General features: G+C 44.1%; 2 protein-coding genes and 1 long non-coding RNA gene across 10 annotated transcripts; 2 read left to right on the top strand and 1 right to left on the bottom strand.

Moving 5' to 3' along the window:
* The first annotated feature begins 22,263 nt into the window (after positions 1–22,263).
* LOC109282409 (uncharacterized) lies at positions 22,264–73,410 on the top strand. 7 transcript variants are annotated; one of them, XR_009461066.1, is made up of 10 exons: positions 22,264–22,335; positions 23,968–24,160; positions 26,758–26,854; positions 31,046–31,102; positions 31,855–32,057; positions 34,952–35,124; positions 49,071–49,103; positions 66,030–66,092; positions 66,857–67,012; positions 69,832–73,410. It is a non-coding gene; the product is annotated as an uncharacterized LOC109282409 (long non-coding RNA). The 7 variants fall into 7 exon arrangements; XR_009461061.1 differs by lacking the exon at positions 31,046–31,102 and having other exon boundaries at positions 23,983–24,160; XR_002089382.2 differs by lacking the exon at positions 31,046–31,102.
* Positions 23,756–89,893, bottom strand: TMEM232 (transmembrane protein 232). 2 transcript variants are annotated; one of them, XM_019484320.2, is made up of 9 exons: positions 89,840–89,893; positions 87,784–87,973; positions 63,476–63,614; positions 55,933–56,044; positions 48,954–49,059; positions 44,607–44,764; positions 33,755–33,854; positions 31,929–32,098; positions 23,756–24,110 (listed from the first exon to the last, which is right to left on the bottom strand). In XM_019484320.2, the coding sequence occupies exons 3-9, from the start codon at positions 63,592–63,594 to the stop codon at positions 23,949–23,951; spliced, it is 927 nt and encodes a 308-aa protein (XP_019339865.2). In that variant the 5' UTR covers positions 63,595–63,614; positions 87,784–87,973; positions 89,840–89,893; the 3' UTR covers positions 23,756–23,948. The 2 variants fall into 2 exon arrangements, with proteins under 2 accessions (XP_019339865.2, XP_059580935.1); XM_059724952.1 differs by lacking the exons at positions 63,476–63,614; positions 89,840–89,893 and having other exon boundaries at positions 87,784–89,832.
* Positions 89,894–90,211: 318 nt separating this feature from the next.
* Positions 90,212–125,238, top strand: SLC25A46 (solute carrier family 25 member 46). The gene is made up of 8 exons (XM_006274165.4): positions 90,212–90,584; positions 103,973–104,015; positions 107,017–107,074; positions 107,634–107,711; positions 108,770–108,870; positions 113,075–113,131; positions 115,957–116,014; positions 121,892–125,238. Exons 1-8 carry the CDS (start codon positions 90,326–90,328, stop codon positions 122,468–122,470), a joined length of 1,233 nt encoding a protein of 410 aa, XP_006274227.1. The 5' UTR covers positions 90,212–90,325; the 3' UTR covers positions 122,471–125,238.
* Positions 125,239–140,665: the final 15,427 nt, after the last annotated feature.

The following is a 140,665-nucleotide window of genomic DNA, read 5'->3' as shown; positions in this document are numbered from 1 at the left end:
CCCTTCCCCTGCAGCAGCTCACTGTTTAGCTGCCCCACCAGTGGATAGGGGCAGGGGATGGGACCTGCCCCTCCCCCACAGGTCTTTCCAAGCCCCATGCCTCGATTGCCAAATTGGGGCACTGAGCTGGGAAACAGCTGCAGGGCTGGGGAAATCTATACGTGCAGCCTGGAGTTCGCTGGATACTGCCCAAAATGGGACAGTTCCCAGCTAGCTCCAGACTGCACGTGCAGACCTCCCTGCACAGCCCAGGGCTGGCCAGGAACTGTCCCGGTTTGCATGTGCAGCCTGGAGCTGCCTGGAAACTGTGGGCACCTGTACACACCATGGGTTTTAATCATCATTAAATGAAACAGGTTTGTAAAATTTAAACTTTTATTTTGGAGTGTCACATCTATATTTACACACACTAGGTTTTCAAACTATTTAAGCTGGGTCCCTGGCCAGCGCTGCAGGGGAGTGGGACAGTTCAGCACTGCCTCACGGCCCGGGGCCCCCCATCCACTCTGTGCCCATGTCCTGCCATGCAGCTGTGGAAGCAGGGAGCCAGCAAACCACACAAGAAAAAACAAATGTGGGAGCAATTTGAAAGTGAAAGCAACTAAAAGGGGTGAACTATAAAAAAGTCGCAATTCCATCTGGTGGACAAAGAAGCTCATCACACATCTTTGAGTCCCTTTGTGTTTGCACTCAACGAATCCATGGATGCAACGCTTTAATTCCCAGGAAGTCAAACTAAACTATGTCTGAGGAGTTTTAGTTTAATGCACCAGAGATACTTTTAAACCATCTGGAAAACCCGATCGTGCAAACAGTCTTGCAGTGCAAGAAAGGGCAAAAAATGTGGCATGTACAAAAGTCCCTGTTGCATTTTGGGTAGTTCTCAGCCAGCTCAGGGCTAGCCTTGAACTGTCCCTGTCTGGGGCAGATCCCAGTCAGCTCCAGGCTGGCCAGGGAATGCTCCCTGTGCTTGGAGCTCCCAGCCCCATGTCCAGGATCGTAGAACCAGGGCCAAGAGCTCCCTGCTGCCAGGACAGGGGGACATTATCCTGGCCCAGGTTCCACCACCAGAGCCCACCCCAGGAGCAAGCAGCTCCCGGAGGCAGGGAGCAATCTCCTGCCCTCTGTTGGCGGTCTACACCTGCCTTACTGTGCAGTAAGTACTCCAGAAAAGAGCAGATTACTACACGGTAAGCATCTGAACATGCAGACGGGATGCTTACTTCACAGTAATTTTGTTCTACTGCACAGTAAAGCATTTCGTGTAGATGTGCCCAGAGAGAATGAAATTGTCAAGGTGAGCAGCAATAACATTGAAGCAATAATGTTGAAAGTGACCAGTTACAGAGGCAAGTAAATTATTTACTCAAGTAAATTATACATGAGTTTTCAATGCTATATGGTAGCAAAAAACAGTTTACATTTGGAATGCCTTCAGAACATATTGCATTACGTAGCAGAGGTACCTAGCAGAGAAATTGATCATTTCTGTTTATATCTGATATGATTATAGAGTGTTGCATTCAGTTCTGGACATCTCACTCACTACCAAAAAGCTACTGATTGACAAACTGGAGAAGGAAAAAAGATGATAAAGAACTGTTTGAAAAGTGCCTAGACTTTGGTACCCAACATTTCTTTAAGAAGAAATGACTGCCTTGAGGTTAGAGAACTTGTCCAGGAGTCTAGACACTAGGGTTTCTAGGTTGTTTTCAGGCTGAAGAGGTTTAAATTCATATTTCCCACCTCTTAAAAGAGTACCACCCCACCAGGCTGATGGCAAGTCTATAAAGGAGTCACTCTCCAGTCTTCCTGATGAAGTGGTGCCAGTGTGTGAAATAATGCAAGATTCTGGGGCCAGAAAGAGAGAGCTTGATTTTGTAGCCCAATGATTAAAGGCTACAAGCAAGTTCCTGTTTTGGGGGATACTTTGTTTTGTTCCCTGTTCCCACTACTGATACATTTTACATTGAGCAGTCATGAATTCTCTAAGATTAGGAATCTTCTTCTCTTCCAGCTATGTTTGTAAATAGAAATTACTGCCATTGCTTTGTTTTGTCATTGATTCAATGTTTTATTGGGGCTATTCAGAGCACATCTACTGGATTGGGCTCCTAAACAACCTTCGATGCACAGCTGCCCAGTTTGTGAATCCCAAATAATCTCAGGTAGAAAATACATGCTCAGTTGTGCCAAAAGCAGCACTCTACATGCCTAGGGAACTTTTCCATCTAAACTTGGTACTGGTGGCCTTTTGACACACTTGAGAGGTTAGGCAGGGATTCTGTAGATTGCTTACTTAGATTTAGGTATCTAAATTCCACTTAAATCCTGCAGTAGGCATCTAAGTGCTTTTGTGGCTATGGTAGACCAGCCACTAAAATACAACAAAGACTGGCATTCTCTTAGCATGAGTCACACTTTCCTTTCATGGAATATGTTGTGTTCTAAATTCTTTTACCAGTATACGTTTATAAAGATTTTAGAGATTTTTTACTATTATGATCTAAAATAGTAGTTCTCAATGAGTACGTTCAGATATTCACAGAGGTAAGAAGGAGGTTAGATCATGTTAAAAATGGCCACCCAATCTAAGGTAAGTCAGGATGGGAGAGCTAGTGGGGGGGGGGGGTCTTGGGAGGACTGGGGAGCCAAGCAGCTCCAGGTGGATTGGAGGGGCAGGCAGGGTCTGTGGGATGAATCAGAGGATATGGGGGGCTGATGAGATCCATGGGAGGGACTGGGGGGCTAGTGGGGGCCCTAGGAGAGATTGTGGGGATTGGGGGGCAAGTAGGGTCAGTGGGGTGGTTTGGTGGGATCCAGAGGGGTTTGGCAGAATCGGGTGAGCTAGCAGAGTCTACAGAGGGGCTTGGGAAGATGGCGGGCTTTCTGTGTCACTCTCTTGAAGCAGGGGATATTTTTAGCTTCCTGATACCCACCACAAATTTGAACAACTCCCCTGAGGAACCTACCCCCCATCCTGCCTGCCCCTCCCCCCCACCCTGACTTCTATTGTCTCCTAGCACTGGCAAATGCCAGTAAAACCAGTACTGGGAGCAGCCTGCAGGATGAGCGGATTTGGTGGGGCCAGGGGGCAGGGGGTGGTCCGACTGGTCTACCAGGGATGGATGTTTGTCTGGGGGTGGGTGGAGGGGCTGGGGGGCTAAAAATAGTCTGGTGCCAGGGGACTGAGTAGAGAAAGCACAGTCCTGGGGCTAGGACAGGAGTGGGCAAAATGTGGCCTGCAGGCCAGATGCAGCCTGCCAGGCCATTCTATCCAGCCCGCGGGGACCCTAAAAAATTTAGAAAATTAATATTTATCTGCCCCTGGCTGCCTGTCATGCGGCCCTCGATGGCTTCCCAAAACTCAGTAAGCAGCCCTCCGCCCAAAATAGTTGCCTGCCCCTGGGCTAGGACCAGAACTGGGCTTTCCTAGTCCTGGGGCTGTGCTGGGAACTTTACAAAAATTCAGTTAGATTGGTCTTACCAGACCCGATCTAAGTTAGACTGTTTCCAAGGTAGTGTTAGCTTAGATCAGGTCAGCCATTATTAGACTGATCTGAACTTCTGTACAGTTTGCACCTAGACCCCTAGTTAGGTCAATCTAAGTGCACCTGGGGGAAGTAAGTTAAATCGGGTGACCATTTTTAACATAATCTAACCTCTCTCTAATCTCCTTGAATGTTTGTATGTACCCAGTGTGCTCTAGGCACTGTTTGTAATCTGTTGAGCACAGTCTCCTTACTAGCTACTTATAACAGCAAGTGTCTTATAACTTATAACAACGTCAAGAGTAAGGAAGAAAAGCAGGACAAGGAAGCCTTAAGCAAGGAATGTTGCAACTAACAGAAGAATGAAGAGGACCCTGTATCTACCAGCTAGCAAAGAGCCACATGCTGCTTGTGGAACAAAAATCACCAGGAGAACCAGAACAAGGAGTGGAAGTGCTGAGGAACAGACTTCTTAGTAGAAAGTTGAAGCAGCAGAGAAGAGGGTAATGAGAAACAAGGGGCTTCTTGAAGGAAAGGAAAATAGTTCAGTTTAAATGTTTATTAACTGTACATAGACAAACTCAAGAAAATAGAGAAATGCTTTAGAAAGGGAAACTCATTTGATCTTAATGCTGTTAAATACACATATAAATTGAATAAGTACCACAGTTGCCATAGAGATAGTGTAGGATCATGATAGGGAGGGACTGCGCTTCATAAACATGATTGCTCTCTTAAGAAGAGGTCTGTACATAAAAAGCAGCTGAAATTCCTTTCTCTAAAATTCAGTGGACCATTTCTGCTTTGCAAACACAATTCTGAATTAATTTAATGTAATTTGTAAAAACTTGAGACCAAAAACCTTTGGGGGAATAAAATGAAAATGGGAGAGCTCTGTAGGGTAGAGTTAAAAGGAAGCTTTACTGCAGCAGTAGCTGGATAGCAAATTTAAGCTTTAATACTTCACAAAAAAGAGAGAGAGAAACAACTCAGGCTTAGCCATTTTCCTTGAGGACTGAGTGCTTATAAAAAGGCAGTTAAACCATACATGAAAAACAGCCAAATTGTGGAGCTGAATGATTATATATTTAAGCCAATTTTCACTTATTTAACTAAAAACTATTCCATTCTATTGAAACTAGTTGACTCAGTAAAAAATCTCAATCCATTATTCTCCTTCCCTTAACCACTTGTCTGTCTTTAGACTATGAACTCTTCAAAGCCTGGACTATCTTTTCTTGAAAGTGTGGAAAGTGCATAGCCTGTGTTACAGGGGTGTAGGTTGTAGCCGTGTTGGTCTAAGGATATAGGCAGACAAGATTCTTTGGGTGAATCTGATATCTTTTATTAGACCAACTTAAATAGTTGGAAAACAATTATTAAGCAAGCTTTCAGGTTAAAAAACCCTTCATCAGGCTAAGGAAGTTTCTGCAGTTGGTGTGTGCTCTTCCTGGATGGAATGAAAAGTAAAGAAGCCAGAGGCTGTGCTGGTATGCATACTAGACAGGTAGTCAGTGAAAATGTAGATTGAGGAGTCAATGGGTGAGAGACAGGCTGGAAGGGGTGGAGAGAAGGGTAATGAATAGTGGAGAAGTACGTGGGAAGTCAACTGTCAGGCAGGTCATAATGTGTCATAAATCCCATGTCTATATTTAGTCCATGATTTTTAGTATCCAGGAGGTTGATGAAGTGGAGTTCATAGGCTCATCTCTGGGAAGTGTTTTGTAAGTTTCCTTTGAGGATCAGGACCTAGAGATTGGAGAGAGAGTGGTTTTCTTGTGAGAAATGTGCCCCCACAGGTAATTGGGTATTCCTGTCTTCGATAGATTTCTGGTGTGCGTTCATTCTGGTGCGCAGTTGTTGGTTGGTCTCTCCTACATATTTTCCATCAGGGCATTTGGTGCATTGGATGAGATATATTACATTTCTGGAGGTGCAGCTGTAAGATCCAGGAATGCTGATGGTTCTGTTGTGGGGTGTAGTGATTGTGGGGGTGGTGGAAATGTGTTGGCAGTGTTGGTTATTAAAAGTGAAATTGTTGTGTGTGAGGATGAAGTATATAATGTCAGTAATATCTTTGGGTCTGTATTCTGGGTTGTAATCTTGTTCCTGTAGATATTTAAGGCAGGCTTGGATGCCATCCTGGTGTGGGATGTTGGTATATAGGCTGGTAACGTCCATGGTGGCTAGGACAGTGTTGCTGGGAAGGTGGTCTATGTTTTTAAGTTTCCATAGAAGTCTGTAGTGTCTTGTACAAAACTTGCTCTGTGAGTAACGAGTGGTTTTAGGATTGATTCAACGAAACCTGATATTTCCTTGGTTAGGGTCCCATGGTTGGATATGATAGGTCTGCCAAGGTTCCCTTGTTTGTGGATTTTAGGGAGCATGTAAAAAGGCCCCGGGTTAGGTAGTGGGGGGATCAAGGTCTGTAGTTTTTCTTGTAGTCTTGATGGAAATGATTTGATGGTATTGTTGAGTTTCTTGGTGAAAAGGGGAGTAGGATCTTCTTGTAGTTCTTTGTAGTAGGTGGTGTCAGAGAGCTGTCTGTTGGCTTCCTTTATATAGTCTTCACGGTTTAGGATGATTATGGCTCCTCCTTTATCTGCTGGTTTTATTACTATTTGGTGGTTAGATCTTAGAGATTCTATGGCCTTTTTCTCTGGTAGAGAGAGGGTGTTATGGTGGCGTGTGTTGCTGATTATTTCATTGTTCATTCTTTCCCTGAAGCAGTCAATGTAGCGGTCAAGGTTAGGGTTTCGTCCACTGTGAAGTGTCCAATCTGATTTTTGGGGGCGTTTTTTGGCATTGATCTTTTCCTGAATGTTGTCAGAGGATGAGTTGTTGTTGGGAGTGGGTTCAGTTTGGTCGTGGAAATATTCCTTGAGGCGGAGGTGTCAGAAGAATTCTTCTAGTTCTCCACATTGAAGTATTTTATTAGGGTATTTTTCTGGACAGAAATTTAGGCCTTCAGAAAGGACAGATTTTTCAGTTTTGGTAAGCGTGTGTGTGGAGAGATTGATAATATTTGTGGGTTGGTTGCTGCTTTCAGTTTTATCAAGTCTGAAGTTGGAATGTTGTAAGGTGTTGGTGTTGTTTCTCGGATGGTTGTTTTGTGGCTCGGGAACTTGTTCTTGGAGTAATTTGTTCCATTTCTTCTTTTTATGTAGGATGAATGTTGTAGAAAGTTTTTCGTAGTCTCTTTGTTAGGGAAGATGATTACATTTCTGTCTTTTAAGTTGTTGTAGTATTTGGTGATCTCCTTCTTGAGTTGGTCTCTTTTGGAGTAGATTAGGTGAAGTAGATGATTTCTAATTTTCTCTGAAGTTCTTCTGCATAGCTGTGAAGCATATTTTGAGTTGTGTGTAGTAGTCAGAGGATTGTAGACGTTTAGTCCTCGGGGAACAAAGTTGTGTTTCTTGCAAAGGCTTAGAAAATATATGTCGCTGTTGAGTTTGGCTTCTTTCTTTTTCATGTTGTACAGTTTGCATTTCAAACTGCTGAATTCGATATCTTCCATGTTAGCCTGTGTTAGGTATCCAGGTTGTAGCCATGTTGGTCTAGAGGAAAAGGCAATCAGGACTTGTAGTAGAGATTATATCTTTTGTTAGACCAACAAGATTTTTACAAAAAAAGTCTTAAATTGCAAGCTTTCAGGCACAAACACCCTTCATCAGGCTTTGGAGAAAAGACCGTAAAAGTTCTCCTGGGAACTTTTACCACTCCTGGGTAGGAGAACGTTTACAGTCTTTTCTCCAATGCCTGATGAAGGGTGTTTGTGCCTGAAAGCTTGCAATTTAAGACTTTTTTTGTAAAAATCTTGTTGGTCTAATAAAAGATATAATCTTTACTGCGAGTCCTGATTGCCTTTAGCCTGTGATAGGCACTGTCATATACAAAGAATAAACAGAAATAAAAGACACAGAAACTCCTTAAAGTTATGGACAGGAAGGGCAAGAGATATAAGGGGGCAGTTCTGTGCCCTGGGTAGTCAGAGGAGCAGCAGTAGCACCTGCTATTTTTGTGTCCACTCCTAAGTTGGTGCCCTGGGCTGGTGCCCTAGTCACCCAACTGAATTATGCTATGGTAGGGCTAGGTTCTATTCCACATATGAGACATCTAAGTGGACTTAGGTGCCTTAGGTGTGATTCTGTTCCACCCTATTTAAGTCCATGAAGATCCATTAATGCATGAACTTTGCAACACACCATCTATCATCTTGCCCTTAAGGCTATGTCACAAAAAAGCAGGAAGAAGGAAGACAACCCACCCATCTTTTGTCTTAACAGTTTTTCAGAGACTCGAGTGGGGTGGAATAGAATAGGCAAGGATTTCTTAGGGTGATATGTTTTATTGCATAGTTGGAATAGAATTAGACAAGCTTTCAAATGCAAGATGTTCTTCTTCAGAATAGAATTCCACTTAGTTGCCTAAGTCCACTTACATGTCTAAGCGGTGGAATAGAATCTGACACATACTGATTAAACGTCCTAATAGATTCCATTTCAATTAGTAGCTTCAAACAAGTAATCAATTAAAACTGAGAAAAAATGCCTTCTAGTCCTAACTAAATATGGATATGAGAAAATACTGTAAATTTTGTATATCACTAATTTTAGAGACAGAGATACAGGTTTCCCTCGCTTTATGCTGTACATGCATTCCTGGAAAATGGCACATAACTCAAATTCACATAAAGGGAACCCAGTTTAGAATGTAACAAATAGGGAAACATTCCAAGCCCTCGCCTGTACTGACCCCCAGACCCATTTCTACCACTTTTAGAAGACAACTTGGTACTCGCCAACAGCAAACAGTACACACAAGTACAGGGTGGTGGTGAATGTTACCATAATGCGGATGGCAACTACAGAAACACTTATGGCAGACAGTAAGTGAGGAGCACAGATCCACACAAGAGACTATATTTTGATGTGCATCACTCCCACAATGCACCACACAAAGCAGCTGACTGTGGGCTTCCACCACATCAATTGCATAAGAATTAATTTTGTGCGGGCCGGGAGCAGTCCGAGGCCCTTGGGGGCGCGCGGCAGGCTGTGGCCAGCAGCCCTGGTACACGGGTCGGGGAATGCAGGCCGGTGGACTAGAATTAGGCACGGATGCTTAGCGGTTGATTAAAGATTATTTTACTTACACCGTAGATAGTCACGGCGTAGGCAGGAAAACTTGCTTGAGTTGCAGTTACAGACAGGAAAGAAGAAAAGTGGACAAGAGTTCCTTCCACGCGAACTCTAGCCCAATCCGGTTGGAGGCTCTAAAAACGTGAGCCCGTCATGTCAACCGAAGAAAACAACTTGGAAAAGAGCTCTGGATACACTCACACGAAGTTTGCTAGGCTCTGTGGAACTTGCGCGCAGGGAAGGGGTTCGTGGAGGGATCGTTCAGCGACAGGGAGAGGCCAGAGGTTGATCAGACCCCTATAGCCTTCTTAAGGCACGCGCTGGGTTCGATAGACTCCACAGCGCTTAGAGTTCTTCACAAGACGTGAAGCCCTCCTCCTCCAGATGGTTGTGGAGTCCTCCCTTGCGGGGTTCTCCTCGGAGTTCTCCAACTTGGGCGGAAACCGCTCAAGCCTCTTATACGGCTAGCAAGCCAATCGCTACCCGCCACGTGGGAATATTTTAGAACTGGCCAATAGTGGGACACAAATTTGCATGCGGGTGGCGGGAACTCCTTTGCACCGTGCATTTCTCTTTGCAACTGAGAAATGCACCCTGCAAAGAAAGCTCCGAGTGGTGGGAAATAATTTAGCAGTGCTGAAGCGCACACACACAAAATCACACCCTTGGGTTGTGACATCCCCCCTTGCTGAAGGCACAGCTGAATTATACCACACGCTCGTCACTCGGGTGATCGAGAGCTCTTACCATGGGTCGTCGAACTAAACGGATAAACACAAAATTCGCTAACATAAGAAGTTCGTCCTCTAGGGATCGAATCAAATAATAACCAGCACAAATACATATACACATAATCAGATTCATAACAAAGAACTGCATGATCAGGGCTTCAGTGGGCGTCATGGCGAAGTCGCGTGTCAGGCCCTCACTTTTTCCGATGATGTTATCCTTCTTGCGGCTTCTCTCCGCCACGCACTTTGAATTCCGGATCTGTAAACAAAACTCTCAAAAGATAAGTTAACGTATAACAAAATATTTACAAAGTTTCCATGGAACCACACTATCATTTCTAAAACATATAATACAGGTGTTTGCTACTTTAAACTACCCTCTCTTGCACACTCAACTAGATGAAATCGTCGAGGAGCCGTCATCTAGTTCCTCTAGATAATGGAAACCTAACTCATAGGCCAGTTGCCATTGGCCTGCGTCCCCTAAAATCCGAAGTTGCCGCTTATTGAGTCCAGAATGCTGTAGGAGAAATCCAAACATGTATCGCTCCTCTGGTATTCTCTGTGGCAATGATGGAAGATCGGATTCGCGATGTCTTGCGCCTTGAGTCTCGGTCGGGTGTCGACGTTCCCGATCACTAGATAATCTTGGCTCCATCAGGATACGCAGTCGTGACAACTGACGAAGGAGGTTACTCACGGGTTGGTTCACCATTGGGTTAAGCAGAATCCAGAGGACAACGATGTTCTTTTGCCCATAAACCTCAAGACAACTATCTATGCTGTGAATGGTTACTGGAACGGTTCCAGGATCTCGTAGATGACAGTGAGGCCATGGTCTTATTCGCTGGAGTGATGTCAGTCCCAGCGCACATGCTCTGGGGTTCTAGGCACAGTACGAGACTCTGATGATCGCTAGCATGAGTTGCTCTGCGCCGCTATGTTCTGGCCATCCGTCATGCCATGCATGGGCTTTCTGACCAATCAGTCCTGCAACAAGCGCTGGCAGTGGAATAGGCCAGTGAACGTTGAATGCCACCATGTCGATGTCAGTGACATGTCCTCTACTCCACGAAGCTTGTCTGACCAAGAAGCTTGCTTCTTCCTGGTTCAGCAGGTCGGATCCAAGTTCCACGACCAAACGTCCCAAACATACAGCTAGAGTTTCTTCAGGTTGGATTCTTGATTCTCTGCACAACTCCTGCAATTCAGTTCTGGCGCGAGCATAGTAGGCAGTAGCAACTCGGCTGGTTGTTGTTACAGGCTGAACTACTGCTGCGGGAGTCATTGCTGCTGTTATTACTTCAGGCAGGAGGGGTGGATGCATTCCTCTGCTCGATTCTCCCTTCCGTTGGCATGAAGGCATGGTCGCCGGAAGCGACGCTGCATCGGTGGGTGGGGTCGCCGGAAACGATGCTGCGTCGGTGGGCGGGGTCACTGACCGAACTCTCACGGGTTCCTCTGAAGCTCCACCTTTCTCTTCCGGTTCTTCCACGCTGTCTCCCTCTTGCTCGGCGCCATCTTGTCGTGGTGTCTCAGGATTTTCTTTCGCAGCCGCTTCTTTGACCGCTTGAACGGCCATACGCAGCTGGGCTTTTAAACTTAAATTCTTTTGCATTAGATCGGTTATAGTGCGAAAAGTTGCAGTTAGCACTCCCTCCTTGTCGTATTGTGGGGCCACCCTCTCATCCGCGGCGCGTTCCTCCGTCTCCAGATCTTCACGGAGCTCGGATGGAAGCTCGCGACCCCTTAATCTAGACGACAGCATAAAGGGGGCGAACCGGTCGATCGGCACCGGTTCTTCACTCTCTCGAGCACATCTTAGGCAATGGTCACACTCCCGGGTGAGGGTCAGGTTTACTGCGCCTGCTGGGTTGACTCTGGCGAGGGACACAGTGTCGAGGGGCCTGAACAGGACCCGCTCATCGCTCATTATACACCTGAATGCCGTGGGGTGAAAATACACTTCCCTCTCTCTTGGGGCTCCGTCTTCGGAAGCTCCCTCTTCTCCCTTCAGTGAAAGGCATCCGCTGATAAACCTCTCACCCGTTCCGCTCGCCTGGTGGTAAGCGATATGCGCCTCCAGTTCCATAAAGCTTTCCACTTGGCATTTTCCACTGCGCCAAGGGCAGTTCTTAACTAATTCTAGCTCCAGCGTGCCTTCCCCTGATCCCATCCTCGTCGCCATGTGCGGGCTGGGAGAGGTCCGAGGCCCTCTGGGGTGCACGGCGGGCTGTGGCCAGCAGCCCTGGCACGCGGGTCAGGGAATGCAGGCCGGCGGACTAGAATTAGGCACGGACGCTTAGCGGTTGATTAAAGATTATTTTACTTACACCGTAGATGGTCGCGGTGTAGGCAGGAAAACTTGCTTGAGTTGCAGTTAGAGACAGGAAAGAAGAAAAGTGGACAAGAGTTCCTTCCACGCGAACTCTAGTCCAATCCGGTTGGAGGCTCTAAAAACGCGAGCCCTGTCATATCAACCGAAGAAAACAACTCGGAGGAGAGCTCTGGATACACTCACACGAAGTTTGCTAGGCTCCGTGGAACTTGTGCGCAGGGAAGGGGTTCGTGGAGGGATCGTTCGGCGACAGGGAGAGGCCAGAGGTTGATCAGACCCCTATAGCCTTCTTAAGGCACGCGCTGGGTTCGATAGACTCCGCAGCGCTTAGAGTTCTTCACAAGACGTGAAGCCCTCCTCCTCCAGATAGTTGTGGAGTCCTCCCTTGCGGGGTTCTCCTCGGAGTTCTCCAACTTGGGCGGAAACCGCTCAAGCCTCTTATACAGCTAGCAAGCCAATCACTAGCCGCCACGTGGGAATAATTTAGAACTGGCCAATAGTGGGACACAAATTTGCATGCAGGTGGCAGGAACTCCTTTGCACCGTGCATTTCTCTTTGCAACTGAGAAATGCACCCTGCAAAGAAAGCTCCGAGTGGCGGGAAATAATTTAGCAGTGCCGAAGCACACACAAACAAAATCACACCCTTGGGTTGTGACAAATTAATGTTGCATATAATGAATTTTTGGTATAAAAAGGATCATTGCATAAGAGCAAATTTGCACATACAGAACCTGCATAAAGCAAGGAAAACCTGTAGTTAGCCATATAAGGCTGAAGTCAAGCAGAAAGTAAGGCAGGATGGCACCTCAGAGACAGACTGGTTCAGAGAGGCATGGGCTTTCATAGGGCCTACTTCATCAGTATTTGTGAGCAACTCATGAAATTGCTAGCATCTGATGAAATCCAAAAGGTCATGCTTCTCTGAACCAGTTAGCCTCTAATGCAGTGGTTCACATCCTTGTAAACTTGAGGTCCCCCTCAGGAAATGCCAACTCTTCACATTCAGTCTTTTTTTTACTACAAAAAACCACCATATTTATTTGAATATAAGATGAGGTTTATTTCCCCAATCAGTATGGGGGGAAGGGGGGAAGGGTAAAACTCCTCTTCTTATATATGCATACAAGGAAACCTCATTAAAGACACTGTCTGTCATTAAACTGCTGCCAAAAGTGGCATGTGCTCAATAATGAAAACCACTTTAAAAGCTGATTAAATGCAGCTAACGCTGAGTATGACTATAAAGGCCATATTGGACAAACATGGCCCATATTGGGCACGAGGCCCATATTGGGCAAACATACTGATGGGAACCATTTTCTTAAAAATTACAAAACAACTAAATGAAACTACATTAACACAAAACTCGTCAGCCTCCCTTACAACAATATCTTGTTCTTATTACACCCCTTTCCACCATTAGCACATCTAACCTCTCATGAACTTCCCACAACCCAGAAGGAAGCAACAACTTTCACTCTGTCCCTTTGTCCTTTTGGAAGAAACACCACCGTTCTTCTTTTCTCCATCTTTTCTCTGCCTTCTCCTTTCCCATTCATCTGTATCTTGTTCCATGTAGTATTTCAATTCATATATTGCCAACTCCAAACATCCTCTTCTGGTGAAAGCCAGTCCCATGACTTAGATTTATCACTTTCCATAGTGCTACTGTCATATGGCTCTCAGTCTCTGTCTCTCCAGTCCTTTGGGCATTAACCCATACAACATTTTATATGTTAAATCACAGTTCATGTTGATTGCCTACAAAAAATGATGCATCCTCACCCGTACCTGTTTCAAAAAAGGGCAGTCCCAAAATACATGTGCTACAGATTCTTCAGCCACACATTCTTCTCTTGGGCATACTGCCAATCTTACCAAACCCAATTTATGCTGTATGCCTGCCATGGGAAGAATATTCCATATCATCATCCATATGATATCCATATGTTCTTCTTTCTACCTATGTCACTGCTTTCCACACACTTGCCATCTGTCCTTCCATCAAATCACCAACTATTGTTATCATGCTTTTCTTTCTTATTAATCATCTTCTTGTGGTTTTTCAAACACTCGAATCCCACTCCCTCTACTTTATTTCCCCTTAATAAAGTCTCTATCTTCACATAGTAGGCCAGTGGCTGCCACACCCAGGGTTTTTTCCAGCCGCCCCTGTACATGTCCCATCTTCTTAATGTTCTTCCAGCTATGTAACAGCAGAAACGGGCAGTCTTCTCCACCCCATCCACTGCCTCTTTACAGAACATACAGTAAGTATACACAAAAAAACTTTCCAAATCTGACATTCCCCAACCTCCTAACTCCGTGGTTTTGTATAGCTCTGTTCTAGCTACCATTTCTCTTTTACTTCCCCACCCAAAAACACCTCTCTGCCACTGTACCCTCCTTATCTGCTGCCATGATGATGGATACACCACACCCTTGTAAAGGATAATCAGCAGAAGTAATATTTTTACCACAGCCACTTTACCCTTGAAAGAGAACATTCCACCACTCCACAATCCCAAGATCTGCCTCAATCCTACTTTTAACTTCTCCCACTCCTTTGCTACTTTCCTTTTGGCATCCATTGGGATGCCCAAGATCTTGATTACACCCTCTACCACCCACAGCCCACATTTCTGTCAATTCTCCCAAATCCCCACACCCAATGTACTTTTCATCTTATCTAATTTCACCCCTGACATTTCACTGCTGCCTTCAGTATGCTTCAGTACCCACTCATCTGATGCATTGTTCCAAGTCACTATGTTCACATCATCCATATATAATGTACATTTAATTTCTCTTCCTGGTATCTTCACACTGCTTATCAGTTTATCATTAACAATTCTTTGTGCCAATGACCCCATACCACACACAAAAAGATAGGGGGACAGTGGACATCCCTGTCTTACCTCTGTTTGTATGGGGAATGCTTTGCTCAAGTAATGCTTCACCAGTACTTGACTCCCCACTTTACTGTATAACACTTTGACCCATCCAATCATCTTCGCAGGAAACCCCATCCTCCACAGTACTTCAGACATAAAAGCATGTTCAACCCTATTATAAGCTTTTTCCAGGTTGAAATTAATTATTACTTTGTTTCTTTTCCCCTCTTGTACATCTGATATGACATCTCTCTTTAACCACAGGGTCTGGACTATCATCCTCTCAGGAATGGCATACCTTTGTTCTTCTTGAATCACGTCTGCTAAACAGTCATTCATTTTTTGGCCAGTATTTTTGCCATCAATTTATAATCTACATTTAAAGGGGTTATTGGTCCCCAGCCGCCTAACATATCTTTCTTTACCTTCTTGAGTATCAAAATTACATCTTCTGCAATATCCTCCCCAGCTCCCCACCCTCCATTATGTTCCTGTATGTCTATTACATTTGTCCCCAAATCTGGCCACTGCCAACATTTTTCACAGAATTCCACTCAAAGTCTCTATCTTTTCAGCGCCTTCCCTCTCTTGCAAGCTTTTAAACAGTTTTCCACTTCTCTCATATTTAACTTCTCCTCCAATTTTTGTTTCTTTCTATCCTCTATTCCTTCTCTTAACTTGTTCCGCTTTAACATCTAAAACTTCAAACAATATTTTCTCTATAAATTCATATTTATTCATTGTCTGATTTCTCTGTTCTCCTTCCTGTGTTAATACTGCTTATTCTCAGGTGTAGATTACTTGCCAATCTGTCTCTCACTTCCTCCCATCTCCTTTCTATTTGTGGGTCTGGCTTGTTCCTCCCACTAGTCTTCTTCCCTTCAATCACTGTTTCCTTCCTCATTTCTCTCTCCTGATCTCTTTTCTGCCTCTTCTCCTGTTTTGTTGCCAAGCTAGACTCTTCCCTCATTATTTCCTTCAATAAAGCCTCCTCTAAAACCACTGATCCCACCACACCTTTCTTTCCTACCTTCTTTCATCCCTTCTTTCCCACTTTCATCCATCTTCTATCAGACTCTTGATCTTCACTTCTGCTCTCTGATTTGCATCTCATCTCTTGGTCCACTTTCCTTTCCATAGATGCCACTTTCTCTAAAACCACCACTAATATTGTTCCAGGGTCTAAGAACTCCTTCTCCTCCTCCATCCTGCCATTGATCAAAGTAGTAAAACGGCCTCCACCCAGCCACTACATTTGATCTTACCTAAAGAGCAGCTGAGAAGCTATGCCACTGATGGGAACCTACCACAAGGATAGGTTAGCATATCCCATCTGAATAAGACACATGGCAATGCCCATTGTGCTCAGTCCTCTTCAGTGCCTACTGTTTTTCAAGTCATGGTAAGCCGCTACACTAAATATATTTTGACTTCACCTTCATTCCCACAGCTTAGCTGCACCTTCCTTTCCTATTTCTAATGATTCCTGTTTTCCCAACACCCTTAAATTTCTGGCAAATATCACTAAATGGGGCCTCTAACAGTTCACCCAGAATCCTTCTGTTGCCCTCTTTCTTAGCCTGTTGCATATTAGTGCAGACCCACCCACCATAAAGTGGAGTTGGGCCAGTTTGCCCTGCACCTCATATGCATATAAATTCTTGGAGCCTCCCAGGATTCATGAAAAGAACATCTGGATCCAGTCATGAGGTTGGGGGTGGGGGAATGATAATTAGCATGTGGATCTTTTGTGGGGGGGTATCTGGAACACCCACATTCACAGATTTCATAGACATTAGGGCTGGAAGGGACCTCGGAAGATCATCGAGTCCAGTCCCCCGCCCAAAGGGCAGGACGTCAGCTGGGGTCATAGGATCCCAGCAAGATAAGCATCCATACTAAGCAGTGCTGAGCTATGGGGTCACCATGGCTTGAAATGCTGTTGACTCCACTAGGGTCCAGCCCAATGACCTATATGGCAAATCATGAGCCTTTTGGTTTTAGATTAATATCGTGCATAGCAAAACAGAAGCTGGGGCTGTGGCACTTGTGTTTCCTCTCCATGGTGGGGTACATCATGCTTGCAAAGGTGGTGTTGCTACTGGTGCTGCTATACACCACACTGGTCTTCCCCCTTCCGACCGTCTTGCCCACAGGACCCAGAGGACCCTGTGCATCTTCTTATGGGACTCCAGATGGGAAAGGGTTGCCCAGAAGATTCTGTACAAGGACAAGAGGGCCTGGGGCGGGGGTATACCAGAAATCCTCCTGTTCCTATGGGCCAAGTATAAGAGCATGATCTCTAAGCTGGCGACAGATGCAGAAACCAAAACTGCTTGTCTCTCTGCCTACAAACTCATCAGGGCAGATCAACGGCAAATAGGTAGAGCCCTTTTCTCCCCAGCACCACCTGGTGTGACAAGGAACAATGGTCATAAGCTGATGGAGAATAGGTTTAGGTTAGAGATCAGAAGGCAATATTTTGCAGTTAGGGTGGCCAAAATCTGGAACCAGCTTCCCAGGGAAGTGGTCCTCATTCCTACCTTAGGCAAATTCAAGAGGAGGTTGGATGATCACCTGTCTGGGGTCTTGTGAACCCAGCATTCATTCCTGCCTGTGGTGGGGGGTCAGGCTAGATGATCTGTTCAGGTCCCTCCTGACCCTAGCTACTATGAAACTATGAAACTACTATGAAACATGAGGTACTTTGCAGGGCACATCCTAAGACACTGGGGGGGGTTTCACCCCAACTAACGATAGGCCATGGATCACGAATGCACCATGGTTCTACGAGACCCTGAACCAATGCTGCAATGTGTACGGCCTTCAGAACATGGGCCCGGCGAACACGAGAAGCCACAGGAAGATCCAAGAGATGGTGAGACTAAGGGACACCACGTCACCCATGGACCTGCTCCTGGGCGACGCATGCTAAGCTGTGTGGGAGCACATCCACTGCAAGGAGCTGCACAAAGATCATAGGGACCTGAACTGGCTTATAGCTCACCGAGCTCTACCAGTGAGGGCCCAGAGATATAGAAAGGGACAGTTGGGGAGACCCAGCTGCCCGTGGCCCAACTGCCACAGGGTCAGTGAGACAATTGAGCACCTCCTATGGCTCTGCACCTGCGCCAAGGAAGTATGGAAAAGGGTGAAACAGCTCTGCGAGGCAGTGACTGGCATCAGCCAGCTAACCAGCGAGGCTGCGCTGTACGGGCACCTCGCCAAACACCAGGGGAGCCTGTCACCCCATTTTCAACCAGTTTGCATCCTGCATCAGTAGTGCCTTGTGGAAGGCCCAGAACCTCCTGCTGAACAGACAAACAGATGTAGAAGTAGTGGGCTGTGTGAAGATGGCACTGAGCAAACTCCGGACCTACTACCAAAAATTGGTAGCAGAGGATGAAGAAGATGCAGCAAACGCCACCTGGCACAGGAGCATAAAACCCCTCCCCCCCCGAGTGAAGAAGGGAGTGAAGGCAGCAGAGAAGAGGAACAGACAAGCAGAACAGAGGACAGCGACAGCAACAGCAGCAGCGGGTCCTCCAGCAGAAGCTGGAGCAACAACGACGGAGAGACCACCTGAACTGAGGTTGTGACCCTGGAAGCAGGACAAGAGTAGAAATGAAAGAAGGGCTGGTTGGAGGGAGCAGGATTGACTGATGGTTTTTTCTGTGTGTGTTGCATGCGTTTGTGGATATTGTAACGGGTACAGGTGGCCTGCGGGCCTTTGTGCGGGTGCGGATTTCTGTAACGGGAAAAGGTTAATCCTTTTGTGATGTAACAGAGCGTAGATATATATAACCTTATATATAGAGACATATATTTTTACCAAAAAAAAAAATTAAAGTTCATTCTTTATATGGAAATGGAAGACTTCTCCCTAGCTTGCTCCTGCAGCCATATGGCTGAGGGCAAGCAAAACTTGGGGGCATCTGAACCCCAAGTCTCTGGGCTTGGGCCTGCACATAGGATGCCCGCCAAAGGATTTAGAAACATCTGAAGCCCCAGCTGGGGGCAGAGGATGTTTGCTGGTGTCATAACTCAATGATTTTCAGTGCCTCGGCACGATGGAATTTTTCCCGCCACATGAGAGTCTCTGTGCACAGCAAAAGTTTTCTGTTGCAATAGAAAACTCCGGTGCAAGAGAGTTCCCGCCATTCGTATGCAAATTTGTGTCCCATCATTGGCCGATTCTAAATTATTCCTACATGGCTGCTAGCGATTGGCTGGTTAGCTGTATAAAATTCTGTGCGACTTCCGCCCAAGTTGGAGAACTCTGAGCACGCTGCAGAGTGACCTAAGAGAATTCCTGACTCGTGGCAGAGCAAATTGATAGCCTGATCAACTATTGATTTTTCTCCCCGTCGCCGAACGCTATCCCTCGACGTAACCCCTTTTCCTGCATGCCTGGTTCGTTTACGGATTCGCTGGCCCGGGTTTTTTGCCAGCTGGAGCAACTCGTGTAATTATTTAAGTGATCAGACCACCTGCGTTGCAGCTACTAGCGGCATAAGTAAAGCCTTTTTGCAACCAATACGTTTTGTCTGCCTCTCCATTCACCAGCCCGCCCAACGGCTGAGCAATTTGTAGATCACCTCAAGTCGGCTCCAGCCATCTGAGACAGCTGGTAGTAGGGCCACTTATGGTTCTGAACTGACTCACAGATTTGGAATTGATTTGGCTGCTTTGGCTTGGGACACAGAAAAAATTTTTTTCAAGTTTGTTCTCTATATTAAGCAGTGTACAGAAATACTGCTTAAAAGTGTGTTTATGAAGTACCTGTGCTAAAAGTTGCAGCAGCTTCAAAAAAATTAAACTGGATCAATTCTTGATGAACTAAGTCTGTGGGTATCCATAGTAACTTGCTTGTATGCAAATTACTAAAGATATGTTTATTTCAAAGTTAGTGTTTTCAATTTGCTTCTCACTTCTATATGTTTAGGGAAAGCCGGGTCTGAGAGTAAGGGGGAGAGGGGCTGCAAGGGAAAGAAGTTGAGGAGGCAAGGGAGCCACCTGATCTCCCTAGATTTATTTTCCCTGCTGTAGCAGTGGGAAGGGAGATAAATTCAAGTAAAATCTCTAATAATTAGATTCTATACCTGGAAAATTGTAACAAATATAGAAATTTTCCATATATAGAATCAAATTATTGTGGTTATCTTATATTCAAATAAATATAGTAATAGAGTTTTTCTATTACAGAGAACTCAGAAAGACCCCAGCTATGGTTTTCTCTTTGAAATCTCTGCATTTATCCTGTGAATCATGTTTTCAAACCTTATAGTGTTAACATTATGTGGTATCCTGTGGCACACTTGACAGCATCTCAAAGCACCCCAGGGCACTGTGGTGCTCTTCACCCATTGAGAACCACTGCTCTAATGCCTCTGGCCTACCTTTTGCACTTTTTTACGTGATTTTCACATATTTCATTGGTATGTATTAGAGTGAGTTAATCTATTCAATTGCACCATAGCAGCCAGGTCTAGCAATAAAAAGAACTAAAGAAGTTCCACAGAGAGAACAGATGCTCTAACCACTGAAGATTTTGTGCAGCTGGAACGGATATTGTTCAAGATATTTAAAACAGTTTCCCACTGCTACCTTCAGGACATTGGCTGGTGCAGGTTAGAGCACAACAGAGCTGTTTCCAAACTTAATTTGGTTGGAATTTACTCCTGATAGAGCAACAGAAAGAGGATTTAGGTTGGTTTGTCCCTCCCTTTTCTGGGTTTTGCCTGAGTTATTTATACCACTTTGTCAAGGGGGTATATCATAGTAGACAGAGGCTATGCAGTCAGGTTACTTAATCTAAACAGCAAAGTTACTTTGAATCTTGTGACCATTTGGAATTTTAGGGAGATGTTAACAGATTACTGAATCATATAGTAATCTTTGGTTTTGTTAAAATACTAAAAATGTATTCAAATTGAAAAAAATATATTGCCAGTACATATCATGGGGTTGCACTGTAGAAAAGGAGTACTAACCCTGCAGGCTTCAGAGGTCCCCCTAAAGGAGTAAGGGACATATTTACAAGGCTCTGAAACATGATACTGCAGAAGCAGAAGGAGGTTTACAAGAAGTGGCTACCATTTACTGAGTGCATCTAAACAAGACCTTTACTGTGGAGCTGCCTAATTAGCTCTGCAGTAAAGTATCAGCATCTACACATGCAGCCCTATTAGGCCACAGGAAACTAATCAACTCTGCCATAGGTTAGCACTTGCAAACACAAGTACTATCCTACAGTGGCATTATTTACTACCTAGCAATGCACATGTAGACACTTACAGGACTGGCTTGGGTAAGAGGGTGCTTTAGTGCAGGGGCTGCCTGCTGACTAGCTCCACACTGGAGTACTCTTATGCCCCAGACAGATCCTCCACAGCATGTTGAGCTGGGTTGGAGCAGCCCCAGGCTGTCAGACTAACCTCCCAGGCTCCCTGCCTGCCAGGGCTACTCCAACTCAATCTAAAATGCTGAGGTCCTGGGCGTATGTATAAATGCAGTGCCTGGGAGCAATAAACTTCAGCACAATATATATCACATTAATTTCATTTGTAAACATGCCCATGGTGTGGGACAGTGTCTGACTTCCACTTTTCTTGCTAGCAGTTGTCTTCAGTTCTTACTGGGTATGTCTACATGTGCATTTACATCTGCTTAAATTTACTGCACAGTAAGTTACTGTGCAGCAAGTGGGTATAGACCAGCATCTACATGTGCAGGCATTAAGGAGCATTAATGCTATGTGTGGACTGACTTGGAACTAAAGTTAGTCCCAAGTCTCTCCATACACACAGTGTTACTGTAAGGTGTCTACACATGCGTTACTGTGCAGTAAGTAATCAAGCATAAATCTGATACTTGCATGGTACAGGTATCAAATTTATGCTCAAGTCAGCATAAGTCACCATATTTACTGTGCAGTACGAGCATGCACGTGTAGACACGCGCCCATACTGCGCAGTAATTTTGGTTTCTGCACAGTAAGTGCGCATGTGTAGACATGCCCACTGCTCCATTACTTCTGAAAACAGATAGCTGTGAGGGCTTTATGCATCACATTGACTAAAAGTTAAATTACTTGACCATTTGCTCAGCATCATAATTACATTATACCTGGAATTCTACTATTATGTAGAGATGCCAAGCCAAGCCCCTACATCTGCAAACCAATATATTTGCTGCCTAGATCAATTTATATAATGCACTAATAATTCACTCTAAGGAAGCAGAGTTTATACCTTTTGTTTGTGAGCTGGGTTATAGCATGAGCTGGCATTCCTCTGCATGGTTCTATTCATGTAAACCTTCTTTTCTTTAGCCCCTTGTATAGTAAAGCTCAGGAACAAGACTAATTAGATATAGAATCATAGGAAAGTAGGGCTGGAAGGAACCTCAGGAGGATCAAGGCAGGATCATCACTATCCCATACAAATGTTTGTCTAATCTACTTTTAAAACTACACAATTAACCCTGCCACACAACTACAAGGCATATTGCCCACAAACATGAAAAGTAACAGATTATTCTTATTTTCAATAATGAATTTTACTAGTGTGTGGCAGAGCACAGGGTGTCTCTGCCACTTTAAGGGCCTGGAGCTGGCAGCCTCCAGGTGCCTAATTACGGCAGCCATTTTGAGGCTTATATAAATCAGGCAGTTGGGCTGCAGGAGGTCAGGCAGCAATATTGCTTGGTCTTAGAGCTGCTGTGAATGAACTGGAGGTAAGGGGGAGCTGCAAGGGGTTCGCAAGGAGGCTCCTGGTCCTGGGCATGACCTGAAACTGCACCCTGCCGGGAGTGGGTGGTCTGGTGGGGCTCTCAGTGGCATGGGAGCCACCAGAAAATGCCAGGCCAGTTATCACCCTGGTGAAAGGTGGGTTGGGGTGCCTTAACCTCTAGCTCCTACCACCACTGGGTGGGTGACCCCTGAGTGTTATGGGGGCCCAGAGGGCCAGTGTTATGGGGGGCCCAGAGAGGGCGGACCCTGAGAGTGGCAGTGATGTGGGTGAGGTGCTGCGGTGGCTCCTAGGAGGAAGGGAGTAGCGGCACGGTGAGGCCCAGTGATAGAGTGAGTGGCTAGAGAGACCCAGCCCGAAGGAGAGAGTACCCTCGAGTGGCCCATGCTGGGGCCAGGACCAAGTGGGTCAAAAGGGCCAGGGGCCCACCACGAGGGATGCCCAAGAGCCGGGGGCCTGGGGTCCCGACTGGCCTTGAGGTGGGCCAGGGCAAGAGGCTGAAGGTTCCGGGGGAACCACACCCGAGAGGGGAAGATAGCTTTGGGGGGGGGGTGAGGTAGCCCAGCTGACGGCGGAGTGGCCGCCTGTGTAGTGAAGATCATAGTGGGGTCTTGCGTGGAAGATTCTGGGGCCCAGTGTGGGGCCAGTGAGGAAGAACACCATGATGCCATCTGCGAGGCTTGGGCTGTGGTATTAGGGGAGGTCGGAGCTGCAGAGCGCCCCCTGACATTAGGGCAGTATGAAAGGCAGCCTCCTGCTTAATTGACATCAATCTTTGAATCAATTGTCATCAAAGGCGTGGCGGGCGAGATAAGCGGGCGGTTGCCCAGAGACAGGTGGGCGGGCCACGAAGAGCTCGGCCCTGAGTAGGCCTGCTGTCACGGTGACAGGCGGGCGGGCCACAGAGTTCGGCCCCAGGAGGCCCCCTGTCACACAGAGCTTGCACAGCCTAAATGAAAACCTGGGAATAAATATCCCATGCCTCTGATTTTCATGCAGTAGTTTCTTTTGTTTTTCTCTAGATTTTTTTCTTATGAATGAGCATGCACCTACTATCACTTGCGGGGAGAGGTGGGTCGCGGGATTGACGGAGGCATTAATTGCTTAAAGTTGGTCATTTCAAATTGTAACTTTGCTCAATGCAACCCAGATATAAAGCTTGACTTTATCTACTTGATTAAATTACAGAAACATTCAAGAAAACATTCCAGTTCAAAGTTAATATTAATCATTTGAGATTAGCTTGTGTTACACTTGAGAAATATGGAATGCAAAAATCAAAGCTTGGTACATTTCCCTGAAAGATGGTATACTTCATTTCTGCTGTTTAACTACTTGGCATCTTAAAATGCTGGACTGAAATTCCTATCAATAACAAACTTAATTTAATAAACACAAACTGGAACAATATATGTATGTGCTTCTAGCAAAAACAATAGGAACAATTTATTGATAAAATGAAGACATACAAAGTGCATAAATTGCTTCTGCTTTGGGCACTGAGATTATAAATCTTCTTCATGGGCAATTTAGGGGCAGTTAACATTTAAACACAAAGGTTGTTTCTATAAGAATTATGTCAGATTTGTTAGAGTATCCTTACCAGTTTTTTTGGCAGAGCTCTTCCTTACAGAACAGAAGATGTTGGAGCACTTCATCTAGTTGTGAAGAGTTGTTGTTTACACATACCCAAACAACAAGGCAATGCCAAACAAAGGACTGAATCTTGAATTCTTTTTGTTCAACTTCTAATTGAACTGTCTGGTCAGAATTTGAGGTAAAATAAAAGAAAATTGAAGTGAAATGCATAGGTAAGAGATACTGGATTAAAAAGTTGGTCTTTGAATTTTGCTAAGCATTTTATTATTTTATAAAACAGTACTACAAATGTATCTAGTATCTTTCATACAATGTCTCCCAAAATCTCAGAATATAGTCAGCAGAAGAGCTCCTGTTTTTTCCTCTGGCTACTTCTGTATTCTAAAGCTGTCACCATCCAAATTTGTTTTTCTCGACATAATTAATATAAGGGGCCCTATTTATATAGTTACAATTAAGCTTGTTACAGCAAGTATATCAATATAAACTGCCCTGCTGGGATTTTACTCCACTTGGAGAAAGGATTTATGAAAAGAAAATCTTAGTCTGGCATTACATACAGCTTCATCAATTCTTGACTATTAACAAAAATACAAGTTCTGTAGTTTGAGTTTCTATGTCCATCATCCCTTTGAACTGGTGAACTTTCATAGAACATTGTAAATGAGCAAGGCCTCCAGTACCGCATTCTGAACAGGAATTTGTGGTAAATGCGAGTCTTCACCTCCACTTGTCCAGTTATAGGATCAGAGCCAGGCTACAAGTGTGGATTTCTATTCATTTTATTGTGTGTGTGTGTGTGGTATATTGCATATCAAGGGACTTGGAGTGTTGACTTTAAAGAGCCACACATGAAACGGGATATGCTAGTGCAGACCTCTCTTCCTTTGTCAGAGTCCTTCTGACTTCAGTAGAACTCCATAAAAATGTAGCAACCTTCAGGCTGGATTTGTAATGATTCATCAAAGTGAACCTGATTGGTGCACAAGGAGTTTTATACACTCACTTGAGTTGCCTGTGTGCCACTCATGGGAATGCTGCATGAACTAGACGCATCTATCTGCTCCTGCTCCACACATGCTAACTCCTGAAAATGAGGTAAAGTAACTAATTTAGAGCACTACTAAGTGCATGTCTGCCGCCACTTGAGCTGTCTTGAGCATCTATATTGGCATTGGCTCAGTGCTGCTGTGTGATACCTCCATTTCCGAGATTTGCTGTGTGTAAAGCAGGAGTGAGAAGGGTTGCTTCACAGTGGGTGCATCTACACAAGACGTTTCCTGAGGAAGAGACTAATTAGTTCCGCAGTAAAACATCTCCGTCTACATGTGTAGAGCTATTAAGCCAGAGTAAACTAACTCCACCATAGGTTAGTACTGCCAGATAAAAGTACTATCCTATGGCAGAGTTATGTACTCCACTGCAATGCGTATATAGACACTGACGGGGAAGGCTGGGGCACAACTGTGCTTCAGCATGGGGGTTGTCTGCTGGCTAGCCCCTCACTGAAGCGCCTTTATGTCCCAGCCAACCTCTCCACGGCACACCTGAGCCAGGTCTTATAAGCTCTGGGGTGGCAAGCTGACCCCAGGGGGCCCCCTACCAGCTGGGGCTGTGGCATCCCGAATCAATGTACTGCAGTCCCAGGCAGACATGTAAACACTGTGCCCAAGAGCAATAAATTCCAGTGGAAGTTGCACTGGAGTTTTATTTAGTCAAATTAATTTAATGTGTAGATGTACTTAGTGGCATCCTACAGCACACAGCAGAGGAAGTACAGACACACCCTTATCAACTTCTATAATAATCTACTTGTAAAATTATTCATGTCTATCATTTATGCATCTGTGTGACTACTCCTGCTGTCTGGCTTAAATAATGTATATTGAAGAAAGGAACTGCCATGCTGGATTGGAGTTGAGGTCTATCTAGCTCTGTCTCCTGTCTTTTGATAGTGGCCAACACCAGGATGATTCAGAGGAAGTTTAAAGAACTCTTTTTAATAGGTAGATGTAGCATAATCCTCCCCTCATACCTGCAGTTGAAGCTTCATCTGCTCTCTAATTTTAAGAGACTGGTGTACCCCTGAAGTGTGAGGTCTAATATCCCCTCTATGAAACTAGGATAACTCTGAATATTCTTGATATAGGTATAAATGTCCAAACCCTTCTTGTTTTGAAAATAACTTTGAAGTAATACATATTCATTATTCAGAATGGTTACAAAAGTGCAATCACAGTCCAAAGAGACAGCCTCAGCCCAGAACAAGATACTTTATGGCCTTATCCACAAGTGCAGGCTCTGCAATGAATCTACACATACATAGGAAAAACTCTTTTCTCAAAATGCTTGCTTTATGGCTGACAGCTGCTGGGGAGGGGAAGAGGGGGTGCATGTAAATGAGGAAACTGCTCTTGATTTCTCAGGTGCGTGAATTTCCTCATTGGTGGCTATGCGGAGCCTGCAAGCTAATTCAGCTTAAGGCTTGTGGCAAGTTTCCTGCATAGCTGTGTGTGAATAGGAGACTTGGCAAACTCAGGGAACAGGCTGTAGACTGGAATTGTTTTTTGAAATTACCCAGAGTTCCCATGAAGGAGCTAGAACTCATCCTCACTTCTTGGAAAATGCTTGAGGGCCCCTATTACTTGATTCAGTAAATTTGGGGGGATAATGTATTAAACTGTGCACTTAAATATCTTGATGGTGATTCAATTAACAAAGCTTAGTTTCTACTAGATATGTTTTAGCTGTCTGCTCCTAACTTGTCTAATGTTTCTAAAATCCTTTCTGCTCTGTTACTTTTATTTAGGGATTCATAGCTATGACAAAGAACAGCAGACCTTGAAATAAAGAAAATAAAAATAGACATAGAAGAAGCTTCTGCAATCTGCTGCTGAAACGTGTAGGTGTGTATTGCCTGTAATTTATTAGCAGCAGTGTCAGAAAGATTGACTGCATTCAAAAGCCTTAAACACCTGATTTTTTTCAGAGGAGATTCCTTTAAATACTAAGTAATGTTGTTGAAGGCTGTAACAATTCTTTTTCATGGAAAAACAAAGGTTAGGAATGGATTATCATTATGCTGAATTGCAAGGTATTAGCTTTTCAAATCCCTACTCTTTCTATGAATGAAAGAAAGCATAGAGGTGGCTTGGGCACCAGAGCACTCTTTCTTTCTTCCTTCCTCTTTGGTTTCTTCCTTTTTAATGATCCAGACATTTTAAGATTTTCTTATTAGTGAGTAGAGGTCATTGTTATGAGAAGGTTCTCTTTTCTTTTCTCTCCTCTTTCACTGAAGAAACTTGTTCAGAATTAATTAGCCTAATTAAAATGATGGTATCATTTTCACTTGTTGAATGCAATAACAAAGGGTGGGAAGGATTTTTCCTTCAGGCTATAGCTGCAGCAGCATAAAAGTACCATTAAGTCAGCATCTGGCTGGTGGGGCTATTCCCCTGACACACAAACTACAAAGCCTTTTCTGAAAGCTGTAGGGTAGGGGGTTTGTTTGGGTGGTGCTTTGAGCAGGGATAGTGCACTTCTGTATGATGCTGCTACCTATGAGCAGTTTGGCTGGGACTGTCATAACTTAGCTAGCATTTCTGAGTCACCTACATTGTAGTCCCTTTTGGCCCCTGAACTAATCAACAATCAGGAGGGCACAAATGGTGACATAATGCCATTTTGGGCTTAACCCCCCCACCACCTTCCTCTTTGGTCTGTAAGTTTAGACTGTGCCTCCCTGGCTAGGGACAGAAGTTACACACAAACTGGTTTAAGTGATCAGAAACTGGCTTAAACCTGTAACAGAGCATAAGTTCAGTGCACATAAATCAGTTTCAGCCATTTTGAAACTGGTTTAAGATAAACCTAGTTGAATGCAATATCAGATTTAACTGATATGGGTCAAACCGGTTTATGGAACTTCTGTCCCAGACCCCTTCCTGGTTTACGTTAAATCAGAGTCCCCCACCATTCCATCATGCTTTTCCCTAAGCTGGGCTGCCTGCTTCAGAGAGCAGGGCTGGCCCCACCCCTCTCTTTCCTAGGCAGGGCACTATCACTGCACCACCTGGCTGAGAAGGGGCTGGGGGACTGCAGGTACAGCAGCATCTCCTGGTTTCCCCCTATTCCACACCCACTCATAGCTCACTGCTCAAGCAGGAATCCCCCCCCCCCACCCTCCCCCCTGCAACAGCACATACCACATCTGCACAGACCCTAGCCAGCATCTGGTCATGGCCATGTCAACCCTATGCTAGATAATGCTGAGAGATGTCTGTATGTGACTGTCTCCAATTTCACTAGGACAACGGCAGACAGAACAGTGTCCGCTTAGGACTTTTTGGTGCTAATCAACAGGTCAGCTGATAATGTCCCTCCATTCCTTCCTCGGAGAAAAAAAAAAACTTGTTTAAGAAGAGCTTGAACTAATGAGAGAGGATTTTCTTTTCTTGATGGGCTGATAAACTTTGTGTTATCAGCTCCCTGCTGGCTTCCTTGCCTGTCAGTTTGCTGCAGACAGTATGATGAAGCAGGAGAGGGAGATTGAAAAGCTCACTATCATCAACAGATGCATGCATTACATACAAGCAAACCTTCCTGCCCTACCTCCCTTGCCTCAGAGCACTAGCCAGGGGCTGGGAACTGGGGTCTGGCAACACTCCCGCACCTTGAGCAGCAAGCCAGGAAAAGCCTGGCAAGGGCTGCTTTCCCCTCTCCCACCAGGCACACTCCAGGTGAAGCCTGTGCAAACCAAGGTGGGGGTTTAAAACACTCACTAATAGTAGGATCCTGCTGGACCTAGCCATGCCTGCCCCCCCCTCAGCTCAGCACTGAAGAAGGGAAGGGAGGGCTTGCTTTAGTGCCCCCCCCCCCAGCTTCTAGTCTGAGCTACTGCAGACATGTGCCTGCATTTCTTGATTCAAAAATAAATGTCTATCCACTTGCGAATTGGTTCAAGCTCTGTAGGTTAGACTAACTTGCAAAGATTGAATCAATTTAGGCTCATGCTTTTTTGAATGCTTGTCTCTAGCCCCTGTGGTGCAACACTAAAAATAAATTACCAGTATCTTTTTTTCTAGCTGTGCAGTTTCTGGACACTCCACTTTTACTTTTATAATCTCACACTTGCATAAATGCCATACACCACCCAATGCCCAGGTGTTTCAATAACTAACATTTTTTTTTCTACCAAGGCTTCTACCAGCACATCCCCATTGCTTGAAAGTTGTTCAAACACAGCTTGAGGGCCTAAACAATAACAATCATATTACAGCTACTCTTTCTTCTTTATATTGTTTTCCTATTAAGTAGAGGATTAATTTAACTTGTCCCATTCAGTCTGTAAAGATCTTCACAGTGGGTTATATTAAAAATCTTCTTCTGCAGGCTTGTCCTGACATAAGGCTTGTAGGATGTGCCACTCTCCTACTTTCTATCTGTCTCAACGCCCCACTCCTAACTGATAAAAACCCTTTTCCTCACAGATGTTTATTATCCACCCACACTTCTTGTTCTGAGGGAGCCCAGATTAGTGACTGTCAGGCCATGCTGTGAAGCTCATTCTTCCCTCCAAGTGCTTCTGTGACAGTGTTTGCTGCTATGGTTAGGATTGGTTTGTTATGTTTCTCATGATGAAATCTGAACTAGAGGAGCAATTCCTATTTTTTAAGAAGTCAGCTTTGAAGAGATTGGTTAAATATTTCATTATGATTATTTTCCCTTTCATCTTTCTCTATGTACTGAGCACCAGCACTTTTCTCTGAACCCCAGCACTATAATAATACCACTGTAATTTTCCCTTTTTACAACTGGGAAACTGAAGCAGCAAGCCATTACATGGGATTGCCAAAGTCACAAAGGAAGTCTAAAGAAGATGAACCCAAATGTTCTAGGTCATTGTGGTGAAGTACTTTAACCATAAACCAGTAGTTTTCAGCTGGGGTGCCACAAGACTCCCTCAGAGTGCTGTGATGTGGATGCCACCACTGCCACCACAACGTCATGTGCATACCTATGGCACAAATGCATGTCTTACACTAGAGTTCTCTGATCAGCCTAAAACAGGCAGGAAAGCTCACTTGTGCTCCAGCCCTTTCCAGACTGCATCCCTCAATACTCCACTTAGAAAAAGGTAGATGGGAGTTTCACTTGCCCTACATGCCTCTGTTTCCAGAAGACACTATACAGGGTCATGGGGGACTGGTGCCTCCCAAGTCTGGCGGGGGCACCACATCACCGACTGGATGCGGGGCCCAGTGACTGATTGCCGACCAGGGGGTGGGGCGGGTATCCCCCAGTGGCCGATCACCAGGCCCAAAATCATCAGTGGCGAAAACGGAAGTGCACTTCTGCCGGCACTTCTGGTTTCATGGCTGGTGTTTCCAGGGGGTGTATGTGCACCCCCGATGCATTGCCAATGTACAGGGTTGAACTGGGAAGGGCTGGAGCAAGAGCTTGCACTCCTCTCCTGCCTCAGGGTTATCAGAGACCCCTAATTCAAGAGGAGTAAGTGCATGACCACAGTACTTCCAAGTCTAGCTATGAATCAGATGCAAAGAAAAGCATCACCCAGCTCAGAAGCACTGAGGCAAGTTGAATACAACAGTGGTTCTCAAACAGGGGTAATGCCACCTTTGAAAAAGTTGTGGAGGGGTGCGCTGACTCTGAAAATGTTGAAAACCACTGCCATACACCATCCCTCTGCCCAAAGAAGTATACATGCGAGTGGCTACACCTCTGGATACATGTTTTTAAAAAAATATTTAAGTATTTTCTTTTCATGTTTAAGGGCCATTGCTCTTATAAGAGTTCACGTGGCTCTGCCACAAACAACATGATAATTATCTTGGTGAAGTTCAGCTTTGTGACCCTGGACAAGTCACTCAGGAGCATATTTGCTGAACAGGCTTATTCTAAGCACTTCGCTTAGGTGAAAATGTAAGTTCTCACTCTTTTTGTGCCTCCATTTCTCCACCTGTGAAATGGAGCTAATACTTAATCTCTTTAAAACATACTATAAAGCTCTTGGACGGAAAATTTATTTAAGACCTAAAATAAACTAGTATCATGACTACTATTTTTATTTGGCTCAGGAGGAAAAAATCAGAAATGGTGCTGGTTATTTTTCAGACATTGTTATTCTCTCTCAGGTAAGTACATGACTAAGTAAAGAGAAAGGAACATGAAATATTGTTTATCTAACTGAGACTACATCAGCTCTTTTGAAGTATTAACAGCCTGTGAGCTAGACACATAATGAGGCAGTTTTTAATCATATAAATGATAGGTTATTGTGTTTCAAATAATTATGGCTGTATCATCCCCTATTACAGAAAAAACAGCCAGAGGAGAAAATTAACTCAAAAAATTCTTAATGGCCCACTGCACAGAAGTTTTGATGCCTAATCCCCTGGGGGGGGGGGGAAGGGGAGGCTTGGGGCTGCTGAAGGCAAACAGGGAACATAGTGATCCAACTATGCTGACACCCCAGGATCCTATAGGGAAACCTTTACATCTCAGGATAGCCTGGTAGAAAGCCAGCTATTTCTAGTTTCCCTGATCTGCAGTCTTTCCCCCCATGGCAGCATGGTTCACTCAAGTGCTGTGTTGCCAGAGGAGAAATATGCATGAACCCCTTTCCCTACTCCCAACCACAATTTGAAAGAGTGAGCAATAGTTAAAGCTGTCCTAAAAATGGAATTGGAAGAGTCCCCTTTACACATTGTACTAGTTAATTACACTGATAATTAATTGTATTAAAAATATGGATGGTGAATTCATGAAAGGATCTGTCTTACAAATCCAGACTGCAATCTCTCCAAATTAAAGTCTATTCTGTTTATCATTTTACTGTACTATTGACAATTTGTCCAGTTAAGCTCAGCTTTAATAACTTTCACAGAACTGCCAGGCAGGATTACTGTGATCAAAGAAGCATATCTGATGCATCATACATCATGCGATTATGTTACCCACCGTGCCAAGAAGAGTCTGATCCTGTCTTCTTTCCAAGCTTACATCAGATGCTGATAATGATTCAGAAAGTACCACAGCACCACATATGGTTTCTCCAGACTCCCGCATAAAGTTCACAGCCAGGAAGAGGTTTGGAAATGATAAGTAGCGTAGTTCACTAAGTGAAAATGCTATGGCATGAAAAATAATTTGGTGAATATTATCTTATTATTGTGTTACAGTGTGTTTTTTGTTTGGCTTTTTCTTATTATATGAGATTTGCCTTTACTATTTTACTGATAGACTGCTATCAAATTTACCATAGGGTAGATCTATAAATATTGTGTGACCTCTTGTGGTACAACAAAATACTACAAGTATGATTCATAGCTAGTAACTTACATAACCCACAAACTACATACAGCTGAAGTCTGCCATAATGACTGAGTTCCTAATTAACTATGGCTAACTCTGAACAAAGCTATGAGGCTCCCAGGTAATAATGAATCACAATGTGAAATCTCTCTTGTTACGTCAGTTATTCGGTAACTATGTATTTTTGGCTGACTGCTGGCAAACCAAATTTAACTTTCCTAAACAAAAGTGTAACTTTTTTCTCAAAATATTTTTGTCATTTGATAATACTTGGTGTCATTTAGCATTCATATGCTGATATCTGTAATGCAAATGTGGCTTGATTCCTGTTAAAATGTATTTGACATAGAAGAGATTTAATTTAATGTATTCAGTTGCATGAAAGAGAGGGTTTTTTCAAAGGACGTAACCTCAGTGGTTGCCTAAAAGAAAGTATGACTGCCTGTAAGCCAAGATACTGGACACTGCATATCAGTGTAAGTACTACTTTAAGAATGGCAGATACAGGAAGTTCTTTTGTGAAAATGTCTATTATTGTATTTATACATTGTCTGTAATAGACCACTGTGGACAAAGCTTGTAATATAAAAAGGTACACCAGTGGGGAAAAAGTGGGTAATTATTTTATTTTATTTTTTTTAAACATCTGATTCTTTGTTCTTCATTTTGTGTATTACTTGTGGCCGTGACAACCAATGATAGTAGCAAGACTGCAATGCCTCTGCAGTCTTACTACAGCAGCAGCCTACTGATTCACTGCATCCAGCATACATAAAGGCAAAAAACTCTGAAATATAATATGAATGCCTGTCATTAGGTCTGTTTTATCAGCAGTGCTGGCATAATAAATAAATAAATAAATAGGAGCCTAAGTCTATGAGCATTCTCCCTCCCCGTTGTGGTCAATGTGAGTTCTAGGTACTCAGCACCCTAAATAAAGTTTTCAGCACTTTGCAGGATTGGATTATATGTCACTACAGTACCATAGAGATACTTAAGGATTTTGTAATGTTGATTTTTTTTTTTTTTCCTATTTATAGCAATGACCTTTCATCACCTAAAATATATGGTAATGTCTAAGAAAGCTTTGTGTGTGGATTTCATGAGTAATTAACATCAATCAAATTCCAAAGTGGATGTAAATAAGTTGATTTGATTCAACTTCTTTTTAAATTTTCAGCACTTCTACGTATAATGCAATATCTACTGAGACCAGTCAACAGGCTTAAAAATCACAAGATACAGGAAATTTTTGGCATGTGCCCTGAGACTATATTGACTAACTTACATTTAGTAAGACAGGGGTGCGGAGTTGTTCTGATTTTTTTTTTTTTCTTCCTTTTCACTTAGACATGACCTTCACTATTTACCTTGTTTAACAAAACTGATTCCTAGCTTATTTACAGTTCCCAGGTAGTTAAAGGGCATTTTTCAAGAAATTTTCCCTATACAGAAGATATGTAATACTCTACCATTTAATCCTATTTGAAGCCCATCTATCTGTTCTTCAGAGACCTCCAATTGACCAGACAAATGAAAAACAAGGAGCCTTAAAAAAACCAAAAATCCAACCTGACAAAAGAAGTAAAAATATTATTGCTTTCATCATAACACTTACAGTAAACATGCAGATGACATCATCGTCTACAGGGCTACATCATTGTCTCCTCCAACTATAGCTCTGTTATATCAGGAGAAAACCGGAGTGCTAAATTGGACCATACATATTTACACTCTACACGTATAGTGATTTTATGACTAATGAATAATTCTACTGTGTCTCATTCGGTGTGTACTTATGATACTTAATAAATGAATAGTAATGTCTTGGCACTTATATAGGTTTTTACTCCTAAGTGGTTAGGACTAGTAAGAGACTCTGAGTCTCTAAAGCTTTTTTTTTTTAAGGGGAAAAAACACATTTTGGTAAACTAGGACTGCATTTGTTGGGGGTTCAACTTATCTGAGGAAACAACCCTCCCCCCCCCCCAAAAAAACCCCACAACATGGTATGATGACTGGCAAAAATGCCAGTTGGGACAACAGGAGAGCCCTTATCTTTGTCAATACAGCAAAAGACCCTGAAAACTGAGGTGGCAGAGTAGGAACTTCATCAAGGAGGCCCTGTGTGAACTGTATGCACGCTGTAGTAATGTCCGTTCTGCCACTATAGGTTTAGATGGTACATTTGATGGCTTACAGATTTGGATGGTGGTTTAATAATATACTTGTCAAGCTGATAGGAGCTGAAAAAGCTATAAACCAAATGACAAGGATCGAGAAAATTAATAGACTTCATACGGACATTGTTAAAGAAAATCATTTAAATAAAACCATATTTTCCCCTCTCCCCAAAATTTCAGTCAAATACAAAATGTCAGAATAATTAGACTCCCTGGAGCAGCTGGAGGCTGCAGCTTTATTTCTTTTTGGAACTGAATGTATTGCAGTTGCATTTAGCTAAAGATTCAATACGGAATATACTGAATCAAAACAAGGGCTCCATTTAAGACCCCCGAGCAAGACGTAGGTAGAGCAATCGTCTTTACTGTGCCAAGTGTATGTGACAAAAGCCATGTCTAAAGAGAGAATTCTGGCAGTAACTAGAAAAAAATTGATATGTTTTATTTTAAAAATCTTGATATTTTTTTTTTCTTTTCTCTTCCCAGATCAAAGCTCATGAACACAGGCAAAACCAAGAGAATTTGTTCTTCTAAAGAAAGGGTTTGGAAAAAGGAAAACATTGAAGCATCTGTCTTTTTTCTGGCCAGACTCCCAGCCAGACAGTAAAGGAGAAAACAACATTTCATTTGGAATATTGAAACAGCACAAAGTGTTTTAAGTAAGTAGAAAAATCCTACTAGGATGTTAATTAGAAAGAACATTCTTGTATTTCTCTTGGTCTTATACAGTTTTGGGGCCACTGGGAGACCAGCTCTTAAAATGCAAAGGTCTCTAGAGCCCTGGAATTGTAAAGTGAGAACTTTCACTAAGGTCATCTCTGTTTTTATCCTGTTTTAACCATGCTGTTAGTCCATCTCTTTTCCTCACTTCTCCAGTGTTCCTGGATCTCTCTACTGCTATGCCACTCTTTGGTTCACTATGACCCATGTAGCTACTTTGGGGTTTCATTTCAGAAAGACTGTGATGAATCCAGGAGCACCACAGAGTAATCCTGCCCACTTGCTCCTCCTCATATGCCCCAGCGCCTAGAAATTAGGCAGTGTAACTGGCTTGACACAGCCAGAGCCATGCTTGGCCTTTGTCTCAGATGTGCTTCTTGGCACATGCTTAGGGCTGTGGTAAATTTGCTGTGATGTTTAATATCTGGGTTCTGATACATGCCAGTGGGAACAAGTGGGCAGGGCATGCTTCTTGGCAGCACTCCCAGATTCAACAAAGAAGCAGTGCAGACATGCCTTAAAACCAGCTGCTATTGCACTCATGTTACCTCTCCTTGTATGATACAGGGTGAAGTACCTGATAGGAGGAAGTGTCATTATATACCAAGGGACAAGACTAGGGTAGATGTGGGGTATGGTCACTGGCCTGGCTTCTCCCAGGCTTGGGATACTCGGTGCCTAACTTGTTTTCACTTTCAGTGATGGAAAGTGAAATGATGTCAGAAATATCCTTACAGATTGGAGAGCTGGGTTGGTATTAACATGATGAAGTTCAATGCTGACAAATGCAAGGTGCTGCACCTCAGGAAAAGTAATAAAAAATACAAAATGGTGACTCCCAGCTGGTTGGCAGCACTACAGAGAAGGATCCGGGAGTCTTGGTAGATTGCAGACTCAACGTAAGTCTGCAGTGTGATGCAACTGCACAAAAGGCAGATGTAGTTTTGGGATGCATCAATGAGAGCATTAGATGCAAGACATGGGAAGTGACAGTGCCTCTCTACTTGGCACTGATGAGGACTTATCTAGAGCAGTGTGTGAAGTCTTGGGCTGCACATTGTAAAATGGATACGGGAGTTAAAGAGGGTCCAGAGGTGGGTGACAAAAATGATAAAGGTCTTGGAAGGCAAGTCATACAAGAAGAGGCGGACAGAGCTAGGCAGTGAAATAGGCTGCCTAGGAAAGCTGTGATTTCTCCATCACTAGAGGTGTTTAAGAAGACTTTGGACAGCCACTGGTCAGGGATGCTCTAGGTATAGCTATGCCTATGTTTTACTATGAGTATTTCCCATGCTTCTGGGCTTTACTGGTTGCCACATGGGGCAAGCTCATTTCCTCCATCCCCCTCAGGCTGCTAAATATGAGGGTGTTTTTAAGCCTTCCTCAGAGGCATTGGGGATTGGCTGCAGCCAAGGCTGAGGATTGGGACTGGGATGTGACAATGCTCCTGCTGGGATTTGAAGTCGGAGGTTTCTGACTAGAAGGTGTTCCCTTCCACTCCGGGTCAGACCGATCACCATATTTGGGGTTGAGAGAGAATTTTATCCCATGGTCAGATTGGTATGGACTTTGAGGGTTTTTGCCTTCTCCAGTAGCGAGGGGCATAACCCCTTTCCTGAGATCTCTTGAACATATATTAACAATCTTCACAGCAGGTATGTTGGCCATAGTGGTCCTCCTGCTTTAGAAAGGTTAGAGTATTACATCTGATGTTGTGTCAGGGTTGGCTGTGCAGTTCTGCTACGAGGTTAGATAGTGGATTTGTACTGGATGATTGGGATTGGGATGATCCTACCTCAGGCAGGGGGTTGGTTTAGATGATCTCTTGAGGTCCCTGCCAGCCCTACTTCTCTATGATTTTATGATGTAGTTTAAAATTTATTTGAAAATAATTACTTGTATGCTGATGCGGGGTGGGGGTAGAGAGAGGAGATCTCTACACTTATACAATCCTAAAAGTTACAAGTGATTTGATGGATGGGTAATACTTTGTTAAGATGCCAAAAAACCCAATTGTTCAATCATGCAAAGTCTATGCAGAGACTGGAGGACAAATCCGTCCACCCTCATCTCACAAAATGAATAGGAGTTTCTGTTTTCAAAGAATAAATACTGAAAAGAAACCCTTACAGTGTGTAGTTAGAGCTCCCAATTACCTTACTTACAAGAAGGTAAATCTGCAGTATCCCTGGCAACTTTTGTTGTAAAAGAAGGAAATGGAACTTGAACTTCAGGAACCCTTAAACCCTCGTAGAATGAACAATATGTGCACAGTACAAGTCCAAGGATCTTATTGAGTCATAGGAAAGTAAAGCCAGTGTTATAGATCCCAGACCATTCTTAGAGATGCCATATCCTTTCCTGGTGTTTACTGGATTCATACTCTAATGGAGATCCAGTCACAATAAATTTGCCACAGATCTCAGCATTGCCCTCATGAAGAAAATTCCAAGGAGCTTTCCACTAATTTAAATACCAACCGCCATGAATCATTCACTATTGCTGCTGAAATTGTTTTGTGGCTGCAACAACTGTCTGTTTTCTGAGGGAAAAAATCTTCTTTGGGATTGAACAAAGTTGTAAAGTGAACATATTTTAAGGTTTTAGTTTTAGTTAAAATACATTACATATATATTTCTGACTCTACTGCACTTTACCACTTTAAAAACTTCAGCATATTTGCAGCTAAATTTAATCAACAGCAGTAAACTTCTGAAAAGTATTTTCATTGCTATGAAATAGCCCTTTGGGATGTATTTTTCCCCAACTTTTCAACCATTTCTATTACCAACCCTCAGGTTCCACTATCCTCCCTAGCCAGCCCATTAATTAACAGTATACCACATGCATGTTGTGTGGAATCTAGTCTCTAATGCAGTCTACTACTCTTGCTTATGAGAAATAGTGTTTTATATTTCTGGGCTGTGACAGAGGCTGCATATACACATTCAAATCATCCAAGACAACTCTCCCATATTTGTTTTCCTGAGAGAAAATGGATTTGTACAGAAGTTCAAACAGAGAAGCAAAGAGCCTGCAGTGTGGACACGGTATACACTTGCCCAACACCTTTTCTGACGTGTTCTAATTAGAATGCATCAGATCAGACTCAATTAATCTAACTAAAATGCTACAACATTTTAGTTGCAGCATTTTAAAAACACCATCACATGTATTCACCATCCCAGTGTTTCAAAATGGCAGCAGGGGAGCTTTAGCTAAAGCGCATTGAAGAAGCTTAATTAAAGTACCCCCACCACCATTTTGAAGTGTGGGGTGCTGAATACACAAGATGCTGCAGGCATTTTAATTTTAATTAGAGCAGCTCCTGAAAGCTGCTCTAATTAAAACATCCACCCTCCCACCCTGCTCCGCAACCCTGGAGCATGTGTAAAGATGCCCTGGGATGCCAGGGGTCCCTAGAGCAGCCTAGAGCTTTGCAGTCTTTTTTTCTAAATGAACGCGGGCAGGAATTGTCAGGGACGGGGAAGGTGGGGACAGGGTATCATGCCCAAAAGAGTCCTCCAGTCTTTCCCCTCCCCTGTGCTATGTTGGAACCCAGCTAAGGCTGGGCAGGGTATATGCACTTATATGCTTTCCTGTATCCAAGTACTGTAGTGTGATTCAGGCAGGGAACAAGCCAGGAGCAGAAAACATCCCCTAAGTGCTTCAGTACTTGGCTTTTCTAGATCAAAGCTGTAGCAGGTACCCCTAACCCCTGCTACTTGAGAGGTAGGGAGCTAGCACCAAAGGGCTGCTGTTAAGTAGGAAGCAGGGCAGGGGCCACCTGCAGAGCTACGTGTACCAGGAAAACCCACAAGAGGTTGAAGGGCAGCAGGGGAGAAGGCACAACTGAGGCTCTGAGCTGAAACTGCAACACCTGTGGGTTGAGCCATGTGACTATAGAAGGCAGGCCTCCAGCCTATTAAAAGTCTGACTCTTGAGCCAGAGGAGCAGTTTGGCTCTGCCTCCCACTGCAAGCAGAACTTCTGCTTGCCAGAGAGATAATAGGGAGGAACTCAACCAACCAGGAAGCCAAGGAGTTGCTGCCAGCCCAGCAGCCAAAGGGTAGTACTTGGCTGAGGACCTGGGGGGATCCAGAAAGGTCTATATATAGATGGCAGAGTAACATTGGAGGAGCTGATACAGTTGATAGAGGTGGATAGGAGGCCACAGGGTTGCCACAAGTGCACTCAGCATAGAGCCCTTTCAGGGTTTGTGACATGGTGGGCTGCATGTGGCAGAAGCCCAAATACTTGAGAGATAGGAAACTGAACCTAGTTACAGGGCTGGACATAGGTATACAGGGAGAGCAACTTCATCCCAGGCCAAGGATGCGGCTGAGGGTGGGGTGGGGAATGGTGCTGGGGAGAACCAAGAGTAACCTCACTCTGGGTCAGGGATGCCAGGTGGGGCTAGGCAGAACTGAGGGCAATGTTGCCCTGGATCAGGGATGCCAGGGGGCTGGGAAAAACCAAGGGCAGCTTCATGCCAGGGCAGGAATGCCAAGGGGGCTGGGGCAAGGTGCAAGACAGAGCCAAGGGGCCCAGAGACTGGAGACACAGTGAAGGCTGAGAGAACTGGACCTGAACCCATGGACCAGCGATGGAAGCCTACAGCTAGAATAAAGTGGGGTATAACAGGGAGCCAGAGGTCCTTGTTACTGAGAAGGGAGAAATACAGCTGAAGACCCAGCAATATAAACAACCATGCAACCAAGAAAGGCTGTGGGCTGCAGACTGAAGCAGCCACGGGGAGGATTGAGTGGCTCATTATCCTGAGAGCAAAACACCTGCATGAGCCTGCAACCCACCTTGCAGTGATAAGGTGGCACTCTGGGAAGTAGGTAAGGGGAGAGGGAGAACCCGCTCGGCCACTGTATCAGAACTCAAACACTCCAAAGAGCATACCATGTACCCAAGGAGAGGAACTCGTATAGGGAGAGTGATAGTTTGCCCTTTCTTTATGTGCTTTTATCCAGAACAGGGCTGTATGAATTAGACTTATTTCCTGCCTGTTCTTTATGTTAGTTTACCCTGAAAAGGAATGGGGGTTTATTAAAGGGGCAGCACACCTTTTTCTTTCAGGGCATTTTTCCAGCCTGAGCAGGGAAGGTTTGGGTTAAGTAGATAGACTTCTTCTCTTTAAGCTAACCAGTTGACCAGAAATGACTATAAGGGGAGGAGGAGGTCAAAGGGGTGTCCAAGAGGCACAAGAGTATTGTAAGCCCTGCCAGGGGCTGGGGCTCATGACTTAAGCAGGATACAGCCAAGAGGGCCAAAGCCTGGACAAGAAATACAGCTGAAGCAGTCTAGAGCTGGAAAGGCTAAGACCAGAGCTCAAGATTGCCAGATACCAGGGCTGGGTCTGGAAGCCAGGTTCCTCAGACAGTGGGCTGAAGGAAAGATAAACCAGCTAGATGAAAGGAGCCAAGGCTGGGAAGGCCAAGGTTCCCACAAAGTTGCTAAGTATCAAAAAGAAAAACAGTGAGTAGGGTAAAGAGCTCTGCTGTGGTAATGGCTGGTAACAACTGTGAGGCATATGCATGGCTATAAGGGAGGTTGGAGGACACAGACACAGCCATTAAGACAACTGGTGCTCAGAAGCACTATTAGGGAATGGACAGACAATAGATGTGACTCTTGCTGGCCCCTGGGCAGCCTCCCAACAGTGTTTCCCAAGTAACATCAAGGCATGGCAGGTAAGCAAAAGGGAGGGACCCAAGCACCCAGAAGAGAAAGAGCTCATGGAGTCCAAAGAGCATGCTACCATGCCACTCCAGCCCAGACCTGCCATAGGGGGCTAAAGCCAAGAGGGCTGAGGCCCCCTACAGGAAGGCAAAACTGTGGACCGAGTAACACCTGTGAGGCATGGACATGGTGGTAGGAGCAGAAGGATGCCACAAATTCAGCTCATAAGAGAATTAGGGCCCAAGGAGCCCCAGGCCAAAAGGAAGAGTGAGAGGAACTTTGTGTGCCAGGCTCTGAGCACCAAGTCAGATGCGCCAAATTGGACCGAAGAGAAGAACTGAACACTGAGAGAAAGTAACCTGGGCTCACCAGCCTCTGAGGGAAACCTCTCCTCATTACCTTTAACACCAAGGCATGACAAGGTGGCGATGCAGGGTATGACCCTGAGAGGCTGAAGCAGGAGCCATACAGGACTAAGGCAGTCACTTGGGGGCATCCCAGCTGCCTTCGGGTGCCATCCTGTTACAGAAGCACTCCTGTGGGAGAGGAGAGAGAGGAGAAGTAAAGCACTCTGGGATTGTAGAGATTGGATCTACATCTGCTGCCTGTACAGAAGTTCTGTCTCCTGATAGATATTCTCTGGGGAGTACTCATTCCCATGTTATTTTTCTTCCTGAGTGGCAACTTTTACTCTGGGAGAAAAATTATGAACTTCTGTATACTCGTGGTTTGTCCTGAGAGAGCAGGGACTCTCCCTGGAGCAAATGAATGTCTGTCCAAGCCTTAACTGAGATCCTTCTCTTTTTGTAAAAAGCTGAGTTTCCTTCTCAGTTATGTTTGGGAATGATTGCTCAGAAGAAGCAGAAAGAGATATGATCATTAAGTTCAACATTGGATTATTAAATAGTACAAGGTGTGTGCATCTACACGTGTATTTGCTGCAGCACCAGTTTATTCGCAAGTAAATTATTTGCAAGTTAATGGTGCCAAGCAGGTGTCTACACATTCTGGCAGCAAATCTTCTCCTGCTTCCCTATCTGCTCCCACTTCCCAGGGCCCTGGAATGGGCCCCTGCTGCCACCAGGGGGAGCTCCAGGCTACAGCTGCAGCTGCATGCAGTCAGTAGCCCTCTTCAAAAGCCCGCCTTGCTCACTGGTCTCTGGCCAGCCACTTCTCTGGCCAGAAGTAGCACATGCAGCATAGGGATAGCATGTGGCAGCACTCTCTTCACCACCTGACTCTCCTGGCTGCCCCTGCCCCTGGCAGTGACAACCAGTGCCCCACAGTCCTGCTGACCACTGCACTGGCCCTGCTGGCCCACCATGCTGACCGCTGCCTGACCCACAGCCCTCTTGCCCCTCCTGGCTCCCACACACTCAGCAACCACCCTCCCATCTGCTGCATGCTGTCCTAGGGCTGCCATTGTACACCTGCCACCTCAATCCCTTCTGCCTAGCTGGACCCCACTAGGGATGCCAATGATGGGCTCCTCCCCATGGACACCTGGCTGGTCCTCACCTTGCTAAACCTGGTCACACCCACCAGCCTGTGATATTTCAGACACCTCTTTGGCGTGGGAAGGCCACTGCCGGGAGGCTGTCCTGGAGGTATGCAGTGTCCTCCAGGAAGTACTAGGGAACATTGTGCTCCATGTGCATGACCCCCTGGTAGTGGTTGTAGAGTTCCATGCCCTGCGATTCCCCCGTGCATCAGGGCCTTTGACAGGACCCACATCCCCATCACCTACCCGCCTCATGGAGACTGCCCCTATTACAGCTGGAGGGCTTTCACTCCATGGTGCTCCAGGCCATCATAGACCGCTATGGTGCCTTCACGCGTGTAAGTGCCAGCTGGGCAGGAAGCACCCACAATGCTCACATGTTCCAAAACTCTAGCTTGCCAGGCCTAGTAGAGAGTGGGAGCTTTGTGCCGGGGTGCCAGACCTGCAGCTGGGTGACGTGGTAGTTGTGCCCCTCCTCATTGAGGATGCTGGCTACCAACTCCTGTCCTGGATTATGCAGCCCTACACTGGCCAGCTGGACCCCTGCCAGGCCCACTTTAACCACTGCCTGGGCCAGATCCACACCCTGGTGGAGTGCACCTTTAGGCACCTCAAGGTCTGCTGGTGCACGCTCACTACCCACCTTGAGTTCACCTCCCTTGGGTCATCACTGCAGAGAAACAACCTCCCTCAGGTCATCATCACAGCCTACGTGCTGCAAAACATTCATGAGCCCCAAGGGGAGCTCTTCCACAAGGCTTGGGCAAAGGAGGTATGGCACGTGGAGGACGCCTGGCAGCGGTGTGCAGCAGCAGCAGTGCCTCCCCCACCAAAGCCCCAGAAGATCCACACACCCACCAATGGGGGCCAGGGCATGGGGTGCAGGAGGCAGTAGCTGACCATCTCCTCCAGCACACCCCACTATAGACCGCCTGCACTGCCACCCACAGGCCGCTCCCTCTTCCCAACCTCAGCACCATGCTTACTGCAGACACATCTCAGAAGAACAAGTTTTTATTCCCCTCACATCAACCAGAGCCCCCCACTCAACAAACAGAGCCCCTTCACCATCCACATCATCCACCAACAATAAACAACCTTCTTCCCTGTGAAAACTATGTACAATGTCCTTTGTGTGCCATCCTGGGGTGGTGGGCTGTGGGAACTAGAGGATAGAGCCTGGGGACAAGTGGCCAGCATTCCAGCCTCTGGACATTCCCCTGTGGATGTGCACTCTGTGGCAAGTATGGTGGGCAGGAGGCTTGCTCAGGAGTTACAGTGACCAGTACTCCCCCTCTGGCAGGTGGTGTCCAGTGCCAGCAGGGCCATAATGTAGTCTTGGCCTCCCTGCAGGCAGCTCTGGCTCTATGCCCGCATAGAGCCGTGGCAAGTGGCAAACCTGAGCCCAAGTTGGGGGACTGGGTGATGCTGGGTCGAGGGCAATATGCAGGCAAATACAGATACCAAATTTACTCACAATTAGGGATTTTTACTGCGCAGTAAGGGTGCACACACATAGATACATGCGCTTACTGCACACTAAACTATGCTACTGCACAGTTAAGCACCTTGTGTAGACATGCCCAGTGAGTCTTCTGCTACACAGTTTGGATTTACTTGCTTAGCTTTGAGAAGAGATTTGATCCATTTAGATCATTCCCATTTGTATTACCTCAATATCATCCTTTTTCTTAAATTCATAACTCTCTTGCTGCTGCATTAAGACTGTATAACTTGACATATTGTATCTCATTTAATGATAGTCCAGATGGGAGAATAAAGAGTTCACATAATTTAGCAAGACAGCCACACATTATGCAAGACTGTCACTGAAATTATGAAGAAATCCAAGTTAACATTATGCATTATGGATAAAAACGTAGAGACTTTCATATGCATTTTATAGTGCCTCATTAAATACTCTGTGAAAGATTAAATTGTATTTTCCTAATGTCTTTTTGTAACTTCTCAGAGATATTGGGTATTCAGAGACAGAGAAAAATTAAGATTAAAGCAAATTATAGCACAAGCCTGCATCAAACAAAACTATAAAATACTAAAACTTTAAAGTCATGTGACAAATTGGATCACATTCTGTTTTCATTTATATTTATGTAAATCCAGTTATTTAATAGATTTCATGTCATCAATATAGTACAACTAGGATACAGTTATATAAAATACACATATAACAAGAAATCTTAATAAAGATTTTTAAAAGTACTGTAACCTTTGAGAACTTGACTTCCGTTGAGTATAAGTAAGGTTCCCATGCCACATCAAGAGAGAGACGGAATAAAACGGATTCAGCGACAGAAAGTAAAACAGGGATATGTTCCAGATCTATTGGAGCTTGGTCTAAAGAAACTAAAAGGAGATCCAAAGCCTCTAAAGCAGAAACAAAATAGAGAATTATTTCAATCATGCTCAGTGCTAAAAGGCCCATGATTTATACCTCATACACTGTATTCATTCACAGTTTCCACAAGAATCAAGCACTTGCTTAATTATGAACAAAAATAAGACAGCAAAGTTTACTTGAGGTTTTTTTAAGTTTGTACGCCAGAACAATTGAAACCTCTCTGATAATCTGTATTCATCAGTTACTGAAAAATTCTAAAACTGAAAGAATAATATTAAACTGGGTACTGAAAAGGGGTAATAATGCAAGTTATTTCTTGAAAGAACGACATATTTTTAAAAAGTTTGTATAGTATCAATTTTTGCTAGATGTGCTGATCTTTTTTGCTATGTCAATGAAATGGCCCATACAAAATTATGGCTGAAAAGGCAGGATTGCTTTTTATGGTTGAAAAGGTTGTTAAATTGGTCTTTCAACTATTTCTGTTATTAAATAATGGCTTTTCTCAATTTTGGTTAAAGATTTGTGTGAATCTTGTGTTCTTTAAAGTGACAGATTTATAGATCCCATTGGCAAAATTTAGCCAAGCAATCACTATGCAAATTTCTCCAAATTTTCCTGTCATTGTACCTCATTCTTGACTTAACACAATTTAAGTCAACCTCTAAAGTCTGTAGAATGAAAAACAAAATACCACAAATCCTGCACGGATGAGTGAAATCACAGTCCCACACAAATCTTCTGAGTTCAGCGCTCCCTTTCTCCATGTTGATCATCCATATGTTATATGATGAAAGAATCAATCTTAGTCCTAATAAATTTTTCAGCCTCCTTCACTCATCCAAAAATATAGGTGTGTTGTTATTATTTATAATGCAGTAGTTCCCAAAGGTCTCAGCTAGGTTGAGAACCCATTTTGCTAGAACAGTACAAATATTTAGTAAATTACAGTCCTTGGCCAAAAGAGTTTATAATTACCTATGCATCCTTGCTCCTTCCTAGCTCCCAGGACTTTTAAAAAAGTATTTCTCTTCTCCAAAACACTGAAGAAGATATATCTTTGTTTTATTATGTCAAAGCCTTTTCTCTTTGCAATCAGTAAAAATGGTATACTTTTGCTGTTATTTATTGAATGATAAATGGAGGCTTGTACATGGATGAAACAGTTCCCTGCCTCAAGGTATTCCTTGAGGGCATAAAACTGTATGCTTACAGATTGTGTTGCAGGATTATGGCCTAAACAGACAGACAAAACAATTCAGACATGTAATTTATCTGTTGACCAGTGTATGTATTTATTATTAAGTGGTGCAGCTACTGTATTATTACTTTTTAAATAATTCAGTATTTATTTGCTTGCAGATGGTAGACTGATCTTAATTAGTATGTTTGAGGAATAATTTGAGTTAAGAGGCTGGCCAGTTGGCCTAACAGGAAAAAAAGGCAATAGGGCAAGCAGGGTACCAGCTTTAAGCACTTATTTAGAGGCCTGTGTATGGGGAGCCTGAAGCAGCTCAGTGCCCCCTGCCCCCTATTTTCTGGCACTTGACACAATCTCCCTGATTCCTCCAGCACGCCTTCCTCACCTCCCCTCTGCTCTCTGTCATCTCTGTCTAGGGTGCAAAAATCATTAGTTATGCATCTGGAAAAAGGTTTCCATATTGTTCCAATAGCACTCCTTCCCCTCTACAAGTGTTTTGAAGGTAGACCTTCAAAGTTATACAAACCTGTTTCAGATCATCAAACCAGCCAGAAAGTTTGTAAGTAGCATGCACAGTACTAGAACGTTGATAGTTTTCATCTCCAGCTTGTATTCCAAGTCACCAGTTATTTGTAGTGACAATATAACCTCTCTTCAGCTGAGATCCCTTCCTCTGTTTCTCTTCCCTAAATTTTACATCTATCAACCTTATTTTCCAGATTAGCTATTTTATTTAACACTTCCTTCTCAAACTTCCTGTTTCTGGCAGAGGTCATCTTTTTCAAAGCATACAGAAACATACGCATCATTGGCTTGCCTCACTTAACTTTAATTTACATCAAGGTGTAAATGGGGTGCAAGCAAGTATGTAACTGAAGACAGCAAAGTCATCATAAAATACAGGATTTTTAGAGCTGAACGAACATGGAAAAAGTTCACTCTCCAGTCCTGTGCCTTAGATGTCAATGTCTTTAGTCAAACCCTGCCAGTTATGAGAGAAATAATGTAGCAGTCATCCTGCTATCAGTAAACAAGAGGAACACAAAATTCTCTGCACAACAATCTGTTTTGATGCGTCTTTTCCTCCTGCAGAGTATTTCTCTTGATTGCACAAACCCCCAAGAATACCCAGCTGATGAAAGCAACAAAAAACTTTTATAGTACCCTGGATATTGCTTTCACAGTCATGATGTAGAATTTTCTTTTTCCTTTACAGATTTCCTTTTTCATTTTATCCAAACAGTTGCTCAAAATGCCATGAAAAACTGAACTAGAAGTGAAGACCTTGCAATAATGATCTGGTAACTTGGTAAATGTAGAGAATATTCCCCCATGATATCCCAGGCTCATGATATACAATATCATTCTAGAGCAGGGGTGGGCAAAATATGGCTTATAGGCTGCATCCAGCCTGCCAACAGATTCGATCTGGCCCACAGGTGGACAGCTGCCAGCTCATTGGATCTGATGTGTGGGGAGCTGGGAGCTCCAGCTGCCACATGGTGCCAGGCAGGTAGGTGGGACTGCTTCCACCTAGCATCATCAGCCCTTGATGTGGGGACATCAGCCGTGGACCTGAGCGGGGCTTCTGCCACAGCAGATGGGCAGCAGCAGCAGCTGTGGACACCGCCGCCAGGTTCAGGAGTCCCAACACAGAACCTACCAGCGGTGTCCACAGCTGACACCACCATCCTCCCAGTACAGTGGAAGCTCCCGCCCAGAGCCCCAACCCTAAGCCTGCCAGCAGCGTTAGCTGTGGACCCAGGCGAGAGGTGCTGCTGCATTGGGTGGCTGGCATCATCACCTATGATGCTGCTGGCAGGTTCCATGTCAGGGCTTGGGAACCTCCTGGCTATACCCACAACTGGCACCACTGCGCTCCTGCTGTGGTGGAAGTCCCCATTTGAGTCCATGGTTGAGCTTCAAGGCTCCTGTTAAACTACAGCTCCAGTCGAGTTCTGGAGGAAGAGAGTGGGGAGGGAGCAATGGAAGGAGGGGGAGAGGGAGACAGAGAGAGGGAGAAGAGGGAGAGAAGGAGCGGGTAACAGAAAGAGCAATAGAGATGGAAGTGGCCCTCCAGCAGAAATAATTGCCCACCCCTGTTCTAGAGGTAGGCTTATGTAAAGTCCCATTTTACCTTTGGAATGACCCCATACAAAATACTAAGATTGCGCAAAGTATAAAACAGAAATGGAGTGACTTTGCTTTGTCCTACATCTCTGCTGTGCGAACTGTAGATCATAGCTGTTACATATACGCTCATCCATCATTTCTCTTTCATATATGCAGGGCTGAATGATTTTTTCTTTAGCCATTCTATTATTGTGCTTTCTCTTCAACCTAACCAAAAAACCTAAGGTACATATGACAACTATTTCTTTTAACTTATCTGCCAGGACATTATTAACATAAATCTTATTCTAGCTAAGATTCTATATGACAGTAAAATAGTGAAAATAAATCAGCGTATCCATGAGTATCTCTGTGTATCACTATTTCATTCTACAAAACAAGGGCTACTGCGATTATGATATTTATAGTTTGAAAAAGTGTAGAGATAACATTTTATTTCAAATATCTGGAGAACCAAGCTAATATTCTCCAGTTTTATTAGTGGGAATACTTAAAGAAAAAGTATAAAATAAGTTATTTAAAGCACTTTGAGATCATTAAATGACTTTTTAAATTACTCTTAATAACTGATTTCAGAGACAGGTTACAAGGTAATACCATGAGAAAGGAAATAAAAAATGAGCGGTGCTTATATGAAAATAATTTTGCAATTTAGGAAATTAAGCATAAAAATAAAAGGTTCTGAAACATTGTGTGTAAATACTACAGTGATAATATTAGTATATTTTTGTAAAGTTTCTTTATGCAGGTAAGACATAAAGCCTACTTCATCTTGGCTTTCTTTCAAGTTTTCATAGCTGGGAGTAATTAAATTTTGCTTTCGCAGCTGGGTCAGAAAGAGCATGAAGTAATTAAAAGAAATATAGTTAAGAACATTTTACCTTCTTGGATTTCACCACTGCAGTGCACCAATATAAGTGCTTCAGTCCAGCCTCTCATAAGATCCACATGTTTTCCAGAACTTAATACGTTAATTCCTAATCTTCTCTGTTTTAAAGGAAAAGAGTGAGAGTCAAAAGAAAAATCAAAAGGTGAGTTGTGTTGGTGGGGGGGGTCTATTAAATATACAGTGAAACTTTTCTTAAGCCAAAATATTTAAAATAAAAGTGCATATTTTAAAAACAACATTAGTAAGAGTTTACTGATGCAAAGCACAATAGCAGGAACTAATGAGGTAGCAACACTTAATCCCTGGGGTTAACATTTAGATAAGAATAGGGCTGCATAACTCTAATTATAGAATTATTATCCATTTTAATATCTTACAACAATAACAATTAATTACTATCTCTGAATCACAGTAGTGGCTCCAGCTAAGTTAATAGAAAAGTACCCTTATTACAAGCTCAGAGGGATCAAAATTGTTGGGGACTGTGAAAATATCTTGTCATGACAATACACATCCCTGAAACTTTAGCTTTTAGCAATTCCTACTCTTTCCAGTCCAATGGGTGCCCTATTTATGGAGGGTTTTGCAGCTAAAATGTAGATTATTATCTGCTTAGTACTTGTGATTAAACAAGGAACACATAAGGTACATTACCTCTAATTTTCATAATATTTTTCATACACTTGGCTTTTGGTAAGTACAATGGAAATACATTTTATTTGGATATTCTTTCATTTGTATTCCCATCTATGTTTCAGCAATTGGTTGCAACTGGGAATATTAACTGGCTTTTTGCATTAAGAATTCCATAGTGGACAGTAAAATAAACCCTTCTCATCTCATCTCATCCCAGATTTTGCATTGGCACAGTCAGCATAGGATGGGAAGGCAACATCTTTGGACACCAAAGCTGACAGAATTAACAGCATCAGTAAATGTAGTATGCTGAGGCAGTTTTCCAACTCTAAATTCCTGTTCACCAATGCTAAAAGAGGCTGCTGCTTTATTACTGGATGCAATGTCAAGCATTCTTGCAGCACTGAAAAAAATCCAGCAATAATTTAGTCAAAAAGCATATCTATGCTCAAGTGTGAAATCAGCCAAACATCACAAAATTCCCTCAGCAAGGTTGCCAATTCTGAAAAGGGTTTTATTGAATACTGTTAGTCAATGCACCTTCGCTGCCAACAAGATCCATAGGGAGGGGAAAAAAGATAACTCTCAAAATAAAACGCAGGATTTGCAAATAAGGCCCTCAGTGTGCTTCATAATGTATACATTTTTCATTTGGATAGTTGCAGAGATTGTATAAGCACCACAGCCTTCTCTTTAGGGTTTATTAAATGGCAAGTATATTGCTTTTTTAATGTCTTTTCAATATGAATGACCACTCTGTTCCTACACATTATCTATTTTTGGATTTGTAAGCCCACAAGGAATCATTTAGGGGTCTCTAAATGCTGTGTTTACTGCTTTATCCTTTCAAAACAGTTGCAAACATTTAAATGGCCAGAACAAAATGAAATATAAAACCACATTAGAGCAGCATTGCAGCTAAATAACACTTCACAACACTGTGAAAAGTTCTCTTGTAGAACCTTAAAATAAGTTTATTCAATTATAAACTAGTAAAATATTCTATAAATTCTCCAGTTTTATTTTTTCAAGCATTAAGTTAGCACTAAGAGCAAGACCTAAGGCACTCAGGCAACAGATGAACTATATGCAAGCCCCTGTATTGATTAACTTGATATCACATTACAATACTGGTGATAAGGAAAATGTGAGAGCATAGATATTAATTATCCAGTTTAACTTGTACTTTCCTGTTGCTCCTATCATCTACCACAGTCCTTTCTTCCAACAAAACCCTTAGCTTTGTTTTTAAAAAAGGAACTGGAGTTTGCAGACTCCAAAATAATAGTATATGATGTGTACCATAAGAAAGATAAATCATTTGAAAACATATTTCTGCTTAACAGCGGTTGCATTAATGCAGGCTAGATTCAGGTTGAAGAATGACATTGAGCTGACAGGGCTTGTTGTTTTTGAAGACTTTCTCTCTCAGTTTCCTTGGAAAGAAATTTAGCACTATGTGGTGACTACAGAAAAGCCCTAAGACATAAAAGAGTCTGTGAGGAAAAAAAATATAGTAAAAATCTTCTGCTTGCAGCTTGGCAGGATAACCTTCCCATTATCTGACTCTCGTGTTAGAAAAAGGGCAGTGGTTCTAATCCCAAATCCTCTAAATCCCCTCTTGCCTGCTAATGGTATCATGTTCCTGAAGAGCTCGCTGTCCGAGCCATGTGGACAGTTCCATAGGGAAAGAAGTCCCAAACGTCCACATACTGTTTAGGAGTATATAGCCAATGTTTTCTCCAATTTCATTTATATGTCCACAGTTTGAGGTGTCTTGCTCTAGGGGTCTTGGTGGATCATAGACTCAACATGAGTCTGCAATGTGATGAAGCTGTAAAAAGTAGAATGGAGTTGTGGGCTGGTTCAGCAGGACTGTGAGGTGTAAGACATGGGAGGTGATAATGCCACTTTATTTGGCACTGGTTAGGCCTTATCTAGACAATCGTGCATGGGCAACTGGTGCCTCCTGAGTCTGGGGGGGCACCTGCAAAAGCTGCCAGTGGTGTTGACAGTGGAGACGGAGCTGGTGCGCGTCCACAGGTGGCGGCGGTGGTGGCGGTGGCAATGGAGACAGCCCTGTTGCGGAGGGCACATGCCTTCCCCATGCTCCCCTATGCATCACCTATGGTATTGTGTGCAGTTTGGGGTTCAACATTTTAAAAATAAGTCACAAAGGGTCCAAAGAAAGGTGCCAAAAATTAGAAAAGATGTGGAAGATAAGCCATATGAGAAATGGTGGAATAAAACAGGCATGTTTAACTTGCGGAAAAAAGCAATTTAAAGGGGACAAGATAGCAGTCTTCAAATAGCTGAAGAAAAGGGTCAACATCTTTCCTCTATCACTGCAGAGTAGGACTTGTAGAATGACCTGAACGTGCCACAAAGTGGGTTTGCATGGGCATGGGGAAAAACTTCTTTAATGTGAGAACAGCAAGGCAGTTGAATAGACTGCCTAGGAAGCTGTCAGATCTCCTCCACTGAGGATTTTCAAGAAAAGCTTGGATAAACATTGAATAGGGATGATCTAAGAATAGCAATACCTGGAGTGTGCTGTGAAGATCAACAATAGGAAGCCCAGGACACCCTGACATATGCATTGCTTAGAAATCACAGAAAGCTCTGCAGCCCAGAACAGGTGGAAATTGGAAAGGATCATGGCCAGCAGCAGGATAAGGAAACAGAACTCTACAACCAGCTTTGGAATAAATTTATGAAGGGGACTGGATGACAGAAAGTGGAGTTCTGGTTCTCCAGTTAAGGGGTGCCATGTTTAGGATTTCTGTTTGCAGTCCCCAAGTTCTAGTTGGAGGGTGTTAGATTTTCCCCATTTTTAATTCACAGGTTTCTGGGCTTTGCTGGTTACTGTATAAAGATGGGAAGGCTTTTTTTTCACTCTCATTGCTAAAGATACCAGGGGGAAGGTGATTCACCTTCCTCAGAAGCACTGTGTGTTGGCTGCAGCCAACACTGCAGATTTTGAGTGAGGCATGCCAATGCCCCTGCTCAGACTAAAAAGTCTGGAGGTTCCTGGTCTTGCTCCTCCACTCAAGGTCAAAGTATTCACCACATCTGGGATCAAAATAATTTTACCCTATGGTCAGATCAGCATGGATTGTGGGAGTCTTTGCATTTGGCAGCAGAGGACTTGGTCCTCTTCCTTGGATCTCTCGAGCATATTTTAATAAACTACTTCTGTTCTTGCAGTGGCAGGATACTGACAGTGCCCTCATCCCCGTGGTTTACTTGTAGAGGTTAAAGTGTTCTTGGTGTTTGGGGGGAGGGGGTGCATTGTGCCTGGTAGTTGTGCAAGAGTGTTATTTGTGCATTTTCAATAGGTTAGACATACACTTGTCTAGGATGGTTTAGATAGGGATGATCCTGCCTTGGGCATGGAGTTGGACTAGATAATCTCATGAGGTCCTTTCCAGACCTATTCTGCTATAATTCTATAACCTTGTCCCTAAGGTGCTCCTCTCTTAATATATAAGAAGTCATCCTAAATGGGATTAACAGAATCAGAAACACCAGTATCTATATATGGTGGAAGCACTATGTCTCATTAAGTAAGAAGCAAGATTTTTGGTGATATGTTTTATTGGACCAACTACATAGTTGGGAGAGATGTTAGACAATCTTTCAGGCCTCATGGGAAAAAGAAAAAAGACAGTTAAGGGTGTGGAAGAGATCTGTAAACTAGGAGCAAAGAGAAGTTATCAGGAGTAACTTTGAAGCAACAGAAACTTAGTTGAATAGATAATCTAATTATGTAAAAGAACAAGACCATTCAGAACAGAAAAAGACAGTTATTACCTGTGGAATACTGAAGGGCTAAAAGACACACTAGTTAGATTATTATAAATCATGAAACCATCACTTATGTTTAGTCCAAGGTATTAGCATCCAGTAAAGCTATGAAAGTTTTCTTCCCAGACCCATCTTCTGAAGGTATTTTGTAGATTGTCCTTGAGTATAAGGACTATGAAGTCAGAAATCAATTGACTGTTCTGTGACACTTTGTCCTACTAGTGATTTGATGTCTCTGTCTTTTATCTTTTTTCTGTGATTGTTTATTTGGGAGCATATTTGTTATTTAGTTTCATGCACATAGTTCCTGTGAGGCATTTAGTGCATTGGATGAAGTATACCATATTATTCTATGATAAATGTGTAGGATTTGTAGGTTCTGATGCTTTTGTTATGAGAAGCATTGGTTAGGGTGGCAGTGAAGATGTGTTTACAGGCAGGATTATGTACTACTATGTGTTTGTTGACCAGCAGGGAGTTTCTGCTGATGATCAGTTGAGCAAGGTTTGGAGATTATTTGAAAGTTGGGAGCAAAGGGGTTGGGAATATTTCCATCGAAGTCTGCTCCTTTCTGAGTATAAGCTGTAACTGTTTAATGATCCTTCTTTTAAGTTTCAGTGTAGGATGTACATGACAAGCAGAGGTGTGTGGTCAGTGGAGGTTCTCTTTCTGCATTGTAAAAAGTTAGTGAGGGTTATTTGGGGTTTTTTTTCCCAGATGCAGTCTATTTATCTGCTGAAGTATCCTTTCTAAGTAAAGCCAGTTTTTCGGTTGGTGAAGTGGATGTCACAAATATTCTTTTTAGAGCAGATGTAATGGTATCTGAGGGCCTGGCTATATAGTGAAGCTTTTTTGGTGAGTTTGGGATGACTGTTGATTTTGTAGACGTAAGTGTTCTGGTCTGTGGGGTTGGTTTTTTTTTGTACATAGTGGTTTGCAGTGTGCCATTCTGGATATGGATTGTTGGTATCTAGAAAGCTGATGATAGTTCAGAAGTATTTTAGAGAGAATTTGATCCAGGGGTGGTAGTTGCTGAAGCTCTGATAGAAATCAGTGAGTCCAAGTGATGATAATATCATCTACATAACATGAGTACTATGCATGTTTGATGGTGCAGTTTTCCATTTTTTTTTCTTAAAAATGGCTCATGAAGAGATTGGCATATTAGGGGAGCCATCTTTGTGCCCAGAGCTGTGCCCATTGTTAGGAGGAACAGAGGTTGCTGAACGTGAAGTTGCTGTGGGTGAGAATGAAGTGGATGATTTGTACGATATGTTGCAGTTGTAAATCTCAGTGTAGTCCATACTCTTGCAAGTATTTCAGGCAGGCAGCTGTGCCTTTATGGTGCATGTTATTTGTCTGGGATATTAGAGTATAGGCTGGTGATATCCAAGGTTGCAAATACTGGCCTCGGTGTTCTGGATCTTGTCAAGAAAATCTATCATGTCTTGCAAAAAACTTGTTCTTTGAGTGACGAGTGGTTTAAGGATAGTCTCTATGAATCTTGGTAGTTCTTCAGTGAAGCTAACAGCTTGATATGACAGGTCTGCCAGAGTTACCTTGTTTGTGCAGCTTTGGAAGCATGTCAAATATCTCTGGGGTGGGAGAGGTGGAGATTAATGTATATGTTTTTTTTCTGAAGCTGGTCCAGAAAGGATTTGATGTTTTTGAGTTCAAGGGTAAATGTTGGCATGAGGTTCTCCCCAAGTTCTTTATAGTGATTGGCATCAAAGTTGTCTGTTAGTTTCACTGATACAGGCATGACAATTGAGAAGGTCCTTCTTTGCTTACTGCCCATGAGTTTATTAGTATTTGGTTGCTGGATCTTAGGGACTCAATAGCTTTTCTCTCTGAAGAGGAGAGGTTCTGGTAATGCTAATTTCTGTTGAGAATTTCACTATTCATTTTTGTTCTAAGGCAGTCATTGGAGCAGTCCAAAAACACCATTTATAGGGCCAGATCTTCAGAAGTGTAAAAACTGGCATAATTCCACTGAAGTAAAACAACTGTTCAACACTGTTAGGACCCAACACAAAATCAGGAAGCCATAACTTTTTCTCCCTGATAAACCCCCTTTTCAGTCTCATAGAGGAGACTGGGTGCATTCAAGTAAAGAGGAGTCTATCCATTGACTTAACTTGAACTTGAATGAAGCCTCTAGTAAATACTGTGCTTGGATAGCCTTTGAAATAGGGAGCTCTGAATGAAGAATGTCTGGTAGAAAAAGATTTTTTCCCAATACATAACAACCATATTTGTTCAAAAAGAAAAGAAAAAAAGTAATAAAACAGCAGTGGGACTGTTCACATACTTTAAGTGCTATGTGCCTAACTTTGCGGTTTCCTTTTCATTGTAAACTTTATAGTCTCAATATTTAAAAAAAACTGAAAGCTTTAAACTTTTTTTGCTACCTCTGGCTTATGATAACAGATATATTGATGGAAATGAAAAATGACAAAAGGAATTAATGATTTAGAATACGATGTATATAGTATATACACATTACAGAGTGTTATTTGTATACTGACCTTACATCTGGCTAGCATTTTCTTGGCTCTTTCTAGTAAAGATTCTTTATCCTTTGGACTTTTTGCATGATTGAACTTCTGAACAAACTCTTCTGTGACTTCTAAAGGGTATCTAAAGAAATATCCAAACAATTATTGTAGTTTCATTTTCTCTTCCTGAAGTTCAAAATACTGAGTGAAAAAGTTTCCAAAAAAGAATTTTTTCACTTCCTTTTATAAAGTGAATTTTTAAAATTAAGTCAAAGATAGGTATGTTATTGCTTCCCAAGATAATCCAAAACTAGCTTGGGTCTGAAGACATACCCCAAATCTTAACAGAGTATCTAGCTCAGGCACTAACAGAAACCTGGATATGGCAGCACAGATCAGTGCAGACTCTCCAAGAACCTGGGTAAATTAGCCTGTACTGAGCTCTGTCCTGCTATTAGTACCTAAACTACCTGATTTGTTAAAGCTAGTTTGTGTATGTGTACAGTAAACTGCAATCCCAGTTGTGTAGACATGTCCTCAGACTGCGCTTCTATGCCTTGCAAAGTTCCAAAACTGCAGATGTTCTGTGCCAAGCTGCCACAACTGCAGGCTTCCCTCCTTGACAGCTTTGTCAATACAGAATTCTGCATCACACTAAATATTTTAAGTATAAGGACAGCCAAAGAGACTACCATTTAATCTATGATTAAATGACACAAGAAAGACTGTACTGGTTGCAGTACTCTTTTTGTGTTTAATTCAATTAAAGCCTACATTTTTAATTTAAGGGAGATTTGCCATACAAGCTCCAGTCTGCTGCACCAGTGTACCACAAAATTTAGGCTGAGCTTGTACACGGTACAGTGGTTCTTCATAATCATCAGTAGGTATGCTCAGAAACAGGGACTTGACATTAGCAATCAAGCAAAGTGGTGAACTAAGACTAACATCAATAAATTAAGGCAGGCAGTAATTAATCAATCAATGGCAGGAGGTGAGATGTATATGAAGCAATAATTAAAATGTAAATCTTCCAGAAAGAAGCACGTGTATGCTTCATGTTGTAGTAACTTACAGCAGATCCCAGGCTGGTCCCAGCCACATCCTAAGTACAGAGAATGAGTAATGGTAAGTCCACCTTTTCCCCCAACCCTTGTCTCACAAGGAATGCTTGATCAATAGATTTTATCTGATTCCCCAGTTTTCTTATTACTGGTGGTCACTGGTATATAAGAGTCTATTTATAATTTAAAGTATGTGTACACTACAACTATATGTAATTGCAGTACACATGTAGGCAAATCTGAGCTAGCTAGCTGAGGTACCTATAACAATGAAGACTGAGCAGCATGAGATTCAGAGTAGGCTGATTCTGGGTACACACTCAGTTAGCTAGCCCAGGCTGGAGTGTGTGCCACCACAACTTCACTGTTATTGGTACTCAGATTTGACCGATTGGAATGGTTACCACCATACCTCGAACTGTAGTGTAGACACACCCTTGGAAACTAATCTGAGGCTATGGACAAATATACCCTTTTAGCTGCTTTAAAAGGGGAGGGGGCACTGCTATTGATTAAACATAGCTACATTTTTAACCAATGTACATTGAAGCATGTATCTGCTGTTACCCTGTAGCTGTTACATCTGCCTGCTCCAATAGTAATACAAGTTGGCTAAATCATTTATTAAAGTTTAACACTGAAGGAAAATGGTAAAGTTTTATTCTTATGGGCACTTGTACACGTGACAAATATTGGCCAGTTTTGCAGTTTAACTGCGTCACACTGTACACGTGCAAGGTTTTTTTACAATTTAAATGATGGTTTAGTTTGCTACATTGCAAACTAACCCACATCTGCATGTTGTTTAGTTTGCAAGGTAGCTATTTGTAATGTTGCAGCTTTTGACAGCTTGCTCCCAGCCATCCCCTCACCATGGGAGAGGTAGGTTGAAGGCAGAAGCAGTGAGGGGCCTGATCTTTTTTTTTTCCCCACAAAACCTGCCCATGTCTTCCATGGCTGGGGGGTGAGCTGCCAGTAGGCCGAATGGCCCCTGAGCTGTTGAGGGCCCTAGTCCTTTCTTCCGCTGCGGTGGCACCCCCCGGGGCCACCCGGGCAGACTGCTAGTGGGCAGGTGCTGCCCCAGCTTCAGGTCAGGGAACAGTTGGATTGGGCTGGGTGCTACCCCAGCTCACAGGCAGCACCTGCCAGATCCAACTCTTCCCTGAGTCTGCATGCTGGAAGCCCACCAGGTGCTGGTCCCAGCATGGACTTGGGGAAGAACTGGATCCAGTAGGTGCTTCCTGTGAGCTGGGGTAGCACCTGCACAGCTAACACCATGCCTGAACAGCCCCAGGAGAAGCCACTGCCATGAAGAGAAGCTGCTGTGGCAGGGAGGACTGAGGTCCCCCACAGCTCAGGGGCTGCTCAGCCCGTTGGCAGCTCACCCTCCAGCTGTTGGAGAGGCGGGAAGGCTCCATAGGGGGGGAAACAAAGGATCGGGCCCTTCACTGTAATGGTAATGAAACCCCCTAAATTGAAATGGTGGCTTTTTAATCATTGCAATTAAAAACCCACCATTTCAATTTAGGGGACTAAACCCCTGTCATGTGTACAAGCAGCCGCAGATTCTAAGTTGCAACAGTTTTGCTACACTTAAATCACTATAGGAGAATGTAAATGTAACAGTCACAGCTTAACAGGTTACATAGCTATCATTTGATATCAGTACAGTTATTATGTCTGTCGGTACCCTTAGGCTGGATCAGTGCATTGGCAAGAAAATAAGAAATACAAGCCTGATCTAAAGCCCATTGAGTCTTTTCATTGGATCAAGCCTTCATTACAATTTTGTATTAGCTGGGAGATGAATAACAGCAAAAATGTTTTTTCCATCTGATTCTGTAGTACAGAATACATATCAGACATGGAAAATACTGTAAAATTAGATATGGCTTTGTAGCTTTCCTCAGGCTGTGGAAAAATTAAATCAAAGGATGCTATACTTTTCCCAAAGTCAGAGGAAGGTCCCACAGCAAAATCATCTTCTCTATCTACTTTCCTATTTCTAGAATGTATTTTCAAATAACTTTTGCCTTATCAATTATTTTATAGATGCTAACTGCAGCCTATGATGCATTATTGAAAAGAAAGGAGAATGCCCATTTGTAGCCTTATGTATAGAAACAGAACTCCTTAATTAGATGCTTCTTGCAGTCTGCCATAGCTCATTTTAATGAATATTTAATGACAAAGTAATGTAGCTATTTTTAACCAATAGCTGACTGTTGCAAAAAGGAAGGTTTTATAAATATAGACATTAGAATCTAGTGACAGAGCACTACCAATAGTAAAAAAACAGTATGCAGCTCGGAAGCAAAACCTGTCAGGTTCAAAATATTACTAATGATTTGTATGATTTAATCTGTGTGCAGGCCAGTTGGAAGATTATAATGCTAAGAAGCACAACTTGGCACATCCGCACCTTGGGCAATGGCGCAGCATGGGGCAGCATCGGTGGCTGCCCTGCAAGCGCTGACAGTGGTAGTTTGGCTGCACTGCAACAGTTGCTAATATTATGCCCCTTCCCCCAACTCAGTGCTCTGGAGAGCAGAGCCAAGTCCCAATGCAGGCTTTCCCTGCCATCTCCCAGCTGGGCCACAGACTGAGAAGGGGGGTGTGGCTGAGGGATTCCAGCTACAGTCCTGGGTTTCAGCTTCGGGGGGTGGAGCCAAACTCAAGCGCAGGCTTCCCCTGCCCTCCCCACCTCTGTTAGCCAGCCAGAGACTGAGGTTGGGAGGGTGGGGGTGGCTGGGGAACTCCAGACCTACTCCTGGATCCAGTCTCCTGGGAGTGGAGCCAAGACCCCTCTCCTCCCCTACCTCCCTCCTCCTGCAGGGTTCCCCCCCCCCACACACACCCTCTCAACCAGTTAAAGGAGTGCTAGTGCTCTGACTAGGGAGAAGAGGAGTGGGGCAGACCCTGCTCTGCTGGAGCAGACAGCACAGCCCAGGGCTACAAAGCATCCTGGGATGCTGGGGGACTGTGAGTTAACTTGAACTGGGAAGGGATCTGGGACCGGTTCCATAAACAGGTTTGATCTAAATCAGTTTAATCTGATACTACATCCATTCAGGTTTATTTTAGACTAGTTTTGGCCATTTTGAAAGTGGTTTAAGTACACTGAACTTCTGTTCTATTACAGGTTTAAAGCAGTTTCTGATCACTTAAACCAGTTTACATGTAACTTCTGTCCCTAGCCCTAATGACAAGTCAGAGCTGTGAAGACAAGAAATAGCATTAACGCTCAATACATTGGTGATATGTTGGGGGAGCATGAAGGGGCTTATTTCCCCCCAGATTTCTGCACTGATGGTGGGACACAGGCGCAGGGCTGCTGCCTGGCTGAAACCAAGTGGCAGCAGAGGTACGGAGTTGTGTCCCCCCACTTGCAGCGGCAGCACAGAGTTGTGCCACCCCACTGGCAGCACTTACACGTTACCTATGCCTTAATGTGTGAGTGACTGCTCACGAGGTCTGCACTCACTGTGATCTGTGCACAAGTCTGCAGTGAAGTGGTCCTCCATTACACAGTGGAAACACTGTGCATGAAGAACAGGAGAGATTCCTGACAGGATGGCATTTCAGTTGGCCATCAATTCTTCAAAAGGAAAGTGCTTTTTGTGCAGAATTCTCTATAGTGGGCTCATGTGGAAACCTGTTACCTACTACTTCTAAAAGCACTGAAACTCCTGAGCCTGCTATTGGGCAGGTCAGGGTTTAAAAGATCAGTGCATAAGGATCAGTGCATAAGGAACCTGAAGCGGGGTTGCATAAGGAACCTGAAGAGGATCAGTGATCCTGAGTGACAAATCTGTGACAAGGAACAGTGGATCCTTAGTGGTGGAGCAGTTGTGACCCCTGGCAGCAGTGGTGGAATAGTAATGACCTCTGGCCCAGTAATTCCTAGTAGCAGTGACTCCAATGGAGGAGACAGAGGAACAGCAAACTCCAGTGCAGGCCTCCTTACCTAGCACTTGTCACTTGGTCTGGTATAGACAGTAGGGTCCCTAGACAGCAGCCCTTGGTGCATCTCCCCCTGTTCTTGGTAGTAGCTCCCTTGCATTTATTTGGCAGTGTCTGAGAGGGACTGTTTTAGACAATACCTAATATATAAGGTTCCATTTAGGGTTGTGTGTTTATCCCCTTTTAATAAACCATTATAGTCTACTATTGCTTGAGTGGGGAAGCTTTGTACTAAACATACAAAAAAGCAAGTACCTAGCGGTGGAGAAGATGGAACGAATGGGAAAACTGGGGTTACAAGTCACAGTGGACCAAATCAATATATTGGGAGTAGAGGTGAATGCACAACTGACAGGTGAAGTGGCTTGGGAGAAAGTGAAAGGGAAGCTAAAACAAAAATTGAGGAGCTGGTATGATCACAAGCTGTCAGTAGCAGGATAGGTAAATGTAGTTAAGGCAGTAGTACTCCCAGTCATACTGTATCTAGGTATGATGTTCCCTCCATTGTGGATCACCGCATGTAGGATTCAACAGGAACTAATGGTGTTCTTTTAGAAAACCAAAAGGGAAAGGCTTAGGAGGCCAACCCTATACAAGGACAAATTGAATGAAGGATGGGGCAGTAGCTTAATATTACTGTGTAGTAGTGTATTAGCACGGTTTTTGCGTGGCATGCTACTGCACAGTGTTATTAGGCTACTGCGTATTAAGCATCTCATGTAGATGTGCCCACTGTATAGAATGAGGTTTCCTTGTATGTGAATATAAGATGAGGGTTTTCCCTTCCCCGTGCTGATTGGGGGAAAAGACCTCATCTTGTATTCAAGTAAATATGGTACTTTTCCTGAGAGGCTCTGTCCATATCAAATCCTTTGCACACAGATCCAGATAAAAAGTAAAATTTGGTACTACTGTACCACCAATGCTGCACTTATCTGAAGGAATATTGCTTATTCTATTCCTGAGTTAATGGGCAGAATAAGTTGTCAAACTAGCACTAAATAGACAAAAGAAGGTAGCCTCAGCCTGCTGGTCAGTTTGTTCCCAGGCAAAGAAGTTATGATTTTTTTCATTGTTGATCCTGTATCACTAAGGAGATCCTTGCAATCAATGTACAGTTTTTACTTTTTCCAAGAATCAGTTTTATAAGACAACCAAGAAATTTGTGTAAAGGTTTGAGTCACTGTCAATCATTCAGTACGTCATAAGTTTTGCATGTGTTGACCAAAAGAACAAACAACAGACCAATTAATCTGACAGAAATAAAGATTTTCAAGGGGTGAATATATCTTCTAGTTTAATTATGTATTTTATTGTAGACCTCTTATTTATGATCATATTCCATTTAAATGGTTAACTTTTAGGCTGCAAACTAAATTTACATATTTCATCTGAGACCCTACACTTCTGAAAACTCAATTTCATTGGAAAAAAGAAAAACTGTGAATCAAATAGTATGAATTGAGATGGAAAAGAATAATCTGGTTGTTTGATCAAGCCCAGTATTTTTCAAAATGTTATGCATTGTGCTAAGACTGTTTCCAGCAGAAGGAAAAAAAATATGTCTTAAACAAGAGCCTATAGGGATTGCAGGCCTACTATTTTCTGAGTCTAGTAAGACCTTGGAGAATTTTGAAGGTAGCTATGCTCATTTACATTAGCTAAGGATCTGGTTTTAAGTGATTTCAAGCCACTTCAAGTTACCAAACTGCATCCTTGAGACCAAATTTCATTTGAGCTTCAGTGATTGATCTTTGCTGGGTCTCTGGCCCCTACACAATAGTCTAATGGGAGTGTTTCTTGTAGAAGTCAGCCATTTGCACTGCAAATATACTCATGAAAATCAGATTTTGTGTCTTCAACTAAATGATAAAGTATACTGGTTCTGCTTTAGATACCTAAGTTATGTGAAAATTAGGGGCTAATATTGCATTCAGTAGGTCAGTTCTAGATCTTATAATCAATCATTCAAAAAATCTCCAAATACTTGGGAGAGGAAGAGGTGGCCGAAAGAAGCTTCCCTGAAATGTATGTGTAGTAGGGGTCAGTAACCTACAGCCCACAGGCCAGATCTGGCCCACAAAGGGAATGCAACCACCCCACGGAGCAAAGACAGTGGCAGCAGTTTGGCATCTGGGTGATTAGGTGACTTTCGGTAGCAGAAGAAGCACACCAGCTATGAGCGGGTCAGAAGTGAGTTGGTAGTATTCAGTGGTACGGGAAATCTACGGCATGGGATGGTATGCAGTGGTGGGGACTGGGTTACAGATGGCAGCTTGCATAAGACCAACTGCTTTAATTCAGCCTGCCACTGCTCGAAGGTTGCCAACACTTTGCTGCTATTAATGAATGCGACTTACATATTTTTAAAGTCATACTGACTTCCAGAATTGAGTGACTATGCAGATAGCAATGTATTACTTAACTCAGGAACTCTCTACAGGAAGTTAATCATAGAGAAAATGAAACTTACAAACTTATGTAACTTATGTTACATCTACTGTATGTAACAGAGTGATCTTATAGTCAATTTAAATTGTACTTACTTAGATTTTGCATTGCAACTCAGCAATGTTTTTTTCAAAAATCTCTTTAGTAGTTCATCCTGTTGCGCACTGGCCTGTATTCCAAACTTCTGTACCACTGGCACTTTAATAAGTGGCATATTCACATGCTATAATAAATCTAAAATTAAACCAAACAAATACAGAATATATTACAAACCACTGAACTGTGATTTCTAAATGTATCTTCACTGATGAAAAGAACTGTCCTACATAATCCGTATTTGAAAATGCATATATGCTACTATGTTGCTTCTTACAAAAGCTGAACATTATATTTCATAAGAGCTTTAATGAATGTTCAACTTACAAAGCGTAGCTGAAGCAATTTGCCCAAATTTACTTCACTGTGGGTGTCTACACATGCACTTATGCCAGCTTAAATTTACTGTGCAGTAACTGGGAATAGGCCAGCATCTACATGTGCAGGCATTAAAGCACATTATTGCTGTGTGTGGTCTGACTTGGGACAAAAATTAGTCCCGTCAGTCCATACACACAGTGTTACTGTGCAATAAGATGTTTACACATGCATTACTGAGCAGTAGCTAATCAGGCATAAATCAGGCATAGTGCAGGTATCAAATTTATACTCAAGTCAGCACAAGTCATCATATTTACTGTGCAGTATGGGTGTGCATGTGTAGATGCGTGCCCATATTGTGCAGTAATTTTGGTTACTGCACAGTAAATGATAGACCTGCGTGAAGTGGCTAGTATTCGCTTTGGATTCGGATTCAGACAATTTGGGAAACAGTGATTCAATTTGGTGATTTGGATCACTGTCCCGAATTGATTTGACCGAATCTGATGATTCGGAGATTCGGCCGCTGCTGAATCAGCTGAATCTCCAAATCAAACAGACCTCATCTCCTGCCCACTCTCCCAGCCCCGCCAATGGCTGCCCCACCCAGCCCCAGCATCCTGGTTCTTTAAAAAAAATATTTTTTTTTAAAGCCCCACATTCACCGGCTGCTGCCAGGTGGGAGGGGGAGATCCCTGCTGTCCCCCCACTGCCCCATGCTGCATGGGGGGGGCTCTACTATGAGCCCCCAGAAGCCCTGATGGCCACTGCAGCAGCCAGTGAGTGCGGGGATTTTATTTTATTTTTTAAAGAACTGGAAGCTGGGGCCGGGTGGGGCAGTCATTGTTGGAGTCACCCTTCTCTCAGCATCACCCTTCAAAAGATCTCATGGCACCCTAGAGTGCTCGCATCTTCTCGGAATCGAATCAGCACCTGAAGCTTCACAAGGCCCTAGTAAATGAGCATGTATAGACGCGCCCTGTAAAAAGGAATAACAATAGTTGAATATTTAAGAGGTAAGAAAGTAGTGGGTCCAAGAAGAGAGTTTACCAGCTCAGTTAATGACTCTAATGACTTTCAACTCCTTGAATGTGCCACATAAAATAGATGCAAATTACTATGCTATACATTAAACATAAAATCAAAATAAAACCTGCAAAAGTTTAATATAGACAACTCTACTTATACTGAAATCTAGTTCTATGCATAGAGCAGTGGTTCTCAACCTCTTCAGGCTCAAGGCATCCCTACATAACTTTTGTGAACTGAGTGGCACCGCATTTCGAAAACTAAATTTATTACAGTGTTAATCTTGTTGCAGAGGGGCTAGACAATGGAGTCAGGGACAAGTCTGAGCCTAAGCTTCTCTCAGCATCACTGTTCAAAAGATCTCATGGCAACCTAGAGTGCTCCAGCACCCAGATTGAGAATCACTGGCATAGAACAAAAATACATATTGGATTACAGCTTCTGTAATGGATGAATTTATTTCTGATAGATACTGATAAAGATGCCTTCTGTCCTAGCCCTACCAAACTGCTATTGTTTTTTATATCCAAGGATAAGTACTGAGCCTAGATAAGATAGAACATTAAAAATGAAACTAAAACTAGATCCCTTGGTTCTATCTTTCCCATATCTAAAACACTGCAAATTATTTGAACCTGATTCTGCAAAAATGACTCCTGCACAGTGCAGGGCTTTGAAAGGAATCTTTTTACTGAATCAAACTCCTGTTATAAAGTTTTACCCACTAATGAGAGAGATAAAGTTATTCTCAATAATAAAGAACCAATTGTGGCCTAGTCACAAATTTAACAATGAATTTCTTATGTCTTTACAAGTTTTAAAATAATAGGTTTACCCACCTTTATCAACCCCCTTTCCTTTTAAATTCCAAGAAAACTAGAAAAAATATAGATTTTAACTAAATTGGTAAGGAGAAGACTGCTAGCCAGTTCTTCTTAGCATTATTTAGAACAGCCAGGTTTAATAACAGTTCATAACCAGCACAAAATATTTAATATATAAAATTCTAAACTACAGAATATGTTTACAGTTTATACAAAATCTGGACTGGAATAATTTACCAAAATAAAAATCAGAAATGAGGGGTTGGGAGGATGCTATCTCACTGATCTTTCATTCATTTTAATCCATTCACTTATGACAAAAATTTTGCTGAGACTGTACTAAAATGATAAACTGGATATTTCTATCTGCTTTATTTAGCAAGGAAACTATTTAAGCTTTGATGGAAACTACTTACTTGATGGATGACATCTTGTTATAGTGGTAAGCATGACGAAAACTGGCTGAGTGTTTTTTACAGCACAGCTGTTAACTCTGTGAACTTTACATAGTCTTTTTGATTGTTATTGTCATTCTGTTTACAATGTGTAATAATGGTTTAAACTAATAAATAAAAAATTAAAAGTAATTTGATATATGAAACAGCCTTGTATATCAAATTAGAATATTATTATGAGAAATGTTTATACCTAGCCATAATCAAACTTGCATAAATTTTTAACACCATATTAAGTTTCAAGAAATGAAAGTTCCTCCAGCAAAACTAGAAATAAAAGTGAAAAGAGAACTTTTTGGAGAATTTATAACTCAAAACTTATTGGTAGCCAAAATAAAAGGAGGAAAAATTATGGCGTCTTTCTAATGCCACAGCTTCCATCATCACTGATAATGTGAGATTAATTTAAAGGCTGCCTCTAGCTCTAGCCAGACAGAAAAATTCCAGTACTCACATTTCAAGACTCAGATAATTTTTCACTGTGATCTTGAAGTTAGCTTTAATTAAGATCATGACTCAACCTAGTACCTGGGGCCAAGTTTCATAAGAAATGCCCCTGAAGCCTCAGAACCAAGAAGCTGACTGATACTCTCATAAGGGCATAGACTAGCATATACGTTTATAAGCAAGATGGACCTAATCAGGTTTTAACACAAAACAGGGTTTTGTAAAGCAGCCTCCTGCATTTCAGCATAAAGCATTAAAGCGGAACTGAAGGAGCCACTAACACTGTTCAAATTTTTCTCTATAGGTTTTGAGAATTGTAATGAACCAGAGACTTTTTACTGTGTAATGGACACAGTGCATCAGCCTCTGAAGAGGTCCTCTCAAAGTAAAGACATGGGGATTTGGGAGCTAAATCTCAGCAAAGATTCCAGATCGAATCCTGTGCATCTCTGAGTTGAAGGTAATTTAGGAAAACTTAAGACTTCCTACATGCACAGGAGATAATATGTATAGCTAAGTTTAGTTAGACTTGGAGCCTTCCAGAGCCACTAAACTACTTTGGGACTGCCTAGTTAGAAGATAGGATGCAAAACTTCAGTGATACAGAGACTGCTCTGTATAGCACAGTTACATAGACTGATCTAATAGATGGGTGAAAGGGGCTCATTGTTTCTTTTAGCATATACAGCCACTGCAGCTACAGAAAGACATAAGATTCTATGGTCAGAGACTGTATTAGCTTTTTCTTGTGCTTACCCCAGAAAAAAAAAAAAACAATTAAAAAGTGTAACTCCCTAGAGTCGATTTTCCCAACTTTACCTGAGAGCCTTATTGAGTTTACATTCAACTACAAATGTCCTGACCCTGCTGCAAGGGCCTGTTGACTTTTAACACCACAGTTTGTGCTGCTCTCCATTTTTTGCTGTGTTCAACAGAACAGAATGGGAGCTGTAGTAGGATGTACGCAGCTGGTCCAGGCTGCCTGTAGCCATAGTCCTAGGCATATATTAAAACAGTCTCAGAACTTATCAAATTTGTCAGCCAGCAACAGTCCCTCAGGAACTCAACTTGGCATAGTCCCTCTTATTACCACATATATGGGGATGGAGGCAAAAAGCCAGCCACAATACCTTATGTCCACAGGGTACTTCCTGACCACAGCAGTTCCCTGAGGATGCACACATGGCCTCTGCTGCTTTAGTGGCATTGTAAAGATTCAGAGAATGTAAAAGGATAGACAATATTCCCATTAAAAATACATATTTTATATTATTATTTCATATTATAATTTATAGGCAGTTTTATATGGCCTTGAGCAGAACCTTGCACAGAAGATTTCAACTAGAATGCAGATTTTTCCTGGAAAGGTTATGCTTTTCCAGAATAAAGAAATCATTTGACCAAGGTTTAAACGTCTTCTTTGTTAAGCTATACATTTTTTTAAAAAATAACACTAATTGACATTTAACATGGGCCTTTTGGCATTTAAACCATTTTTGATGGTGGTTAAGATTTTTCAGTTTTTTCCATTTTTCATTCCTTTTGTTCCTCAAAGGACTTAGAAGCCTTAATATCATAAAATATTCTTAAAGCACTTGTCTGATACTGCATTACAATGCCAAGAAAGGAGAAGTTGTCAATTCAAATCTATAGAGACCACTTATTATGGCAAATTATGATGGTAAACAATGTCAAGGCAACTCATTACAGTTTTAAAATGCTGTCAGTGCAAGACATACTAACATCAAAATTTTAGAGAAGGAGAGATGAAACAAAAACAACCAGTATAATAAATCATTCCTAGCAATTATAGAGGATTTGAACTCTTCAAAGGTCTTCAATAAAATAACTAGGCATTGCAAAACTTAAACTAAGTTATAAAAACAAAAACTTAAAAGTCACCACAGCATTCCAGAGCTTGCCTCTATTTTATTTAGTAGCTGCAACATGAATTGTATTGTGCTAACGTCTCCTTGCTACCTAGCTGGTAAGGCAGAAAGAAGGAAGAGCTGGGAAAGAAGGAAGAGCACCTTCAAGACTAACTGGTTCAGAACTACATAAGCTTTCATGGGAGAAGCCAACTTTGTCAGGTAGTAAAGACAAATCTGATGAAATAGGCTACTGCCCACAAAGGCTTATGCTTCTCTGAACCAGTTAGCCCTAAGGTACCATCCTGCCCTACCTTCTGCGTGATTTCAGACTTACATGGCTAACTAACTTTTGATTGGTAAATAAATGTAGAAAAATAGTGGAGGCAAGCTACACTTTCAGGAATGTTCTGGAATGAAGAGCCAAATAATATGCCTGGATCTGTGCTGTGTCCAATTATAAGGAATCTGTGGATTGATGAACTGCATTTAGGAAATCTAATAAGAGCTATCTAGCAGGTAGTGGGCATTAGGGCTGTACAAAGCTTCAGTCCCTGATTCGATTCAGCGGAGATTCAGCCCGATTCGGTGGCCAAATCCCCAAATCTGAATTGAATCAGGAGACCCTTTAGTCTCTCCAAATCGAATTGGAACCCTCTGAATTGATTCAGATTCAGAAAGATTTGGAGATTCGGACACAGACACAGTTTTAAATGTTTTTTCTACATACCTCAAGGTACCAGGAAGCTCATCAATGCTGCAATGCTGGGGTGTATGAAGCATCCCACAGGAGCGTGGGGTGGTCCCCAGCGTGCTCGGCAGCAGAACCATAAGTTAACCAGAAGCACTTCTGGTCCACGTCCAGGTCCACTGTGGAGCACACAGCCCCCCCCCGGCCGCACCTCCCAGATCAGATCAGTGACTGATGCCTCCTGGGTTTGGGGAGGCATTCAGGGTCCCCCCCGTGGCTGATTGCCAAGCCGGGGGGAGTGCAGGGGGGCCCCCCTGCACGCTCCACAGCGGACCTGGAAGTGGACTGGAAGTGCTTCTGGTCCACTTCCGGGTCTGCTGCCAAGCGCACTGTGGGGGCCCCCCATGGTCCTGTAGGATGCTCTGCCCCAGCATTGCAGCGTTCATGAGCCGTGCCTGATATCCTGAGGTATGTACAAAAAATATTTAAACCTGTGTCTATGGCTGAATCATAGATTCTCCGAATCAGCATTGAATCTTCAGATTCAGATTTGGCCAGATCAAATTGGGGACAGTGATCCGAATCAACTAATCAAATTACTGTCCCCAATTTGAGCCAAATCCGAATCGAATATGGCCCGTTCTGCACACCCCTACTGGACATCTGTATTATCTATCTACCTCAGCGGTACATCATAAGTATTGTCTATCTGCATTCTAGAATCCTGTCTCCCACCATCAGGAATACTGGGGGAAATTGCAGAAGAGACAGAAAATATGAGGGAAGAAGTAGAGATCTTACTGTATTGAAAGAGAAAGCGATACAAAGGAATATGGGATATAGGAAGAAAGAAGCAAGAAACAGGCCCTGAAGACTCAACGTGATCTATTATCAGAAAGAAAAAAGAAACAACAGAATGAAGCCAGAAAATAAGGTCTTTTTAATTAAAAAAGTAGTAAAAGAGATTTAGTAAGCAGGTAAAATGGTACTTAACAAATATTGTATTTAACTGGGTCTTATCAGTATTCATCAAAAAGGCACATCCTCATGAGTGGGAACGTGCAGTTTGCAGTGCCTCAAAGCCTCTCAGGCTTGCCAGGCTTCCAGTGCCCTGTGCACCATCCCTGCAGCCTTCTCTGGCCACCAGCACACCCAACCGCCCTACTACCACCTTCCTGCACTGCCCCAGGGGCAAGCCAACCCATTCCTGGGTGCTTCCAGATGGTGGGAAGGCAGTGGAGACAGTGCATGGGGTGCTGGAAGCCCGCCAAGTCCAAGTTTCCCTGAGCACCCCGTGCACTGTTGGATCAGGCTGGGTGCTATATGAGAGCCGGGACAACACCTGCCCAGCTAGCACCCTGCCCGGGTAGCCCCAAGGTGTGACATCACCATGGAGGGAAGCACCGGGCTCCCCTACAGCCCATGGGCTGCATAACACAATGGCAGTTCGCATGGGCAGGCTCTGCCGTTGTGGGAAAAAAAGCAGTGAGCCCAATCCTATTTCTTTTCCCTCACAGAGCCTGCCCACCCCTCCCATGGCCAGGGGGCAAGCTGCCATCAGCCCCTGAGCTGCAGGGGACCTCAGACCTTCCCTCTACAGGGGCAGCACCCCCGGGGCCACCCAGGAGGGCTGCTAGCAGGTGAGTGCCACCTGGGTGACCCTGCCACCATGGAGGAAAGTTCCAGGGCTCCTCACAGTTCAGGGGCCACCAGCAGCTTTTCCCCTGGCCACAAGAGGCAGGCCCCTCACCACTTTTTGTTTATCCCAGCAGAGCCTGCCCATGCAAGCTACCACTGGGCCATATAGCCCCTGAGCTGCCAGGAGGGCCTGATGCTTCCCTCCATGGCAGTGCCCCCCCCCACCCATGGCTGCCTGGGGTGCTAGCGGCTGGGTTCTGCCTGGGGGATGCCATCCCCTTGGATGGGAGCACCAGGGGCCCCTGCAGCTCAGGGCCTGCCAGCAGCTCACTGTGAGAGAAAAAAAAAAAAAAAAGGACTGGGCCCCTCGCTGCTTTTTTTCTTTTTTCCCTGGGCAGAGCCTACCTGCGGCAGCAAGGACAGCATGTGAGCTGACGGTGGGCCATCACCATTCCATCACAGTGATGGAAGCCCTTAAATTGAAACAGTGGGTCACAGTTAAAAAAGCACAAATTAAAAACCCACCATTTGAATTAAACCTCCATCACGTGTACAAGCACCCTATGTGCTACTGCTGTTTATCCCCAAGGAAACTCACGTGCACTCTCACCTTGATGCGCCTGTGAAGTATTCACCTAATACCCTTTTTCCATGTCCAGCCTGATTTAAAGCTGATAAAATAGTATTTGGTGAAAATCTTTTTAGTGAAATATTACTGCAAAATGCATCAAATATAGTCAATGAATATTTATTTCTACTCTTCAACCAGTCCTTTTGGTAATTTATGCATTAAAAACATATTAAGTAGAAATTCAATGAGAAATATAATTGATTACAAGACACAATAAACAGTACAGAACTGTCTCTTTTACCTTAAATGGTAAGCTGCTGAGAGTCACAGAAGCACTGATATTTTTCAGAGTGGTTAGGTAGCCTAGGAAATGATCCAAGCTGTATCGTAATGAACAGAAAGATTCCAGCTCATTTCAAGGAACTTTGGATTGGGCATATACTCTACAAAAGCTAGTTTAGACTCAAGGCTTTTCTAAGACATTTTCATGATTATGATGTACCCTATTTACTGCAGACATTTGACAGTGGGGTTTTTCCACTCCAAAAATAAAGCACCATGTTTCTCCTTAGAAGCCAACAACCTTATCTCACAAGGGGGTTATGAAAGTAAGTTCAGTAGCAAGCGTTAAGCATTTTGGATCTTTGGATAGGAAGCACTATAGTAATCCAAGTAATTTTTAAAGACTTCCTTAGCTGCAGATGATCTACACACAGTATTTTGAGGAATAAGCAGTGCAGAAAAAAATTACTAAGATCCAAATCTGCCACCCTTATTTCTTTTCCTCTAGTTTTGTCATCATCCTACTAAAAAAGTCAAGTTTATACTACCAAGTGTATTCTTTCTAAACACATATGCTGATTCTCACTCATGAAGCCTTATGCTCTACAGATGTGTAGTGACTTTTAAAATATATTTTCCATTATTGCACCAAGGACAGCCCTGATTCCTCATAGCACAACTGTGCTGATCTGTGAGCTCTGTATCAGCTTCAAGAAAGAAAGAGATGGAAACAGTCCCAGTGAATGTGATGGAGAGCCACATAGACAAATGGCCCTATAGCAGAATGAAACGTATGTGTTTGTGGGTCAAATTGGTTTTGAATGCTATTTTAACTTGAATCCCTCTCACCAGGTTATAGGAAAAAGCATTTATTTTGTCAGTATTTTTGTGCTCTCCTGAAGGCTGTAATTAAAATCCCACAGAGAAATATGTTTATGGTGTTCAGTCACATTCAATATCAATAATTAAGTGCTTGTTGCAGCTGAGAAACCAAGCTCTTAGAAAGGTTTTTGTTCAATAATAGTAACTTAATTTCTATGCTCTGGGTATGTAAGCAGGGTTTGCATCTTGAGTTATTAGCATGATGGCATAGCTGCAGGTAAGAGAGAGGAAATTTTAAAACTATTTTTTTCCAAAAATATTGAGCTGAAAATGGAAAGCCCCTTTAGATTGGGCAGTTTATGGCATTACTTATCAATAGCACAGGTGCCTTATTACATTTTTATGGTATATAACCTTAATTTGCTTCCCCCCCAACCCTCTCAGTGATAGGAACTTCAACTAGGGACTTCTCTATGAAGACTGTGCTCCTGACAAGCTCCCTTGAATATCCTACTTTCAAAACCACTCAAATAAAGACACTGGTGCTCTTATGGGGACCAATACACTCTGAAGATTCTGGCAGAATATTCTAGCAGAGGCCCTTGTCTTGAGATCCACTGAGAAAAATGGGTCCAACAGTCCTAACAGGAATGCATCAAAGGTCAGAGAAATAATGTAATGGTGTCTATTTTAACTGTTTCTCTATATAGCACCCATCATGATAGAATCAAAGAATTGGACACAGCACAATAGAACAAATTCCACAGTGGATTTAGCTCTTTGACTTCCCCTAGTTTCAGACACTCTGCTTTTTAAGTTATTTTGTTTTTTAGGATGTGCTAGTAGTAGATATCCCATTGTCTTGGGAAAGTTTTGGATAACAGCAGCACGCTCAGACCAGTGTTTCCCTTAGTCCAGTGTCTCAGCCCTGAAAGTGAACACTACCATACCCTTTGTAGGAGGGTACAAGGAAATCTGTACCAGGATCTGAGCTCAATATCTGTAACGGGCAGTTACAGGATAATTTCCCTTCATGGATAAGTTCCTACTAACCTCCAACACAGGTTGGCCAATGTCCTAAAGCATGAAGGTTCAATGTTCTTTTTGAAATATTGGTCTTCAGAGATATCCTGCCATATTGATAACAACTCTGCATATGCTTGCTGTCCATATACAGTAAAAGTTTTGTTATCTAGCACCCATGGGGAATGGGGGGTGCCGGATAACAAAATTTGGCAGTTAACTGAGCAGCCCGAACAGGTGTCTTTGCCTGTTCAGGCCACCGCCTCTCCCGCCACGTCTGGGGCATCACTGCCCCTCCCGCCGCATCGCTGCCCCTCCCGCAGGCCCTGCGGGCCCCAAAGAACAGAGAGAGGGCCCCATGCAAGCTGCTATGCCCCAGGCCATGAACCTTGCTCAGCTTTTGGTCTCAATTAGGGGTGCACTGATAGATAATTTTGGGGCCAACACCGATGGCTGATGTTTAATGAGCCATATCAGCTGATACTGATCCAATTCCAATATGCAGCTGGGCTGCATGGGGAGTGGCATCTGGCTGGTATGTCTGTTGTGAGGGAGAAGAGAAGGGAAGGGGGGGCAGATCGAGGCCCCTACAGTGAGGGAGGGAGTATGGCTGGGGCAGGAGCAGGCACTACATAGCCTGGGCAGAGCGGGGGACAGAGCCATGAGCGGCTTGTCCAGGGCGCGGCTCCCACCACTGCATGCACCCTGGGAGGGCATGGGGGGTGTCCCCGGATCTGCACATGGGGTGAGAGAGGGCTGCTGCTGTGGGCTGGGGCTGGGGCAACACCAAGCTCTTCCTGGTGGGGGCTGGGCTGGGAATGCCATAGCCTCCCTCCCAGCACAGCCACTGCCTGCCCCGAGCACATCCCGGCCCAGCCCCTCACTGGGAAGAGCCTGGTGCAGCCCCAGCCCCAATCTGCAGTGGCAGCTTGCCCTCACCCCATGCAGATCTGGGGGCACATGACCTCCATGCCCTCCTGGCCTCCTGTGTGCAGTGGTGGGAGCTGCCCCCCCACCCAAACTCCCCAGATGAGTCACTCGCAGCTCCGTTCCCCACTCCGCCCTTGCTATTCAGCGGCTGCCCCTGCCCCAGTCCCAGCCCTACTCCCTCCCTCACTGCTGGGGCCTTGATCTGTCTGTCCCCCCCACCCCTCCATGCCCTTTCCCTCACAGTGGATTTACCAACTAGACCAGGGGTGTCCAACCTTTTTGAATGTGGGGCCGGATCACAAACTTTTTATCACCCAGTGGGCCGGCAAGCCATATTCAAAGACCTCACAGGAAGTGGTATCACATCAGGAAATGATGTCACATGACCTTTGACACCAATGAAGTTGCAGGAAGTGACAATGAAATGGGTCTAAATAACCAGTTCAAAACTCTCCCTTTATAGCATCCACCTCTGCCACTGTTCGGGACAGGATACTGAGCTAGATAAACCATGGGGCTGACCAAGCATGGCACTTCTTATGCACTTATATTCAGAAGCTCTTATGTTCTTTGGCTGAGCTTCCAAACTATGGCTGAGATTTGCAAAAAGGGGTAGATAGGCATGTTACAAAGTTGTCATAAAAGATTTGGAGCCCTCTAAATCTCATTCATTTTAATGGAATTGACTCAGCTTTGAAAATCTCAGCCCAAGGTGCCAACCAAATAAGTCAAAATATATTTTGCATTTCTATGCAGTGCATCTATGTAGGGCTCTCCAAGCATTTTACAAACATGAAATGAACCTCAGGATGAGCCCAGCCAGAGGAGCAGGGGCTCAGCTGCACTTTCCCCCTACCTGCACTGGTCAGTCCCCAGCGGCACACGGCTCCACCGCTGCTTCTGTTGGCTGGTGCTGACCCAGGCAGATCTGTCCCATCCAGAGCAGCACGCAGCTGAAGCTGGCTTCCCACGTGCTATTGGGGATGGGAGAAGCCCGGCCGGGTTAGCACCAGCCAGCAGAAGTGGCAGCGGAGCTGTGTGCCGCTCGGGACTGATGGGCACAGGCAGGGGGAAAATGCAGTTAAGCCCCTGCCACTCCGACCAGGCTCGACCCGTCCCGAGCGGCACACGGCTCCGCTGCCACTTCTGCTGGCCGATACCGACCCGACCGGGCTCCTCCCATTCCCAGTAGCATGTGGGAAGCCAGCTTCAGCTGCATGCTGCTTTTTCTAGCCGGTGCTGACCCGGCTGGGTCCATCCCATCTGGAGCAGCATGTGGCTGAAGATGGCTTCCCACGTGCTGCTGGGGACGGGAGGAGCCTGGCCGGGTCTGCACCAGCCAGCAGAAGTGGCGGCGGAGCTGTGTGCCACTCAGGATGGGACGAGCCCAGCCAGAGTGGCAGGGGCTCAGCTGCATTTTCCCTTGCCTGCACTGGTCAGTCCCAAGCGGCACACAGCTCCGCCACCGCTTCTGCTGGCCGGTGCAGACCTGGCTGGGCTCCTCCCAGTCCCAGCAGCACATGGGAATCCGGCTTCAGCTGTGTGCTGTTCCCGATGAGACAGACCCGCCTGGGTCAGCATCAGTCAGCAGAGGCGGCAGCGGACCCATGTGTCGCTCGGAACTGATGAGCGCAGGTAGGAGGAAAGTGCAGCTGAGCCCCTGCCACTCCGGAGGGCTCATCCTGTCGTGAGCGGCACATGGCTACTCCTCTTCCCACACGCACCGCGTCTGCAACATCAAGCTGATGCGGTGCATGTGGGAACCTTGTCCCTTCCCCAGCCCTTCAGCAGCCATTAGGAAGTTGTTGAGGGGCTGGGGGAGGGACAAGGGGCGGGAACGAAAGTAAACACTGTTTACTTTCGTTTCCCGTCACAGCACCGCGGGCCACAGAAAATAGCTTGGCAGGCCACATGGCGGCCCACGGGCCGTATGTTGGACCAGTAGACCCTTCTAGTCTCAATGCTGCCAGGCTGTGCTCCTGGCCGCCTGCATGCTGCACTGTGGCTACACATCCATGGGCCATTTATCAGTCACATTATCAGCCACATTAGCCAAAAAAAGCTGATTGCCAATACAATCAATTTTCCTTATACCAATGCTAATCCAATAGAGGACCAATGTATCGGTGCACCTCTAGTCTCAATTATATGGTTTGCCACCTTTCAGTTTAATTAAATAACTTCCTGTGCTTGTATTATGAAAGAAGGTAAAAAGTCCCACACTATCTTTTCTACACCATTCATTTTTTATGTCTTTTTTCTTTTTTAAATTTTATTGAATTAATCCAACCTGTATAATAACAGATTTAACTTTCAAAAGCATATCCAATTCTCCAAAATATACACAGAATATGAACAGTGCTAGTACAATCCAAATCAATGTTTACAGAAGTCTTGTATTCCCTTCCTACCCTCCCCCCTAGTCTCCACCAGTTCCTCTGTTTCTTCATCTGTTTCCCATGCATCTTCATCTCTATACAATAATTCACCCCCTCCTTTTCCCTATAACTCTGCATAAAACAAATCTCACTATCTTTGTCCCAGGGAAGCGGGGGCACTGGGAGACCCCCGCAGTGGCCAAGGGGTCTGCTTACCTCCCGCAGGGCCGGAGGTGCCGAAGAAATTCCACGCGCCGGCGCGGGTCGTCAGCCGGGTGTTTATCCGGCTGCGGCTGAGCGGCGGGGGTGGGGCACGCCGGCCGGGAGAAACAAAAGGCGGCCCCGCCGAGGCAGTGGAGCGGCTGAAGGGAGAGAGCTGGAGCGCGGAGCCCCAGCAAGCAGGGGATCAGCCGCCAACCGCAGAGTGCGGGACGACGCAGGGAGGAGGCAGAGCCGGCTGCGAGCAGCGTGGTGGAGCACATGGGAGCGAGACGACGAGGGGAGAAGTCAGCCCCGTAAGCGGGGCAACAGCCAGCGGGGAACCCGGCACCTGAGGTGGCAGGAGGCGCGACGGCAGCACCGAGAGCGGGGCCAGCTGCACCCCGCACTATGGAGCGAACGGCGTGGGTAACCGCGACAGGAACCATTGGAGAAGCAGAGAGGCCATCTGCATTCCAGGGAAGGAGGGGACAGGTCAGCATCCCCACTGGGAGAGGCATACCCAGTCCGAAGACCGCTGGTAGTGGCCGGGGGGACTGAACCAAGAGAGGACGAGACGAGGACGGGTTGGAGGCCAGGATAGGAAGACCTAAGGTGGTGTATGGCCGGGGTGTAAGGGAGGACGGAGCCCTGAGAGTACCCGCGAAGAAGCGTGCTGGCACCGGGGGATACCCCAAGGGAAGACCCCCCACTGAAAGAGTCATCAAAGTCGTGGCAGGAGAGTTCTGGGGGTCCCCCTTAATACCAGACGGGGTAAACCCTGGGGCGTACCAACGAAGCCCGGGTGCGCAAGATCTCGGGTCCGGACGAAGGCGGCACGCGAACTCCTGGTCAAACGGAGGCGGGTACAATCTTCTTATCTCTATTTTTAATTTTTAAATGTATTCTAAATATATTCTTTTTCATGTAACCTTTCATTCATCTTGTCTTTAAAAGGACAGTCCCATTGTTTCAGTTTCTTCTTATGAACTGAATAGTTCTATGCCCCCCAGTAATTCTTGTAATTGCTATTTGAATCTACTCTATTTCTACTATATCCTTTTCACCAGTTTTCCAGGTAAGTGCTTATTTACATAATAGCATAATTGCACTGATACAGGTTGGGGACTGACTAGCTAAGCAGCAGCTGAAGAAAAGGACCTGGGAGTTACAGTGGACAATAAGCTGAAGATGAGCCAAGAGTATGCTCATGTTGCAAAGAAGGCTAATGACATACTGGGCTGCATTAATAAGAGTGTTGGCAACAGATCAAGGGAAGTGTTTATTCCTCTATATTTGGCATTGGTGAGGCAACATCTGGAGTACTGTGTCCAGTTTTGGGCCTCCTACTATAAAAAGGATGTAGACAAATTGGAGAGTCCAGTGGAGGGAAATGAAAATGGTTAGGAGGCTGGGGAACATGACTTCTGAGGAGAGGCTGAGAGAACTGGGATTATTTAGTCTGGAGAAAAAAAGACTCAGAGGGGATTTAATAGTAGCCTATGACTAACTGAAGGGTGGTTCCAAAGAGGATGGAGCAAAATTGTACTCAGTGGCAGTAGATGACAGAACAAGAAGCAATGGTCTAAAGTTGCAGCAAGGGTAGTTTAGGTTAGATATTAGGAAAATCTTTCTCACTATGAGGGTAGTAAAGCACTGGAACAGGTTACCCAGAAAGTTTGTGGACTCTCCATCCTTGGAGGTTTTTAAGACCCAGCTAGACAAAGCCTTGGCTGGGATGATCTAGTTGGGGATGGTCCTGCTTTGAGCAGGTATTTGGACTAGATGAACTCCTGAGGTCCCTTCCAACCCTAATTTTCTATGATTCTATAATAACAGTGTTTTCTACATTATTACTTTCCATTTATTTCCATGTTTAGGTTTTGGCTCAGTCTCATCTTTTCCAGTAGCTAGTTCCCCAGTCAAGCATCCTTATCTAAAAACATGTCATCCCTTTATTTCAAAGACAAAACCCTATAAATAACAAGAGATATTTAGCCATGTTAGTCTACAGTTAGGTAGAAGGCAGGGCAGGATAGCACCTTATAGACTAACTTGTTCAGAGAAGTATGAGCTTGGATAGGCTACAGCTTGATTTATCATATGTTGTGAATAACTATAAATAACTTTAACTGATTAATGTGTGGAGTGGTGATTGATGCACTGGAACATCATAGCATACCCAGTTCAGGAACAACTATTTTATGAAGTACAATGGTTAACAAACTTGTAAAGAAATTTATTTTACCGTCCGTCCTACCCAGCAGCAATTATAGACAAACAACAATGAATACTACCACCTAAAGGAAACAGAGATTACCCTGAATTTATGAAAAGTAATTCAGATTTGTCATTGTCCTGATGATAAATCACCATTGGATCAGTTACTTGCAAATGTATCTAAATTATCTTGTTCCTTCTTTATCAGAAGATTCAGTAATAAACTGACCATTTTAAATCAAGTTCTAAGGCTCCCAGCAACTCAAATATAACCATTACTATTGATTATACTGTGGCCAATGGCATCATTGAGACCTCACTGGGAACTTTCTGAACATCTCTGCCAACAAAAAGGATATTGTTTGTATTGTTCTTTTCTTATTGGCACACCAACAGCACTTTAAATAGCCTCAGTTTACAGTATACTCTAGTTACCTGATATGACATAATGATTCTGATTCTCTGTTCTGTTTACCTGAAAGTTAGCCGGGATCAACTTCATTATTAGACTGGTGTAAGAGGGGAATTATACCCCTCCCCCTCTCCCTCTCCCCTACCTGAATTATGTTGCTAAGAAGTCCTTGAGGTCTGTATGCCTAAATCTTTGCCCACATAGAAAGACACTTCAATATATTCTTTCAAAACAGTCTACATTTAGCATTTTCAGGAAATTCCATGGAGATTTTAAATTTTTTTTTTAATTTACAAACTCTATGAGAATGCAAAGCAAATTATCCCTACAAAACCAGATTTAGATACTCCTATGACATAGAGAACTAGGTTCAGGAAATTCAGTCTGATGCTCTCTACTTGTTTTGTCTCTGTGAAGGGATAACATAATATTGAGTGATCCAATTTGCAATCTGCACTATACACAAAACCAATGTACATCTAGCCAAGTCCAAGAAGGTACTCAGTTTCTAACTCCAATTTTTCTTTTTTTTAAATTTGTGTTACATTCTTAGAATATTTCATTACCTTTTATGTGCTAATCTCTACTGGAGCTAATAGAATTTATGCACGATAAGTAGGAACCTACTTTATTCATGGTTTTGCAGATTTGAACAATCTGGGATTGTCCCCTAAATCTGCAAAATCACCAAAAAAAAACCCCAACAAAAATAAAATTTTGGCTCCCCAGTGGGAGCTAGTGGTCCTTGCTGCTGGGAGGGGAAGGCACTGGCTGGCACGGAAGCACAAAGGGCAGCAGACATGATGGCTGCTGTCCTCTTGTCCCTCCTCCATCACTGGGGCCTCTCCACCAATCAATGCCAAGGGGTGGGGCTGCATGAAATTCAGCCAGTAATTAAGATGGTGGCTGCCACATTGCCCCTCCTCTTCTCTGCCCCCTCCTCCTCTCCCCACACCCCGTGCCTCTTTGCTAATCAACCCTGAGGGGCAAGACCGCAAAAAGGACAGCCAGCAATCAAGATGGCAGCCTCCCCCCCAATCCCTCCTCTGCCTGGTGCCTCACTGCCAATCAAGGCTGAGGGTGGGGCCTCTCTGTTGATCAGCAGTGAAGGGTGGGGCCTCCATGAAATGACTGCAAAATGATGACTTTATGCTGCGATCAACCCGCAAAAATTGGTATGTCTCCCCACAATTTAGGTCAACCTCTAATAATAAGTCCCTATGCGGAATATGCTCTTCGTTACAGAAACAAATTCTTGATGAAATAAACACAGCACTAAAATTTATAAATAAAACTAAGAAAACCTTTGCACAGCAGCTTAGAAGTCAAGAGCAAGAAATAACATTAAGCCATCTAGTCTCACAACGCATTCAGGATTCTTGCATACAATTCACTATTCTAGGGTGTTCTAGAGGACTGGTGCTCAACCTTTTTATCTGGAGAGCCAGATGGGCAGTGCCCAATCCTCCTGCGGGCTGGATCCTGCTGATGGACTCGATCCAGTGACTGCTGCGGGTGCAGTGAGTCCCCATATGGCCATGTGTAAGGGGGTGGCGGCAGGCCAGCCCCGATCCAGCCATGCTGGGGAAAGAGACATGGCCCAGCCTCATGGTGGAGGAAGGGCATGGCCTGGCCCCAAACTGGCCTTGGGAAGGGAAAGGGGGCATAGCCCTACTCTGATCTGATCGTGCGAGGGGAGGATCATGGCCTGGCTCCATCCTGTCACAAGATGCTTGGGATTTTGGTAGCGGGGTTGGGTGTCAGCACTGTCACTGCTCCCCTGCTTCGCCCCACAGACTGGATTCCAAGGCTCTGTGGGTCTCATTTGGCCCACGGGCCACAGGTTGAGCACCCATGTTTTAGAGTGTTGTACTCCAATGAAAAACAATTACTGAACAATGAGAGAAAGGGGAAACAGATTTAGTACCTGGTCCTGCAATTGCTTATTTATGTCTCTTTCCCAATAAGGGAAATCTTATGGGACTGCATATATACATCACATAGTCACACTGGTGTTTTTAGCATGATGACAAGAACAATATAAGCTTAAACTCCAGTAAATAATAAAATACTAAAAGTTGTTTCAGGTACTATATGTGCCCCAGGTCTCCTAAGCAATTTTGCAATTACATTTGTCTATTTTCAAAAATATTTTTTACCTGTTGCTGTGCAAAAGCAGTATTAATACTAAGAGAAGAATATGAAATAATGTACTATGAACAAGATACTGTCAAAAACAAAGAATTAACACACTTAGACAATGGAGAGAAATATTTTTATAATCTCTTTCCTTAAAGGGATGCTTTGTCCTGATTCTGTGAACACTTTCACATGTTAATTTTAGTGTCTACTCTGAAAGGTAGACTCAAGTATGTTCATAATTTGCTCCAACTGGTTACAATTCAGGATTTTTTTTTTCATTGATGGTGTCCTTTAAAGGAGTGAAACATTTTTTATTTATTTGAAAAACACCCAACAATCCATCCTCTTTTCTCACAGTGACTATTATTTTTTTAGTATTGAATTAGTCCCAGCACCACTTAAGACCCAAGGTATTCCTTCTGCAAAATTTACAGCTGCAGAACCTAGTTGTGCAAACACTTGTCTATTTGATTAAACTGCAGGTATGAAATCATTGTAAACCACTCATGATCCTCAGATTAAGTTTGGTGTAAGGACTGGGATCTCAGGCTCTGAGGCTGCAAAGCTTTGCTAAATGCACTGTGAATGGATGCATGGAAATCAAGGCTACTCGGGGCACATAACTTTATATGAGTGCATATCTTTGCCAGCTCAGTGTCTCATGTTACTCTGCAAAGACTTAAGTGTATGCACAGCTTTGTTTCGAAATAGTCAGGCCCCTTGGCTGCCACTGTGAAATCATGCAAATCCATGTTTACAGGACTGAAGGCTGAAAAAGAAACAGGGAAGTAGGTTCTTCTAAACCAGGTGAAGTAATTGTTTGAGAAAGGTGAGGTGTCTGTTAGTTAAGGAGAGCCAGGAGGGATGACAGGTTGCATCTCTACAGCTTTACAAAGGAGGCTGGGGGAGCTGTCAGAAAAATGTCAAGGTGGCTTAGGCATTTCTCTCTGAAGTCAAATCAGAGAATGAAGAGAATTAACCACCCAAGGATTTGCTTGTCTGGATCAGCAGACTTAATGAGGGGGCTTCAGGCTGTGGGAAGGCATGGAAAATGTAAAGGGCGGGAGATGAATTACTGGGCTGATGAGAGAAGCTGGGATGTTACTGAGGGAAGGGAACAGGACTGATAAGGAGATGGAACTGCCACCACAGGATCAGATCAGAGGAGCTGGAAGGACGCACAGCAGGCAGAGGCTGCCCAGCTCCCTAGCTCAGCTACCTCCTGACCCCAGAGGCTATGCTGGCACGGGGGAGGTGTATTCCTCTCCCCGCACCAAAAGGTGGGGAGGGGCAGGAGATCCATGGACCCCAAGTCATAGCAGGCACAGGATGGGGTGTCAAGGGGGCTGTCAGATGTGCCCCGGTCATCCCCTGGGACCTGCACTGGGGCCTTATCCTGCTTCACTACTGAGGCAGCTGGGAGTTGGATTGCAGCACCCCGCACATCCACAGCCCCTGCCCGCCTGCCCCACAGCCCTACGGTGCTACCCACCTGCATCCTCTGCTTCGCTGGGGGCCATGGCATGGTTGCTAGGGAATTACTGTGACAGAACATCCTATTGTGACAGAACACGGGCGCTAAGGCCTTCTGTGAGGAGCACCTGGGGCTGGCACATTGAGGTCGCCCAGTCCCAGTGCTTGGGGCTGAGAGGCAGAGATGCCTCCTGCCTGGCATCAGGCTTTTCCCATTTCTACACATCCTTCTCCCAGCTCTCTATAGTGCAGAGCATGTACACAGGGCAACCAGCCTGCCACAGGGGATGTCCAAGTCACCATCAGGGCCCCCAACATGTCAAACTACTGTGGGGGGAAATGGCCTCTAGCTCTCCTCTGCCACAGTGCTTCCTCCTTCCCTTTTCAACTGCCCCTGATTACTCCATCATGCTGCCACCTCTCTTGATGGCTTACGCATTGCTTCATCACAGAAGACAGAACTCAGAAAAGCTTAGGGTAAGATCTTTTATTGAACCAACTATGTAGTTGGGATAAAGTTAGACAAGCTTTCTAATGTAAGCCATTCTTCCTTCGGTCTCTGAATATTCTCTGAGGAAGACTGTCTTACATTCATAAGCTTGTCTAACTTTATTCCAACTACATAGTTGGTCCGGTAAAAGCTCTCACCCTAAGAAGTCCTTGCCTCTCACACAATTTTTGGACCATCAGAGCTACAGCATCACTCTTACACTACAGATATCAGAAAGGCTGAGTCCTAAGGCCAAGTTAAGAGAGTGCAGTAACCCTAAGGCAGGGGTGGGCAAAATGTGGCCCACGGGCCAGATGCAGCTCACCAGGCCAGTCTATCTAGCCTGCGGGGACCCTAAAAAATTTAGAAAATTAATATTTTTCTGCCCCTGGCTGCCTGTCATGTGGCTCTTGATGGCTTGCCAAAACATAGTAAGCGACCCTTCACCGGAAATAATTGCCTGCCCCTGCCCTAAAGCAATGCATCCCACCATCTTTTGGGAGTCGTGCCTCAGTATTTCTTTTGTATGTGCATTTTGTCACTGACAGAGGGCTTAGCAAATTGAGTGACTCCTTCCCACTTTGTCTCCATTTTTCTTACCTACACCTGGACAAAGAAATACATTTTTTAGATTCTTCTTGCATGTGCTTGTGGTTGCAGAGATGTTTTAAAATCCCCAGTTTTGTGAAGGTTCCTTTAACAGTCTTTGATACTGTGGTTATAAAAGCTTACTGCATGTATTCTCAGCATCTTTTGTGGAGGTTTTTTCCCCCTTCTCCTCTCTTTTTTTGGCTAAAAACCTGCACATAACTAATTCAGTGAGAATATGTCATTCAATCTGCTTTATTGATTCAGACAGATGATACTAAAGTGTCAGCACTTCCATCATCATTTCACAGTGCTCAGAACTGTAATTTCACTTTTGATCTTTGATGACATTTTGTGTCAAGACAATCATGAATTTACCACAGTGCCTTGAGGACAAAAGCAGCAGTAATAACTCTGAAGGAGCAGGACACCCATTTAATACAATTAGCTATGTATGACGTTACCGATTGCATTTGCCCCTTGTCGCTCATACTTAACCTTTCACCTTTCTCCTTGAATGAAAAAGCACTTCCCAAAGGTCTGATAGTGAATTATCAGATGAACAAAGTTAAAGCTTATACAGTCCATTTTTTTCTGGTATGGTTTCTTCCTCACTAGAAATACCATTTAAAGCAAAGCAGAAAGCAGTTTTTTCATATATATGAGTAGATCATGAATATTGTATTTGAATTTTGGAACTGCAGTGGGATTAAAGTCAAAGCAAGTAAGGACATTCCTCACAGTAAATCAACCAAATACACAATGTTTTATAACTGCAGAACAATTTATTGTCACACAGACATCTCCATAATGGACAAAATGGCAATACCCTCACATTGCTGGTTTGGTTATGAATGTATGGTAACTAGCAGTTCCTTTTAAAATGATTCAGGCTTCCTGGATGCACAATAGTAGATGATTTCTGAGTGGAGGCATTAGTGGAGTCAGAATCAGATAATGATAGTAGAAGCTGCACATAGTAGAAATTCAGTTATTGATCTGAATTGAGTCGCAATGGACAGCTGAATTTGTGCTTTCAACATTCATACAAAAATTCATAAATATTCCATTTAAATGAATACTGGTGCATTCTCAGAAACTAATTTCTCTATTTTTATAAAGGTTTTCCATGGAAATCAGGTTCATGTAAGTGCTAAACATAGTATAAAGGATGGATATATATCAAAATACACATCGACTGATCACTGGGGGCACAAAAGTGAATACATTTTTGTGGTTCTTACAATTTTCTTTCTTTTGCTGAGGGGAAGGAGCTTTATGCATTAACACCAAATGTGGTAATGAAATTGGTCTTCCAGTCACTAAGGGTAAGCTTACACTTGGAATGTAGTTCAGTGTATAGCTCCATGGCCTAGCTTGGACACCAGAAGCAGCACAGAGTAACTTGTGCAGAACTTGTAGCTACTCTGCTTCTGGTAGTTTGCACATTTTTTAGTAATAACTCTATAGTTGGTTGGACCTTCTTAAGGGGCCATAGTTCATTTGCATGTGTATCCAGTCTAAAGTTATTGCACAATTAACCTGATAATTGCATAATAGATATAATGTGTAGAAGGGGCCTAAAATACATCTCCATATCAGTGCTGTTGTACACTTTTAGAAAACAAAACCACAATCGTCCTTTAATGACCTACATCATCTCTTTCGTCATCTAAATGAATCTGTCTGTGTTGCCTGTAAACTGTGCCCCCTAAAGTGCAGTTGCTTAGAAAAAGATAATGAATGATAAATTAACTCTTTACATAAGCTCCTAAATAAAGCAGCATTTCCCACCCTTCTAAAAGATGGCAGGGAGGGGGAGGAACAAGCACAAATAGATTAAAAATAGGTTGGACTGTGATTCTGAAAAGACTTCATGAACCTGCTTTGTTCTCAATAGGACCACTCATACTGTGAAAGTTAATAACGTGGAAATCTTTAAAGGCAGCCACTGTTAAAATTAAAGGGGGTGTTTGAAAATCTTACCCTTAACAACGGAAGGACACAAATCCCTGAGCTGCAGGTCATGGCTCAAAGCTCCCTAAGCATTTCCAGAAAGGGAAACCTACAGAATCTCAAGCAAAAAGGGTCCTTCATCTGTGAGAATCTATGGCTGTGCTCTGTGGGCAATGGTGCTACAGTAAGCAGGTGGGGATAATTAGAGCGTTTGGCCACCTGGAATAAATCAGCACTGAGGGAGTTGGTGTTTTGAACGTGTTCCAGATGTCCTAAGGTGGCAAAAGATATATGTTCTGATTTTAACTAACCTGATCCTGTTCCAAATTGGAACTGTACAAGGACATGACCTCTTACATGATTGCAGACCCCACCCTTGCAATGCAAGTAGGCTGTGATCAAGGAGCCTTTAATTACAGAAATGAAACAGATGGCAAAAATAGCCTGCACACCAGCTTACATTTTTAAAAAGATACAACTAACAAGACACGCATTTCACATTTTTGGCTAGGTCTTCTGATTAACAGAGTAGGACTTAGGGCTTCTCAACCTTTTTAAACTCAAGGTACCTCTCAAAAATGTCAGCTTAGTTTTTGTTCATTTTTTACTACAGAAAAACAATACAGCAATTTTTCTATTACAAAGAACTCAGAAAGACTACAAAGCAGAATTTTTATAACACTATGGATTTTTATATGAAGTCATTAGGTTTGTCTTGTGAATCCCATTTGCATACACAACAGTGCTACTGTCACAGGGTGCTATTGGACCTGACAGCTCTTCGCTCTCAGGCTCTAATTTTTCCCTTGCTCCTGTATGTTTCACCTGCTGTGCTTGATGAAACTATGGGAGGCTGGAGAAAAGCTATGTCCTGGGAGCACTTTCCAGGTGTGATTTCTTTTTCAGTCCTAAGTTCTTTTACTGGAGCTGTCTTTCACTGTGCACAGAGTATATTCTGTCCAGGGCTCCTCCACCCCTACACCCTGGTCCATCTCTCACCCGTTGATCTTAATGATATTGTCTGTCATGTAGGGAGTATACATCCATCTCTCTCCCTAATACATTCCCAGTAGGTCATAATCAGAGTCAGTTCATTTGCACACCACCAAAAATAATATAAACTACAAAAAATAGTACAATCTCAAGTGTGCCAACTCGTATCTTCAGTAATCCTTCTGTCTATATGGACCCTCTTACCTCAGAGGACTCTCGTTAATTCCCCTTGTTACTCAGTCTATGGGGCTTCAGGGTGACCTCCACCCAATAGCCACTGGATAGGGTGTTCCCTTTATTCCGCCTCCTCACCTAAATCACAGGCTGTGTCATACGAGTCTCTCCAGCCTGTCAAATTTGCAGACCTTTCCACCTCATCCAGCAATTGGCCTGATGTGTCTTATTACTACAGGCAGTAGCTCCGCAAACCATGGACACTGCCTCAGTTATGACCCATGCAGTTCTCTTCCCCCCTACCCTGTTACCAAATAGGGCTCTAATCCCAATTAACGTGACTAGTTCCCCCTCCTGGCATCAGGTTCTCAATATTACTCACAGTTTCTTCTGGTTTCTGTTCATCTCTTGTTTCCTGCAAGTCACTGGATACCTGGGAGCTCTGTGTTCAGCAAAAAGAGCCCCACGACTTCCTGTAGCTCACTGCCGGCGCTCTGGTGCTTCCCCCAAACTTCATTTGCCCACGCCTCTGCTCCAACACCTGGTAAGTCTTTGTTCCTGGTTCTTGCCCCCTTTCCAGGGGAAAGCAATATACCTTAGTGCCAGCAATATTTTGGTCTCCCCCTGGCCTGGAACTCCATAGGCCTTTTAAGCTTCTGCTTTCCTCCACCAGCCTTGGAAAATGCCAGTTTTAAAGAGACCACACCCACAGCAGTGAGGTCTCGCCGCAGCATTTCTGGTCCTGGCTTGTTAGGGAGGACAGGTGTAGCAAGGTCAAGACCCAGCTCCCTACAGAAGCTATCATTGCATGGCATTCTGCACTACCCTTGAAAGGATTTCAACATACCCCAGGATGCTGCAGCACCCTGGTTGAGAATCCCTGGGCGCCTCTACATGTGCCTCTTTTAAGTTGGTTTAGCTTAAAATAGCCATTTTTAAGGCACATTATGGGTGTGTATCTACATGTGCATGCCCTTAATGAGCCTTAAAAATGGTGATTTACGGCTATATGGACATTTATACACGTACCCTTTTGTCCTGTGACACACCAAAGATCCGCCACTTCGGAGCAGACTCAATTAATCAAGTCTGCTCTGTATATGAACTGACACACACTATGCTGTGCCACGGGCCATTGTATAAGTGGTGAAATGTGTGTCAGCACGCAGAAAATGGTGGTCGTGCACTTTTGACCTAAAGCACCTCTGAGGTGTTTCAGTTCAAAAGTGCACCAACACCATTTTCTTTGCGCTGACGCACATTTCGCTGCTTATATAACTGTATGTCTTGGAGCATTGGGTGCTTTTCAAACTGCCCGACGTTGCAGTGCTTGCACGTGTCAAAAAGTCCCATGAGCCTAAATTTTATACCTTCATAAAGCAGGTATCAGATTTAAGCATGAATAGTTAAGTTGCGTTAGCGTGTGTGTGGATATGGTAATGCACATTAATACAGTAAGCGTCAATGGATACACACAGCATTAATGCACATTAGTGTGTCTGCATGTACACTAATGCGACTTAGGTATTCGCACCTAAATGTAATGTGCCATATAATGTGCACCTAAACCGCCTTAATGCACCTTAAGTAAAGGTGTATTAAATTTAGGCATGGATAATACATGTGTAGGCACGCCCACTGATTTAGGAGAGCTGGTATCTATTCCCAGCTCTGCCACAGACTTGCTGTGTGATATTGGGCAAGATCAGGACCTCTGGGTTTCTATTCCCCATCTGTAAATAGGAGACCGTGATATTTCTGTTATCTATGGGACTATTTGGATAGTGGCTGTTGCTTATCATATATTTGTTCAACATCTAGTAGAGTGGGCTCGTTTTCATTAGGGCCATGCATTGCTATCACAATACAAATGAATGAGGGGTTTCCTGGCACCTAAACCTGGGAGCAGAGGGCCTGTGAAGCTCACCATCTCAACCAAAAGACCTGATCTGCCCATACAATACAGCTGGGCAGTGTTGCTTAGTTTAAAAGTCCCTTGACTTTTTTATACATTGATTTTAAGAGAGGGAAGTAACCCCCAAAATGTCTATTGCCATTTCAGACAACCGTCCTGCAGGTCAGTGCTTTGCTAGAAATTGTGCACCGTATCATCGTCATTCAGAATAGTATTCTGAACAGTAATACTTTATGTATTATTTTTTATCTTTGTCCTTGATAATGTAACAATGTTATTACTACTAACGATGATGACGGCGGTAATAATATCATAGTTCCCTGCTTTTCCTCCGCACAAGCCCCAGTGCCGGATTCTGGCCGCCCCCCCCCGCTCGCGCGGAACAGGTGCCTTCACTCCTACGCCAGAGGGGCCTCGCCCCACTCAGGTACCCCAAGCAGCCGCACGAGAGTCAGCGCCTTCCCCTTTCTTCCCCTCCCCAAGAGTTCCAACCAATCAGTGCACCAAGAGGACTCACGCCTACCAATGGGAGAACACGCCCCACTCCCCGCGCTAATCGACTCCTCGGCCATTGACTGCACAGAGTGGAGGACGCGGGGGGTGGGGTGTGCCCGCCCCCGTACCACATGACCGCTGAGATTCCCTATTGGCCAATGAGGGCACTGAGGGAGGATGGGGGATAGGGGGGAAGAGGGGTGTGCCTTTCCATATCACATGACCGCCGCGACTCCCTAATGGCCAATGAGGATGCGAGGAGAAAGGTGCCTTCCTCTGGCCACGTGATCCCTGCGGGTCCCTATTGGCCAATGAAGGCACAGAGGCAAGGATGGTTTGGGAGTATGTGCCCGCTCCCTGATCACGTGGCCCCCAGTTAGGCTTCAGGGCCCTGTGGCCCACTTCCGCTTCCACCCCGGAAGTGCAAGGTGGTGGGGTGCTGCTGCTGGCTCCTCAGGTACTGCGACCCGCGGCGGTTCCCAGGCGCCGGCGCCGCTCCCCCGGCCCCGCCGCCATGCACCCGCGGCGCCCCGACGGCTTCGACGGGCTGAGCTACCGCGGCGGCGGGCGCGATGAGACGGGAGCCGCCAGGTCCTTCAGCGCCTCCTCGGAGCTGAGCCACTGGGTCAGCACCCCCCCTGACATCCCGGGCAGCCGCAACCTGCACTGGGGGGACAAGACCCCGCAGGCTGGGCCCGGCGCGGCACCCACGCCGCTCGGCGCCGCCGGCCTCAACGAGGAGCCGTGCTTCGCGGGCGCCGGCTCCAGCGCGGGTAAGGCCGGAGGGGCACCGCGGCCTGGCGTCTCCCCACGGCGGGGTAGCGGGAGGCTGCGCTGTGCCCCGCCCGCGGGAAGCCCCTCACGCAGCCGGCCGGGCTGGGGGAGGGAGGCATGGGGCTTCCCTGGGCAGCCTCGAGGGCAGCTGGACGGCAAGGCCGGGTGCACGCCTTCAGGCCTGACTCGGGGCTGCTCGGTCTCTGGCCCACAGGCCGCATCCAGCCTGTGCGTTGTCATCTGGCTCCTGTTGCGGGTCCAGTGGGGAGTCGAGCTGCTGCTGCCCTGCTGCCAAGTCTCTGGCCTCAAGGGGAGCCCCAAGCCCTGCATGCTGCATCCAGGACCCAGTGCTGGCACAGGACAGGACAGGGCAGGTGCAGCATTGGGCCCCAGGGCCCGATCCTGGTGCTGGGAGGGAGCGGTGGCTGGCAGCCAGACCCCAATCCCAACATATGGGGCAGGGAGGGGGGGAGGTGCTAGGCCTTAGGGCCAAATCTGGCCCCCAGATAGGCTCTGTGTCCCGTGTGTGTGTACATATACACGTATAGCACAAGCTTATGTGAACCCAAGACCAGTTCATCAGATTAGATGCTTTAGTCATGGACGATCCTTCTTTTATCAGCGAGTTGGACTGGATGATCTCATGTGGCCCCTTCCAGCCCTACTTTCCTATGCAGGTGAGAAGGATGATGCCAATAAATCAATAGGTTGGACTGCTACATCCAACTTGCTGGTTGGTGGCAGAGCAGCAAAAGGTTTTCAGGAGGAATTCGGAAGCATTGAGGTTGATGTAGGCTAAGACGGCTGACTATCGCCCATCATAGGCCACTTTAGTTCTCAGTCTGCGTCTTCTCTGGTCTCTCCTTAATTCTGGATCCATTTAAAAACTTTTTCTTCATAAGTTTCTTTAGCTGCTCAGTAAACTGTCTCTTCTCTAGCCAGCCCGCTTTGGCTTTTGGGCATCCACCCTGTGTGATCTCACCCCCCATTCATTCCTCTAATTACAGCTTTGAGAGAAGCGGGTGTTAATCTAATGTTCACATCTCATCTGAAAAGTTGCAATTTAGACAGTATGTTTTCTTTGCCCATTGTAAAACTGTCTTTTGTACCTAATGTAGTTATGCCCATTATGTTTTGGTATTTCCTTTTTTAATATACTTATTTTTCTAAAGTATTTTGTAATGCTAATGCATTATGTAAAAAGGTTTACGTTCCACTTTTAATACATGCTAGTAGATGCCAGTACAATAAATGCCAAGACTGTGTGTCCTCACTTAAGACAGTGTGCCCATTATATACCTGTTTTGATTTGAAATCCATACTAGTCTGATGTCTGCTTGTATAAAAATACTAAGAATTGAACATTACATTAAAGAAAGCTTCATTTATTATATGGGGATCACTCTTTAAGATAAAAGTTGGTCTGCAAGGTAAGGAAGAGAAGTAGATTTTATTTTTGTTTGATTTATAAGGGGAGGCCTGAAAAGCTGTGCGCGCTTAATTCTTTTATAGTTGTAGCATACAACAGGCATTTTTAATATCTCATATAAATACATTAAACTGATGTTCATAATCCACCATCTATCCACAACAAGGTGCTATTGTGCAAAAATTGATCTTTGAGTGTACCCACTCCCAGTCTTAACCTTCTTAGAGCACATCCAAAAGCTGAGAAAATACATGTCTTTCAGCAGTTTTAAAGAGCATGAATAGGAACTTTATTTTAGATTCTTGGTATCACATATATTAGTCATTGCCTTTCTAGAAATATAGAATAAGTAGAGGGTTGATCCTGTATGATAAAAAGGCCTTTTAGACCCTCTTTGCCTCATAAAGAAGCAAAAAATCCCCCAAATTTGAGCACCTGCCCCAGTCCCACTCCCTCCCTCATTGTAGGGACCTTGATCTTGCCCGCTTTCCCCACACTCCTCTCCTACTCCCTCCTCTTCCACCACAACAGACTTACTAGCCAGACACTGCTCTTCAAGCTGCTGGGCTGCGTATTGGAAATCGGATTGGTATTGGCTGATATTCCTCCTTACAAATCATCTATTGGTATCGACCCAAAAAAATCTCTATCAGTGCACCCCGAATGGCAATGTGACCTAGGCCCTCTGTTCCAATTTTTTTGTCTACCAGTATCATTCAAGGGAACAGAAATCCCTGAAATAATAATCCTGATGAAACTGAGTGATATACAGGGATCTTGGTTTTCTCTAATAAAAAAAAATCACAAATTCTGACAAAAAATTGCAAATTCTCTGATTAAAAACCCTGAAATCCATTATTAAAATTAACCCCACCTGCAGTACTCCCTAGCCCTGCTGGTGCCCCTCACAGCCCCCACAACAGCCCCCTGCCCTACTTGTACCTCTTGCCCCACAGCCCCTGTCCCCCCAAGCCTGCCAAAGGGGGCTCCCAGCTGCCAGGGCTATGGGGCCATGGACCCAAGTCTGCAGCTTCCTGTCCCCAATAGCAGGCAGCTGCAACAGAAGCAGCATGAAGCTGGCTCCCCCACTGCTGGCAGGGGGTGGGCCAGGGCCAGCTCCTGGCTCCCCACACAGCCCTGATGGTGCTTCCTGCCATGACCCACAACCCCCCAGACCTGCCACAAGGGCCCCCAGACCCTTGCAAGGCCCACTTACAGCACAGATTCCAGGAGTGAAGAGTGAGGCTAAGCTGGCTGACTCAGAGCCTCAGGCCCTGCCCTTCCCTTCCCCTTCAGGCAGGGTTAGGGGTTTCCTGCTCTGTTTGCAAACAGGTCTTTCAGACTGGAACTCAACTAGCCTGCAGAAGTGTTTGCAAAAGCAGGGAATCCTTGGGTTTCTCTGCTAAAAGGAGAAATCCACATTTTCTCTGATAAAAAGGGGAAATCCATTGTTTTCTCTCTTTTTCTGTGGGAAATGGAAAATCTGGATCCCTGGTGATATGTCAAGGTACTTGTATTGTGAACAGGAAGGTTTGGATGGTTGCATGAATGGCTTTATTTAAGACCTTGAGAAGTAGTTCATGCAAAGGTTTTGTTTTCTGTGTGTGTGTGTGTGTGCGCACGCCTATTGCCAAATTACACAAAAGGTTAGTGTTAAACACATGAAATCTCAATATGAAAACACTTGACTAATTAAATTATGTTCAACCTAAATCTTGTTTTCATGTTTATCTTGATATGAATTGTTAGTTTGTAAAAAAAACTCTCAATAGTTCTTCCCTTATTCTACTGAATGCATTCAAATGTTTATGTCATCTATTACTGAATCACTTTTATTTGTGCTTTTAAAACAGTCTAATTTTGTAAATCTTTCAGCAAAGGCAGATGGTATCTGGATAGGTAGAGGCATGTTTGTTTACAAAAATCTTAATTTTCAAAAATGCAGCATATAAGAAAATAAGAAAGAATAGCACCTCGTTTAGCTAAGCTTTGCTCCTTTTTTGCCCTGTTTACTTGGTGAGCACTTCAGGATTGGAATTGTCTTTTTATGTTTATATAGTACCCAGCACATTATGGTAATGTAATCAGAATAATTTTAGAAATGCAGTTTAATATGAATCATTCCGTTAGTGTCCAGATGTGCCCAGATTTTATTTCAAATGTTTGTTCATCTTATGTTCTAGTTGACTGGAGGGTCTTCCTGTTGTTTTTTTTTTTTTTTTAACCTAATTTTTGGTGCTTTGTTTTCGGGGTTTTTTTGAGAGTTATCAGTGTTATACTAATTTTATTACCTGTTTTCCTTAAGTGAATTTAATGTTTCTCATTTAGTGTGATTAATTTTATAAATACTAATTTTTTTGAAGTATGTACACCAGAAGTGTCCAGCCTTTTTGAATGTGGGGCCGGATCATGAACTTTTTATCACCCAGTGGGCCAGTGAGCCATATTCAAAGACCTCACAGGAAGTGGTATCACATCAGGAAATGATGTCACATGACCTTTGACACCAATGAAGTTGCAGGAAGTGACAATGAAATGGGTCTGGAAATGTGGCTTAAAATCCCCCCAAAAAACAATATAAAAGCAAGAATGAAATAATACCAAACACTTGACTAAAATAAACACTTTCACTTCTACTCACCTCTCAATGAATGAAAGAAGCATAATGCAAGTTGACAGATCAAATGTGGAAAAGATCAGCCAGAGTGGAAACTACTCAAAGCAACAAAATATAGGCTCTCCGTGTCCCAGCCACTGGAGAAAATTTAAGCAAAAGTACCAGATTGGTGGGAATATGGGACCTGGGGGGTTGGGGCTGTGTGTGCGCGTGTGTGTGCGCGTGCGTGCGCGCAATTGCGCGCGCTTTCAAGCACATGTGTGTTGCAGCAGACAGAGCCAAAGCAGCTATTGGGATGTGCTGGGAAGCATGGTACTTTTGTCACTGGAGCAAGGGCTGTAGGCTGGGGTTCTGGCCAGGTTGGGGATGCTGCATGTGCTCTGTCTGCCCTGCTCTGACTCATGGCTCTGGTCCCATTCTGGCACCTGCTTTTGCATCCTGGCTGTGTGCTGCTGAGCTAAGTCAAAGTCAGCCGCGTTGCAGCCCCATGTGGAGAGCCCAGTCTGGCCTGGCCATATCCTGCCCTAAGTGAAGAGGGGAGTGTGAGGCTGGGGTTGGCTGCCCCTGCCCAGCCAGGGACTCATGGCCAGGATGCAGCTGCAGGTATCAGGATGGGGACAGGGCCAGAGGTGTGAGTCAGACAGAACACATGCAGAGCACCCAGTCTGGCCAGTGCCCCAGTCTGCATCCCTGGCTGTGGTGAGAAAGGCACTGTGCTTCTGACAGCTGTTCTGGCTCTGCTCACTGCCACACACTTCAGCGTGCATGTGTGTGTGTATATCTGCACGTGTGTGTGCATGTGTGCCCTCCCTTGTATCTCTCCATCCTGGATGTCCCAGTCTGAGGGACAAATGCAGCCTCTGGGCCAGGCTTCTCCTGCCTCCTGCCCAGCCCGGCTTCGGCAACCATGCGCCCCGCAGCCCCGGCCCAGCCCCGAGGCGTCCCCTGCTCCACACGGGAACTTACCCCATGCCTCCGTCCACCACACACGCGGGCAGGACGCGGGCCATGCTGCAGCTCCCTTGGCCGGGTACTGGGGGCAAGGGGTGGAGCCAGAGAAGAAGTTGCACGTGCTGTCCCCAGCTCGTCTAGTCAGGCGCGGCTGGGGCAGCCCCGTGCCATGCAGCCCTTGGAGCAGCGGCGGCGAGACCCGGCTCACTGATGAGCCCGGCCCCACTGGGGTAATCAGCTCCCCTCCCCTCCCCTCCCCTCGCTGCCAGCTGGGGCCTGCGGGCCGACCCTGCCCACCTCACCTCGCTGCTCCCCCGCCACCGCTGTGGAGCAGGAGCCAGGACTCCTCGCCTGTCCCGAGCGAGGGACCTCGGGCCAAAGAAAATGGCTTGGCGGGCCGCATGTTGGACAAGCCTGATGTACACAGTGTCATACATGCTATGTTTTTCCTTTAGGACAGGCACATTTTCCCAACCCAGTATCCGGAAATAAGATATAATTCCCATAGAGGAATATTTTCTTGCTTCTTTTATGGAGTTGATTTAACATCCTACTTCTTGAGGAGGCATGCGATTTTTTTACCCTTACGTAAACTATGTGAGGTCAACCTCTTTGGTGGAGATGGGAAGACTGTGTAAGCCCTAATGCCAGTACAGAAGGATAGCATCTGCTTTTTATAGCTACTGAGGGTGTCTTTGGGAACATGGCTGCTTATAAAAGAGGGTTGGGGAAAGCTGTTTCTGCTTTGTGGGTGGAATATATGGCTTTGTTCCTTGCACTCTTAAAATATGAGAGAATTTGCAGAAAACATTTGTTTTGCTTTTAAACTAACATCTTCTGTCTATTCAAAGAGGAAGAGGTGGATAGCCAGTGGATCAGATACTAGTGGGAGAAGCACTGACCTTTTTTCTTGATCTTCCTATTGGCAAGAGCTGTTGAAGCAGAGTGAGGAACTACTGAATCAAGAAGAAAAAGCTGCCTTTCCTTGCATTACAAGTTGAAAGGGTAGAAAAAGTGCTTGTTGCCATGCTCAAGAAATTTATGTTCAATTGCCACTGACTTTAATCAAGGAGATTGATAGCAATGGGTTTAGCTGGTGATGACACAGAACAGGCAGTGAGAGACCTGACTCCTTTCCTGAACTGTTTTGTTCTCCCAGTGAACTTTCTGAAAAGGCTTCAGGATAAGGCACTTTCACAATGCTAGCTTTTGATGAAGAGGTTAGTGAGTGAAGCAGAGTTGTTCCCCCCACCTCCTTCATCCCCCAAACTAGGGCTGCTTACAAATGTAGCGGGGGGGATGACGCCTTACTTTCAGCTTGGCGCACCCCCATGCTGAGTGCAAGACGCACCCAGAAGAGGCATTGTGTTAGTTTGACCCATCTTGCCCAATGTCTGTATAGATCTGGCACTTCAGCAGGGCTTTTTAGTGCTTTTATCTAATAGCTGATTGAATCAATTTAGATAAAAGCGCCAAAAAGCCCCACTGAAGCACCTGATCTATACAGGCACTGAGGAGCCAGGTCAAACTAATGCACTTCCTCTTCCAGTAAAGCGCTGGGACTTTTTCCCCTTCATGTCCGTCAGTGGCCTAGATCAGTGTTTCTCAATACATCGGTTGCGACCCAAAAGTGGGTCACAAGAATAGTTTAAAGGGTTGCAAACAAACTTTAAAAATGGATTCTCCTTTAAAGGAGAACTATTTGGAAAATGGTGACTTTTCCCTTTCAGGCTGGCAGAGTTCCATACCCCACACCTCCTCCCCCACCCCACACACTGAGGTGGCTGGAGCCTGGAAGTGGGGGAGGCAGCAGGTCGGGAGTGAGGGGCACTGGGTCAGGGCTGATCATCCATGTTTGCAAACGGGTCCTGGTACAAAAAAAGTTAAGAATCACTGACCTAGATAGCTAGGTTTTGTTTTTCACAGGTGTCAGAAGTGCCTGTGGTTCCCATTGACACTTAGAGTACAGACCTTTATGACAGTTTAATGTCAGATAACATGTTTAAGAACTTAAATATGGATTTCTAAACTGACTGCTTTATTTAGGCACTTCAGCATGGAATGAAGAGTCTACTTTTAAAAATCCAGATTTGAAACATGACTTCAAGGAAAATTTAGCTCCACTGAGCTTTTGGCAAACTTCAGTTACATTGGATGTAACATTTAAAAATATATATCTATTCATCTCAGAATATTAAAATCAATCAAAATCATTTTATGATTAGATCTCTGAAGAGATAATCTAGTAAAATAAGCTTGGTTTTTGTTTTTTTGGACAAATCTTTCTGATGTACGATTTGCCATAGTTTCAGGTCTAAATCATTCTAACCTTTCATCACTCATAACATGAAAACCTGTCATCTAAATCAGAAATTTTCCAAATTCTTTTCTAGTGTCTGAATATACATGCAAAACCTAAGATGGAACATATTCTTATTTTGATCAACTAGGAATCAAAATCAAGCTTTTAAGGAAGAATCAGTGTGTCTTAACTATAAAGAGATTCACAGATTGCAGGGCTGGAAGGGACCTCAGAAGATCATCGGGTCTAGCACCCTGCACCAAGCAGGAAAGGTAACTGTGGGTCAGATGACTCCAGCAAGGTCTCCTCTTGAAGATTTCCAGGTTAGGTGATTGCAGCACCTCTGGAGGGAGCTTATTCCATAGTCTGGACACCCTCACAGTGAAGAAGTGTTTCCTAACGTTGAGCCTGAATAGATCTTCCAAGAGTTTGTGGCCCTTACTCCTGGTTTTCCCCTCCGTGCCCTGGTGAACAGTTGCTCACTGAGCCCTTGATGTACTCCCCTAGTGTAACAATAAGCTGCTACCAGGTCCCCTCTCACTCTTCTTCCAAACCTATTATAAGTGATTATTAATTAGGAAGGTTTTTGATTAAAAGAACCAAGCTAGTTTCTTGCTATTGTAGGGATTTCCATTGTAATTAAATAGGTATGCATTTTCAATTGCTAAATGAATCTTTAAGCTAAGAGTATCATACCAAAGCTTCAAATCTCTCATCTTTATATGCTTAAAAAAAAGACACCATGCATTTAAAGAAGCTACTGTCTGGGTGTCGTCCTACTGAATAAGGTAAAAGGAACTTGGTGTTAATGAAAAAGGTCTGTCCTTTTGACATATTAGAGATGAGTCCTAACTGAATAGCTGTTGTTTAGTGGTGGTGGCCCTAGCTGTCTAATGTTTCTTGATATGCTTCAGCTGTAACTCCAGGAGACTGCTAGGTGTCAGTTTCATTCCCTGTACTTTTTGATTTCTGAATCTATCAAGGTTGTTCATTCGTACGGTAGCTTAAAAGCTGTCAGATACAGTGTACTCCATTTAAGTATGTAGTCCCGGGACTGAAAATAGGCTGCACATTTGCTTGGAGTATGTATTTTATTGTGAAAGTGCTTAATGTGAAGAATGCTAATTGATTGCAGGTGAAGCTTTCACTGTGTTTTTTTTTATATATATTACTGAGGTCCCTAAGCTTAGTGTCTTGTGTCTCTAACAAAGTGATCCTCAACCTTTTTTAGAGTAGGGGTACCATGACTTCTTTGAATGTGGCAGTATCCCAGGTTGAGAACCAGTGAACTACTGCAATGTGTTCCATATGTTTTTTAAGGAAAAATGCTTTAGACGAGATTGGGGTGGGGTGGGATTTGGTACGAAAAATCTTGCCACGTTGACAGGGGGAGTTAGAATAATAGAATAATAGAAAATTAGGGTTGGAAGGGACCTCAGGAGGTCATCTAGTCCAAATACCTGCTCAAAGCAGGACCATCCTCAACTAGATCATCCCAGCCAAAGCTTTGTCTAGCCGGATCTTAAACTTCCAAGGATGGAGATTCCACAACCTCTCTGTGTTAGCTGTTCCAGTGTTTTACTACCTTCCTAGTGAGGGAATTCTTCCTAATATCTAACCTAAACTTACCTTGCTACAGCTTGAAACTGTTACACCTTGTTCTGTCATCTGCCACCACTAGAAACAGTCTACCTCCTTCAGGAAAGCTGCTATTAAATCCCTTCTCAGTCTTCTCTTCTTTAGACTAAATAAGCCCAGTTCCCTCAGACTCTCTTCAGAAGTCATGTGCCCCAGCCCTCTCATCATTTTTGTTGCCCTCTGCTGAGCTGTCTCCTATTGTCCACATCCTTTCCATAGTGAGGGGCCCAAAACCTGACACAGTACTCCAGATGTGGCCTTTCCAGTGCTGAATAGAGGGGAAGAATCACTTCCGTTGACCTGCTGGCAACACACGTACCAATGCAGCCCAGTATGTCATTGGCCTTCTTGGCAACAAGTGCACACTGATGGCTCATATTCAACTTGTTATCCACTGTAACCCCCAGGTCCTTTTCTGCGGAGCTGCTGCCCAGCCAGTCAGCCCCCAGGCTGTACTGGTGCATGGGGTTGTTCTGTCCTAAATGTAGGACTTTGCACCTGTCCTTGTTGAACGTTTTAAGATTCCTTTTGGCCCAATCCTCCATTTGTCTAGGTCTCTTTGAATCCAAACCCTGCCCTCCACGTATCTAGTACACCCCCAGTTTGGTGTCATCTGCAGACTTGCTGAGGGTGCACTCTATGCCACCTTCCAGGTGGTGGATGAAGGTATCAAACAAAACCAACCCCAGAATCGACCCCTGGGGCATTCCACTTGATACCGACTGCCAACTAGACAGCAAGCCATTGATTACTATCTTCTGAGCCCAATGTGCCAGCCAGTTTTCTGTTCACCTTACAGTCCAGTCCATTCATCCAGCCCATACTTGTTTCACTTGCCTGCGAGAATGGTGTGGGAGATAGTATCAAAGCCTAGCTAAAAGCAAGGTACACCACATCCACTAGTCTTCCTGCATCCACAGAGCCAATCATCTCAGAGAAGAAAATCAGATTGGTCAGGCATGACTTGCCCTTGGTGAACCTATGCTGACTGTTCCTAATCACCTTCTCCCCCAATTGCTTAGGAATGGATTCCTTGAGGGTCTGCTCCATGATTTTTCCAGGGACTGAGGTGAGGCTGACTAGTCTGTAGTTCCCTGGATCCTCCTTCCCTTTCTTAAATATGGGTGCTGTGTTTGCCCTTTTCCAATCATCTGGGACCTCTCGTAGCCATGAGTTTTCAAAGATGATGGCCAGTGGCTCTGCAATCACATCAGCCAAGTTCCTCAGCTCCCTCAGGTGTATCCCACCCGACCCCGTGGACGTGTATATGTCCATTTTTTTTCTAAATAGACCCTAACCTGTTGTTTCACAATCAGTTGAACCTTGATTGACGAAAATATATCTTTGAATCACCCAGCTTTCTGACTAGGCTTCTGAGTTTTTAATGCTTTGGAACAGAGCAGCATTGGAGAGTTAAAAGCAGACACTGCACAGTCTGCTACAGTGACTTGGACCAGATTTTTAAAAAACCAAAACCCTATTGAATCTGGGATACTGTGTCTCTAGTTCTGTCTGTTTAAACAATGAACTAATTGCATCTGTTTGGAGAGTTAATACAGAGTTCTTTTAATGTCCTCTGATCAATGTCTGTTTGAATTTCCTTCAGTTCCAAACAGCTCTTCTGCTTCTACTTACCTCAGTGGTTGTTAACCACCATGGCCAGGTAAAAGTGCCCCATGTGCCTGCTGTACAGCCAGACCAGGTAGGGCTGCCGCACATGTGCTCTCCTGCTGTGGTAGGGCTCTCTGTTAAGCCTAAAACAGGCAGGAGAGCCAATTTGATCTGCAGCCTTTCCTGGTCCAACCCTGCACGGCATCTTCCACAAAGAGGGATAGGTCGAACTGTCCTGTGCGCCTCTTTCTGGGGGGAGCATGGGGTGGGCTGGAGTAGGAAAGGCTGCAGCACTTAACCAGCTCACCTGTCTGCTTCAGGGATATCAGGCAGCCCTGATGCATGACAAGGCACGCATACAGCAGCTGCTTGGGGCCCTTTTACCTAGCCGTGGCAGCACCCCTAGCACAGAGGGTGGAGGGCACCCATAGCAGTCTGGGGTGCTGTGGCACTACAGAGAATGACTGCTCTAGCAGTACCATTGGAATTGACAAGGCCCAGTCAGTTCAGGGCTGTTCTAGATGCTTTGACATTGCTAGCACTGAGTTAAATGCAGTTACATTACAGAGAAGATGATAGGGCTGAAGGCTTCTTGTGCACATACAAGGTTTATTTGCTTAACTGATAATCATTACAATGTAAGCAGTTGGCACAATTTTTATCAGCATCATTGTTATGCAGTTGAGCAAACTGAGCACTTTTCCAGTTTGCGCAGAAGTTTTGTATAGTGCAACAGGTTTTTGTTAGAATACTTAAGTAAACCAAGTTTACCCAACAGAAGATATGCTGTATTATGTATTATAACTATTTCTAGTCCCATTATCCATCCAGTCCCTCTTTCCTCTTATAGATAGTAAGGAAAAGTAGTATTTTACTTGAACTCAAGCAAACTTTTATGTAGCAAGCTTTTCATCTGCAAGTAATTCTGGGTGGACAGTTTTCATAGTTTCATAGTCGGTAGGGTCGAAAGGGACCTGAGCAAATTGTCAAGTCCGACCCCCTGCCATGGCAGGAAAGAGTACTGGGGTCAAACGACCCCAGCGAGGTGTTCATCCAGCCTCCTCTTAAAGACCCCCAGGGTAGGAGCCAGCACCACTTCTCTTGGAAGTTGGTTCCAGATCCTAGCCGCCCTGACAGTGAAGTAGCGCCTCCTGATGTCTAGTCTAAATCTGCCCTCTGCCAGCTTGTGACCGTTATTTCTTGTCACTCCTGGTAGTGCTCGGGGGAACAGGGACTCCCCCAATTCCTGCTGGTCCCCCTGACTAGTTTGTAAACGGCCACTAGATCCCCCCCCTCAGCCTTCTCTTGTGGAGGCTGAACAGGTTCAGGTCTCTTAACCTCTCCTCGTCGGGCCTTCCCTGCTGACTCCTGATCATGTGGGTGGCCCTCTGGACCCTTTCCATGTTGTCTACATCCCTCCTGAAGTGTGGTGCCCAGAACAGGATGCAGTACTCCAACTGCGGCCTGACCAGTGTCACATAGAGGGGGAGGATCACCTCCTTGGATCTGCTTGAGATGCATCTGTGGATGCATGACAAGGTATGGTTGGCCTTCCTGACCGCGTCCCCACACTGTCAGCCCATGTTCATTTTGGCATCAATAATGACTCCAAGATCCTTTTCTGCCTCTACACTGATGAGAAGGGAGTTCCCCAGCCTGTAGGTATGCTGCTGGTTCTTCCTCCCCAGGTGCAGCACCTTGCTCTTGTCAGTGTTGAACCCCATCCTGTTCTCATCTGCACACCCCTGTAACCTGTCTAGCTCTGATTGCAGCCTATTCCTCCCTTCTAGCTTGCCCACTTCTCCCCACATCTTAGTGTCGTCTGCAAATTTGAACAGGGTGCTTTTTACACCCCTGTCCAAGTTGCTGATGAAGATGTTGAATGGTGAGGGCCCGAGGACCGAGCCCTGAGGAACCCCACTGCCCACATCCCTCCAGGTCAAATAGGACCCATCCACCACCACCACTCTCTGGGTGTGGCCCTCCAGCCAACTAGTGACTCATTTGACTGTTTAGTTGTCGACACCACAGTCCCCTAAGTTTTTTAATGAGAATGTGGTGAGAGACGGTGTCAAAGACCTTCCTAAAGTCCAGAAAGACTATGTCCACTGCTACCCCTGTGTCTTAAGTATTTTGTGACCTGGTCATAGAAGGCCACCAGGTTGGTCTAATGAACCCATGTTGGTTGTCCCTAAGCATAATCTCCCCTGCTGGCCCCTCATGGACATGTGCCAGGATAACTTTCTCAAAAAGCTTACCCAGGACCGAGGTAAGACTGACTAGTCTATAGTTTCCTGGGTCCTTCTTCCTCCCTTTTTTGAAAATGGGAACCACATTGGCCCTTTTCCAGTCTTCTGACACCACACCAGAGCTCCACGAGTGCTCATAAAGCTGTGCCAGGGGTCCTGCAATGACCTTTGCAAATTCCCTCAGCACTCTGGGGTGGAGATAGTCAGGACCAGCTGATTTAAATGTGTCCAGTCCCTCCAGAAGTTCCCTGACTAGATCCTCACTGACCCTAGGCCTGGGTGCGCCTCCCCTGGGACCTATGGGGGTCCCAGAGGGGGAGGGGGGGTGACCCAGTCCCTGCTCAGAAAAGTGGAGGCAAAGAAATTGTTAAATAGTTTTGTGTTGTTACTTTTGCTGCATAGCATAAATACCTTTTATATTAAGCTATACTTTTTAGACTGCTTTAGTGTTCCTAATTTGCTGAAACAAGCAAGCTATAAAATTGTTATTTTGGTATTCTGTGTAGTGGGGTTTTTTTGTCTTTCCTCGCTATTTATTCTGCAGTATATATCAATGCTATTGTATAATTTGTTATTTTTATTCCTTTCAGAGCAGTTGAACAGATTTGCAGGGTTTGGTATTGGTCTTGCAAGGTAAGACCTTTGTTTTGTATAAAATATTTTTCAGTGGTGATCATGCCTTTACATCTTGAAGTCTCCTATACTCTCTGAATCCATATTATGTTATGAGATTGTTGTTTTTGTGCGGTGGGTGTTTTTGTTTTTATTTAATAAATTGAGATGAGTATAATAGATTTCAATTTTAAATGTTTTAAATCTAGTTTTCTGTCAGATTTTTGTAAGGTGCTATTAGCTCTCATAAGTGCCAAAAAAAACTGTGCATAGTTATTTTGGAAGCCATGGGGCATACTAAATGCCTGCAAAACTGGTAAGTTTTATCTATTATATTTCATCTAACTGAAAAGTTCCTTCTAATATATATTATAATTATATAGTACTATGTGTGTATTTATATAATTTTGCATGAAAGCCCAAAAAAACTTCTTAAAACATTTTATTTGAAATGTAGTCAGTAGTATTAGTTGAGGTGTGGAAGTGGATGGAGCTGCATTGACTCAGGGTTGTGCAATAGCATATAATGTATACTAGTTAAATGCATATGATGCCATTTCAACTGGCTACTACTTTAAGGTGTAATTTCTTCCTCCTATATCTTGGGGAAAAAACAGACAATTTCAAATACTAGCAATTTACTTTGAGTAAAGAATCCAGAAAAGAGTCGTGACAACCTTGACTCCTGAGTAGGAGGGAAGGAGGTATTGTTGAGAATACACAATTGTATGTGAAAAGACATCTGAGCAGTGTGCATTGGTACTTTGTGGAGTGTCTACGTTAGTCACTCACTAACATTTTTAGAGAATATCAATCTTCCCTCAGCAGATACCACTGTCACTGAGTACAACATTAAAGTATACTAGAGTGGTAATATTATATTAGAGTGGCAAAATGTCCAAATATGTATTATCCTTGCATATAGCAATATTAATTTGTTTTTTAAGAAAATGGTGGACCTTAATATTTAATCCTGTTTTCAGAACACTGTTATGTTTTGAATGATTTGCAGTGAATTTTCAAGGTGTCTGCTGAATCAAGTCTGTTAATGGGCCAAATATTGAGCTCCTTCTGACTCTTTCAACCTCAGTTAATACACTGTAGCAGTTAGAGCTGGATGGGAAATGTCCTTCCTCTCCAGCAAAGACTTCTAAGTTTGCAAACATTTCTTGTTCCTCATTGGCCTCAGATGAAAACCCTCAAAGGTAGTTTGTGTAGTAATCCTGGCCACTTAAGAATGGTTAGGTCACTCATCTAGGATGCCCCCATTTGGGAGACTGAGGGCATTTTTACACATGCAAGTGCCACAGCGCCAGGCGCTGTGATGCTTACATTTGAATTAAAACACGTTGGGGATGCTTTAGTTATAAAGCACACTACCGCTCTTTTCTGTGCGCTGAAATGCATTTCACCACTTATACAACTGCACTCAACGCAGTGCAGTTCGCCTCGGCTCACATGCGGAGGAGATTCAATTAATTGAGTCTGCTCCAAAGCGGCACATCTCCAGCACATCACGAGACAAAAAAAGTATGTATATAAATGCCCTGAGTCTCTAATCTTATTCAGGAAAGTAGGGACATAAACTTCATTCTTCTACACTGCATGTGAGTACAATCAGCAGTGGGCTATGAAGTCATTCTAGGTCTCTTTCCTTATGTATATTAAAAATTATTAATGAAGGTAGGAGAACTCTAACAGGAGTGAGTGCGACAGATCTGCCCTAATGTACCTGGGTTGTCAAAGCACTCACCTGGGAGAAGGAAACAGATTCAGCTCTGAATCTCCCACATCTCACCTGAGTGCTCTAACCACTTTGCTATCTAGGTGGAGGGGAAAGTGTGTTTTCTCTGACTTGAATCAGAAATTCTATCCTGGTCCTGAGAACTCTACTGATTAAAGTCTCATTGAAAAAATAGGTTTTTGTTTAGATGAAACACTTTTTTTTTTAATTGAAGAATGCTATCATTGGTCAGTTTTCAACCAGCTGTATTTGAAACTAGTAGCTTTGCTAGAGGAAGGCCTTTCTTTGATAGGTCCTGTAGTGCATAGATCTGGGAGCTAGAACTTCCAGTTTCCTTTTCAGCCTTTGTCACTGACCAGCCATGTGCTTTTGGGTGATGCAAGCTATAACATGGGCTGAAAACAGGCACCACAGTTGTCGTGGCACTAGTTGCTCCATAACGCATGCCACAATGAAGACTTGCAGGTCCACACACAATTTTCAAAGCAGATATAAAGAGTAAGGCCCTTGTTTGGTAAGCTAACAGTCAAAAAAATTGTCAGCTCTGACTGGAGCAGCCACAGGTCCGGTTTGGGCAGGGCCAACAGTCCTGTCAAAACCCTGCAGTCAGCACAGGGGCGGGCAACTATTTTGGGCAGAGGGCCACTTACTGAGTTTTGGCAAGCCATCAGGGGTCACATGACAGGCAGCCTGGGGCAGATAAATAGTAAGTTTCTAAATTTTTTAGGGGCCCTGCGGGTCGGATAGAATGGCCTAGCGGGCTGCATCCGGCCCCCGGGCTGCATTTTGCCCACCACTGGCCAACGGCTTGGGAAGAAGGGGGTAGAGGGTGCAAAGGGCTCTTCCTGCTTGGGACTTCGAAACCCACCGGGAAACCCATATCACCCACATTGTGGCAGTGTGGCCAGACAAGCGGGAAGAACGTCTATATACTTGCATTTTATCCTGCCATAAAACTGTGTTGTTACCAGGACATCTATTCACAGGCACATTGTGCTTGTACTACTGCTTGTTTGGGGTTGGGGTCCAATTATTTTACTCCTACATGTGAATGGAACAAGTCTTGAGCATGTGTTCTTTTTTGATTATTGGGAAAATATGTGGTTTTCCTCTAACATCCATATCTAGGGGGTTTTCTTTTATGAGTATTGAGGCTTTGAAATTTTTGTATGCCCAAGTATTCTTGACCAAATGTTAGTTAGCAAAGAATGAAACAAACCGGGTTTTAATCAGATTATACTTTATTTACAGTGTTTTAACTGTGTGCGTATTTTAAAGTCTGTTTACAGAAAACGTGTTGGCCCATCCTTGCATTGTTCTGCGTCGTCAGTGTCAGGTATATCTTTTATTATTGTTGCAATTGAGCTTCATCCGTTTTGACAAGTTGCACTTTTTCATTATTTGTAGAGTATGTAAGGAAGCGCCACTGTGGCATGGGTGGGGGGGAGCAGGCCCAGACCCCAAGCAGCAGGAGGGAAGGGGGAGCGGGCCCAGACTGGGCAGGGAGGCTGCCCGCTCCCCCTTATCATTCTTGACAAGCAGTTGGCTAGTTATTTCAGATGGACTGCCACTTAATGAGTTTTGGTGAGCTGTCCAGAGCTGCAAGGGTAGCCCCACCCTTTACAGGTGCCCCCCCTCATTTGCCATTTTGGTACCAGAAGTCCTGCCCCTCTGACCTTTGCCACCAGAAGCCCCTCCCCTTGCCCGCAGAAGTACTCCTTGGTGGGTGGGTGGGGGCAGGCATCTTGGAACCAGAAAAAAATCACATGCTAAAAATCAAACATCTGTTATAAAATGTTTTAATTTTTTTTTTTTAATTTGCAGTCTAATATTTAAGTGAATAAATATTTATCATCTACATGCATAATATTTTATGTATGCATTATTTTTAACAGGTTAATTATCATGCTCGGAATTATCATCTTACTCCATTTACAATTGTCAACATTATGTACAGCATCAATAAGGCCCAGGTCAGTATTTCATGCCAGGGTATAACAATAAGTGAAACAGTGATGGAGGTTCTGTTACCACTTATTTGTGTGTTGAAGCAAAGTGCGCATAATTCTTTTAGTTAACTGAGTATTATGAAAATACTTTTGTAAATTTCTTTTTCATTACCAAGTAATATTAAACATAGGACTTATTTTCTACATTTATTTTACTGAGCTTAATTGCTGGGAAAAAAGGTTTGTAAATTAGAACACGTTATTGAAGTTAAAAATGGATTGTATTTTTCATGTCAATTTTAAAATATAGATATATCCAGGATTAAATAGTGACTGTTCTAAACATTTAGAAAACTACTTTTTTTCTGATCACAATTCTGTTGGATCCCTTTATAAAAGTCCATCTTGCCACAAGAGAAAAGACTGTGTCTTAAGCTTTGGAGCAGGAAAAGGCAGGGGAAGGAGGGCAGATTTTGTTTCTGGGTTTAGCACAGAGATTCTATATTGCCATGGGCAAATCACTAACTTTTTGTAACTTACTTCAGCGTTTCCCAACCTTTTGTGCCCCATGGCACACTTACCTAAATAATAAAACACCGCGGCAGAGCGGGGGGCGTTGGGAGGAGGGTTGCACGGCCAGCTGGACACCAGATCAGGGGGCAGGTTGCAGCCAGCTGGACAGCATTTTGCGCTGGAGCCATGCTCCCCATCTATCTGTGTCTGCAGCAGCAGCAGGCAAGGGGCATGGGTCCAGCCCAAAATGCCATGGCACACCTGGACGTGCCTGATGGCACAGCAGTGGGCCGCAGTACACCGGTTGGGAAACGTTGACTTACTTTAGTCTGAGAAATGAAGATATGTAGCACAGAATTGTTGGAACGGTTAATTAGTTAAAGTTTATAAAATTTGGGGTTATCTGAGGGATTATATTATAGAAGTGAATTTTAGAAATGATTGGGATGGGATCTAAACTTCCCTTAATTTGGGAGCATCCACATCCAGTATTCAATATGTGCCCTGTCTAGATTTTTTTTTCACTATTAAATACATCACTGAACCTAACCATGTACCTTAAACTTTAGGGTCCAAGAGCTCTATGGAAAGGAATGGGAAGCACCTTCATTGTTCAAGGCATAACTCTGGGAACAGAAGGCATCATCAGTGAATTTACACCGTTGCCTAGGTATCACACATTTAATCGTTCACTTTTTTAACAAGTTGGACATACTGTAGACATTAACAAATTTTAAGGCATTAAAATATGAAGTTGTTTAAAAACTTAATCTACATTAATAGCCACATACTCCATAAGACGTTTCTTGGCAATCTCCTGTCTCTGCATTAATTAGCGTCACTAAATTGTGAGAGAGACCATCTTTGAGAAAAAAATATGTATTTGGTGAGTCTCCCTAATAGTTTGAGAATGGAAACCACCTTGTAAGTTAGTCTTCAGCAGGGTATCACAATCAATAGTGAAGCCTTTTTTTGAAAAGTGAGGCATTTGTTCAGTAAACAATTGAAATACAAATCCAGGTTACACTATCTTGTACTACAACAAAAAAACTTGCTTTATAAGCAGATGTTGAAATCTAGTCAGATGGTTTCAGTGCCTTTTGTAAGAGAAAATGTAGTCAACTGCATTAAGAACATAAGACACTGTAAGGAGAATTCTTTCTCTTAGCGTTCTCTTTCTGTTATGCTTTATCAACACTTACATAGGTACAGTTTAATGCTCTTATATTATAATTTTTCTAACCAATGATACATTGCTCATAAGTGAGTGTTTTCAGCTTTATGTTCCACAGTCTAAGGCATACAAAGTGTTTTTAGTAATGTGTGTCCTATTTTGACTTTTTTATCAGATGCAAAACAAGGTACAAAAGTGCATCAGTTTATATATTAGCTGTCTATAAAATTAGAAGAAAGGCTCTGGCTAAATGAAAACTTATGAAGTTAAAGATGAAGCTTGGGTGTCCATTACTTAGCCATTTGGCTGCATCTGGGTAACCTTAAAGTGCTGTAATTCAGAATTGTCTAATAACCCCTATCCCTGTAAATGTGGGTGTGGACAGAAAGACACTGTAGAGGTAAATGTGTGGAGATGTCACCTGATCTGTGATAACCATTTTGTGGGCCCTCTTCTGTTGAAGTAAGTAGAAACTAAACCAGAGCAGTTGACTACTGATAGCTCACCATGGCTCAGCTTCCACTTACTGTGAGAGAGAGATAAAAAATGAAAGCTACTTCAGAGCATCTGTTCTGTGATAAGTCCACTTTTAATTTGCTGTCACTTGGTAGTCTGTCCATGGTTAGGCAGAAAACATTTTGTGCCATTGTACAGTGATTTCCCGGTTTAAAAAAGAGCCACAACTTTCTGCCCCAAGTATGATAATACAGTTCAGTTAGAGAATTCTCACTGTTCTGGAGTCTGGCTCTATGCAGCTATGGCTGTGTCTTTTTCCTAGCACTTCAGAATTAATAATCTGTAATTGCAACCCACTACATTATAGTATATGCCTATATGAATAGCCATGAGTCACTGAGACTTCAAATGAAAAGGAAATTTAGAGAGGGCTGGAAGTTTAGATGATATAATTGTTTTTTGTCAAGTATAAACACCATGTATTTAGCAAAATTATATCAATGACGCTTCTGGAAGATGTAGACAAGTTATATCAAAGCTGGTGCCATGAATAAAACTTCTGAAACAATAGAATGGCAGTGCAGGGCAGAGTTAAAGTGAGGGTAGAAGCTAGAATTTGATGTAGAGGAAGTAGAGTCAGTGAAGGCATGCACAAAGATGAATGCAATCTGATGCATGGGGCAAGGGAAGAATTTACATGTTTTCTTTTTCTAAAGCAGCCCTTGATCTATACAGTTTCTTACTGAAGTTTTCCTTTGTGTATTCTCCCTTGTGAAATATATATTTTCCATGTGCCATGTCCAAGCCTTTATGTAGAGCAGAAATTTGAGAGCAGCAAAACAGGATGTCCCATGTTGGGCTGCATGTAATAATCTCACCTTTTTAATTTAGAAAAGACAATTCCTAAATTAAGTTCTGGCAGAGGATTGGGTAACCAGACTGGTTTGACTTCCTACATAACTGGCGCTATAGAATTTCCTGCAGTCATTCCTGCAATTAAACCATAACTTCTATTAATGCTAGAATGTAAACCAAGACTGGCTATCTTTCTATAAGATAAAGATATCTAACTGATGGAAAGGACACCATAACTCTTGGGGGTGGAAGGTGAGGGCAGAGATTGTGTTTTTTTTCTTCCCCAAGTTTAATTGCCATCATGGTTTAATGTAAGTTTTTATTTTTAATCTCTAAATTTGTCTGGGTCCATCTTCTAGCTTCTTAATCTAGTTATAATGTTGACTGTTACATTGAAAAATCTATTGAAGTTACTTGAGCACAACTCAAAAAATATTAAGATCACTCTGTATGATTGTCTGTCATCTGTAAACTTTATCAGCAGTTGTCACTAATGGATTTCAAGTCTGTCTTCACTCGGTCACCTCTTCTGTTGCATTAGTCTAAGTCATATTCCCATAGGCTCCAAAATTGTCATTACTGGTAGGGGCTTCAGAGGACAAAAACTAATCATTGTGTTGGGTGTGTTTGGCTTTTTTTTTTTTTTAATTACCCTCTAGTAGGGTCATCTTTAAGTTAAACAAAAACGGTAGAGTACATGACTTTATCAAAGTAAAAGTTGCACCAACTGTTACTTTAAAGCGTGGATATTAATAAGAGTATGTTTGAGTCTTCAGAATTTGACATCTTTTATGAAGATTAAACTTTCTCACTCATAGTATATGAAGGTATTTTTTTTTCTGTTTTCATCCTGGTTCTTCAAAAGTGCTCTGCATTATCCTTCCTCCGTTGCACTTTGAGTCTCTCACACCAGTTACCCTTAAATCACTTATCCTGAAAATTTGGTTCCTTTTTGGTATGTGAATCACCCAGATAAACCAGTGAAGCTTATTTTTGAGTTCTCAGCAGTATAAATCCATTCTCGGGTAGCTATAGGAGTCATTCATAGTTCTGCATGCTGTGCAGTGTAAACAAAGACGTTTCCGTGCAAATTTAGACTCTGAGAAGAGAGATGAGATAAGGGGATGAGGTAGTATTCTGATAGTGAGAAGAGTTCAGACTTACGAAACCTCTTTGTATTTTATGGAGGGGTTGCAAAGCAGATGTAAAAAAACATGGTAGAAGGTAGGTCCTTTGCTACATGTAAAAGACAGAACATAATCCTGTACTCCTGGGAAATCAAAAAACGTTTTTACGGTAGCCCTGCCTGTGGACTGACAGATTTCAGTCTGATTTTCATTTTCCAATTTCTTTTATGCAATAAAAGAATAGGCGCATAGGTTGTAATCTGAGTGCCCATAGCACCTTTGTCTAATCATTTTCCACTTCCTCTTCAGTGATTGGCCCATGTATTTAGGAAAGTGATACCTTGTAGTAACACACAGTTTTACAGAAAAAAAGTAAAAGGTTCCTTTCTTGAATTAGAGTTGCTGTAACGACAGGCAGTGGGTGAGTGATTCTTGGATAAGAATTGAAGCTGAACACACTTTAAAACACATTATTTTCTATCAGTAAAAATAAATATTCATAGTCCAGTTTGTTCAGTGTTGAAGACACAGCTTTGTAGGTTAAGTAGATTTAGTAACATTTACTAAATTTGCTGCCATATGGCACTTCCCTAATTAAGTGCTGGGCTATATTTTCTGTCAACTGGTCATCATTGTACATGTGTAGCTGAAAATACCTTTTGTTTTGTTTTTGGGGGCGGGTGTTGTTTGCTTTTGTTTTTGTTTAATGAAAGAAGTAATAGTGAAGATTGGTCAGAATCTGTCTTCACTGATTTTTGTTGGTCTGCATGAAATTATTTTATAACTGCTTGCTCTTGTGCAGTTAAAGTGATTTAGGTACCTGAAAAAAGTTAACACTTCCAAAGCACATGAGTATGAATGTAGTTTTTAGGGTTTTTGTTGAAAAATCAAAATGGACAAGCATAACCTCAAGGAAAAGGAGAAAGAACAATTCACATATAACTGCTGATTTTCAATAATTCTAGGCTGGTGAAGACACGGTTTAATAGTCCCTGTAATTAATTTTAAGAATATGGAAAGGAAAGGAAATATTGCTTCAGAATTATGGGGCTTTATATGTATGAATATGCCTATCAATGTTAGTCTTAACACATGTGTTTGAAAATGAAAATGGATACACAAGTTAACTTGTACAAGAGCAATTAATTGTAGATAAACTGTAAAACCAATGTTGTGATGATAAGATGTAAATAGAGATCATTGAAATATATGTTTAAGACTTTCTCATGGGATCTTACAGGCAAATTTGCTTTCCTTTACAGGGAACTTTCACATAAATGGAGTCTCAAACAGATAGGAGGACATCTCTTACTGAAAGGGTAAGTACAATGCTTGTTAAACTGATGGTTCTTTTAAAATGTATATATGTTACTTTTAATGTATTAATATTTTTGCATTTTCAAAAGGCATTAAGTACCACTTTAAAATTCAGATTGTGTGGAGGCTCACAAATAAGCAGCCTAAGAAATGCATGTAGAGTGATAGCAACTTTATTCTCTTGCAGGCTCCTAATTTGATCTTTTACTGTAATGTTTTACTAATCCAATTTTGAGTTCCACTTTTCAACTCACAAGCCTTGAGTAGGATGATATAGTTGTGGGTGGTTATGCTTTGAGCAGGGGGTTGGACTAGATGACCTCCTGCAGTTCCCTTCCAAGCCTAATTTTCTATGAGTCTATGATTTAAGTACTTCCATTCACTCAGATCCATGGTACAGAGAGTGCTTTTTTGAGGGTAGGTGCCTAAGTGGTACTGTGGTAACAGTATACATATTTTGCATAATGGCTTAGTCGTTTGAATAGTCCTCTCAGAAGTAGAAAACCTGTGGCCTTGGAACTCCACAGCCTTAAGGACATTCAAACCCATATTCCCCACTTCAGTGGAGAGTGCTCTAAACACCAGGCTAGAGAATAGCCTGGCTGGAAATGCACTGCCCTCCTCCTGTTTGAAGCTGGATCACTGTACAGACAAGAGTAGAAGAGTTGTCAGGTCAGAAGAGCAGGCGGGGGAAAGCTGACTCAGTAATCTGGTGGGCCGTAGTTTGCTATGTTAGTCTGAAGTCAAGTAGAAGGCAGGATAGATTTTTCCACTTCATAGACTAACCAAAGTAGATATCTAACACAAGATTTCATGCACTGAAGTTTGCTTTGTCAGATGCTATGAAAGAACATGTCGAACGCAGAGTATAAGAAAGGGAGCAAAATTATCACTTCAGCACTACCCTAACATGGAAATCAGATTTTAACCGTCAAGAGCAAGATCCAGAAAGACATTTGAGATGCCTGGAATCCACTTAAGTTCTATTTTACATCTCATTATACTCTTTCTGCACATCCTTTCACAGAATCTGATGAAGTGAGCTTCAGTTTATGAAAGATTATTTTTGTGCGTGTATGTGTATACACAAACACCAAGATACAAAAATTAGTCAGCACATGGAAAAGTTTTTAGTGGGTCTCTCTTGTCTGTTGGCTACTTGATTAATTTCTTTTATGACCTGGTTTTATTTACATAATATCCAATTGCCTGTCAAAAATGATGGAAGCGGGGGAAGGAGAGTGGGTGAGGATGGAGCCCTGTGCCATCTCCTGCCACCCCCCATCCGGGCCCTCTCCCCCCTTCCCTTCTGCTGCTTGGGGTCTGGGCCTGCTCCCCACCACAGCGGTGAGGGAAGGGGAGGAACAGGCCCAGGCCTGGTGAGGGGAAGGACCAGGCCTGAGGGTGGGGAGGAGCTGGCCCACCACAGCGGGGAGGAGCAGCATACCCAGGCCAATGTGGCAGAGGGACAGGAGGAGTGGGCTCGGGGCTGAAGCAAGGCAGGAATGTGGCTGGGCCTGTGTGTGGAGGAGACCTCCTCCTCCCCCCCACCTCCCGGCACTGCCGTGTCGAGCCAGGCCCGCTGCTCCCCCTTCCTCCGCTGCTACTGCCGCGGCAGGCTGGCTTCTTCTTCCCCCACCCACCACATGGGGCCCGGGCACACCCCTCCCCTCCCCTCCCCTCCTTCCACCACTGCTGCCATGTAAGCCCAGGTCCGCTCTTCCCTCCTCCCCCTCCCTCCATGTTGACGCATGTTGCCCTACAGGCAATGGTGGTGGAAGAGGGGAGGAGCGGGCCAAGGCCAGCGCTGGTGGCCTCTTCTCCCCTCTCACCCCACAGCATCCCAACCCCGCTCCACCCCACGTTGCTGCTGCCACCTCCAAGGAGCAAGGAGTGGGGGCGAGGCCAGCTCTGGTGGCCTTCCCTCCCTTCCCCCCTCCCCCATCTTTGCCACCTGCAGGGAGCAGGGCAGAGGGGGGGATGGGACCCATCCCCACCCACCCCATTCCATCCACTCTGTTGCCACCACCTCCAGGGCTCTGTCCCCTGCGTCCCTGCCATCTTGGCAGCACTCCACTGCGCCACCACCTCCTGTCCCATCGCTGTATTCACACTCTGATTGGCTGTTTCAGTCAGCCATTCGGAGTGCGAATAAAGCATTATACAGATGGACAGACACATTAAAGCTTTTATAGTATTTGAATGGAGTTTTTCAAAAGCTTTAGCTCCATTTGCTGCTTGGCTGTGCTGTGTCTGTTTTCTCTCCAATAAACCCTGAAGACTTATCTGTCTATCCCAGCCATGCAGTTGGTCCAATAAAAGAGATCACCTACAAGAATTATTTACAAGTTATGCATGCTAACTGTTGAATTCGTCATGTAGAACTAGAATTGTGTTCTTAAGGATTGGATTAGTTAGGGTATATGCACACATACCATCTTTAGAGCTAAAAACACCTTTTTAGCACTAAAAAAGTAACTGTCCATATATAGCCACTTCAGAGCTTGGGGAATATTAAACTTGAATGGTGCTGGTGCTTTACCAGTATCTGCCACTGCCTCGACAGCCACTACTACAAACTCTGTAGCGCTGTAAAAATAACATGTCTGGCACCTTACTGAGCTTCAGGCTGACATTTATTTTGATCTTTTCACAGTTGCTTTAGAAATAAATTCTAGTTTAGTCTTAGTAACTGGTTTTCTTAGGTATGAGCCATTGACTAATTTAAAAGATATTTAGCAGCCAAATGTATCCTCATCTGAAAATATTACTAGCAGTTTAATGTTAACGTCATTCATACAATTAATAGTCTTGTTACTTTTTTCAGCTTAACATATGTGGTAGCGATGCCTTTTTATTCTGCAAGCCTGATTGAAACTGTGCAGGTAAAGTTACTATATCTCTGTTTATTGCTTATTAAAAGATACTGTTTCTCTGATCACAAATGACAGTTTATTTAAGGAAAGTTAAATAACTTTGTGTGTGTGAGTAGTTTGTGTGAGTAGTTTGTACCACACAGGAACTTGTACAACACTACTGAAATCATATTTTTTTAACTCAATTTAGATGTATCTAAGCACACCAGTGTTATATTTTAATTAAAAAATAACTAAGCATGCAGCTTCATTCAATCACATAATTTTACTATTACACTTGATCTGAGCCTTCAAGAAGCCAAGAAGCAATCGGGGGGGGAGGGGGAAATATAATTCCTCTAACAATGAGACGTGATGACGCAGAGTGGGAGTGTGTGAAGGCTTCAAATCTAATGAGCTAAAAATCATTCTTAAAATGCTAATCGCTTATATTCCATTGCTCTAATATGATATCTTCCATCAGACTGTTGGTTTTCCTTTCATAGTCTGATTAGTTTTTCAGATTCATTTAAAGAAATAAAATGCCTGCTTTTTCTATGGATCTTGGTGCTAGGAAACTGTAAAGAAGAAAGAAAAAAACTATAAATGCAAGCATGATTTGTCTAGCGAACAAATATTACTTCACAAATTTTTAATTGCCAACCAAAATAAAGATATTCTTCTCAACCACCATATGTGCCTCAAACTATCTGCTAAGTAACCTGACAAAATAGAGATTTTAGTGTGACTAATGAGACTTTGTTGGGCCAAACCGACAAGTAATTTTCCAGTCATGCTCGCAATGAGTTAGTCTTGGTCTTTGCTGCTTATTTTCTCTCTTGAGATGTAGCTGTTATTAGACCATCTTCACCTAGTCTGGAAGTTCAGTCTTGCTTTCTTCTATGGAGAACAACTTAGTGGGTTATTTTGAGTCATACTTGAAGCCCATTTGATAGCTTTAGATCAGGAGTGTCAAACTTACTTAGGGCTCCTTGAGGGCCAGATTGAATCCAGGGCATGACAGCTGCTACAGTGGTCACTGTGGGGGTGATGCAGGGGCTGCAGCAGCATGGGTTACAATGGGGTGAACAGGCCCAATTTCTAGTGCCCTCCAATAGCCTGGTGGGCCAGGTAGAGAGGAACTGTGGGCTGAATCTGGCCTGGAGGCCATATATTTGACACCCCTACTTTAGCTAATATCAAAAGTATAATTTTATTATAAGCAGAATAGACCGTTGCAAGCAATATAACGCCTTGTTTCAAGTTCTTTATCCACTGGCTTGTTGGTTGGTCCAAGGTATTAATGATTCCATCTAAAGCATTAAAAGCTCAGGACATTAATGTTTCTGAGACAGTTTCTTTGGTGATCTCATGACATTTCAAAGCAGGATACTTCTGTTCTCTGTTTTCCAAAACTGAAATCTTGGGGGCAAGGAGCAGAGTAGTCTAGAGAGGCTATTGGTTGTGAAATGCACTTCTTGTTCCCAGAACAAGTGTTAAGAAGCCTTATGACTTTACAGATCAAATAATTTTGTCAAATTTAGTCTGGAATGTTATTCTTGGATTTAAGTAGGGTGTGCCTGTGCCAAATTGCCAACTCTATCTTGTTTTGTGTGTGAAAATATGAAAATATTGTCCAGATTGCATAAACCTTGATAATATCCAAAAGCAAACTGTTGCGTAGCATTCTGGACAGCTGTCCTGCTCAAGAAAGAGCTTTGACTTCTCACTGAAGGGCTAATACTCCTGGTTTGTTTATCTGGAGAAAATTAAACTGTTTCCTGTGCTGAGACTTTTTTCACTATGCATGCGTTTTGTGCAGATTATCTAAACTACAGAAAGGACTCATGGCTGGATTTGTAGCTTCTCACTCTGAGCACGTACCTTGGATGAGGGCCCAAAGAGTGAGATTATGCTTTATGCAGGGCTCAACAAATGGTGAATGTGAGAAGGACTTGCAGGGGACAGGAGACAAAAGGAGCTCTGGCTTGCCTGGATGAGCAAGCAATCAATTTTAGACTAACAGAAGGAGTAAGATCATAAAAGGAGAAGATGTGTTCTGGGACTTGTTCTGTTTTCACAACTCACATTCTTAACCACTGTGATTTTTTTTTTTCTAAAGCAGATTTTTAAGCTTGTCTCCCTTGCTTTCCTGAGGTGTTAAGTTCTAAGTGCAGCCTAGATGGAGCTCTCATGGAGCCTGTTTAAGTGGAAAGAAAATTCATGAGGTCTCAGTTACTGGGTAGGTGGCTTGGAGGTGTTTTGCATCCAAAGGAGGAGTATTGGTACGTGGCTGTCCTGGAATTCCAGAATTTGAAACAATGGAGACAACTTCACTCTGACCCAGTAGTTTGGAAGTGTATGAGATTCAACAATTGGATTTGCTCACAGCAACCTAGTGCAGTGATTCTCAACCAGGGTGCTGGGGCACCCTGGTGTGCTGCAAGGCGAGAGGCAGCAGATATAAAAAGATAAGTGCAGGCTCTGGATCAACATTGCCTGGCTACTGTGCCACATCCACTGCCAGCTCCTCTGCAAGGAGGTAAACACTGTAATAAATAACTTAGTTTTTTGAAATAGGAAACAGGTAGGTTCATTACCTGCTGTACAGTCACTAGACCAGTGGTTCTCAACCTTTCTAGACTTGAGGCACCTCTCCATAACTTTTGTACCAAGCTCAGTTCTCTCTAGACTCAAAGGAGGCAGGCAGCCTGCATGCAGACACCCAGTAAGTAATACAGAGTATCTTAGTCTAGTCTCCTTTTCTTCTAATAAGTCGCCATTCCCATCTATTGTCTAAAGAATAGAAGTTAAGCCTATGAGCTGGGTAGCAGTGAATGTTACAGGAAAAGTGAAACATGGGTATCAGAATTAAAAATAGGGGATAAGAACTGTCATTCACAAGGTGGGACCACAGGTCCATCTTGCCCCATATCCTGTGTCACACAGGACAAGAGTGTGGATGCTGAAAGGGAGAGTGAACATGGATTTTTTCCACTGTTCCTTTCTTACTTGCAGTATCCAGCATCTTAGGTCCAGGAAATTCTGATTCACAGATTGTACCCCTAACTGCCATGCTCAATAGGTACTGATGCAATCTTTTGTGTATACTAATTCACACTTTCTTCTTAGAGGATGATTTACTTCTTCCCTAATACTACATTTCCCTGAACTCATTGGTGTTGTGTGTATTCATTAAACCAGTGTTATCCAGTGTCTGTTTTCAAGGTTGTTGAGCCTCGCCTTGTTTAACCACTCTTAGAATATTTCAGAACGTAAGCAAGTAATCCACTCTTCAAAACTCTTCTCTCCTCCTGGGAATAACTATTGTAATAGGAAAACTGAATACATTATAAATGAAACTGAAGTTCTGAAGTTTTGTCAGCATTTTATGAGAGTTCAATCAGAACTGGGATGTGGCCTGACAAAAAAAAAAAACAAACCCATTAGCCTGAGCTCTCTTCTTAGAGGTGCACTGGCACATGAAAATGATAGATTGTGGTACTGATTGTTTTTCAATTTCAGCTTTTAACGAGTGTTTGCTTTTTACCCAGCAAGCATAAGCTGTTCAAAAGTGTTATTTTCAACGAGTTTCTCCAGCCAAAATGACTACTTATATGGCTTAAAGCAGGGCTGTCAAATATATGGCCTGCAGAGCTAAGTCATCCAGCCTGCTGACTTGTAAACCTGCTCTGGCCCTTGTAGCAAGGATTTTGCTTATGGTGCCATTGACTGCTGCCCCAGGGACCTGGGCCACCATGGCCAGAGCCAAAGCTCTGACCATGGTGGTAAGGAATCTGACCATAATGCTGGCTGCTGCTCTGGAAGTTTGACCGCTACGGCCAGAACACTGACTGCAGCTGTGGGGACTCTGCCTATGTTATTGCTGGAGTGCAGCCTGCAGCACCTGAAAAGCAGGGAATGTAGTCATCCAACTGATTGGAGTCTGATACCCCTGGCATAAAGGTAGATAATCTGTGATTTGGAGAAATTACTAGTTTTTACCATTTCAAACCACATGATGGCACTCTTGACTTTACACAAAATGCTAGAATTGTGCAGGTAGGGTAGCATTACTTCCCAAAGTGAACATCAGTAAGACATTTTTAAAGGTATAAGATCTTTCCTGCCTTCTGAGAAATTTGAATTTCCATTGTAAGGTATTAAGATGAAAAAAAAAAGTCTTTCTTGAAGACTGAAAGTTTATCCTTGTGGCATCACTATTTTCCATGCATACTGTTATAAAAGATCTCTTTTCATTTTCTTGGTGACTGACATTATCCTGAAATTTAAAAAGAATGTTAATTTCAGTATGCTGCCTTTCAACAAGTAGAGCTTGACTCCAATCAGACAACATTTATGCATAATGGTTTCCCATGGAAATTATAACAGGTCCCTGATTGGGGTCACTGTGATATAAAGTGCTGCATCTGTGCAGTCATCAAAAAGGGAGCTAGTGTGTTTGGCTTATTGCTCCTGTTATCACTACTGTCCACCAGATAGTGCTTAGGGATCATTAAAGCACAATTATCTCTTAAATGGAAAGTGAAATATGAGTGCAGACAACTCGGTGTCCTAAAATCAAAGTCTAAGTTTATTAGTACAACAAGTATTATCTTAGCAGTTTCTATATTCAGAGAGAGAAAAAGATTCAGTACACTATTCTCACCCAATCCCAGATGTTACTTTGCTCAACAGAAAAGATGGCCACTCAGTTCCTGGAAGCAAAGGGTACATTGTGGGCTGGGATAGTCCAGACAGGTGTTGAAGGCTGGATTTATGACAGCCATGAACTGTCTTGCTTCTCCTTTTTATGTTTGTCTTCAACTTCACTCCTTTGACTCTTCGCTTTTGGATTGGTCTCTCTGCAGTCTGCATCTTTTAGCTCATCAGCATATTCCTTTGTCTAACACCCATTACCAACACACCTTTTAATTTGGCCTTTTTCTGGTGTCTTGTTTTCAGCATTGTCCATTGGTCTCCTTTATCACTAGGGATCCACGTTTTCTGTTTCCCACAGAAAAAAACACAGATTCCCTGTTTTTATCAGAGAAAACGCAGATTTCCCCTTTTAGCAGAGAAATCCGCGGATTCTCCGCTTTTGCAAAGAGCTCTTGCAGGCTGGCACAGCTCCAGCCTGCAAGAGCTGATTGCAGAAAGGGCGGGAAACCCCCAGCCCTACCCGGATGGGGATGGTGGAGAGGGGGAAGGGCGGGGCCTGAGCCTCTGAGTCAGCCAAAGCTGGGCTCAGACTCGCCATTCACCCTGGATCCTAAAGGTAAGTGGGACTTGGGGTTGTGGGGCAGGGCTGGGGAAGGGGGCTAAGGGAGCTGGGGGTGCTGCTGGCTCCAGGTGACACTACAGCTGGGGGTGAGGGCAGGGGTGCAGGGCCAGGGGGTGAGGGCAGGGGTACCCCTTCGCGGGGGGCTTTGTGGGCAAAGCTTTAAACTTGCTGCCACACAGACAGCACATTGGATCCCCAAACTCTATCCTCTCTAAACCTCCATTGTGCAGCCCGGCATTGAGGAGCTGTCCCCAGTGCTGGGCTGCCTGATAGGGCTTTAGAGATGCATGTGTGTGTGTGAGATGGGAATCTAAAGAATTTTATCCCAGATCCCCAGACTCTCATATCCTGCCTGCACTTCTGCCATGGCAAGACGTGTGATTCTATTTTCTTTAGAGGCTGGGGGTTGGGATTTGGGATAAAATTAATCAGATTTCAATCACATGACTAAATTAATGTCTACTAGCAGCCAAAGAATTCCATTTATATATGAGCAGACCAAGTCTGCAGCAGGTGATTATTTAGTAGAGATGAAAAAAATCTTGTTTTGATAATTGTTGGACATGCCTGTTTCACAATCAAGAAATGCAAATGCTAATTTAAACTGTTGCATTTTGTTGTAGAGTGAAATCATTCGAGATAATCCTGGAATTCTGGATTGTGTCAAAGAAGGGATTGGCAGAGTGGTGGGTATGGGAGTGCCTCATAGCAAACGGCTCCTTCCACTTGTGGTCTTGACCTTTCCAACTGTTCTACATGGAGTCCTTCACTACATCATCAGTTCAGTCGTCCAGAAATTTGTCTTGTTTGTCCTCAAAAGAGAAAATTCCCACAGCCTTCCAACTGAGACCTCCAATTCTGTGCAGAGCATGTTGGATGCATATTTTCCAGAACTCATTGCTAGCTTTGCTGCCAGCCTTTGTGCTGATGTCATGCTTTACCCCCTGGAGACAGTTTTACACCGTCTTCACATTCAAGGAACACGCACAATAATTGACAATACAGACCTTGGCTATGAAGTGCTGCCAATCAATACTCAGTATGAGGGAATGAGAGACTGTATTAATACTATAAAACGAGAAGAAGGAATGTTAGGTTTTTATAAGGGGTTTGGAGCGGTTGTTGTACAGTATACACTGCATGTGGCTGTTTTACAGCTCACTAAAATTATTTACTCAACGTTGCTTCAAAATGTTGCTTAAAACTTTGTGTAGATGTTGATTAGTATGGAGGATGTGTTTTGGTTACTTAACTGTCTAATTATGATAAAAAGAGGGATGGATAAGAAAATGAAATCTGGAAAAAGACAATCTATAGTTGTAGGTTTTCCTTCAAGGTAAAGTATTCCATGTAAAAAAATGAATTTAAATTCTGAACTACTTTTTTAAAAGTACTTCATGAAATTAAACCAATATTGCAGAAAGTTGTGTGTGTGTGTGTGTGTATGTATGTATGTATAGAAAGGTGAAATTATGCAGAAGAAAAGCATAATTTAAAATCTGACTTTAAAATGGATTACATTTCTGTCTACCTGTAGACTGGCATATACTACATGGCATTCCCTATAGAACTGTCCACATAGATTAAAAACCTAGTAGTGGTCATTACCTTTGACAAGGAATTTCCACTGGTAAGCCAATGAAGAGGTTTGTCTTCATCTCTTACATGCTGAAGATGAGGATTCCATGGTCTCTTAAAAAATCTGATTGTAGCTTTACTCTTAACGCTGTTAAGGTCAAAATGGCCTCTGGAAAACGCTTGTGATTCCATACTTTTCTCCACCTAATTCTTTCAGTTTGCGTGTACAAGCAAGACTTCTTTAACTTTCACTGCTCTAAAAGGGAACTGAAACTAAATGTTTGCTTTCAGCATCACCTATTACAACATACTCTTTAAATAGAACTTGGCTTACTTGATTAAATGTAAAGTGGAGTAACTTAGCTCTTCTTCACTTCGGTAAGTGTTAAAAGGCTAGCGGTAGCTAAAATACAGCAAACTTGATTATATACAAGCTGATGTGTACATGTAAATGCCATTTGAGTCAAGTTTTCGACCACAGTTTTGAGAGAGCTGTTTTATTGATGTGTTTCTGCATAAATGTAGACTAATCATGAGAAGTGTTTTAGCACTGGTGTTCTAGGTTTATTCTGAAACCATAAAGGATTAATTAACCTTTATTTTCTCTAGTGACTCCTCCATTAGAATGAGGTGCCTTAGGGAGGTGCAGGCACAATGAATTTGATATTGTGTCCTTAGTCTTCCCTGGAGCCGCAGTATGCTTTAGGTAATGCCCACTTACAGTTTAGCACTGAAATCTTTATTTAAAATGTTAACTGGATAAGATGTGTTTGTGGAGCAGAAGTGATTGTTGCTGTTAATGAATATGTGACTTTGACTACTGAGATCTTTCTTTTTCCCCCCATTTCACCTGTCTGCCTCTGCATTGAGATTTCCACTTCTAAAATGAATTTTGATCATTTTGAATAGCTTGTATTTACTTCTTGCTTACCAGAATTGATTTAATGAAGGTGGCTTGAGGTAGTTAACTAGTAAAACAGATGAGCATGGTAAGAGAATCACTTTTCAACTATGTGAAAGGTTATTGCCTTTCTCAAATTTCACTTTTGTGGTAAGAATCTTTAAATGTCTGTGCAAATGCAATATATTGATGTGCATTTAATTGGATTGGTCTTTAAACAATGTATGATAGCATTTATTTATGGGAAGTATCCATGACATAAATAAATTAATGCAGTTCATAATTTCTTTCAAATATGATATTAATTCATAACTTGTCTTTTGCTTATACTTGAAATAATTTTCATGTATTTTATGCACTGAAGTGTTGAAGTGGAAAGTATAGTAAACTTGGAATCTAAAGTTTTTACCTTGAATATTGTTTCTGCTAGTCTATTATAGCAAAATGAAAGCGATCAAACTAGAAACAAAGTATCTGAAAAATATATTTACCCCAGCATTGCATACATCAGGACTGTTTCATCTATACAACAGAAAATCTACAGTATAATGTTTTTTAAAGCATTCTAGCATTCAAGGTTCACTCTTTGAAAGATGTTCTGTGAGTTCGGAGTCAAATAGCATTAAAGATGGCAGCACTGGACAAACTTTTAATACTTTTTTGTGAATTACTGTTTTTTTTGAAATGTGCATCAGCATAAACTCTGATATTTTAAAATCTAAAGAACTACCAATATCTTAAGTAGTCTGAATTTCAGAAGTCCTGACCAGTGACCACCCAGTCCATTATTCTGTTAATTACTGTAAGCAAGTTGCTAAGAACAAAGTGAGCCCAGACCTACCAATTTAAAAGAGCTAATATACTTTTCCAGGAATAAAATTATAAAAATGTGTGTGGCTAACATTTATCAAACTGAGTAAAGGACAAATAAGAAAGCAAACATGATATTACATGTTCTGAAAGTTTAAATTACTTTCATGTCAGAGAATGGTAATGGAGAACCCTGACTCAGTACCTAATTTCTACCTTTCCTTTTTATTACCAGCTTTTAAATAGCTTGCTGTTTAGTCATTCATATGATTAATTCTGGTTGCTGAGACCAATTCTCATATTTTGTGAATTAGTGTAGCAACAACTTGAGTGATTCTGAAAACATGTCTAGATGCTACAGTTCACTTTCTTGTGGTTTTTTCCGCCCCCTCAAGGAAAAAATACTAGGTTTCTATGTATATTTCCTTAAGCTGTTTTACTCCATTTCAGTTTGTGCATTTACAGCTTTCATTTAAACAGTACCATGAAATGAACGGTAAAATTGTATATACTATAATAATAAAATGATGTAACATATTGTATGCTTTTAGCAAAAAGAATAACAATATATATTCTGCTAGTTCTACGATAGAGCATAGTAGTATATAATGGTACAGGAAAAATAGATAAAATGGAACAATGTACAACAGTAAAATAAATCCAGGGATTATTCTGTTTTGATTTTTTTCACCCTTATTCTTTCTGCAAATAATGCAACTGTGCCTAGGGAGTGTAGAACAGTGACATGGGAAACACTGCCGCCACCGCAAGCCCCACACCTCACAAGGCTTGCAGTGGCAGCGGCACTCTTTGCTGCCACTGCTGCAAACACCACAGCCATTGATGCTCAGTGGGCGCAGCATTCCTAGTGCTGCCCCTCCTGTGAACCCTGTAGTCCACACTGGCTCACAGTGGAGGCAGTGCAGGGAACGCTGCCCCTGCTGTGTGCTCCACTGAGCCCCTTCAGCTGCAGGGTTCACGGCCACAGGAGCTGGTGTAGGAGGAGCCTAATAGTGTATTATCTGCATAAAACAGGGACAGGGTAGTTCAATATCATGGGGGCATAAGATTGATTCCCTGTTAGCATGCATTTTAAATTATTCAGAAATAGATTAAAAAGTAGAAGAGTGAGCAAACACTTTTTGTCATACCTCAAGGTGCACCAATATATAGGGCCAATATCAGATTGGAACCGATATAAAGAAATTTGACTATATGAGAAATCGGCCTGATATGGCCGATAATTTTGATGATAAATGCCCGTGCATGTGCGCAGCTGCACCACAGCACGTAGACAGCAAAGAGTACAGCCTGGCAGCTTGGATAGCTGTGTGTAGCTGGTAAGTCTGTTGCAGTGCACGGGGAGGGAGGAAGAAAGGGGCATGGGGAGCAGATCAATGCCCCCCCTGTGGCGAGGGAGGGAGTGGGGTAGAGCTGAGGTAGGCGCTGCCAGCCAAGGTGAGGCGGAGCACGGGATAGGTCCCGCACCTTGTCCAGGGGCGCGGCTCCCGCCACTGCACACACCACGGAAGGGCGTGTGCCCTCAGATTTGCACAGGGCATGGCAGGCTGAGGCTGGGGGCCATTTTTGTTATTGCAGTCAAAGGCTCCCTTTAAATCTACAAAGCTTACATATGAATTATTTTGCTTTTTTATGTCTTTAAGTGCCAAATAATACAGCTAATAAGTGGTCCATACAAGAATAGCCCTCTTTGAAACCAGCCTGATCTTCTCCTAAAACATTATTTTCAGAAATCCACGTTTGAAATTGAAAAATTAAATATCTTCTGAACATTTTGGCTGCAATGAAGAAAAGCCCAAAATGATGATATCACCATTTTAAAACATTTAGTGGTACTCAAATTTTTTGTCAGAATTGGTCACACCAGTTGAAATCCCTTGCAGATTTCTGTGGAAAGAAAATAAAGGCCAGTAACCCTTTTCATTTCTCAGTGGTGATATATATGCTCTAACTTCAAAAATAAGATAATCTTTGTTTGGACAGCTGGAAGTTGATTCAACAAGCAACCATTAGCTTCCCTATCAGCTGCATGTAAGTTGTTAAACTTATTTTTAAAAATGACACACGTGTATCTTTAGGGGTCTATGCATCAGGAATTAAACTAAATATTTTGTCCCTTTTGCTATAATCTGCCATAAACCTCTATTATCATGATTATTCCCTGGAGTTACAAGTCCCTCCCAGATTCTCATTTGATGTTGTTTCTTGTGTTTTTTCCTATTAGTTTTTTTTTTTAATTTGTTTTCATCTTAGTCTGTCGAAGATTATGATGATCATTTTTGGACTTCTGCTTTTCCAAGGTTTCTGCTCAAGTATCTTTAGTTTCAGAGGGACCCACCCTTATGAAGCCATGGTTTATGCCACTGATACCTATTTCCTACAAAGACGCTCTCTGTAGAAAATACTCTCACCGGTAGTTGGACAACTGCTTCATATGGAGTAAATGTTTCTCAGGGTTCCCCTTAAGAATGAGATGTGGCCTGAGAAAGTACTTTTGAATAGAGTACTGCTGTTCTCTCTTAGTATCTTATTCCATTGAATTATCTTCATGTGAATTGCTTCAGATTTGAATAGTAACTGTATAATATTCTGTGTAATCCTTCTCTGACATTTCTGAAGACTATGCCAGCAATGCAAATAGACAGTGTGTCAAGTTGGCTAGTAAACATTCATCTTAGCTTTAAAGCATCTGGCATTGTTTATTTATATTCAGTATTTGTTAGTAAAAATCAGTTAATTCACATGGGCCCCATTCTTATATTTCAGATGTGAGGAGATTTAAAACATACATGGAGAAATATAAAACGTTCAATTCAATTGCTGAAGAAAATTAGATCGGAATAGTATTTCTGAAATCAAATTTTACCCAGTTTTCACTATGTGTAGGACTGGAATCATTCCTAATGGAATCATTAATGTAGTAAAATATCTGAGTTTTGTGGGATACGTGGCCTCCGGCACATTTCTCACAGCATTTCAGACCATACCCATGGTAATAATTTTACATGAATCCTGAGACTTATTGTCCATTCAGTGGTAGGAATCCATTTGGACCAATGCCAAACACTGCCCTTCAGAGGCCTAGATAAATATTGTTCTGTTGCATAGCCTTTCCAAGGTTAGGGGTTGTTGTAATCAAGGCGTAGGGAATAGTAGAGGCAGATCTGTTGGGAGAGAGGAAATTGTTCTGGGTTAATAACTGTTTTGGGGAAAACCATTGCTGCTGTGTCCTTTAAGGAGGTGAAACAAGGGGCAATGGGCCCCTTGCTACCAGCCAGTTGCAGTAAGTTTACAGTCTACCTCTTCATAACAAGAGAAGCTGCCTCCCAACATATTGAAAGAACAATTGGAAAAAAGGTCAGCTGGAGGAAGGTGGGAGCTGCAACCAGCCTGAATTAGCATGTGAGCCCCAGAATAAAAACTGAAAGTGTCTGCAGTGATAAAAGGTCCAGGGTCCATTTGAGGCGTCTTTCTCATTTGGTGGTCTGAGAGTTTGCTCTGTACTTTTTTCTCTAGCACTTTTACCCCCTTGGGTACTTAAGATCAGGCAAGAATGCTATGAGATTGCTCTCACCTGAGCAAACCAGTTTGGGGACCCAGAGCTGACTCTTTTTATTCCCTCCAAAGACTCTGCCTTTTCTGGTAGACCTTATAACTTGATGCAAAGGGGCTTCCCTGCACCCAGACCCAGCCTATCTACCTGGATGTAGGGTGTAGAAAGAACATATTCTGAATTTGGGAGAAACACTTTACTCTTGACTAGAAAAGATCCCATCATACCTGCATTTAGTTGAAAAGACTTAAATTCTAGTGTGAGTTGTGAAATATACACATGAAACGCTTCAAATCCAGCTCTAATTTGAAGTGGTAATTTGAAATGAATCCTCATCATACAGATATTCTAGCACCTCCCAGTTAAAGTATATCAAAATGTCCCAGAGCCAGTGCTATTGCACTGTCCCATAGGTAGGGGGTAGTAAATAGCATCCCTGCCTTTCTCATTTCCCTGGAGCCAAGTGGAAATGGCATAACCTTCCAGGTATTTGTTTCCCAGGCTTCTGCTCAGTGCTTCCTGCTATTGCAAGGCTGGCTAGTTTCATGGGTATTGCCTTCCCAGTGCAAGCAGAGAATAGACACCTACTATCTCTTTGCCCTTGAAACTCTCCATGGAGCAGTGCCACAAGGTGTACTGGCTCTGTTTTTCAGCTCACAGCAGATGTTTTCATGTTGCTGCCCATGCTTTCCACCCTCTCCTGGCCTGTCAGCTGCTGACAATAAACAAAGAATCATCCTTAAATTTGTGAGACTTGGTGATAAGTGGTGAACTCTCAAACAAGTTTCTGCATTCTGTCTTGAGAGCCTCTTCATACTTGCTGCAGGTTCCTAAGAGGATAACTAAACTGCTCTAAAGCCCTTGCACAGGGAGTTCTGTCAATCTATAACCCCTTGCCCTACACACGTGGACTGCCTTTGGTGCTCCATGGCTGTAGGGTCAACCTAAAGAAGGTGCCCCTCACTTGAACTGCTGCAAGTTTCTCTCCATGTTTTTCATGGATGAATGGAAGAGACTTTTGGCTCCCAAGCCGTGATGCTACTGACAACCCAAGTTTGCAGGCTGTGTCATTTTTATTGATACAAGCCTCCTGTTAATATGAGCCATCTGTGACCAACTTGATCCTAGAACTAAGAAAAAAATTTTAGCCTGTGCTCATCCTGCTGAAGCAAATAGTCCTATCTTGCTTCCTGGAAGGGTCAAATGAGTTTTAGGGGCCCCTTGGAGAAGATTTGCCTTCAACATCAGAGCAGGCTACCGTCTTACAAAGTTTGAATACCTCACCCTGGGCTCTGTTGATTCCTTCCTGGAAAGACAAGCCCAGCAATACTGTGCAGCTTTGACTCCTGCTGCCCCCAAGATGGTTTTCTGTTTGCTGGCACCAACCTCCTGAAGCATTTGTGCCTCCCCACAGAGTCTCCACATAAAGCTTGTGCCAACTGCTGCTCTATAAAATCCTCTCTTCTTGTCCCTTCTTGGGCCCCTTAGAAGGACCCACCACTGAAGCTGGATATTTTAAGTGTTACTGCAAGGGGCTTAATGACCAGATTACTAGTTTCAACTGTGTGCTATAAAATGCATGATTTGCCCCAGTCTGTTACTGTCCCCATCTTTTACAAGAGTATATCCAGCTATTGGAGAAATTGGTTGAGAGAGAAGCTGTGACTTCTGTAGGTTCATGGTTTCTGTTAGTTTACATCTCTAGGAAGAGTGAAGCCAAGGAATTAGATGACTAAGGTTAAAGGGCCCTTTTATTTTTCCTGTTGCCTTCTTTTCCCAAAGAAAAATTTCCTGGTGCCCTAAAGGGCAGAAGCAGGTGGGTGGGGATTAGGGGCATGTGCCAGCACTCCCAAAAGCAGTGCTGAAGGGAGAAAAATGTCTTTATTTGATGGAGTCAGTGGTTGCATGGGCCTGTTGTCCAGTGACTGGCACATGAAGAGGTGGAGCACTAGTTCCCACAGACATGTCTGTGGAACAACTATGGATGGGGAGGATGGGGACACCTAAAGAGAGGTGACAGGAGAACAGCTGAGATGTGGGATATGGGGACAGTCTTGCAAGCAATCCCACTGGATTGACAGCTAGGCTGTGGGGGCAGATAGGAGGGGCTGCTCCAAAGGTCAAACAAGTCTGGCTTTCATAGTTTTGCAGCCCCTCTGGCCTCTCTTGGGATAACTGCTATTTGTGGGCTGCAGTGCTGAGCTATGCTGTCTCACTGTGCTGGAATGGAGGAGGTGGAAGGGTAATGTTAACCCCTGTGGGGAAGGACACAGTTGAGTGTACAATTAACTGAATTACTTGCCTAGGGATTGAAACCCCCTCACAAGTTTCCTAATGGGCCAAGTGAAGTTTCCAGATAAGTCTCCATTGATTCCCTCACCCCTCCTGAGTATGCAGTGACCCACAGGCTGCCCCTTCCTAGCCCACCGTCTCTGAGTCTATTACAGTGCCCCTCCCCCCCCCCCCCCGCCCCCCTTGCTTTCCAAGGCTTTGGGTTCCCACATACCAGGAATTTACAAGAGAAAATTTCCTGTGCTGTGGTTCTGGCACAAAGCAGGTCTCTTGGTGTTTTTGGCTGTTTTGAGTGAGGAAGATCATTAGGCCTGGTACTGTGCTGCTACTCACCAGTAGGTTTGGCCTAGCTGTGCAGACCTCTCCAAACAACTGGCCCATGGCTGCTGAAAGGATGACAGTGAGACAGCTGGATGGGTGGTTAGATGGGATGAGGCCAGGGTGATCACCTGGTTCTCCCTGATGTCTTTTGCCATCTAATCCACACTGTGCTAATACCTGGTACATTTCCTACTTGAGAATCCCAAACAGGAGGGAGACCTCCACAAGATTCTCCTGGGACTGCTCCCAGGCTGAAGCTTGGACTGGAGCCTCCTCACAATTCGTCATCTCTGCCATAGGACAGTTTTGGGTGCACCCCAGAGTCACAAGTGAAGCATAGTTATATGGCACCATTACCCATTGATTATCTGCAAGAGTTTCTCTTACAAAGTGCATGTTCCCCATCTGGAATCTAGTTAATCTCACAATCTTACTTGTCCACCATCTTTAGGACCTTCATCTTCCCCTAGCTGGGGCTGACCATCATTGTTGTATCTGTGACCCACCTCTTCAGGGGGTGTTTTTGTATGTGGCTTATTCCCATAACTTCCTAGGTGCTCTCCTTGCCCCAGATGGAAATAAGGTCCTCTCACCATCATATGGTGAAACATTTTGTGGATGCAGATATTATGATGCACGTTCTCCATGTAATGCGTGTACACGTGCTTGCAGGGTTTTTTTACAACACTTGAGAAACCATTGCCAGCAGGGTGATACAGAAAATCTGGGCTGTGCTATGACTTTGCTCCCACTTTTGAAAAAGGTGATATCACATAAGGGGTGTAGGACCTGTGATCCCCCATGGCAGTAGAATTGGGATCGAATCATTTAGAAGCCACTTCAAGGAAATGCAGTAATGGGAAGCAAAGCATTGTGGGATGCCTGGCAGACTGACCAACTATCCATCAGGCTCTTTAGGGAAGTTGTTCCTATTTTATCCAGGGTCATTTTGATATAATTCAGGCTGATTTGTACTTCTGTACTGTCACAGTCTCTCTTTTATTAAAACTTTTAAATCACTATAAAAGTTTCATCTATCCATGTCTTTAGTCTTTCCACAGGATTCTGGGCTGTTGGTTAGCTTCATTAGAATATGCATAGAATCTTAAGTACATATTCCTGTCCTACAAAGAACTACACTGCTGCTACATGTGCTGTTGGTAAAAGAATTTTTGCCTTCCTCAACATTGGGTGTTGACTGCAGCCAAAGCTGGGGATATTCACTGAGTCTGCCAACACTCCTGCTGGGACTTAAACCCAGAGATTTCTGGCTAGCAAGTCTTGCCTTTCAGCTCAGGGTCAGACCAGTTGCCATATTTGGGGTCAGAAGGGAATGTTACCCCATGGTCAGATTGGTATGGACTTGAGGGGAAGGGGGTTTGCCTTCCTCTGTAGCATGCCCTCTTCCTTAGATTATAAGTGTATTTTAACAACCTTTGCATTGGCCACTTTGGTCCCCCTAACTTACCTGTGGCAGGTTAGGGTGTTAAGTCTTATGGTTGTGCCAAGGCTGACTATCGTTGCTAAGATATTAGATTATGGATTTGTATTGCATAGTCTGGATAGGGATGCTTCTGCCTCAGGCAGAGGCTTAGACTAAATGACCTCTAGAGGTCCCTTCCCTAGTTCTCTATGGTTCCACACATTGTTTTTGTAACCCTGGGCACGACACTACATGCATCCTCACCTGAATAATGGGATCCTGGGGTACCCGGTAGCCAGTAGCCCTGCCCAGGCCCCCTGGGAAGCTGCTGCAGTGCCCCCCCAGCAGAGAGCCTCCCCTTACAATCAAGCACCCTTGCAGACAGTTCTAAAACTATTTACAAGATTTAATTATTTACATCATAACAAATAATCATTAAATAAGCAAATGGATATACTGTCTAATAAACCCTCAAGAACTTATTTACACAGTCTCTCACTTGCACACGGTGTACTGGGGATCCCGTGTGCTCTGCCCCTGGCGGGGTATCTCAGGGAGCAGGACTGTCTGTGTCCCTGCACGTGGTCTGTGGATGCTCCCTGGCACTGGTGTCCGTCTCCGTGCTCCTGGGGTCTCTGAGCAGCAAGCAGCAACTCCTCTGCAGTTCCTGCAAGACAGCCTTCCCCCGCCTTTCCCCCCTTTCCCTGGTTCTGCTGAGAGCAGTGTCTGGGCTGCAGGCTGTAGCAACCCTCCTGCCCCACACACAGCCTCCCAGCCCGAGCAAATCTAGCCCCTCCCTGGGCTTGGCCTGCCCCTGGGGCCCCTCACCCCTCAGGGAAACTAGGGCAGACTCCGGCAGTCCCCCGTTCCCCCGGCTCTGCTGTGCTCACCCAGCCACCCCGGCTGCAGTCAGGTCTCTTCAGACTTGGGTTCTCCACACTAGCAGTCCCTGCCTGATCCTGCCGCTGCAGCTTCTCCCCTGCTGCTCCTGCAGGCCTCTCTCAGGGGCTCTCCGAGGGACCACTGCGCTGAGACTCTGAATCCGGTCTCCAGCCTGTCCCTCAGCCCCCTCTCTCTCTCTCGTTCCCCCCGCGGGAAAAACTGCTCCCCCTTCTATCCAAGCCGCTCAGCCAATCCCAGCCCAGGGCCCTTCCTGGGCTTTTGCTAACAGCTCTCTTTCAAACTGTGCTGGGGTTACATCACCCCTCCCTCTCCCAACAGGGCTGCTCCCAACAACTTCACTTGCCCTCAGAGCCTACAATGTCCCCTCTGGAACAAACTCTGTCTCTGCCAGGCAGCTCTTCCCATTCTGTTCAGGTGGGTCCATTTTTTAAAGGCTGCTACATTTTGATGACCAACCATGACAGAATTTTTCTGGGGTCTCATCAGAGTTTTGTCACCAACATGAGAACTCTCCACATCCTGTAGTTTTAATGTGATAGTCCTGGACTGATCTTATTTAATACTTTAACAAATGATTGTAATGAAGCCAGATCAGAACCCTGGACCCAACCGGCCCCCATCAGAAAATCAGGGGAAATCATCCCCTGAACAGGCACCACCTGCAGAAAGCATAGAGCAGTACGCTGGTCTCAGTTAGGCTGAGCAAGGCAGTCAGGGCAACCAATCTCCTGAAGTTACCTGCTCCAGCCCTTAAAAGCCAGGTCCAGCCCACAGTACCCTTGTCTAGGTAAAGGTGAAAGTTCTTGCTTCTGACCCTCTGTGCTCTTCCTTGCTGGTTCTCTGAATTTGACTCCTATCTTGGCTCCAACTCCAGCTTCCAGTTTCTGGGAGGATCACTGGCAACCCCCATTTCTGGTTCTCTGCTCTTGATTCTGGTTTCAACTCCAGCTCTGGCTTTTGATTTCTGATCCTGGTTAACCTTTGACTTACACTGAGGTCAAAACTGGAGCCAGGGACAGAGTGTCTTGACTTTTCCTAAGGCAACTAGTTCTAGTTACACTCTATCTGTACTCCCAGCTCCTGGGAAACCAACCTGGATTGCACCTATGCTTCAGGTGCCTAACTACCAGACCACCCACGCTGTAGTTCCCGACAACTGTCTTGACACAAAAAGTAGCACTGTGCTAATTCAATGGACAAGACTCATTAATACAGAGGAGGATCAGAATAATACAAAGAAAGAATTTATGACCTTGAAGTAGTAGCATAGCATAACTAGGGCTTGGTGAGTAGGGCAGAGGAGGACATTTTAAATCTTGACACTAAGAGCAAGCTTAATGACTGCCCCAGGTGGCTTAGCTGCCCCTGCCTCCCAGGGCACAAACGCTGTTTGTTACACCTCTGCCTATGCAAAGAAGGCTAATGGCATACTGGGCTGCATTAGTAGGAGAGTTGCCAGCAGATCAAAGAAAGTGATTCTTCCTCTCTATTCAGTACTGGTGAGGCCACATCTGGAGTACTATGCCCGATTTTGAGTCCTCCACTACAGAAAAGATATGGACAAATTGGACAGAGTTCAGCAGAAGGCAATGAAAATGATTAAGGGGATGGAGCACATGACTTCTGAGGAACAGCTTAGGAAACCAGACTTAGTGGGCCTTTTTTACATGTGTTCCCAATGCAGTGCCAGGTGCTTTTAATTTGTGAACCATGCTAATTGAAAGCACCTGCACGTCATGTGAATCAGCAGTGCAGCACATCCCTGTGCCAAGAAAGTGGTGGGAAGGGGCTTTGAACTGAAGCAGGTGTCAACTGGAGGTACGTGTACCCCTAGGGGTACTTAGAAAGGTTGTCGGGAGTATGTGCAGGTGGGGACAGCACGCCCTGGGCTGCAGTGGCGGCATCTCCCTTGGCACGTTCCCACACTTTGCCTCTTACCCAGGGGAGTGGGAGGGGTACACTGGGAGCTGCCAGCCCCACATGGCAAATCGCAGCGCCTTCCCACCCCCCATCCCAGCTCTCTCTCCTGATTGACACACAATTGACCAGGCGTGAGGCCCATCAGTAGCCTGTGGAGCTGCACGTGCAACTGGCCAAGAGGGGGCAGTGGCAGCCACTACCGCATTCAAGCCCCCACCCTTCGGCTCCCTCCCAGCACCGCTGCTATGCACACCCTGGCAGGGCATGAGGGATGTGTGCCCTCAGAGTTGCGTGTGGGGCAGGGCAGGCTGCCACTGGAGGCTGGGGCTGGGGCAGCACTTGGCTCTTCCAGGCAGGGGGGGTTGAGCCAGGCTGTGCTCAGGGCCCATGGCAGCACCACTGGGAGAAAAGTTAGGGGGGGCTACAGGGTCTCCCATAGCCCTGCTCTTATAGGCCACCACAGTGAGGGAGGGAGTGGGCTGGGGCAGTGCCAGGTGCTGCACAGGTGGGGCAGCACACAGGAGAGAGCCACAAGCGGCTCGTCCAGGGGGTATAAATGGCTCCCACTGCTGCACACACCCTGGGCATGCAGGGGCTGAGTGCTCCCAGATCTCTGTGTAGGGCAGGGCAGGTTGCCAGTTGGTTGGGGCCAGAGTCTCCCCAGCAGGGCTGTTGGGCCGGGGCTGCACTGGGGTGGTGGTCAGGGGACTATGGTGAATTCTGGTGTGGCTGCAGCCCCTCCTGTAGCCCCACTTCCAGAGCTGCTGCCACCACCGCCTGCCTTGAGTCCAGACCAGCCCATTCCCCCACCAGGAAGAGCTCAGTGCCACCCTGGCCCCAGCCTGCAGCAGCAGCCTGCCCCACCCTGCAAGCAAATCCAAGGGCACATGCTCCCCCAGGGGTGCACATAGTGGCAGGAGCCCCCCCTCCCCCATGCAGCTCAGTCTTGCACCCCACCCCAGCTGTGCAGTGCCTGTCCCAGCCCTAGTCCCACTGTAGAGGCTTACTGTTAGAACAGGAAGGTAGCAGAATAGATTGCCCAGGGAAGTTGTAGCCTCCTGCATTGCAGGTTTTCAAGAGAAGGCTGGATAAGCATTTGATAGGGGTGATATAAAACTAGCATTCCTGCATTTGTGCAGGGAATTGGACCAGGTGACATTTGGATTCCCTTCTAGCCCTCTAATTCTATGAAATAAGAGGTTAGAAACAGCTCTCTCAGTAAGGCAATTTCAAGCCATTCTCTCAGTAGTTTCACAGTCCTCAGTCACCTGTTCTATACTGCTTAGCACAGTGGTTGTCAACCAAGGTGTCGTGGCATACTGGGGTACCTTGTGATCTTTCAAGGGTGCTGCAAGGTACCACACAATGTTAGTACTGTTAGGTGTACAAACATGATTCATATGTTAAACCCAGGGATTTTAAGTAGAAAGCTGTAGTATCAAAAACATTGTCCTGTTGTGGTTTTTCTGAGTTCTTTGCAACAAAAGAATTGCTCTATTACTTTTCTATAGTCAGAAGACAAGTGAAAATAAAGAGCAGACATTTTCTGAGGGGTACCTCAAGTCTATCCATGGTTACCTCGAAGTTACAAAGATTGAGAACCACTGCCTTAAAGGTTAAGAAAGCAGTTATTCTGCCTAAATTACAAAACAGGTGGTATTTTCAAAAGTGTCCAATTTTTACCTTCCATGTGAAAGAAAAGGACAACAGGACAAAAACCAAAGGGGAAGGTGTGTTACAGAACATATGAAACTATTTTTAAACCTGCTTAGAAAAGTAAGAAAAATAGGAGGTTTACAGGAAAATCTTTGCATGTATTGGCCTGTATGCAAAGAGCTAAAATGTATCTGAGATAAGGCAACTGTGTTTTCTCAGGTTGGAAACAGAAAACTATGAAATTTGCCATATGATGACAGATTATTATAGAATTAACCTATAAAATTATTGCTTTTACCTTAAGTAACTTGCCTATATAATATTCAAGTGAAACTCATGTGAACTTTCTCTCATGCTAATATTGCATATGTTATGCTGTTTCAAAAGGAAAGAATCTTCATTACTAGACTCTTCTCTCCTAATAGAATAGTGAAGTTCCTGTTGAAAAATTAACATCTGGTGTGATTACTTCATAAAGAAAAAATAAAACTTGTTTCAAGCTACTCTGCCAGAAAAAAAGATGTCAACAAGCATGACATGCCACTGGGAAAATGAAGTATGCTTATGTTTAAACATTTAAAAACAAATCCTGTTGTCTGAAGTTGCTTCATTCAAGCCAACACACCCTTGCTTATCACTGCAGTCTTAATCATACCCTAAAAGCATAGTCTGGAATACATTAACAGAGGGGTTTATGGATCTAGATATTTGTTCTTTATGAAGTAATTATACCAAATGTTGCAGGGGTTTAGGTTGTAGCCGTGTTGGTCTAAGGATATAGGCAGACAAGGTTCCTTGGGTGAATTTGATATCTTTTATTAGACCAACCCAAATGGTTGGAGAATAGTTATTAAGCAAGCTTTCGGGTTCAAAAACCCTTCGTCAGGCTAGGGAAGCTGCAGCAGTTGGTGTGTGCTCTTCCTGGATGGAAGAGCATGAAAGCTTGCTTAATAACTATTCTCCAACCATTTGGGTTGGTCTAATAAAAGATATCAAATTCACCCAAGGAACCTTGTCTGCCTATACCAGACGTTAGTTTTTCAACAGGAGCTTCACTATTCTATTACTATTATTCTGTTATTGCAGGTACTAAACTAAATGCTCAGTGTAGCAGGATGGGGTGTCTAGGGGTAGCCGTGTTACCCCCCAGGTCCTTAACCATGCTAGCCTTGCCCTACAAGCACCCTCGTTCTTGCCCACCATGTCTTGTTGGTATGATGAATATAGGGAGGCTGCCCTTGAGCTTTAGGTTTGGACATGGTCTGGCTAGATCCTATGAACCCTGTTGTTTCTAGACCCCTTGATGTCCCACTTCACCATGGACAGTTCCCAAGTGTCTCAGCCTTATGGGCCATATGCATGGCTCCAGCCACCCCTTTACCACGCCCCAAGCCTCACAGATGATACTGGCATTGTCTACATCAGGCCCTCCACAGCCCTGTCACTGCACCTTAGTGCCAGGCTTTCCTCAGCCCTGTCACTACACCCCTCAGTGCCAGGCTCCCCATACTGTAGTGGGCCTCCAATGAGGCCTACTCCTTCCCCAAATAGCCCCACCCAAACCACCAGTGTTATCAGACAACACACAAGCAACAACCATCCACCATGAGTCCCTGGGCTGTAATGCAATGCAAAACTCACATCATGCTCTGCCCCTTTAAAAGAGTAAAACTCCCTCTCTGAAGCTCGGTGCCTAGTAGACAAAGATACCTTATGGTCTCCTGGTATACCCTTTATTCTCAGGGTAGCATATCTGCTGGCTACCACATCTCTGGGCCCTTCCTTCATTCCTTCCTTCCTTCCTTCCTTCCTTCCTTCCGCTTTGGACGCTTCGGACCAGGCTCGCTTGGAGCTGCGTGGGGCGATCCCGAGCGTAAGACTCCCCGGCTTCCTATCTCTTTTCTTCCTTCACTCCCACCTGTCTAAAGGTCTCTAGCCTCTGTTTATTTCGCTTTCTGACTCTTTTCTTGCTTTTTTGCAGCTTTTACCCCCACTTTTCTCTCCTCTCTCTTCCCTCCCCCTCTGCTTCCGGTTTCTTTGTCTGTGAGACGCTTCTCACAGCCTTCTCTTTTACTGTCTCTTTCCCTCTCTTTCTCTTTTTTCTGTCTGCTTGTTACGGGGAGTTACCTTTTCCATTAGCCTGCCTTCCAGAGGTGCTCTTAATTAACCCTCCATCCCCCCCTCACCCCTTAGTTTTCCTTTTCTTTTTTCTTTTTGCTGTTTTAACCCCCCCCCTCCTTCCCCTGCCGCTTTTTTCCCCCCCCACCCTCCTCCCCCTTTGTGGGGAGGTCTCTATTATCATTTGCCGCTTGAGGGGTGCTTTTTTTCTTTTTCCCCCCCTCTTTTTTTGTTCTAGCCACGCTTTTTTTTTTTTCACCCCCCAAATCCCTCCCTCCCTTTCGGTGGCTTATCTTCACTTTCTGTTTTGGCCGCATTCCCGGGAGCTTGGCCTTGAGCTCCTGTGTTTAAGTTTTCTTTTCATTCCCTTAGTTTTTTTGCTTTGCAGTTTAACCCTGTCCTAGTGAGGATGGCTGCTCCTACACCTGGCAGTTGGCATGAGGATGTCTCTCGGGACCTCCCGCTGACACATGGCCTGAGGGTTCATGCCCCTCTCCATGTGGGGCTTGAGGTTTGCATGGAGGCTCTGGCTGCGCTCCTGGGATGGCGTACCATCCGCTATGCGGGTCGTGTGAACACGGTCCCGATGATTTATTTGAGCACGCCTGCCTTGGTTGACAGGGTGTGTGCTGAGGGCCTAGACATTGCGGGCATCCACTACCCTGTCACGCCCCTAGAGACTCAGGCAGTGAGGGTGGTGATCTCTAACATCCCACCACATGTTTCTGATCGGGAGCTGGCCAGGGGACTCGAGGCCTATGGAGTTCTTACGAGTCCTTTTCGCCGGCTGCCGATGGGAAGCAAGGACCCTCAGCGGAAGCACGTCCTGTCTTTTCGGAGGCAGGTCTTTATGCTCCTCAAGGAGGGCCCCCAGTCTCTACCTCGCTCCCTGAGCTTCACGCTCGAGGGTCGGAGGTATATTATCTATTTGTCTGTGGGAGAGACTACGTGTTTTAAGTGCGGCGGCTCCTCCCACCTGGCTGCTCAGTGCCCTCAGGGCAAGGCGGCCGGACCATCGCCACCTGCGGCAGAGCCGAGAGACGGCGTGTCGACTTCTGGGACACGCGGAAGGCCCAGGGAGGCAGGGAGCTCTTCCTCCCAGCCTCCTTCCACCCCTACTCCATCTCAGGGGACGGGGGGCTCTGGTGTGAAACCATCGTCCAGTGGAGAGGCTGGTGCTACTACCCAGGCCCCGCCGCCGCCTCCCCCGTCTGTGGCGCCCCCTGCCCTCAGTGCGGGGGCCCCGCCGGCTGGGGGGGCAGGGCAGTCTGGCCCATCCCCAGCACAGGGGCAGCTGCCCACTACCACCAAGAAGAAGAAAAAGGAGGACAAAGAGAGGAAGATGAAGGGGGCCTCTCAGGATGCCCTGCCCTCCTCGGCCAGTGCCGAGGGACCCCCCACTAGAGAGCCTGGCCCCGCTCTGGCTGCCATACCACCCACCCCGTTGGATGTAGCCGTCGGCGGGGTAGACTTAGCGGAGGGGGAGGGGGCTTCAGGGGTCCCTCTCCCCTCGCCTGTCCCCCAGCCTCCGGAGTCGGGCGGCGGCGGGGATGGTGGCGAATGCCTCTCTTCTGGTGGCCTGGCCTCGGGGGTGGCGGGAGAGTCTGCTACCCCCTTGGTCATGCCCCAGCCTGGTGGATTAGATGGAGAAGTTGACGAGATGGAGGTCCAGCTCACTGAGTCTCGCAAGAGGCGTCGTGAGCGGGATGGCCTCTCCCCCCCCAGGAAGACAGGGAATGCCCTCGTGGAGCCGGTCCTTGACTCGGACGATGAGAGGCGGCTGATGTGTCTAGACATCGAGGGTGTCGATGCTGCGGTTGCAGACGAGCTCCCGCCGGGGGTGCGGACTCGACGCTCTTCCTTAGGCAACATCCACCCCAAGCTGGCGGAGCCCCCCTGGG

This window comes from Alligator mississippiensis, chromosome 3 (genome assembly GCF_030867095.1).
Source record: "Alligator mississippiensis isolate rAllMis1 chromosome 3, rAllMis1, whole genome shotgun sequence".
NCBI classification, from domain to species: domain Eukaryota; kingdom Metazoa; phylum Chordata; order Crocodylia; family Alligatoridae; genus Alligator; species Alligator mississippiensis.
The sequence above is the reverse complement of the archived record's forward strand: the minus strand, read 5'-3'. Positions and strand labels throughout refer to the sequence as shown.

Coding starts and splice junctions, on each gene's coding strand:
- SLC25A46 (XM_006274165.4), top strand. CDS start 90,326: ATGCACCCGCGGCGCCCCGACGGCTTCGACGGGCTGAGCTACCGCGGC. Junction 90,585..103,972: donor GGGCGCCGGCTCCAGCGCGG/GTAAGGCCGGAG, acceptor TATTCCTTTCAG/AGCAGTTGAACAGATTTGCA. Junction 107,712..108,769: donor ACAGCATCAATAAGGCCCAG/GTCAGTATTTCA, acceptor CTTAAACTTTAG/GGTCCAAGAGCTCTATGGAA.
- TMEM232 (XM_019484320.2), bottom strand. CDS start 63,594: ATGCCACTTATTAAAGTGCCAGTGGTACAGAAGTTTGGAATACAGGCC. Junction 56,045..63,475: donor AGTTGCAATGCAAAATCTAA/GTAAGTACAATT, acceptor ATATTTCTTTAG/ATACCCTTTAGAAGTCACAG. Junction 24,111..31,928: donor ATCAGACTCTTCTTGGCACG/GTGGGTAACATA, acceptor AATTCTGACCAG/ACAGTTCAATTAGAAGTTGA.